Genomic DNA, 144,179 nt, shown 5'->3' with positions numbered 1-144,179 from the left:
ACTACAGGCTGAGCAAGTGCAGGATGGTGGTAGAATGTGCATTTGGCCGTTTAAACGCTCGCTGGTGCACATTACTCACTCGCTCAGACCTCAGTCAAACCAATGTCCCCTTTGTTATTGCTGCTTGCTGTGTGCTCCACAATCTCTGTGAGAGTAAGGGGGAGACCTTTATGAAGGGGTGGGAGGCTAAGGCAAATCACCTGGCCGCTGATTACGAGCAGCCAGACACCAGGGCGATTAGAAGAGCTCACCAGGAAGCGGTGTGCATCAGAAAAGCCTTGAAAACGAGTTTCATCACGAGCCAGAGTACGATGTGACTGCTGTGTTTGTTTCCCCTTCATGAACCTCCTCCCCTTTATTGACTCCTTCTCTGTAAACAACCCACCCTCCCCCTTTGATTACAGCTTGCTTAAGGAAATAAAGTCACTATCATTTAAAAAGCATGTATTCTTTATTAAAAGTCATTCCCCGTAAGCAACCCACCCTCCCCCTTCGATTACAGCTTGCTTAAGGAAATAAAGTCACTATCATTTAAAAAGCATGTATTCTTTATTAAAAAGTAATTATAAAAAGAGGCAGAGAATTAACAAGGTATCCTGGATGTGGTTTGGGAGGAGGATAGGAGGGAAGGAAAAGGCCATTAAGCACATTTCAATGTAATGACAGCCTTTTGGTTGGACTGTCCACGGGGGTGGAGTGGGCTGGTGCACAAAGCCTTCCCCCACGCGTTCTTACACGTCTGGGTGAGGAAGATATGGAACATGGTGAGTAGTGAGGGTGGTTAAACATGGGCTGCAGCGGCACTCTGTGACCCCTCTGCTTTTCCTGAAGATCCACCAGATGTCAGACGATATCAGTTTGATCACGCAGCAGCTCCAGCGTTGCATCCCGCCACCGCTGATCTTCCTGTCTACACCTCTCATCTCGAGCATCTCTCCTACCCTCACGTTCACTGGCATCTTTCCTGTACTTTGCTACCATGTCCTTCCACTCCTTCAGATGAGCTCTTTCATTGTGGGTTACTTCCATGATTTCTGAGAACATTTCATCTCGCGTCCTTTTCTTCCTCCGCCTTATCTGAGCTAGCCTTCGGGATGGAGTAGGGAGGCTTGAAAAATGTGCAGCTGCATGAGGGAGGGTAAAAGGAAGAGAAGTATTTAAAAAGATACGTTTTACAGAACAATGGTTATACTCTCTCACAGTGAACAACACTATTCACCTTATATAGCACATGTAATTTCACTACAAGATCGCATTTTGCATCTTTTAATATTGAGTGCCTGCGGCTCTAGTGTTACAGATCTCACAGACGCAGGTCCGGGCATCACAATTCAGCTTGCATGCATCCTTGGTAAGCGACTGTCTTTCAGCTTCTCCAGCCTTCATATACACAGTGCCCTCTGATGCTTCTTTCCTGTTAACAAGCAGCAGCAGACGCCAACTCCTCCCCTCCCCAATCCAATTCTCTAGGATTGCTTTACCCCTCCCCGCACCGCATGGCTGGTATCTTGGAAGATCACTGCTAATCACCCCCCTACCCCCCCACTGCGTGGCTGGTAGCTGGGAAGATTCCTGCTAGCCAAACGCGAGAAAGCTCAGTGCTATCCTTCCTCCCCTCCCTCTGCTTGGCTACATGCAAGGAAGGATTTCTTGTAAGCAACAGGCAAACACCCCTGTAGGAAAAAGGCCATCTCTGTCCCCTTAATTAAATTCCTGAATTTCAACCAGGTTACCATGAATGATATCACTCTGCTGAGGATAACAGAGTGAGATAAAGAACGGATGTTTCTTGAATGCCTGCAATCACCAGGACCATACACAGCTATGCTTTGTCATGCAATGATACCCGATTACTTGCTACATGCATGGCGTGGTAAAGTGTCCTACCATGGTGGACGGAACAAGGCTGCCTTGCCCAGAAACCTTCTGCAAAGGCTTTTGGAGTACCTCCAGGAGCGCTTCATGGAGATGTCCCTGGAGGATTTCCGCTCCATCCTCAGACATGTTAACAAACTTTTCCAGTAACTTTACTGGCTGTGAATGCATCCCAAGCCCTCATGGCAAATCAATCATTAAAAACCGCTTGCTTTTAAACCATGTTTTATATTTACAAAGGTACACTTACCAAAGGTACACTCACCAGAGGTCGCTTCCATGGCTTCACTGTCTGGGCTAGTGGCTTGGGAGTGCTGGGACGGTAATTCCATCTGGGTCAGAAAAATCTCCTGGCTGTTGGGGCTAACAGAGTGCTGTGTGCTCTCTTCAAGCTCGTCCTCCTCTTCCTCACCTTCCCGTCCGCACAATCCTCAAGCATGGCTGAGATTACAACCCCCACCATGGAATCCAAGAACGGGGGGTGAGGGAGTAGTGGTGGCGCAGCCCCCTAAAATTGTATGCAGCTCAGCGTAGAAGCGACATGTTTTCGGCCATGATCCGGATCTTCCATTTGCTGCTTTGGTTTTCTGGTAGGCTTGTCTGAGCTCCTTCACTTTCACTCTGCACTGCACTGAGTCCCTGCTGTGGCCTTTTCCCATCATAGCCTTGGAAATTTTTTCAAATATTTTTTCATTTTGTCTTTTGGAACGCAGTTCTGTTAGCACTGAATCCTCTCCCCATATAGCGATCAGATCCAGTACCTCTCATGCGGTCCATGCTGGAGCTCTTTTTCTATTCTCAGGAGACTGCATTGTTACCTATGCTGATGAGCTCTGCGTGGTCACCTGTGCTGATGAGAGCTCCATGCTGGCCAAAAAGGAAATGCAATTCAAAAGTTTGCGGGGCTTTTCCTGTATACTTGGCCAGTGCCTCTGAGTTCAGATTGCTGTCCAGAGCAGTCACAGTGGTGCACTGTGGGATACCGTCCAGAGGCCAATAACGGTTTGCGGCCACACTAACCCTAAACCGATACGTTAATATCGATTTTAGCGTTACTCCTCTCGTTGGGGAGGAGTACAGAAATCGATTTAAAGAGCCCTTTAAATCGATAGTGTGGACGGGTACAGCTTTAAATCGATTTAACGCTGTTAAAATCGGTTTAACTGCATAGTGTAGACCAGACCTAAGTCACTTCATTTCTCTGAGCCTCAGTTCCCTTTCTGTTAAATAGGGATAATAGCGCTTCCCTACCTCACAGGGATGTTGTGAGTATAGAGATATTAAAAGGCATGAGGTGCTCAGAGACTATGGTGATGGGGGGAGTGGGAGAATACAAGTGCCCCACATAGAACGCATTTACCATATACTATATACCTTGAACAACCAAAGAATTTCTTTTAGCATTATGTATTTATTTATTTGACAACAATGCACACAACACTGAACAAGTGAAAAAAGAATTTACAATTTGGCAGACAGAAATAGAGAAAATGGAACACACAGTGATAGGCATTGAAGGAATAACCTAGAAGAGTTTTTATTGCTGTGGGTTTTTTCTTTAGTTTGGTTTGATTTACTTTGTGTGGGCAGCCCTTATGAAAGAATCAATCACAGAAAAGGTCACGCGATGTCAATCTCAGGTAGCACAGGCCAGCTTTGACAGTCTTCTAGAACTGAATGCAGTTCTATAGCAAAGACAAGGCTCAGTTTAACAAAGGTTGCAGAATTATGCTGTACTATAAATTTGCACTATAATGGTGATAAATTCTAAGTTGCAAATTGCACTTGGAGCTGAACAGCTATACAGATTCTCTTGCATATGCATTAAAACATAATGTGGATGCTAACAGTGTAATAAAGAGTTTACTTAAAGCTTCTTTCTAATGCTGAGTGGAGACTAATGCTCAGATTTTCAAGGTCAAGCATGTCCCATAATGTGCATGAGTCTCATTTTATATACACATCAAAATGTGTGTATAAATTAGGTATTTACATGCACATGTCTAATTATTTCAGCTGAATTACATTAAGGATGAATTTGGCCCAATGGATGCTATGAGAAGAATTTAGTATAATATCCCTACAAACTAACAGCATTTAAAAAATACAGGTATACAGTTGTATACAGGAATTAATCTGCCTATAGTGTTTTCCTTGATGGCTTTTAATGTAATATGATGTGTCCTGCTTCTCCCTTTAGAAAGTGCTAATTTATTTAATAAAAAAGTAATGTGGTATGTGCTAGCACTTTGGGAACTGCTGATATTCAGCACTGTGCTAATAGCAATGCTGGCAGCACATGTGAATGGTTTGTTTTCTATTTAAGCCCTCGTCCAGACTAACCCGCGGCATCGGCGGGTTAAAATCGATTGCTCGGGGATCGATATATCGCGTCTAGTCTGGACGCGGTGTATCGATCCCCGAGCGCGCTTACATCGATTCCGGAACTCCATCAATCCGAACGGAGTTCCGGAATCGACACGGAGAGCCGCGGACATCGATGCGGCGCCGTCCAGACTGGTGAGTACCTCGATTTTAGAAATTCGACTTCAGCTACGTTATTCTCGTAGCTGAAGTTGCGTATCTAAAATCGATTTTAATTCCTAGTCTGGACGTGGCCTAAGTGTAAAAGGGTTTATTGAAAGTTGCTTTTGAAAATGTCTGCATGCAATACAAAAAGGCTGAGTATGTCTTTTGAAGTAGCGGAGACAAATTCACAATCAGTGATAGATAATGGGAGGGGAAAAGCTCATTATTACTTCTAGAGTAATTCTGTGTATTTCTGGTCCCTTTTCAACTTTTTACTTAAGGCTAAAGACAAGGATATCAAGAAATACTGCTCAACACACACTTCTAAATCAAACACCATAGCATCCTTTGCAGCACAGCAAAGGAAAATTGCCTTTTCATGCATGCTCCCTCCACCATTTTTTGTGATAGTGATACAAAATACACTGGTTGTTCCCCCTCCCCCCAAATCAAGTAATATGTGAAACTGAAAAATGTTCATGTTCCTTAATTAACTACTAGATCAAATAGAGATTTGACCTTAAATGTGAAACTGTCTCACTCTCTCTCTGTCTCAGGGCCACCCAAAGGATTCAGGGGGCCTGAGGTCTTTGGTGGCAGGGGGCCTCCGCTTCGGCGGTAATTTGGCCGTGGGGGGTCCTTCCACTCCAGGACCCACAGCCGAAGTGCCCCAAAGATTTGCGGCGGGGGCCCTCTGCTGCTGAAGACCCAGCACTTTGGCAGTGGGTCCCGCTTTGGCCCGGGCCCTGTGAGAGTTTTCTGGAGCCCCCGAGCGAGTGAAGGACCCCTCTCCAGGGACCCCAAAAAACTCTGTTGGGGGCCCCTGCGGGGTCCAGAGCCTGGGGCAAATTGCCCCACTTGCCCCCCCCCAGGCGGCCCTGCTCTCCCTTTTGTTTTAAAATGGTTATTTTCCTCCTGATTGCAGTTTTGGTGTTGTAGCCATGTTGGTCTCAGGATATGAGAGACACAGGCAAGTGAAGTAATATATTATTTTGGACCAACTTCTGTTGGTGGTAGAGACAAGACGCTTTTGAGCTTCACAGAGCTCTTCTTCATGTCTGGAAAAGATAACTAGAGTGTCAGAACTAAATACAAGGTGAGACAGATTGTTAGGCATAAGGAGTTAATACATGTCCTAAGAAACCACTCAAAATGAAGTGGGCAATGAGCCATAAAGGGCAGTGTCTCTGCTAGACACTAAAAATCGTGGTCTCAACAGAGTTACGAATGTAAGTTTCAAGCTTGTCTTTTGAAGATGTTATGCTGGTTTCCTTTGAGGATGAGGACAGCGATAGCTGATTATAGAGAGATTGCTTTGTGAATAGAGTTCGCCTAAGGGTGATAGGATGTTTTTGTCTTTCATCATTTTTCTGTATGAGCTCATCCAAGAGCATAGTGATTGCCTGGCTTCACTCACATAGTTGTTACATTTCTCTGTGTCTGTCTTTCTTCACCTTGAGAAAAAGATAAGTGTATCTCTAAAAGCAGCAAAGAATCCTGTGGCACCTTATAGACTAACAGACGTTTTGGAGCATGAGCTTTCGTGGGTGAATACCCACTTCCTCAGATGCATGTAGTGGAAATTTCCAGGGGCAGGTATATATATGTGCAGGCAAGCTAGAGATAATGAGGTAGTTCAATCAGGGAGGATGAGGCCCTGTTCTAGCAGTTGAGGTGTGAAAACCAAGAGAGGAGAAACTGGTTTTGTAATTGGCAAGCCATTCACAGTCTTTGTTTAATCCTGAGCTGATGGTGTCAAATTTGCAGATGAACTGAAGCTCAGCAGTTTCTCTTTGAAGTCTGGTCCTGAAGTTTTTTTGCTGCAGGATGGCCACCTTAAGGTCTGCTATAGTGTGGCCAGGGAGGTTGAAGTGTTCTCCTACGGGTTTTTGTATATTGCCATTCCTAATACCTGATTTGTGTCCATTTATCCTTTTCCTTAGTGACTGTCCAGTTTGGCCGAAGTACATAGCAGAGGGGCATTGCTGGCATATGATGGCGTATATTACATTGGTGGACATGCAGGTGAATGAACCGGTGATGGTGTGGCTGATTTGGTTAGGTCCTGTGATGGTGTCGCTGGTGTAGATATGTGGGCAGAGTTGGCATCGAGGTTTGTTGCAAGGATTGGTTCCTGAGCTAGAGTTACTATGGTGCAGTGTGCAGTTGCTGGTGAGAATATGTTTCAGGTTGGCAGGTTGCCTGTGGGCAAGGACTGGCCTGCCACCCAAGGCCTGTGAAAGTGTGGGATCATTGTCCAGGATGGGTTGTAGATCCCTGATGATGCGTTGGAGAGGTTTTAGCTGGGGACTGTATGTGATGGCCAGTGGAGTCCTGTTGGTTTCTTTCCTGGGTTTGTCTTGCAGTAGGAGGCTTCTGGGTACACGTCTGGCTTTGTTGATCTGTTTCCTTATTTCCTCATGAGAATGCTTGGTGGAGATTTTGTAGGTGTTGGTTTCTGTCTGAGGGGTTAGAATAGATGCGGTTGTACCTCAGTGCTTGGCTGTAGACAATGGATAGTGTGATGTGCCCGGGATGGAAGCTGGAGGCATGAAGGTAGGCATAGCAGTCGGTAGGTTTTCGGTATAGGGTGGTGGTAATGTGACCATCATTTATTTGCACTATGGTGTCTAGGAAGTGGACCTCTTGTGTAGACTGGTCCAGGCTGAGGTTGATGGTGGGGTGGAAGCTGTTGAAATCGTGGTGGAATTTTTCCAGATACTCCTTCCCATGGGTCCAGATGATGAAGATGTCATCAATGTAGCTTAGGTAGAGAAGGGGCGTGAGTGGATGAGAGCTGAGGAAGCGTTGTTCCAGGTTGGCAATAAAAATATTGGCATATTGTGGGGCCATGCGTGTGCCCATAGCGGTGCCACTGATCTGGAGATATATATTGCCATCAAATTTGAAATAGTTGTGTGTGAGGATAAAGGCACAGAGCTCAGCAGCCAGTTGTGCTGTGGCATCATCAGGGATACTGTTTCTGACAGCTTGTATTCCATCTGTGTGTGGGATGTTCGTATAGAGAGCCTCTGTATCCATGGTGGCTAGGATGGTGTTTTCTGGAAGGTCACCAATGCGTTGTAGTTTCCTCAGGAAATCAGTGGTGTCACGGAGATAGCTGGGAGTGCTGGTGGCATAGGGTCTGAGTAGAGAGTCCACATATCCAGACAGTCCTTCAGTGAGAGTGCCAATGCCCGAGATGATGGGGCGTCCAGGATTTCCGGGTTTGTGGATCTTGGGTAGTAGATAGAATAACCCTGGTCTTGGCTCTAAGAGTATGTTGATTTCTTCTGGTGTTAGTGTAGGGAGTGTCCTGAGTAGATGTTGCAGTTTCTTAGTGTATTCCTCAGTGGGATCTGAGGGAAGTGGCCTGTAGAATTTGGTGTTGGAGAGTTGTCTGGCAGCCTCCTTTTGGTAGTCAGACCTGTTCATGATGACAACAGTGTATCTCTGTGATTCATAAGACTTAGGGCCCTATTCTGCCTTCTATTTAAGTCAATGACAGAACCCACAGAGAGTGGGATAAAATCCATATTCGTTCACAGCTTCAAAGGACCCTGCTAAGCAGGCAAGTTTCCTAATAGTAATAGACTTAAATAATAATTTCATATTTTTAACATAGGTGGGAACCATCCAAAAAAGTTTCACAAGTCCTGTACTGAGAATCTCCATTAATTGCACAGGATATTCATCTGCTTGAACTGTCTGTAGAAATTAAGTTCCCAGTTCCCATGTGAAATGATACCATAATTTAATACTGAGATTAAGTGTTCCAAGAATACATCTGTGCTTACTAAACTGAGCTAATGTCTAACATTTCTGAAAATTGACTGTAGGGTTACAATAGACCCTGACTGTGATCTTTGGACTATCTACTCTGACTTGCTGCATAATCTACTTCTTGCTTTCAGATCTTGGGCTTGCTCAATGGAGGTGATAGAGAAGATCCCTGATGATCGTAGGGATATTGATCACACAGGGTTCTCTTTGCATGTGTCTAAACTACATGCCAACTAATTCAGACTTATGGGGCTTGGGTTCAGGGGCTGTCTAGCTGTGGTGCAGACATTCGAGCTCAGGCTGCAGCCCAAGCTCTGCCACCCTCCCATTTTGCAAGGTCCTAGAGCCCAGCTGCACGGTTTTAATCGCGGTGTAGACATACCCTCAGTGGCTGCCTCTGAGGGTCACTCAATGGTTTCAGTGCGTGAGGGCATGGATTTAGCCTGAACATATGCATGTTAGCATAAAGTGTTGCTCCTGGCCCCTCAGCTTCTCCTTCCTTCGCTCCAGGCTGGTCTCATGGTGATTCTTCTCTGAAGTGTAGATGGGGAACTTGCCATCTCTCCATTTCTGCTCCCTATATCCAGAGTAATTACAGGCCAGTAGCACAGTGAAAGGTAGATACAGAGTCCAAAGAGAAAATGGGGAAGGGAGGGGAGGAATGGTTTTTGCCTCAGCATAATGGGTGATAGTGAATTTATCACACTAGAAGCAAATTTGCAATTCTTATATGTAGTCAAGAACTATAAGACAAATGTTTTAAGATCACATCACAGCATATAGGCTGCCTTTACATATATTAGAATTAACTTCTACAGCACTATTACATGGTGATGGGTACTATATAAGCAAAAGCAAATGGAAACACAACACACCTAGTGCAAACATAGTGCATTACGGATAGAGAGGTTAGATACTTCCAACCAAGTTAATGTGCTGAGTTGTTTTGATTTTATCTTATTGTCTTTGTTTGCAAAAGAGAGAATCAATAGTAACACAATGGAAGCAAGAGCTGTAAGCCTGGTCCCCTTTCCAAGGCTGGCAGAAAGGGACTGCTGCAGAGCTGGTGCATTTAGCTTCTGGGCTCTGGTGAGGAAAAGGAGTGCTTTGCATTATTCTTTAGTGACTCCTCTAGCTGATTTACATGTGGAATTCATGGTGAGACCAAAGAAAACACCAGTGATGCATGTTTGCACAGCAAAGCTTTGAAAATATGCACTAACTAGCACATTGAACAGACTCTAATGTTCCCAGTGCTGTTGTCCATAACTAGCACTGCATTTTCTATAATACGGAGTGACTTATTACAGAAATGTTTTTAAGCCCTGATTGATAAAGTCCAGTGGGAGCAGCATTTCATCTTCTCAGCTGAAAGAATGGTTGTCATTTCACCTGCACTTGGGAAAGGGGTAATGTATTGAAAAATATGATTGTGAAATGGAATTCTCAGAGCTTTGAGACATGCTTGGATCCCCTGCATGTTTGGAAATGCTAGAGAGTTAACTTGGGTCATTGGTACATGGGTAAGCCTACCCCGGATGTGAGCAGCCCCACTGCAAAGCCATAGCCGAGCTATTTAGTCCACAGTGGTGCTTCATTCAGTTGAGTGTGTTGCTAAGTCTTCCAGGAACATATCCCATGGTTCTTAGCATTACAATGAGCTGAGTCACTCTATGATTATTTTCCAATGAGTTGTGGGAGAACTTGTCTGTTCTGGGCATTATATATGGGCATTAAAACTTGTCTGTTCTGGGCATTAAAGGGGGAATTATGGGAAGGCACTGGAGGACTGTCATGACTCAAGTAGCTTAGCTTGCTGAAAGTGAGAGGGATACTAGCCCTAATGAAAGCAGCAGCTGGGCTTTTGTCTATACCCCAGAGAGGCCAGCTAGCTTGGGCTAAAGGCACCACCAAACTCTGGTCAGAGGTTTTTGTTTGGATGGGAGCTGGGTTACTTTTCTGACCCCTTTCATATTTCATATGATAGTTCAGTGTTTGATTTTGTCATGTTCATAAACTTTGATGGCAATGTGCCCCTTTACAAACCTCGTTGTTATACCCTCAGGAGGATTCTATTCGAAAGTACAGGAAGTCGGACTAAACACCAGTCCCTAGCTCTCACAGGCACTTGAAAAAAAAAATAATGCTGCAGCAGCAGGGGTTTTTTTAAATCACTGCTTTGTTCCATCACTCATCAGGATGCTGTGTGCTAACATTTTCTGTGAAACAAGCCAGGCAGTGAAGCTGCCTAAGGCGTTCCACCCAGACCCGGCACTGAAAGTGTAGATTATTCATGTTTGATTTAACATAATACATGTGATTGCCTATGTCTGATGCATATTCAACCATATCCCACTCATTCACATAGCAGCTTTCACATGGAGAAAAAATGTCTGGCCTCTGACAAAACCATGGACAAAACACTAATATGTAGAGAGTAAGGTGCACATACAGGGATTTGTGTATGCTAGTCCTAGACTCTAAGGAAAACATAAAATGCACAAACATATTAATAAATGTGATGAATGTGCTCACTACGTGCTAGGTACTTGCTTTTTATGTGAAGAGCAGGTGTCTTAAAGAAAAAATGTTTAGAGCAGTCTCATTTCAGAGCAGACAGCACTGGTTAGCAACTTCAAGAGGTAGAATGGACTTACAGCTAAGACAGTGATCTGCAACCTAGGAGATCTGGGTTTCATCCCCAGCTCTGCTAAGGACTCTCTGGGTGACTATGGGCAAGTGTCATAAACAGATGGTTAAGGGTTAACGCCTCTTTTACCTGTAAAGGGTTAAAAAGTTCACCTAGCCTAGCTAACACCTGACCAGAGGAACCAATGGGGGAACAAGATGTTTCAAAAGGAAGGAGGGAAGTTTTTCCTTTGTTTAGAGTTTCAGTTTCAGCCGGAGTGAAAAAGATCAAGGAACCAGCCTCTTATCAGAGTAGTAAGTTTTAGAAAGGAATAAATAGGTTTATGTTTATTTATTTGTAACTGTCTTATGCAATTAGAGGTAGAATCAAATTGGGTATTTTTTTGTGTAACTAAATTTGTGCCCAGGGGAACACCCTCTGTGTTTTGAATCTGTTGTCTGTGAGAGTAGCTGGTATGCTAATCTCTCCCAGAGGGTTTTCCTTTACCTTTCTTTTCTTTAATTAAAAGCCTTTTTCTTAATACCTGATAAATTTTTCCTTGTTTTTAGATCCAAGGGGGTTGGATCTGGACTCACCAGGGAATCGGTGAAGGAGTCTCTCAAAGCTACCCAGGGAGGGGAAGGTTTTGGGGGGAAAGGGAGTGATCCAGACACTGAAACTTCTGGATGGTGGCAGTGATACCAGATCGAAGCTAGTAATTAAGCTTAGAAGTGTCCATGCAGGTCCCCACATCTGTACCCTGAAGTTCAGAGTGGGGAAGGAACCTTGACAGCAAGTCATTTATCTCTCTCTGCCTCAATGTTTCTGTGAGGGGGCGGATTGGCCCCACACTGGGACTGAGAGAGTTAGCCCTTCTCTGATGGCAGAGAAAGCCACACGCCTGAGGCTCTGCTGTGCATGCTTCAACTGGAAGCCAAGCATAAAAGTCTGCAGAACTGCTCAGTCAGGGCTGGTGGCTGGGGAAGGAGGACCCCCAGCGGAAGCTCCAGTCCAGGAGCAGTTGTGACCCTTATGGGGGGGAGCTGAGGAGCCAGGAAGAGGACTCAGAGACTGGCAGCTGTTGGAGCACAAGGTGCTGAGGAACCTGAAGACCCTGATGGTACAGGAACTGCTAAATTTGGAGAATTGGTAGGAAGTGACCCAGAGAAGGAAGGAAGTGGTATCTACCACCACTCCGAGGCCAGCACGTTGCAGTAGGATTCCCTGCTGACTGTGGCAGATCATGCCATCACTGACAGGGCCCTGGGTCAGAACCCAGTGAAGGTGGGTGGTCCCTGGGCTCCCCTACCGGGGATCTCTTAACCACCCCCCTTGGTGATGACATAGTTCACTGACCCCTCTCTCAATCCCCAAAGGAGATAGATGGACTCCAGCCACTGGGCTATGCTATCCCTGGAGGGGGAAAGAATGTAGAGAGACTCTGGCAATTAGCCATGCTGCTTTAGGTACTCTGGCCACTAGGCTGTGCTACCCCACCAGGGAAAGGAAGAGGAGAGAGATTCTGGCCATTGGGCCCCACTGCTGTAGGCATGCACTATATGGACTCTGGCCAGTAAGCTGTGCTATCCTACTAGGGGAAGTGGATTTAGAGGGACCCTAGCCATGGGGCCATACAGCCCTGACTACCGGGGAGGTAGTAAAACCAACATAGACACAGGGAGACGGGGTTAACCTTGCCCCCCCTTGAATCAAAGAGGTTGACGGGGTACAAAACCTGCCACAGTTCCCTTCTGTAAAATGGGGATAATAATACTTCTGAAGGAGAGTCCAAAAATTAAGACAGATAAAAAAAACCACACGCAGAAAATCTCATGATATTTGAATTTTGGGGCTGGTACTACTGGTTTTATCAGGTATGTTATAAACTCTTCAGGGCTGGGCCTGTCTCTTGTGTTGCAGAGCCTATCACCCAGTTTCTGTTTGGACTTCTAGTTTCTACAGACGCCCTCTTGGTTACGCAAACCCAATTTCGAAAAATCTGCACTTACAGAAAAAGTTCCGTAAGCTAAAAATAGGAGGTGGTTTGGGTTTGGGTTTTTTTTTTTTTCCGTAATGGTTGGGTATACGTATACGTAAGTTGGGGAGCATATGTATTGTAATACCCATAATTGATAATACTTAGAACCCAACTCCAATGGTCTAGGATCCTGTTTTTATGAGATTAGTGCCCACTGGAATATTCTCTTAAGCAGTGTCTGAGTATATTTTAATAAAATAAAAATATCTATTTCATGCAACTAGATACAATTTCCTCCAAAGGCAACACATAAGTAGCTGACAAAACGAAAAGATCTACATGTTTTTTTAAAAGTTTTTTTTTTTTAAATCTTTAATTTTGGAATTTTGTTAACAGAAAGAAGAAAGATGTTTACCAGGAAAACACAGTGCATGCCCCAGCTTGAAAAGGCTAGGGTTAATCATCAGGTTGGTTTATTACTGAGAAGTAGAAATTTCTGGCTCATTGTAAAGAGTTGTCATTTCCGTTACTGCAAATCTAAAGTGAGTTATCTAGCTTACAAGGGAATCATTAATATGTGCAATCTAGAGTGAATTTTGTCTTGGATCATTAACAATTGGTGCTTGCAGCAAATAATTACAGTAAAGTGATTTTATAGTAGCATGCAACAAAGAGTCCTGTGGCACCTTATAGACTAACAGATGTATCAGAGCATAAGCTTTCGTGGGTGAATACCCACTTCGTTAGATGCATGTCATGTGTCTGATGAAGTGGGTATTCACCCACGAAAGCTTATGCTCCAATACATCTGTTAGTCTTAAAGGTGCCACAGGATTCTTTGTTGCTTTTCACAGATCCAGACTAACACAGCTACCCCTCTGATACTTATAGTAGCATGTCTTTCATGCTTTAGACACCTATTAAAGAGTGCGCTGTGATTATTAAAGTGTGTCCTGTGAGTATGAAATCAGTGCTCTTTCAAAGGAACTGTGTAATATTGAGATGAAGTGCAAAAAAGTGTATGCAGCAGATAAAATGCACTTACAACAACAGTGCTATGGTATGTTAATAGGGAGAGGAGAGGCCATTTGAAATATAGCTAAGGAAACGGAGAATCTCTGGTCAAACAGGACATTTCATCCATATCTGTCGGATCTGTACAAATGCCCACAGCAGACTGCCTACAGCAGTTTTGGTCCATCATAAAAAGTCAGATTCAATCTATTGCTAAGAGCAGATGCCCTGTTGATCTTTTCTTCATTGCCTCTATCCCTTCATCCTTGACTTCTTCTTTCAGAAGGATGTGATATTGCTGAGCCTTCCAGTGGAAAATCTTGAATATGACAGATGTAAAGATCATAGGATCTGAATCTCCACTGCCTTGCACTTGTGAAGTCATTTAAATCTGTGCAAAGATGTTATAGATGACTATACAGGGTATAAGGCAGTGGAGAATCAGGCTCCTAATCTCACATTTCCTAGTTACAATTTAATGCTTAATAGATAGCATTCTGTTAGAGAAATGGGGTTCCTCTCTTAGTGTGTGGTGCACCAAGGCTTGGAAAGTGCTAGTCCTGGGAACCTCTCCCTTCAGGTATTAAAGAGTTATGTAGTTATCAGATGCCCTTTGTACAATGTTCAGAGAGAAAATGATCTTTAGTAGTCAAATCTCCTATTTTTTTATTTTTGTGTACTATTAATGCAAGTGTTTGAAAGGTCCCCTGGTCTCAGGTTGTTTCTACAAACTAAAGCACTGGTGATATCAGATTGGTCCTGACATTTTGTGAACAAATAAAATGTTTCTGTATTGCAAACTAGAATTACCTGTTGTTCCATGGTGTCTTTCAGGTGTCTACCCTCCTGTGTCACTCAACATACTTTTTCTATTCCATCTAGTCTTTTACCCATCAACATACTATAAGTATTTATCTTCTCATTCTGCAAGCATTCAATAACAAGAATGTTAATTTTAAATTTTCATTTCTCTTTATTTTTAAAGTCAGTCCCATACCATCCAAATCCTAAGGTCGTCTTCTTGTTTGTTCTTGTAAAATGATAACAGTAATTCCAATGTCTAAAACTGCAGAAAACATTGCCCATGGTAAAGAAATTAATCTTTTTTTTTTCAAGCTCTGTCAATCTAATGTATTTTTAAAGGGCAGCTCTTCTGCTGATGTAAATTTTCATAGCTCTGTTGACTTCAGTGTAACTATAACATTTTATATCAGCTGTGTATCTGTTACTGAGTTTCTGTTTCACATTTTAGAAACCAGTGTCACATCTAGGTCTTGCGAAATTGAAAACTGATTTTTAGGCAGATAATCTTTCCAAATAAAGATACAGGAACTTTTACTAATATACAACCTCCATTAAATTATTCCATTCATCTCTGCTTTGAAAAGAGTGACTCATTCCATGTTGATTGCCAGCTTTGTGTTAAATTTCTGCTGATCCGGTTCAGACCTATTAGCTGCTTGCTAGCAGAATTGCAAAGCATCTTTCTCTCTGCTCAGCAGAATAAACAGTAACATTCAATTTTGTTTTCCATTTCTTTCTCTTTTACCTTTTGTTAAGATGTTATTTGATGCCAGACGCACAGTACAGGACATTCGCTTTGTTTGCATAAAATGTGAATGTTTGAACTCTGTGAGTGGACTGCAGAAAAGTTGAGAGAGTGAAATTCATCCCTTAATCCACCCATTCCCATGACTGCTACTCCAACCAGTGAACTGCAGTATCATCCACCGTTCTTTCACATAATCATAGAAATGCTATGCTGAGGCAGGACCAAGTAAACCTAGATGATCACTGACAGGTGTTTGTCTAACCTGTTTATATAAACCTCCACTGGTGGGGGTTCCACGACCTCCTTTCGTAACCTATCCCAGTACTTAATCCTTATAGTTAGAAAGTTTTCCCTAATATCCAGCCTAAATTTCCCTTGCTGCAGATTAAGCCAGCTACTTCTTGTCTTACCCTTGGTGAATAAGGAGAACAACTGATCACCATGCACTTTATAACAACCTTTTTGCTATATGAAAATTATCAGTCTTAAGACTACATGTACCCTGTTTTTTTAACCTTTATCATTTTTTTTTTGCTCTTCTTTGGACTTTCTTCAACTTGTCCATATATTTCTTAAAGTGTGGCACCCAGAACTTGACACAGTACTCCATCTGAGGCCTCACCAATGCCAAGTAGAGTAGGACAATTACTTCCCTTACATAGAACACTCCTGTTAATACACCCCAGCATATTAACCTTTTTGCAACTGCTTCATATTATTGGCTCATATTCCACTTTTGATCCACTATTTTCCTCTCTTCTTTCGATCCTTTTCAGCAGTACTATGGCCTAGCCAGTTATTCCCCATTTTGTCATTGTTTATTGAGGTCATATTGAATTCTAACCCAGTCCTCCAAAGTGCTTGCATCCCTTGCCAGCTTGATGTGATCCACAAATTTTCCACATCTCCATTCCATTATCCATTAATAAAAATATCGAATAGTACCAGATCAATGATAGATCCATGTGGGACCCCACTAGATACATCCTCCATTTTGACAGGGAACCATTTAACTATTCTTTTAGTACACTCTTTCAACCAGTTGCACACCCACCTGATGGTAGTTTCATCTTAACCACATTTCTCTAGTTTGCTTATGAGAATGTTATGTGGGAGTGTATCAAAAGCCTTTCTAAAATCAAGATATGTCTCATCTATAACTTCCCCTCTGTCGCCCCATCCACTAAGCCAGTAACCCTGGCAAAGAAGGAAATTAGGTTGGTTTGGTATGATTTGTTCTTGACAAATCCATGTTGGTTGCTATTTATTATCCATTATCTCCTGTGCCTTACAAATTGTTTGTTTAATAATGTGTACCGGTCTCATTGTAGGTATCGAAGTTAGGCTGATCAGTCTATAATTTCCCGGGTCCTCTTTGTTCCCCTTTTTAAAGATAGGTACTATCTATTTGCTCTTCTCCAGTCCTCCGGGACTTCATCCATCCTCCATGAGTTCTCCAAGATGATTGATAATAGTTCTGAGCTAGCTTCAGCTAGTTCCTTAAGTACACTCAGGTGAATATCAACAGATCCCGCCAACGTGAATACATCTAACTTATCTAAATATGCTTTAGCCTGTTCTTTTCCTGTTCTGGCTTGTGGTATTGCCCCCTCGTTAATATGATATTAAAAATCTGATCAGTTATCCTTTTCAGTGAAGACTGAAGCATGCTGGTTGCATGATGCACTGGGATCAGTGGGAGCACTTGAGCTGCATAAATGTGGATTGTTGACTCCCAAACTGATGATCTGCATTAGCCCCACATAAACTAGCACAGAGACCACCCTGAAGAACTCACTGAGAGTATGAAGATGCCCCTCTGAGAGTGTTCAGATAGGCAACTTCCGGAATAGGCCTTATATGGATTAAAGTTGTGTGACAGGCCTTTCCACAAGGAATTAATTTGGCTCAGAATTCAATAGCAAACAGATATCTCCCTTGATCAGAATAAGTGCCTGTACAAAATTTTGATAATCCCTGTGGTCTTGGACTGATGCGTGAAATTCATTTTCCCTGCCTGCCCTCACTGTACCCACAAAGGGCTTGAATGAATAAAAGGGCAGTACAGACAATGAACCAACCTTTTTCTTGGAATATGACCACTGAATTCAACTGACTTACAAGGAATGAATTTAGTACTATATATCCTTAACTTTAGATTCAAATAACAAGATTCAAGTTGTAAAGGATGACAGAAAGAACAGAGTCACCATAAGCCCCTGTGAATCCTACTCCTGTGAAGTTTTGATATGATGTTCAGAGTCTTTGTATCTTGGTTTCATTGTCTGTCCTTAGCAGCTGGTATATTTTAATAACATGACTTGTTTCCTGCTGCCTCTGCTTTTCCATTAACTTTGCCATCCAGCAAAATGTATCCCTGCTTTCCTGGAAGTACAGAATACTTGACATATCCCCAGCACCTTATAGGATAATTCTGTGTTTTGCTCTATATTCTGTCTCCAATAAAACCTTAATGCTAGCAGTTAAGTTTTTTCCTGTGTTTCCATTTAGAATGCCAAAATTATCGGTGTAGAAAATATATGAAGGCAGCAGTTAAAATTGCCACATTACGGAGATGCAGTACTCTCTCCATAGTTAAGATTGCAACTAGTTTCCATTGTAAAACCCTATAGCTTTGCTTTGAATATCTGTTTGGCCAGAACACTGTAGATTTACTATGAGTGGAAAGTATAATTTTGCAGCTCACTTAAATTTTTTTTTAAAAATCCATCAAATTGTTCTGCTGGAGACTGAATCTTACAAAGAACACATACGTCCTTCTATCACTAACAGAGAGAAAGATACACTTGGATATTTTATTATGGAGAGGGGATAAGCTCTCTGTAGTTAAGGTTATAACCTGACCAGTCATTCTGAGAAGTCTTGTAACTCCACGAACAAACAAAATATTCTCATGTTTTTAGATTTTTAGGGTTAAATCTCAGGAGGAATCACTTTTTTGAAAAATTGAATTAAATTACATCAAATTATTTTTTAAAATGTCTTTGAATTTTTTTGTAAAGTGTGAAATGTTTCTCTCTGAATGAAAAAAAATCACATTACACCAAAAGTTCTCAAATTGGGGGTCATGACCCCTCAGGGGATCATGAGGTTATTAGTGGGGATTCACGAGCTGTCAGCCTTCACCCCCAAATGCTGCTTCCCTTCCAGCATTTATAATAGTGTTAAATTATTAACACTTGCTGTGTGAAAGGGTTCACCAATACAAAAGTTTGAGAACCACTGTATTATACACACATGTCAAAAATACATAGATTTTGAGAGGTTTTAGTTTGTTTTTTTACAAGAAGTAAGTTTCAAGGGCAGGAATGATAAAATATTTAAGAAACTGATGTGATGGGACTGGATATATGGAGTTTTTTGGTTCAGAGCAGCCAGAGGAGACCTGGGAACTGATTCCAATGGGCAAACTGATATCTTTAACTACTCATTTTCTTGTCTTTAAGTGCTTGAGTTTTATAAATAATGAATAACTATGCTTTTGTCACTAAGCAACCTTAACTTTTATTTAAAATGATTTTTTTTGCAATGAATAAGCTTTAAGTTAAATGTAAAGCTCCAGCAAACCTATAAATAAATAATTTGTTGAAAAATTGTGACTATGAAGATGCATATGTTGCCCTTCCATGTGACCTTGTAATCTAATTGTCCTTGCCAGAAAAGGCCATGTGATGACCCTTAAGGCTATTAAGAAACAAACTATGTTTAATCAGTTCTTGCTGGATAAACTTGAATCTCCTTTGGGGACAGATGGTTCATTTGTTTGCCCAGATTAATTATGATATATTGTCACAAATTCTCCTCTAAATAGCCTTGGATAGGGCTTTGCCTTGAGTTAAGCAGATATAGCTAAACTGTATTATTTATTAGAATGGAATTTGATTACAGTGTACATAGCTCTTCCCAAGCAAAGCCAGTCACAGACAAAGAATAGTGGGGGCATGACTGAAATGTCATTCTACCTACTGTAATGTAATGACTTCCATCAAATATGACAGAAAAACATGATTGCCTCTTTGTTGTGGTTCCCCCAAGACCTCTTCCACTTGGTTCCTCAAGAACTCAGTTTGACGCCAATCTCATCGCTCGGGTTCCTTTATTTTTCATACCACATACAGAGGAAAAATGTTCCTTATGTACACTTTTACCAATGTATATATTCTTAACTATACATTTCATTACACACTTCCAGATTGTCTTGGTTACTTTTCAGGAATCAATACCTGTACAGCAGGCTCTGTGCACACACTGTACTTACATGACCTACTTTTTACCTCATCTTACATTCCAGGCTTATCTTGTCCATTGTAAATGGTACCAGGCTATTCCCCCTTATCCCAGTTAGTACAGACATCCTGTCTGTAGCCTACTGATCCATTTGCCTTCCTAGTCATGCCCACTAAGAAATGAGGTGAGTTACTTATGCCCAGGAAATTCTACATAGGAATTTATGTACACAAGTGAAAATAACTATCCTAACCTCCACAGTTGATATCTTCGTGGTTTGAAATACCTAAATATACATAGAAATACCTTTTCATTGGTACTAAGTCTAAAAATTGACATTTATTTATCTACCAGCTCTGTGATTGGATGCTGTGGTGCGCTCAAGTGCCATTTGGGGGGTTGCTGGAAGCATGTTGATAAAATTCCGCCATCGAACTGAAGGGAGGATTGGCGTGATTTTCATAACTTTGATTGAAGTCCATCCCAGTGTGGTTGCTACTTATTCATTCCTGTTAGAAATGACAAGTCGTTGGGCTTCATTAAAATACTTAAGACATGCAGGCCTTTAAAAAAATTATCTTTGGAATGTGCCAGATTGCACCAAAGTATCAAATGAGTTTCCAAAGGGACCATCATGTAGGGGTTGTTCCCCACCCCCGCTCTTACAAGACCTTCCCTCCTCTTTCCTGGCTGTTTCAAATTACACAAGCTCAACAGTGTGCTGTTCCATCTGTATATTTTTCCAGGATGTTCACTTAAAAGATTTTTGTTGACTTGGTGGTATGGCCTCCCATCTGGGCTGCTGTGGTGAGAAGGTGATTTTGTTTAAATGGGTCAAGAAATTAACTGATCAATCTTTAGCCTCACCTCTCTGCAGGCTTCTCCCCCATGCTAGGTTTATTTCAGGCCAAGGAGAGAAGTTTCTTGCGGGAGCTCTGTGTTGAAATATTAGCAGGACATCACTAATTTTGTACAGATTTTGGAGAAGAACACAAAAGCTTACGTTTGATTTTTAAAATATGATGAATTCCCAAACAGAAAGGTACTTGAGCTGCTTAGGGCTGGGTTTTATAATATTGTAGCTCCCACAGTGCTTTGCTGAACAAGCAGAAAATAAAAGATTTCCCCTTTAAATTATTCTGTTTTAACTGTTTCTTCCAAACACTCATTAATATGAGGGAAATGATGAAAAGACAAACTTGTGGAAACTTTGTCTGGTCATCGCCCTATTGTTGAATGTCCTGCAGTGCAATGGGCTGCCCTTAAAATCAGACTTTTCAAGTACATCAACTCCAAGTGAAATTATGACTACAGAGTCTGTAAATGAGGGACTCCTGTGCCTAGGACTTTCCGAGCGGATATCATGCTTATATCATTGTTAAAAGTAACTGTGGTGATTTTCTTTCTATCTAGAGCTAGAGAACATTTGTCACAGTCTAGTCCTTTATGGTGCTAGCTTTTTGGGGTTTGTACTGACACTTCTTCTGACTATGTAGTCGAAAGATCCTCTACCAACCCACATTAGGATCTGTACGCTTGAGGGCCTGTTTTAATAAAACATCCTCAGATTAGCCCTAAATTCTTACGTCCACCTTCTTGCAAGTCTCAAACAAATGTCTTTCACATGACCTAACTAGATACATTTATATTTACCCAAAACTAGATCTGTGTATAACACAAAACCCCAGAACAGTTAACCTGCTGTACCCCTGTATCCAATGGTCACTTTCTTCCAAATTTTGAAGCATTCACACACGTCACTTGCATTTCTTATTACTCTGTATCTATAGGTTTCTTTTTCTGGTCTCTGAGTAGCGTAGGGATTATTTTTGTTTGTTTGTTTGTTTGTTTTTTGCTAAGATTCCGTTTCTTAAAGTCTGCTCACCCCCTAGTGTTTAGAACAGAGAAACCATCTTTTCTTAAATGCTTATGGTGAAGCAACTGAATAATTTTACAGCTACTCCCATTGGGCCTCACTTGCCACTGCCACTATGACACAACCTTGCTGTGAGGGAAACGTGAATTCAGCCACATACAAAAAATGGTGGAGGGTGAGTGGAAAAATAGGCGTGAGAGTGCATGAATACTGCAGGCCCAATTGGGAGTGTCATAAACAGATAGCTAAGGGTTAACGTCTCTTTCACCTGGAAAGAAGTAATCTGAAACACCTGACCAGAGGACCAATCAGGAAACAAGACTTTTCAGGTCTGGGTGGAGGGAAGGTTGTGTCTGAGTTCTTTGTCTTCTGTCTGTCTCTCTCTCGGCTATGAAAGGATTTCTGTTTCCTGCTTTCTAATCTTCTGTTTCCAAGTTGTAAGTACAAATATAGTAAGGCAGTAAGGTTTCTATTGTTTTCTTTTGTATTTACCTGGGTATAGTTGCTGGAATGTTTTGAATTGTATTCTTTTTGAATAAGGCTGTTTATTCATATTTCTTTTTAAGCAAATGACCCTGTATTTGTCACCTTGATACAGAGAGACCATTTTTATGTATTTTTCTTTCTTTTTATATAAAGCTTTCTTTTTAAGACCTGTTGGAGTTTTTCTTTAGTGGGGAACTCCAGGGAATTGAGTCTGTGCTCACCAGGGAATTGGTGGGAGGAAGAAGTCAGGGGGAAATCTGTGTGTGTTAGATTTACTAGCTTGACTTGGCATTCCCTCTGGGTGAGGGGGAAAGAGAGATTAGCTCTCGGTACTTCTGTTTTCCAAGGCTGGAAACGGGGAGGGTGGAATCCCTCTGTTTAGATTCACGGAGCTTGCTTCTGTGTGTCTCTCCAGGAACACCTGGAGGGAGGAAGGGAAAAGGTTTATTTCCCTTTGTTGTGAGACTCAAGGGATTTGGGTCTTGGGGTCCCCAGGGAAGGTTTGGGGGGACCAGAGTGCCCCAAAACACTCTAATTTTTTGGGTGGTGGCAGCTTTACCAGGTCTGGTAACTAAGCTTGGAGGTTTTCATGCTAACCCCCATATTTTGGACGCTAAGGTCCAAATCTGGGACTAGGTTATGATAGGGGGATGACAAAATAGTAGAAAGTTTGAGTGTGTGGGAAAAAATCTTATTTTTATCTCCTGGAATGTCTATATCTCTGTATTGGGTTGGGAAGCTCAAGCATCACTTTTTCCACAATTCCTTAGTGCAGTACAACAGCCGTCCTCCCCCCTCATCTCAGCACTAGCAGTGCTGCTCACAACAAAGAACAAATTGTCTTAAGAATGATGCAAGTCTGGTTTATTTAGCTTTTATCTGATTGGTTTTGTTTTAATTTTGTCATCTTGGATCAATGCTAAAATGATAACACGGTTATTAAAATTTCTGTGGGCAGCAGTAGTAGACCATTAACACTACCCATTGTGGATAATTTGTGTAATATATTTTTTGACTGTTGTAAATAAGTCTCAAGTAGCTGCTACAGTGATGAACATTGTCAAATAAAAACTAAACCTGGGCAGATATTTTCAGCTGTGGAAGCCCAAGGGTCCACACACAGAGATCTGATTGTTTTTGTTTTCATAGAGCAGTGGCTTTCAACCTTTCCAGACTACTGTATCCCTTTTAAGAGTCTGATTTGTTTTGCACAGCAGTTAAAATACATCTTATTCACCTCACGTAAAATACTCGCTAACAAAATCATACAAAATACAAAAGTATCACAACACTCTATTACAGAAAAATTGCTTACTTTCTCATATTTACTATATAATTATAAAATAAATCAGTTGGAATATAAATATTGTACTTACATTTCAGTGTGTAGTATATAGAGCAGTATATACAAGTCATTCTATATGAAATTTTAATTTGTACTGACTTTGCTAGTGCTTTTTATGTAGCCTGTTGTGAAACTAGAGAAATATCTAGATGAGTTGATGTACCCACTGGAAAACCTCTGTGTACCCCTGGTTGAGAACTACTGTTATAGAGTGCCTATCACCATAGCAGCTACTTAGTTTGTGTAATTTACTTTAATGTTGTAAATATCTACAATAGGTAGTATTAATGAACTATTCGCCAGTGCCATCAGAAATTTTAACAACCTTATTAGAGAGACGAGATGGGTGAGTTAATATCTTTTACTGGACCAATGTCTGTTGTTGAGAGAGATGAGCTTTTAGGCTTACACAGAGCTCTTTTTCTTGTCTCTTTCACCAACAGAAATTGGTTCAATAACATATTAGCTCACCCATATTGTCTCTCTAATATCCTGAGACCCACACAGCTATAACAATACTGCATACTGCAATCTTGTTGTCTTTTACCACGAAGAACAATGATAAACACACACACACAAAAAGGTATCAGAAGTCAATGGAGTTCTGCAGTGGTCCAGTTTGGTGGCATGACTGGGGCTTTAAGGCTGGAATCTGCAAATAGATCTATGTGGGGGTACACAGAAATTCAGTAGGGGTTCTGCATGGGTGTGCCCAGGCAGATCCTTTTGCAGGACTAGCCTTTCTTTAATAAGAACCCATTCTTTAATAAGAATTGAATTAATTGTAAGGTCTGCTTTATAGGACAGGGACTATTGTCTTCCTATGTATGTGGACAAACAGCATTAGCACAATGGGGCCCTCGTTTCTGACTGGGGCCTTTAGATGAATGTTACTGTAATATAAATACTGTAATAGTAATTGTAAGTGCCCTCATTATAAAAATAAAACAACCTTGACATTTTAAAACAACATACTGCCTTGAGAGAACTCTATTTTACAGTTTAATAGTTGAATATAAACTGTCACATTCTTTTTTTAAATAAACTGAATATATAGACACAAACATTTTACAGTGTTTCAAAATAATTGTTAAAAATGACAGAAGAGAAATGATAATACAGAAAACTGAACTCAACAATAGCATTTCCTGGCAGAGAAACTCCCATCAGGACTAAGGTCATGATCCAGAAGCAAGAGAAGGGGGGGAGAACATGGATACAAAACACAAGCATCAAGTAGTGGAAGAGATTTGTTCATTAGCTATCCAGATTAATGACAGCATAGCGGGTGACATTCTCCTTCTCTTAGCCAGGCTGCTGAGCTGTCAGCATGAAGTCTTCATGATGAATGCCACTGAAAAGGTATTTATTTCCCCTGTTTCAGGATGATGCAAATGTTCCTGCTTAAATATTTAATAAGATCCATTAAACAGGAGTCATTTCAGAGGGATTGTGGTAAGTTTAAAAACAAACAAGCAATCATATTTATTAAAAATTCTGAGATAGCATATCAAATAATTTCATTTCTATGTTTTAGAAAGCTGCAATGTATTTAGATAATAGCACACTTCCATAAGTGCTGTTTATAAATACACCTCTACCCCGGATATAACGCGGTAAAGCAGGCTCCGGGGGGGGGAGGGGGAGGCTGTGCGCTCCGGTGGATCAAAGCAAGTTCGATATAATGCAGTTTCACCTATAACGCGGTAAGATTTGTTGGCTCCAGAAGACAGTGTTATATCAAGGTAGAAGTGTATATGTAGAATTCTGTAATGTTTTTAAAAAATCAATGTACTTCCAAACTTTAACAAATGAGAATATAATAAACAGTCATTTAAAATCATAAAATTACACAACCACCAGTTTTTTTTTATAGAAACCTTTTTGTCTTTTATGATGATCTACATCCAGAATTAGCCTTTGTGTCCCACAAAGGCCACATGTATGTGACTTCACTGATTTGGTGGAAACAGACATGTAAAACAGCTTTTGTTGTTTTAAAAAAGTATGTTTCTGGCTCACTTCCTTGCAAAGAGAGCCTTGAAATGTAAAGCAATCACTAAGCTGAATGGGGAAAATTGGTTCCAGTTTTCAGCATGAAGCTCCCTGTGATGATTTGGGGAGTCTATGTACAACATATCAATTCTGTTTTATGCTATGGACTCTTTATGTATCTGTATCAGACTACAAATTCCATTTTGATTGCAAGGCTGGTTTGCCTTCTCTGCTGTCTTTTTACTTCTATTGTGGACCAAAATTCCAAAAAGTAATACAAAGGGCTAACAAGGGAAGGTTGTTAAATCCTAGTGACCCTCTATTCAAATAGAAGCACCATTGGATGAACAATTTGATCACTGGAAGAGGCTGATTGGGGTCATTTGACAAAGAGAACTGGAAGTTATAAAGGAAAGAATGTGTTTCTCATTCTGTTTTTATGGGAGAGAGGAGAAGGAGATATAGTCACTCACATACTCAGACTCCATAATTTGGAGAAGCAATGTGTTGGAGGAGGGAGCCAGGACACCCCAGAGAACTCTGACCAAATCCTAAAGAAAGCTCAAGAGTGGTGAGGAAACTGAGCAGGGAAGGGTCCACACCTGCTCCAAGATTAAGTCTTCCAGGCAGTATAGTAATACAAATTATAAAGATTAATAGGTGTGTTTGTTGTCGTGTCTATATCTAAATATCACTAGCACTATCCAAAGCAAGGAGCAATTTACTAAGACTGTGTGTTATGTGCTTCAATAATTGTGTGTTTCTGGAGAGAGAAACTAGAGTGCTCACAGGTTGGAGATCTGTGAAAGGATGTGCTTAAGCGAGTTGGGTGATATGAGGGTCAGCCCTGGTCCTTGGGGCCTAGGGCAGCTGGATCATGAGGTCCTACTTCTCTGCGGGAAACCACTAGAGAGGCCAAAGAGAGAGACCATGCTCATAGACACATCGACTTATAGACTTTAAGGTCAGAAGGGACCATTATGATCATCTAGTCTGACCTCCTGCACAATGCAGGCCACAGACCTACCCAGACCAAGGGAAGCTTAAAAGCACATGAGTCCAGCTTGGTAGGACCCACATACAGCAGACTAGTTGAGTATCCAGCAGGGGAAGCTTTACAAGGATGGTGATATACCCATCTGTTACAAAGTGAGCCTGTTAGTTTGGGATGTATGTCAAAGAATAATCTCACTAAACTTCTCCCAAATCCTAAGGAGGTTCCTCAGCTTAATGCTCTGATTATGAGGGAATTCATTTCACTTAGGATGGAGATGAGGAATACAGTAAATGTCTTGCAATCCTGCCTTGCCTGCTAGGGCTACCTCTGTCTGCCTTCTACAAAATGAAGGCACCCTGAGAGGATAGCAGTAGGTGAGATCAGATTTTGTTTATAACTGTAGCATTCATAATCTCAGGTAATTGAAATTTACTAACATGACCTACTACTTTTACCAGAAAAAGCTTGGGAGATTAGTCTCACTGGGATCTGGTGGATGAGGCCCTGAGGCCCCCTGCTGGAGGCCTTATAGTCCTGCCACATACCCTACCCCAGAAACAGGCAGTGGAGAGAGTCCTCCAAGTGGCCTAGAATGGCAGCATGGGATGCAGCCAATCTGGGCCCAGCAAGTCCATATAAAAGGAGCTGCAGGGTAGTGCAGAGTTCAGTTCCTCGCTAGAGCTAGAAGAGACTGGATAGTGGGCCTAGCTGGCTGAGGGAGCTACAGAACCTTGGACAGAGCAGTGCTGGCAGAGGCCTGTGGGGGAGGGAATGTGAAGGAGCACTGGGCTGGCTGTTGGGACCTCCACCAGCACAAGGCCCTGAGGTAAGGGTGAAGAATGTGTTGGGGCCACAGAGACGTGACCCAGGTAATTGTAGCAGCAATTCAGTTTATTTAAAGGGGTGAGGGAGATGGTTTCTATCTATTGGGTCCGTGGGCTTAGACCCAAAATAGAGGGTGGGCCAGGGTCCCCTCCCCCTCACCAAGCACTAGGAAGATGGCCTGGACCTTGATACTCCCCAGAAGAAGAACTGAACTCTTTTAGTGGCTCATCTGAAGAGTTGAGGCCAGAGAGGCAAAGTCTCCAGGGAGTGATCCCTGGGGGTAGAGCCCTGCGTGGATACAAATTTATATCTGCGGATATGTATCAGGATCTGTGGAACCGCAGGGCTCTCCCTGGAACCACCGTGGCAAAAGGAGCAGAATGTGGGACTGCCTGTTCCAGGAACCAGCACCCCGTGCTGGCAGCTCCTCCGGTGTGGCTATACTCACCTCAGACAGGAGAGGCAAACAGCTGCATGGAAGGGACGGGGGCAGTGCTAAGGATGGTACAGCTGTGCCGGAGGAACTGCTGGCATGGAGCACTGGCCCCATGTTCTTCTCCTTTTGCTGTTGCAGTTTCTGGGAGAGCCCTGTGGTTCTGCAGATACTGATTTATATCTGCAGAACCACATGCAGGGCTGTTTCTGGGGGATGCAGCTCCACAACAGGGTCAGGACTGGTTGAAAGTAGGAAACATTTGAGGGAGCACAGAAGGGTACTGGAATAGGCCCTGCTGGACTGATTGAGGAGTGAGCCCAGGGATAGGACTGCAGATGAAGGGACCTGACAGTGGGCACAGAGATTGGCCCCCTGTGGGACTTACATCCCAGAAGGGATTTGATTTATCTCACATACAGACTGTGTGTGAGGTGACTTGGCTAGAAAGCTGGGTCACATCCCCCAGGAAGACTCACCACAAAGCAGAGAGAACGTTCAGGCACATACACTTGGTAAAGGGGGCGCTTGAGAGAGGTGAATTCACCCTATCACACTCACCAATGTTCATTTGTGGAAAATGCTTCCACCAAGCATATGCCATTGCAGAGTCCATTAGACTTTGCAGAGATTTATTTCTACTGCTATGTGGGGAGAAAAACTTCATGAAGTCAACAAGGGAGAATTTAACTATAGGATAATCCATGCTGGATCTCCTGCACACCAAGAAAGAGGATTTGACTCAGGGAAATAGATGAATAGAAAAATTGGATCCAATGAGCATGAGTTACTTGAACTGAGTATAGCGAGGAATGGCTTAGCAGAATATACCAATACAAAGGTACTGGAACTGAAAAACAAAATTTGTGGAATTAAAAAACGTGAATTATGTCTGATTGGAGGAAATAAAATATCTATCACTGTATGAAAACATAACGACAGAATCAACCTGTCCAAATGATATTCTTTCTAGGGAATTAACGAATAGCTTACTATACTATTGAATTCTCTTTTTAAAAATATAAGGATAACTGGATAGGTAGGTGAAGACTACAGAAAACATATTCTAGAGCCAACAGTATAACTGCAAAAAAGACTTCATTAAGTTCTATCATTATGGTACTTTACTTTTAAATTGAATAGTAGGATTATGATTGGTATCACACGACCCCAGTCTTGCCCAAATTCTACTAGTTGTTGGTTAGGTTTTTGATTAGTTGCAAGATTCATACACTGACTATTATTAGAGCTCTTCTACAAACAGAGCCAAGTTACCTTTCTAAATTACACTCTAACCTCTAGATCACCAGCTTAAATCAACTGCTTTATCTCCAAGCAGGGGCGCGTGCTTGGGGTGGTATGCTGCGGGGGGGGCGCTCTGCCGGTCGCCGGGAGGGTGGCAGGCCCCCCTGCGGAGGGTCCACTGGTCCTCTGGCTCCGATGGTCCACCAAAGCCGCGGGACCAGCAGACCCTCCGTAGGCACGACTGCGGGAGGTCCATCAGAGCTGTCTGCCGCCCTCCCAGTGACCGGCAGAGCGCCTCCCGTGGCATGCCGTCCTGCTTGGGGCGGCGAAATGTTTAGAGCCGCCCCTGTTTCCAAGCATCTTAAGTACTAACAAATACTGGATACACCATGCACTGTCTTAGAGCTTATTATCTACTGACATTAAGAATTAAAAGTAAAATGTTTTTATGCTATTTAAATACTTGTGTAAAATACCTGTTTACTTTAGTTGGTTGTTAACCTGCCAGGAGGGTTATTTTCTGATGTTAGTTACTGTACAAGGTCTTGGAATGCTGTGATACTACATAATACAGTGTTATAACAATTCAAGTTGTTGTAAACAGCTCCAAAACCAAGTCAACCAAAGTAACAAACAAATACCTGTATCCAAAAGTAGAAGACAGTTATTCTACTGCTACTATAGGACTAACAGTGATAAATAAAAGGCTTACTTGCCAGATTTTGTTAATAAAAATATGGCAAAATGTAAAAGGAAGACAGAGAAAAAACAGAATGATGAAGAGGCTTGACAGTCATTTAAGAGGTGAAAAATAGATTCAAATTGTTTGTTAGAATACATGAAATTAAAGACTATGGGACCACCTTTAATTTTTTATCTTGGAAAGGGACAAACACTCATTAGCATTTAAGAAAAAATAAGCTTGTTTTTCCAAAATATTCTTTTATTAGGCCTTTTTCTTTTTGTATACAAATGCTGATTAATGTCACTTTGTTTTTTGAGATACTGCAGACTTGTTTTATTTTAAGAAAAAAAATACTCTGAAAATGTAGGGCTTGATCTGCTTCCTTTGAAATCTCTTCTCCCACCCCTCCCCTTGGACTTAAATGGAGCAGAACTGGGCCTTTAGTTTCCCTGGAAGTCAAAATGTTATGAAGGACACTGGCAAAAAAGGTGCTTCATCACTATCCTTTTGTTTTCTTTCTTTGAAAGTGAACCAACTTCATGAAAACCAAGCCAGAAAGAAAAAAGGCTTCTTTATCATTTAAAAGCAGTTAATGTCCGAGGCCCTTATCTTGCAAACACTTAATGAGTAATTAACTTTAAGCATGAGTCATTCCCTTAACATAAATGAAATTAAGCACATGCAGGAGTGTGCGCAGGATCAGGTCTGAAGGTACAAACTATTATTTCTCATTCCTTTCTATAATGTGCCTGGTGAAGAAATTAAAATGTTTGCTCCACAATTGAAAAACTTGAACTAGCTTGTTTGCATGTGGGGATGTAACCAAGTTTACCAAGCACACTGTTTACAAAGTTACATTTCATACTGGCTACTTCCTTCTATATTGCTGCTATGAGTGACCAAACAATGCCAAGGTGGTAGGGCTGGTGCAACCATTTAGGCGACCTAGGGCACTAGGATTTGGGGGGCATCATTTTCTTCAGCAGCGACCACGGCGGCCAGATCTTTGGCTGCTCCGGTCGCTGCCGGCATTTAGGCAGAGGGAGCTGGGGCAGAGGAGCGCAAGGAGGGCCGCCTGCAGCAAGTAAGAATGGGGTGGGCAGCAGGTCTGCCCAGAGGATTCAGGGGGCCTGGGGTCTTTGACGGCGAGTCCTGGAGCAGAAGGACCCCCGCTGCCAAATTACCACCAAAGCGGGGGGCCGCTCGCCGCCAAAGTGCCACGAAGACCCGCAGCGGGGGGGAGGGGGGAGTCCCTGCTGCCGAATTACCGCTGAAGACCCAGCACTTTGGCGGTGGGTCCTGCTTCGGCGGCAATTCGGTGGTGGGTAGTCCTTCTGCTCCGGGGCAGAAGGACCCCCTGCCACCGAATTGCCGCTGAAGAGCTGGAGCAGCAGAAGCTCTGGGGGCCCAGGCCCCGCGAGAGTTTTTCAGAGCCCCCGGAGAGACTGAAGGACCCCGCTCCAGGGGCCAAAAACTCTCATGGGGGCCTCAGGGGCTTGGGGCAAATTGCCCCACTTGCCCCCCCCGGGCGGTCCTGGGGCGCAGCATGCAGCGGAACTCCCTGCCCCAGCTCACCCCTGCCCCTCCTCCTCCCTGAGCATGCCGTGGCTGCTTCACTTCTCCCACCTCCCAGGCTTGTGGCGCCTAAGCTGATTGGCGCCGCAAGCCTGGGAGGTGGGAGAAGTGAAGCAGCCATGGCATGCTCAGGTTGGAGGCGGAGCAGGGGTGAGCTGGGGCGGGGGGGTGCCTGAGGGTGGGGGGGGGGAATTGCCGCAGGAGGGGGCGCCTCAGGGCAGGGGCTCGGGGAGGGCGCAAGGTGGAATTTTCGTTTAGGGCGTGAAACGTCCTTGCACCGGCCCTGCAAGGTGGTTGTCCTACTTTTTGCCTTCATATTCTTCAAAAGGGTTAGATAATTACAGTTTAAAAAACCCATCAACTTTCTTCCAAGAAAAGTATCATATGTGTCACTGTGCAGAATAAAAAGGTCATGGATCAAAGGCAGCAAAGTGTGATGAACCCAATAGAATCATCCTTGCCTTCACATTGTAAGTTCTTTAGGTCAAGATGTATCAATTTGGCACAGACCTATTACTGTACAGCACAGCCCCCATTATAGTGTTATCAGAAGATTAATCTGAGAGTTTGGCTACACTTGCAGCTATACAGCGCTGAGAGTTAAAGCTGTCTTTGTACAACTGTGTAGGGAAAGTGCTGTAGTGTGGCCACATTTGCAGCAGTGTTGGGAGTGGTGCATTATGGGCAGCTATCCCAGCGTTCAAGTGGCTGCAACGTGCTTTTCACCCCACCCACCCCGCTCTTTTGGAGTGTGACAGGGAGCATGGGGGAGAGAGAGAGTGGATCAGCTCCCTGCCTTGCAAGTTCTGACCCCTTCCCCCACCCCTCTCTCATTCACTAAATGCAAATAGACTTTTGTTTTCTTCCTCACAGACCAGATAAGCAGCTGCTCTGAAACAGACACCCCCTCACCCCTGCAAGCCCTGCTCCTTCTCTCCTCAAGCAAACACTAGCTGTGGACATTCATCCCCCTGCCTGCCTCTGCTCGAGCAAACTGTAGCTGTGTTTGTTTTTTAGATAAGCAGCTCCAGGAGCCCCAACACCAAAGAGACGCATCACAACAAAACAAAGAATGTTATCTTTAGTTTACTTTACTGTAACTGACCTCCGGGGAAATTCCGGAGGTCAGTTACAGTGTAGTAAGATTAATCACTGTTTACACTGGCGTTCCAGCACTGCAGCACCAGCACTGTTCTCTTTATTCCCCTTTACAAGGTGGAGTACAACCAACACTGTATCCAGAGAGATACAGTGCTGTATGTGCCTTGCCAGTGTGAACACAGAGTAAGTTACAGCGCTGTAAAGCCACCACCAGTGCTGTAACTCTCCAGTGTAGCCAAGCCCTGAGATCACCAGCATTTTCAGGACTGCAATTACCATTGGGTGATGGGAGAGTAAAACACTAAAGGTGCCAGTCAAATTTTATGTTGTGTGAGGTAGAGGGCGCCAGAAGAATTCTAAGACTGATTATCCTACATCAGACCAGTTGCTAAATCAACAATACAGCAGGTGATTTATAGATTTCAGAAAGAACTTGTCCTACACAGGTGTTGGTTAGGCTTCATTTTTCCTTTTCTATCTTGAAAACAGGCTTGTCTCTATAAATATTAAACCACCTACAGAAAGGCTTACAGGCCCACTTAAAAACAAACAAAAACCCCTAAACTATGCCTGTAAAATCTAACTTGAGCCTAATATTTGGGATTTACAAATCCTCCCCTCACTGCAATTTCTCTGGAGTCTGCTTCAGAAAAGTATCAAATGCCTCTGGACTCCCAAGATTTCTGAAAACTTGGCTGTACTATTTGGACACACTGCTTTGCTAGTAAGAGTTCCACTCTTTTCAGCAGGGATTGGCAATCTTTGGCATGCGGCCCACCAGGGTAAGCCCCCTGGTGGGCTGGGCCAGTTTGTTTACCTGCCACATCTGCAGGTTCGGCCAATCGCGGCTCCCACTGGCCGCAATTCACAGCTCCAGGCCCATGGGGGCTGTGGGAAGTGGTGGCCAGCACATCCGTCAGCCCGTGCCGCAGCCCCCGTTGGCCTGGGACAATGAACTGCGGCCAGTGAGAGCTGCAGTTGCCCAAACCTGAGGACGTGGCAGGTAAACAAATTGGCCCAGCCCACCAGGGTGCTTACCTTGGCAAGCCACATGCCAAAGGTTGTAGATTCCTGCTCTACAGGATACCCTTCTCCCCTGCCCCCAACCAGCAATGATAAGGCTGGAGGCAGGGGCAGCTCTATGTATTTTGCTGCCCCAAGCACGGCAGTCAGGCGGCTTTCAGCAGCGTGCCTGCGGGACGTCTGCCGGTCCTGTGCCTTCGGACCTCCTGCAGGCATGCCGCCAAAGGCAGCCTGACTGCCGCCCTCACGGCGACCAGCAGGCCACCCCAGGCACGCGCTTGGTGCACAGGTGCCTGGAGCCACCCCTGGCTGGAAGAAGCTATCACTCAATCCACCATCAGAAGCAGGGCCGGCTGTAGGGTTTTTTACGCCCCAAGCAAAAAAATTTTTGGCTGCCCCCTACCCTAGCCTTGAGCTCTTCTTCTCCTTCCCCACCAGTGCCCTCCACCACCCGCACCTCCTGCCACCCCAGCCCTGGGCTTTCTCTTCCCCTCCCCCCACCCGCACCCCCTGCCACTCGAGCCCTGGGCTCTCCTCCCCACCCCACCCATACCCCCTGCTGCCCCAGCCCTGGGCTTCCCCACCACCGGTGCTGATGCTGACCGCTCCCCCCTCACCTCCAGCCGGTCCAGTGCTGGCAGGGTTGGGGTAAGCAGTGGGGCTCCTGGGCCACGCCTCAGCCCAGGGTCCATCCAGCCAGGGCTCCTGCCTCCAGGACCAGCCAGGACCTGGGAGGGCAGAGCCGGGGAATCACCCCAGCAGGGGGCTGAGGAGCCGGGGCAGGGTAGCCCTAGAGGGAGCGGAGTCCCAGAGAATGGGACGTGACCCCCATGGTAGTGCCCCACCCTCTATGGCCCTGCTGCTGCTGCTTCTGCCTGCCCTGCTGCAGTCTCTGGGCTGCTTGGGTCGCTTCACCCAGCCCCGGCTGCGGCGCTGGGGGGTGGCCGCCCTACAGCACCTGCTGGCGGTTCTGTGTGCCCTGCGGGGCAGCCCCCAGCCTGAGTGTCCCCTGCTCAGAGCCACAAAGCATGGGCGCTGCTCCCCTGTGGCGCAAACTGCAGCGGCTCCATGGCACCCCTGCGCACAACATGCTGCTGCCGTCAGGGCCGGCTCTAGGCTTTTGCAAAGCAACAACAACAACAAAAAAATGGCTGGAATACCACCCCTGAAAATGTGCTGCCCCAAGCTTGATGCCTAGAGCCAGCCCTGATCAGAAGGCCCTTTTGAAAAGGCTAACCAACTATCTAATTTAAATAACTGTCGTAAATATTGCCCTCCCATGGAGATGAATTGCAACACAAATAATTATTTCACTGGTGCTATTGAAAATACATTTGACTAAATGCTGAATTTTTTACTGATCTGTAATCCAGTACAAACAAAACCTTCCTAATTTTAGTGACACTTGCTGATGTTGAGACTTTATATTTTCAATCCTAAATAGACTTTTAGTCTATCTAATTATTGCTGCCAAATCTAATCTACATTAGTGTTGGTTCAGTTCTATATGGCAAAACCGGGTGTCAAAAACCTCACTCCTATTAAAAGAATAATTAAAACAGCTGGTGGTGATAGGGGACTATAGAAAATTATAAAACAAATGGTCTCCTTTTTACTATGTGTTCTTTAACCTAGTAACGCTAAAGTGAAAGTTCCTCTATTTCAAACTTTTCTGTTATCTTTTGGGATTGTTTCTTTGGATGTTATACAAGTTTCCAAGTTAGGATGTCTATCCATATTGTTGGTGACTATTAAACCAGCATGTTGTTCTATGATGATCATGGTACTATTTGAGCAACTGCGTAACTATATTATTACAACAGCCAGTCTAAACAGATCTCTGTTTAGTATACTTCCTCCTACCTTGCACTTGAAGCTTTACATTTAATTAATCTAATATTAACATTAGGGAAAAGTTATGCACAAGACATGGGCTTTGTGTTAGCTCCTGAAGGTAGTAAGAATTGTAGTATGTCTTAACTCTTGTGGGAGGGACTTTGACACTTATGGGTCAGGCTAGGGAAGACTTTCTCCTGGTCCCAAAGTCCTGCTCTTGTCATGGATGGAGAGTGCAAGATGTGTTTGTATTGGTATATAGAAGGAGAATATTAATATATACCAAATAAAATGTTAAAGATCTACCAAAAAATTGACAATATTGTTAAAATAAAAGCAGAACAAAGAGAAGTAAATCCTAAATATAGTGCACAAACACCTGCTAATACAGAATAATAGTATAAACATTGTATCATATACAAATGAAATTTTATTCACAGCTCAAATTGCCCATGTTTTGTAATATTAGTAATAGGAAGTTAGACATCACACCAGCAAGATATATTTTCACTTAATGATGCAAACACTTGCTGCTAAGTTAATAGGGCCTTATATTATGCACACCTGCAAGAAAAGTCAATGTAAACTACTATATATTTTTGTCTATTAGTGCTTTCCATTGTATTATTCCTTTATATTCTGCTTCATGAAACTCAGAAGATGATACATTATCTACAGCTCTCATGTTTTTGTGACAAAACAAATAGTCTTAAACACCCCAAGCTACCCAATACTAACAACAATAATGAATTCATTATTAGTTAGAATAGTACTTAATGGCCCAATAAGTAGGGGGGTCTAATGTTTTTGGAGCAGAGAGAGCTATGTTCTCTCCTTGCTGTTGCCAGGAGATTCCAGTAGCCATGGTGTGCAGCATAATTAGGCTTGGAAGGATTAGGTTTTTATTGTAAATGTCGGTAGACTTCCATTTCACTGTACACAAACTGATGAAAAAATTTCTCTTGCTAATTATCAAGATTTACAGACAGGCAAAGTAAGAAATGTTTGAGACCATATTAAATTTGACAAAGATATTTTGACAATTTGTGTTTTAACAGCTAAACCTTAACTTTTTGAATCTCAGTAGTTACTGTCATTAAGTAATTATTGCCTGCCCCTAAAATTTGCTGTAATTGAAAATCAGTTACAAAATTGAAGAAAAACTTAAATATTGATATTATCCATTGAAATAACAAAACATACACAACTGATTCTGTCAAGCCTAAGCATAATAACTGAAGTTCCTGGATGGCTATTGAATTATGACTAGTATAATATATAGGAATGTTCCTCTCAACATGTAGCAATATTATGGGATACTAGTTATAGTGTAACTCCCTTTATTTCACTTCTATTTTACCCAAATTCCCTTTCAGTTAAATTGTGGTTATGTCATTAGTGGGAATTATTTACCTAATTATCCACTGATTCACCAAATAAGTGTGACGTTTCTAACATTTCTCATTAGGTTATTACTGTGTTCCTTTCTATGTTTAATTTTTGATTGTCATACATTTTTTTTAAATTTTAAAATGAAAACACTGAAATGCAAGAAAACAGACCAGATGGTTTGCCATTGATTGCAGAAAATGACATTTTAGTCCTTTCAGAAAAAAACAAATTGTACAACCTTCTGATCTGAGGGAAAACTTCTGTCCTTGCTGTAGCTATCACTGCTGGGTACTCCATATCAAAATGGCTTTGCCCCCAAACATTTGTATTCAGTTAAAATGAGCTTGTTAGTAAGGTTTGAGCAATGCTTCTGAACACTAACTGTGCTGACTGCAGAACTTACCAAGATTCAAGAAGTATTTCAAGCACCATTAAAACAGTGCTGGCCTTTTGAGTGTAAAACACATTTGAAAAAATGTACGCTTTTTTTCCTCATGCACTCCAGGATTTCAGATTAAACACAGCGCATACAAAAGGGAACTGAACTCCTGTGAAAACTGAGCCCAATAGCTGGCTCAAGTGCACCCAGCCACACCTTGGCCTGCAGACACTCCCCTAGCACATAGCATTTCATCTACAGTTCTTTTCAGAGGAATGTAGTGTTGATTTGACCCAGTCACCTAATGGCTTGCTGGTAGCCAGCATCAGGTTGCTCAAGCAAACAAGGAGAACAGGTGCTCAGCACAGTGCTAGCCTTGCACACTTTTATTTCTTCACAAGGATTTATTTAAAGGGTAAACCATAACCATTGGTGGTGTGTCCAGATTACCATGTACAAATATTTTAGCTAACTAGAGGGAATTGGCAAACAATGAACTAAGCTCTAGTGTAGACATGCACTTAGAGTGTTAGAAGATTGCTTAATCTGATGATTTTCAAACTGTCATCCACTAAACATTTGGTGGTGCTCTGGGGAGACCTCAGGTTTAATGAATCAAACTCTCCTCATTTTCAGCTGTTTCTACAGATATGTGTATTGCACTAAAAGCTGCTAAAAATAAATTTTCCATCTAAGCATTTGCTACAGTTGCCACAAGGATAGTACTGATTGTTCAGGGAAAGAAGAGCAGAACACAATTGCGAATAAGAGTGGGAGTGTCCATAAAACAATTTATAGGCCATGTTTATATATATACAGCGCTGCAGTGATGAAGCTGTATTGATACAGCTGTGTGGCTGCAGCATGTCTGGTGAAGATGGTCTATGCTGAGAGGAAGGAGCTCTCCCATTGGCATAAAAAACCCAGCTCCATGAGTGGCACAAGCTACGCTGGCAAGAGAACCATTTCCCTGACAGCGCTATGCACATGAGCGCTTATGTCACTGTAATATGTCACTTGGGGGGTGGTTTATTCACATCCCTGAGTGGCATAAATTATGCTGACATAGGCTGTAGTGTGGACATGGCCTAATTAAACTATGGTCCAAACCCTGCAAAAAGGTACAGAAAACTTGTCCTGGGGTACCCTTATAACCTACATGAATATAGTGCAGCATTTGATTTATTTTTTTTAAAGCCTAAAACAGGGAGCAAAGCACTGGGGAGGAGACATGGATTCATGCTGAATCTTGTCTCTGCATATGTGTAAAGAACAAGGTGTGTCTAAGGGTATGTCTACACTACAGGATACTTTTGAATTAACTGAAACCGGATTTATAAAACAGATATTATAAAGTCGATTGCATGCGTCCACACTAGGCACATTAATTCGGTGGTGTGCGTCCATGGTCCGAGGCTAGCATTGATTTCCGGAGCGTTGCACTGTGGGTAGCTATTCTGTAGCTATCCCATAATTCCCGCAGTCTCCCCTGCCCCTTGGAATACTGGGTTGAGATCCCAGTGCCTGATGGGTCAAAAATCATTGTCGCGGGTGGTTCTGGGTACAGCCTCACCCCTCCCTTCCTGAAAGCAGCAGACAACCATTTCGCGCCTTTTTTCCTGGGTGAACTGAAAGCAAACGCCATAGCACAGCAAGCATGGACTCTGCTCAGATCAATAGCGCAATCGTGGACGTTGTAAACGCCTCATGCATTCTCATGCAGTCTATGGTGAACCATGAACTGCAAAGGCAGGTGAGGAGGAGGCAGCTACGGCACTGCGGCGACGAGAGTGATGAGGACATGGACACTGAATTCTCCCTAACCGCGGGCCCCCGCACTTTGGAGCTCCTGCTGGTAAGGGGGAGGTTCTACCCATTGAACGCCAATTTTGGGCCCAGGAAACAAGCACAGACTGGTGGGACCGCATAGTTTTGCAGGTGTGGGACGATTCGCAGTGGCTGCGAAACTTTCGCATGCGCAAGAGCACTCTCTTTGAACTTTGTGACTTGCTTTCCCCGGTCCTGAAATACTATAATACCAAGATGAAAGCAGCCCTCACAGTGGAGAAGCGAGTGGCAATAGCCCTCTGGAAGCTTGCAACGCTAGACAGCTACCGGTCAGTCGGGAATCAATTTGGAGTGGGAAAATCTACTGTGGGAGCTGCTGTGTTGCAAGTAGCCAACGCAATCATTAAGCTGCTGCTACGAAAGGTTGTGACTTTGGGAAACGTGCAGGTCATAGTGGATGGCTTTGCTGCAATGGGATTCCCTAACTGTGAGGGGGGCGATAGATGGAACCCATATCCCTATCTTGGCACCAGAGCACCAGGGCACCCAGTACATAAACCGCAAGGGGTACTTTTCAATGGATCACAAGGGACGTTTCACCAACATCCACGTGGGATGGCCAGGAAGGGTTCATGACGCTAGTATCTTCAGAAGCACTGTTCTGTTTAAACAGCTGCAGCAAGGGACTTACTTCCCGGACCAGAAAATAACAGTTGGAGATATTGAAATACCTGTCGTTATCCTGGATGACCCAGCCTACCCCTTGATTCCATGGCTCATGACGCCATACACAGGCAGCCTGGACAGTGGTCAGGAGCTGTTCAACTACAGGCTGAGCAAGTGCAGGATGGTGGTAGAATGTGCATTTGGCCATTTAAAGGCTCGCTGGCGAATGTTACTCACTCGCTCAGACCTCAGCCAAACCAACGTCCCCTTTGTTATTGCTGCTTGCTGTGTGCCTCCACAATCTCTGTGAAAGTAAGGGGGAGACCTTTATGGCGGGGTTGGAGGCTGAGGCAAATCACCTGGCCGCTGATTACGCGCAGCCAGACACCAGGGCGATTAGAAGAGCTCACCAGGAAGCGGTGCGCATCAGAGAAGCCTTGAAAATGAGTTTCATCACGGGCCAGGGTACGGTGTGACTGCTGTGTTTGTTTTCCCTTCATGAACCTCCCCCCCTTTATTGACTCCTCCTGTAAGCAACCCACCCTCCCCCTTCGATTACAGCTTGCTTATGGAAATAAAGTCACTATCGTTTAAAAAGCATGTATTCTTTATTAAAAGCCATTCCCTGTAAGCAACCCACCCTCCCCCTTCGATTACAGTTTGCTTAAGAAAATAAAGTCACTATCGTTTAAAAAGCATGTATTCTTTATTAAAAGCCATTCCCTGTAAGCAACCCACCCTCCCCCTTCCTTTAAAAAGCATGTAATTATAAAAAGAGGAAGAGAATTAACAAGGTATCCCGGGAGTGGTTTGGGAGGAGGATAGGAGGGAAGGAAAAGGCCATTAAGCACATTTCAATGTAATGACAGCCTTTTGGTTGGACTGTCCACGGGGGTGGAGTGGGCTGGTGCACAAAGCCTTCCCCCACGCGTTCTTACACGTCTGGGTGAGGAAGACATGGAACATGGTGAGTACTGAGGGTGGTTAAACATGGGCTGCAGCGGCACTCTGTGACCCCGCTGCTCTTCCTGATGATCCACCAGACGTCGGGGGATATCAGTTTGATCACACAGCAGCTCCAGCGTTGCATCCCGCCACCGCTGATCTTCCTGCTTACACCTCTGATCTTCCTGCCGCCACCTCTCATCTCGAGCGTCTCTCCTATCCTCACGTTCACTGGCATCTTTCCTGTACTTTGCTACCATGTCCTTCCACTCCCTGAGATGAGCTCTTTCATTGCGGGTTACTTCCATGATTTCTGAGAACATTTCATCTAGCGTCCTCTTCTTCCTCTGCCTTATCTGAGCTAGCCTTCGGGATGGAGTAGGGAGGCGTGAAAAATGTGCAGCTGCATGAGTGGGGGAAAATAGGGAGAGTAGGATTTAAAAAGATACATTTTACAGAACAATTGTTATACTCTTTCACAGTGAACAACACTATTCACCTTACATAGCACATGTGATTTCACTACAAGGTCGCATTTTGCATCTTTTAATATCGAGTGCTTGCGGCTCTGGTGTTACAGATCAACACAGACACAGGTCCGGGCATCACAATTCAGCTTGCATGCAGTCATGGTAAGGCACAGTTTCTCCCTTTGCTGCCTCTTTCCTGTTAACAAGGAGCAGCAGACGCCAACCCCTCCCCTCCCCAATCCAATTCTCTAGAATTGGTTTACCCCTCCCTCCACCGCGTGGCTGGTAGCTGGGAAGATTCCTGCTGGCCAAACGCTAAAAAGCTCAGCGCTATCATTCCTCCTCTCCCCCATCTCTCTGTCCCCTTACTTAAATTCCTTAATTTCAACCAGGTTACCATGAACGATATCACTCTGCTGAGGATAACAGAGCGAGATAAAGAACGGATGTTTCTTGAATGCCAATAATCACAGGGACCATACGCAGCTAGGCTTTGTCATGCAATGATACCCGATTACTTGCTACATGCATGGCGTGGTAAAGTGTCCTACCATGGTGGACGGAACAAGGCTGCCTTGCCCAGAAACCTTCTGCAAAGGCTTTTGGAGTACCTCCAGGAGCGCTTCATGGAGATGTCCCTGGAGGATTTCTGCTCCATCCGCAGACATGTTAACAAACTTTTCCAGTAACTTTACTGGCTGCTAATGCATCCCAAGTCCTCATGGCAAATCAATCATTAAAAAATGCTTGCTTTTAAACCATGTTTTATATTTACAAAGGTACACTCACCAGAGGTCGCTTCCATGGCTTCACTGTCTGGGCTAGTGGCTTGGGAGGGCTGGGAGGGTAATTCCATTTGGGTCACAAAAAGCTCCTGGCTGCTGGGGAGAATGGAGTGCTGTGTGCTCTCTGCAAGCTCTTCCTCCTCTTCCTCTTCCCCCTCCACTGAATCCTCATCCATGGTTGAGATTATAACCCCAACCTCGGAATCCACGGACAAGGGGGGGGGTAGTGGTGGCGCAGCCCCCTAAAATTGCATGTAGCTCAGCGTAGAAGCGGCATGTTTTTGGCCCTGACCCTGGTCTTCCCTTTGCTGCTTTGGTTTTCTGATAGGCTTGTCTGAGCTCCTTCACTTTCACTCTGCACTGCACTGCACTGCACTGAGTCCCTGCTGTGGCCTCTCTCTATCATGGTCCTGGAAATTTTTTCAAAAGTTTTTTCATTTCGTCTTTTGGAACGCAGTTCTGTTAGCACTGAATCCTCTCCCCATATAGCGATAAGATCCAGTACCTCTCGTGCGGTCCATGCTGGTGCTCTTTTTCTATTCTCAGGAGACTGCATTGTTACCTGTGCTGATGAGCTCTGCGTGGTCATCTGTGCTGATGAGAGCTCCACGCTGGCCAAACAGGAAATGCAATTCAAAAGTTCACGCGGCTTTTCCTGTATACCTGGCCAGTGCATTAGAGTTCAGATTCCTGTCCAGAGCATCCAGTGGTGCACTGTGGGATACTGCCCGGAGGCCAATAACTTCGATTTGTGGCCACACTAACCCTAAATCGACATGTTAATATCGATTTTAGCATTACTCCTCTTGTCGGGGAGGAGTACAGAAATCGATTTAAAGAGCCCTTTAAATCGATATAAAGTGCATTGTAGTGTGGACGGGTACAGTGTTACATCGATTTAACGCTGTTAAAATCGGTTTAACTGCGTAGTGTGGACCAGGCCTTAGTTACAAGGGCCTGGAGACTTCTAGAGGAGAGGTGTGTGGTAGTTACTGGGCATGCCCAGTAGGTGTCTCTGAAACTGGTAGAAGGTTTCCATTAAGGTCAAACTGTTTGCAAACATCCACCATGTCAGTGAGGAAAAGGGAAATAGAAGGAGTTGGAGTTTGAAGACAGCCTTATATACTAATTGGTTGGACATCCCAGGGTTAAGGTGTGTCTGCTATCAGAATAGCATTCCAGAGCCTGTGCTAGTTAGCAGCCGGACTCCTGATGTACCTGAAAACTGAAGAACTGGCTTAATATTGACTCCAGGATAGGAACTGCTGCTGGTTGTGAGGTTCTTTGGATTGCTTTTAAAAGGCAATTTTCAGGAGTTCAGCATGAACTGTGAAGCTGCTATTGTCCTCTGGTTCTGAGGAGAATAGGGGACATGCACTTCTGAAGACACACTACAGAGAAAACAGCAAGGAGTACTTGTGGCACCTTAGAGACTAATAAATTTATTTGGGCATGAGCTTTCATGGGCTAAAACCCACTTCGTCAGATGCATGGAGTGGAAAATACAGTAGGAAGATTTTTTATATATATATATATAGTACATGAAAAGATGGGAGTTGCCTTACCACGTGGGGGATCAGATCTAAAGAGACAACTCAGTTAAAGCAGGCTATTATCAACAGGAGGAAAAATCACTTTTGTAGTGGTAACCAGGGTGGCTGATTTCAAACAGTTGACAAGAAAGTGTGAGTAACAGTAGGAGGAAATTAGCATGGGGAAATTTAGTTTTTGTAGTGACCCATTCACCCCCAGCGGCACTGCTATAGCCCCACAGTATGCCAACCTTTTTATGACTGACTTAGAACAGTGCTTCCTCTGCTCTCGTCCCCTAACGCCCCGTCTCTACTTGTGCTACATTGATGACATCATCATCATCATCTAGACCCATGGGAAAGATGCTCTTGAGGAATTCCATCAGGATTTCATCAATTTCTACCCCACCATCAACCTCAGCCTGGACAGTCCACACAAGAGATCCACTTCCTGGACACTACAGTGCAAATAAGCAATGGTCACATAAAGACCATCCTATACCGGAAACCTACTGACCACTATACTTACCTACATGCTCCAGTTTTCATTCAGGCCACATCACACGATCCATTGTCTACAGCCAAGCTCTAAGATACAACTGTATTTGCTCCAATCCCTCAGACAGAGACAAACACCTACAGCAGGGGAACACAATGCTAGGGGGAGTTGAGAACACTTTAGAGGATAGAGCACTGGTTCTTAGACTGTTGTACTGGTGCATAGCAAGCCTCTGAGTGCAACCCCCACCTTATATATTAAAAACATTTTTATATCTTTAATAGCATTATAAATGCTGAAGGCAAAGTGGGATTTGGGGTGGAGGCTGACAGTTTGTGACCCCTCATGTAATAGCCTTGTGAACCTCTGAGGGGTCCCGACCCCCAGTTTGAGAACCCCTGACCCAGTGGTGAGCTGGAGCCGGTTTGCACTGGTTTGCGAGAACTGGTTGTTAAATTAAGAAGCCGGTGTAGAACCGGTTGTTAAAGGGGCTGGCGGGAGGCCAAACTCCAGTCTGCAGGCCAGGACCGTCCTGTCCGGCTCACTTGAGCTCCCAGCTGGGGAGGCTCCCCCAGCCCCTCCCCCACATTCCCCTATCTTGCAGAGCCCCCGCGCACCACGCCGCTGGTGCCAGCGCTCTGGGCAACTCTGCAGCTCCTGCCGCTTTGAGTGGCATGGTAAGGGGGTGGGGCTGCGAGCTCCAGCGGGCCGCACGGCATCGATACATGCTGCCCTGAGCAGCATGGTAAGGGGGCTGTGCCTCAAATGCCTGTCTCTCCCGCCCCATCTGAACTCAACCCATGTCCTGCCTCTCTCAGAACCTGCAACCCATCAACCTCCCCTTTGTCCCCTGACCATCCCCTCCCGAGATCTCCCCATCCTAAGTGCCCCTCCAGGACCCCACCCCCTACCAACCTCGCCCCGCTCCCTGTCCCCTGACTGCCCCGACCCCATCCACTACCACTACCACCCTGAAAGACCCCTGGAACTCCCACGCCTACCCAACCCCCCCGTTCCCCATCCCCTGACCAACCACCCAGAACCTCTACCCGCTCCAACTGCTCCCTGCCCCTTATCCAACCCCTCCTCCCAGCCCTGGCCCAGCCCCCTTCCCATGCTGCTCAGGGCAGTGCGCATGGGTGCTGTGTGGCCTGCTAGAGCTCGCAGCCCCACTCCCTTACCATGCCATTCAAAGTGGCAGGAGCTGCAGAGCTGCCCAGAGTGCTGGTGCTGGGGGCACGGTGCACTGGGGCTCTGCGGGGGGGGACAACTGGGGGAGGGGCCGGGGGAGCCTCCCCAACTGGGCGTTCAGGCGGGCTGGACAGGACGGTCCCGCGGGTCAGATGTGGTCTGCAGACTAGAGTTTGCTCACCCGCCGGCCCCTTTAATAACTGGTTCTACACCGGCTTCTAAATTTAACAACTAGTCCTTGCCAACTGGTGCAAACCGGCTCCAGCTCACCACTGCCTTCAGCCCCCATCTAAAACCTCTCCAGCGCATCATCAAGGATCTACAGCCTATCTTGAAGGACGATCCCTCACTTTCACCGACCTTGAGAGACAGGCCAGTCCTCACTTACAGACAGCCCCCAACCTGAAGCAAATACTCACCAGCAACTACACACCACAAAACAAAAACACTATCCCTGCAACAAACCCCATTGCCAAGGAACACAATCATAGGACCTAATCACATCAGCCACACCATCAGGGGCTCATTCACCTCCACATCTACCAATGTGATATGTGCCAGCAATGCCCCTCTGCCTTGTACACTGGCCAAACCAGACAGTCTCTGTGCAAAAGAATAAATGGACACAAATCAGACTTCAAGAATTAAAACATTCAAAAACCAGTCGGAGAACACTTTAGCCTCCTTAGACACTCAATAACAGGCGTAAAAGTGGCAATTCTTCAACAAAAAAACCTTCAAAAACAGACTAATGAGAAACTGCAGAACTGGAGTTAATTTGCAAACTGGACACCATCAAATTAAGCCTGAATAAAGCATGGGAGTGGATGGGTCACTACAAAAACTAATTTTCCCATGCTCCCATCTTTTCATGTACTGTTTATATATATACTCCTATTGTATTTTCCACTCCATGTATCTGATGAAGTGGGTTTTAGCCCACAAAAGCTTATGCCCAAATAAAATTGTTTCTAAGGTGCCACAAGTACTCCTCGTTGTTTTTGCTGATACAGACTAACATAGACTACCACTCTGAAATACCACAGAGAGTGAGAAGTTATATGACAAGATGGGAGGGCAATATGCAGATACAGGCATACAAAGATATATTTTGTACTGAAATGTTACATATGCTGATAGCAGAAGTTTACAGCTCTTAAACTGGAGAGGGTGCCATATAGTTATTTCTGAATAACATTTAACTGTGCAAATTTCTTCCCTCCACCTCCCTCAAAGTCCTGAAAAGTCTGAGCCCTGGCTGAGCTGCAGGCAAAAGGGGATTTAAAGTTATACATAATATAGTTTCCCAATGGATTACCTCATTTCTTTCTTTTCATCTCCCTCTGCTGCAATATGCAGCTATTGCCCCTCATATCCTCTTGCCATGCAGCTTCTAGCACTCACACATCTTCCTGTTAAAAAATAGTCCATTCGTACCATTGCCAGATTCAGCACTACAGCTACCAAAGGGCACCAGCTGCTATTGCTCTAGTCTAGGGGTTCCCAAACTAGGGGTTGGGACCCCTCAGGGGGTCATGAGGTTATTACATGGGGGGTTGTGCGCTGTCAGCCTCCATCCCAAACCCCACTTTGCCTCCAGCATTTATAACCGTGTTAAAGATATAAAAAAGTGTTTTTAATTTATAAGGGGGAAGGTCGCACTCAGTGGTTTGCTATGTGAAAGGGTCACCACTACACAAGTTTGAGAACCACTGCTCTAGTCATCTGGCCCTGGACCACAGCTAGGAGGAGACAGAGCCTAGCATAAAGGCTCCAGCCAGGCTTCTTCGCACAGGATCCGAGGCTGCTGTGCCTCCCCTCCATGCCCCTTCCCCAGCCACTCATTCTCTTATCCTACCACTAATAGTCTCTCCTCTTGCCCCTGGGTCCCCACTTCCGGAGGAGAACAATAGCCGCCAGAGAGTCTGGTAGAACACTCTGCCCCAAGATAAAGTAGTTTATTTATCAGCCAATCAAGAAAGCGGATTCTTTTCTCCCTTATCCCCTATTGGGCCGGCGCAGCTCACGCCCACTCAGGCCGCGCGAGCTGTCTCGTCTGACACTGTCAGAGGCTTGCAGCAGCGCTAGACAGCTCGCGGGGCCTGAGTGGGCGGGCGCGCGCGCCCGCCGAAGTTCTGCAGTTGGTCACCAGCCACACAGAGGCTCGCTCACGTTCCCAACCGCCGCAGTAGCCGGGTCGCTGAGGGGCGGGGCGGCTGCAGCGCGCTCCCCGCCGCCGGCCCGGGAGGAAGCAGCGGCGGGGCGCGCAGGTGACTTTGTCAGCTGGTGGCGGCGATGCTGCTGCTGCCGCCGCCGCCGTCCGTGAGAAGGAAGCAGGCGGCCGTTACCCCCGCCGGCATGAGCAGCTATCGAGCCACCCTGCAGCCACCGCAGCCCCGCCCGCGGCAGCACTAGGACTCCTTTCCCCCGTCGGCCCAGCCCCGGGGTCTGCCACTGCCGGCGGAGGGAGCGGGGCGGATTAACCCTATCCCGCTGTGTGAGGGGCCGAACAACCGGTCCGGCCCGCGGCTCGCAGCGCTGAGGCAGCCTCTTCTGCCGGTCTCCGCGCCGCCGTTTCACCTGCGCAGCGGGGAAGGGAGCCCCCGAGCCCCAGCGAGCCGCTCCCCTCCCCTGCGCGGTGCTGTGTTTACCGCTACTGCAGCCCCAGACCCAGCGCCCACTGGGGGCTCCCCCCTTCCGATAGCACCTTCGTGTACTAGCCACTCGCGCCAGCCTCCCTCACACCAACCGGCCTCCCGAGCCCCCGCCGGTCAGCTCCTGCTGTCAGACACTCCCCGCATCCCTCCGCTCCGGCCCCAGCCTCCTCCCGCCGCCGGCGGCTCCCTGAGGCCCTCTCCCTTGGCTGGCCCCGCCGTGCGCCTCATGGGAGTCTGCTCCCTCCCGCTGGGAAGTGCTGCCGCCGCCGCTGGCTGCTGCTGGGCTTAGGAGGCAGCAGCCCCTGTCCAGGAGGAGGATGTCGCTGCTCGGGAAGGCGCTGCGGGTCTCCAATCGCTCCATCCTCGCCTTTATCTTCTTCTTTTCCTTCTCCTCATCGTGCCTCTACTTCATCTATGTGGCCCCTGGGATAGGTAAGCAGGGAAGGTCTCCGCTTGGGCGGGCGGTGAGGTGGCGGGTTCTACATCTCTTAACTTGCCAGACTCACGAAGTGTGAGGAATGTAATTGGGACAGAGGCCCAAGGTAGGAGTGTCTGTCAGTGAGTCTGGTTTGGGAGAGGCTTTAGATAATGGGCTTTGAATAATACAGCACTGGGGAAATCTTTCAGGGTAGTACAGTATATGTCTGTCGCACCTTTTATTCAAGGTTTTCAAATGCTTTGTGGACATATAATCTAGGTCTGCTTAAAAGGGTGCAGCTGTAATGCTTCAATGTAGACACTGCCTCCTATCGCTGAAGATTCTCCCATCACTAGTTAATCCACCTTCCCAGTGGGAAGTAGCTAGGTTGGTGGAAGAACTTTTACATCAACCCAGTACTGGCTGCACAAGGGGTTGGTTGGCTTAATTATATTGCTCAGAGGTGTGGATTTTTCACACCCTTGAATCATGGAGCTGGGTTGACTTAACTTTTTAGTGTCAGCCTGTACACAGTGGCCACAGCAGGGTAACTGCCTAACCATCGTGGAGTTTGTTTTTTTGACATCTCAGCAGGGAAAAGTTTTAAGGTGTAATTTTGAGGAATACAATGAAGTGGCTTTGCTGATATTTTGGGATGGTTCTACGATGCATAACAGGAAAAAGTCTATAGGTGCTTGTTGGAAAAATGATAGTCAATCACAATTGGTATAATTTGGCTGACATGTCAGTATGATATGAAAGAATCTTTCCCTCCTTACCTCACAGAGTTGAAACAACCAGTGCTATAAAGCATCATCTAATAAGCTGAAAGCCCTCTGGTAGAACACGGAAGGACAATAGGAATGCAGACTAGAAAAGCAGCGCATGAATCAGTGTTTTTTCTTTATCAGTTTTACCCAGACTTCCGTAGTTACTTAAGATTAGTGTTTCTTGTACTGATACTGTTCTTCATTTAAATGGGACTTCAGAAAAATGGTATGAACATGTTGAGAGACTGCTCAGTGACAGAGGAGAACAGCCCCTGGCAAAAAAAATCAACCTGGCTCTTGACTTGTACCAGTCATCAAGTACAGGGGAGCATATTTACTATTTAAGAGGTGTATTTAATTTAAGTGGCTCCAGCGGGGGACAGGGAGACAGAACTCCGGTGGTCTGTTCCTGGTTCTGCCATCAGTGTGTTATATGACTAAAGAATCTTCAGTTTTTGTGCCTCAGTTTCCTCATCCTCAAAATTGGGATGATATTTATTTAGCTCATAAGAGTGCTGTGAAGATTACTTAGGGCTGGTCTACACTGAAAAGTTACATTGACATAGCTACATCTCTCAAGGGTGTGAAAAATCCACACCCCTGAGAGACGTAGTTAAGCCAACGTAATCCCCATGTGGACAGTGTTAGCTGGATGGAAGAATTCTTCTGTCCACCTACCTACTGCCTCTCAGGGAGGTGGATTACCTATGATGACAAAATAACCCCTCCTGTTGTAATAGTATGTGTCTACACTGAAGCACTACAGCGGCTCACCTGCAGCATTGCAGCTCTGCTGCTGTAGCCTTTTAAGTATAGACATAGTCTTAGGCACCTAACTTTCCCCAAGCATTGTATATGAAGCCTAGTGATCTAACTTGGGAATGTGGATTCCATTAGGTGGAAACATGTCTAAATGTTAGGAGTTGCAATGCTGAATCTGAATTGTCTTTGTTGGTCTAGCCCAAGGTCATTTGCCTTAGGTCACACATCCAATTAGCCTTAAGAAAACATTCAGTCACTACTGACATAGACTGGATTTGAATGTGTGGAGAAACTGTATATGGTTCTGCTAGTCTTTCACCCTGCTCCCATCTGGCCTATTATCATTAGTCCTCTGAGCCAGTCAGTATGCAAAGCCACAATGATTTTCAGTTAAATTTCTATCTGAAATGGGGTTTTTTTTGTATTTTTTTTGGTGTGACTCTTATCCCTGATTCCTGGCTTTAAGATCAGATCCATTCTAATAATATTAAAAATGCTAGGTTGAATCTCCCACCAGCGAATTGTAAAAAGCAAGGCTGTGTATAGTTGTCAGTCAACACCCCATCAATGCACTCAAACCAATTCCCCTTCTTCATCCCTTCCCTTTCTCTAACTACACCAAGCACATCTCTCCCTAAAATTTTGGTAACCAATGAGAACTTTTGAAATTCAACTCCAACCATATTTATTGGTTATTATCATGTTTGTGAATACACAGGTTGTTATTAGTGTGTGTAAATGAGAAATGTCCGATTGCAAATGATGTCTGCAATATGTTTTCCTATAATAGTTAGGAAAACTTTTGTGTGAAAGAGTGATCTATGTTAGTAATTATTCTACAGTTGGTATATTAAATGTGGAAATGCAGATGGAAATTTGTGTAATGTCTGTATGTTAGAATAATAAATGCATTCATCACGATGGAATTTTGCTGTGGTGAACTTCCTCTGGTTCACTAGAATGGAGCTCTTCTCCGGCAAACCACAAGAGAATCATCATAGGACAGCTCAACTCTAACTTATCCACAGAAGGTTGTTGTAGTACAGCTGCTGTCTGACATGTTTCCTTTTTTTTGAGACCAGAAAGATAAGAGGGGGTTACCAGCAGGAGAGAAGGAGGGTTGGATGAAGAGGAAAAGGTTGGGTTGTATATGGAGTGGTGATGTAGTAAGAAGAAAGAATAACTAGGGAAAGTTGGGGAAGAAGAGGGCATTTTTGCCTTCCCATATTACATAAGAACAGCCATACTGGGTCAGACCAAAGGTCCATGTAGCTCAGTATCTGTCTTCCACCAGTGGCCAATGCCAGGTGCCCCAGCGGAATGAACAGAACAGGTAATCAAGTGATCCATCCGCTGTTTCCCATTCCCAGCTTCAGGCAAGCAAAGGCTGCGGGACACCATCCCTGCCCATCTGTCTAATAGCCATTGATGGACCTATCCTCCATGAATTTATCTAGTTCTTTTTTGAACTCTGTTATAGTCTTGGCCTCCACAACATCCTCTGGCAAGGAGTTCCACAGGTTCCCTGGGAAGACCTAGCCTCCTCTAGAAGGAATTCAAGTTTGACAGACCTGTTCAGGTCATTAGAATGGAATTCCTCTCTAGCAAACCTTTTACGATTCACTAGAAGAAGGAGAAGATGCCTCTACCACAAAACATCTAGTAACTTGAGTCATACAAAGCTGTAACTCTCCCCTTCTTCCTGCTCCTGTTAGTAGTGATGCTTGTTAAAAAATTTCCAGTGGAACAGTTTTCCATTGAAAAATGCAGTTTTGTCAAAGTCAAAGGGTTTGTGGAAACGTATCAAAAATTTAATCAAAATCAACAGGAGAGAATTGAAACATTTTGTTTCAATTTTATCATTTTGATTCATTTTGTTTTGTCTTATATTAATATTTATATGTATTATATAATAACTTGTGTTTGCCTTTTTGAAATGAAGAGTTTAAATAGTCTCAAATTAAAATTTGGAACAAAAACAATCAGTATCAGAATTTCTCATGGAACAAAATTTTTTTTTTCTTCCTGACCAGCTTTACATAGTAATGATAAAATCTGGGACACGAGGGTAATGGAAAGGGATTAGGAGATGGGAGAGATTTTATCTGAAGCGTCCGGAATACAGCTACCTATTCTGGAGACCCTCTTGTAGTTTGCAAGGGGGAGTCCTGAACGGAAGAAAAACTGGGAAAATTTCCATATGCATAAATGCAGGAGTATGTGGATAAAAGATGAGTTCTGATTTGTAGAGGGCTATGGATAATGTTGGGCAGGCACAGAGATTGGTATCAGAGTTGTCCATTGGTCACAAGCTCCCTTCTAGAATCCATTTTTCTGTCCACAGTGGGCAGACTCCCTAATTTTGTGGGTTACGTTCCCCATCCTTCCCTCAAATAGTTACAATTCGAAATAGAAAAATATTTTTTTTTCATTAGTTATTGCATAAATAAAGGTGGGAAAAATCTTTCTACAGTAGAACCTCAGGAACACCAGAGTCATGAACTGACTGGTCAACCACACATCTCATTTGGAGCCATAAGTGTATAGTCAGGCAGCAGCAGAGACAAAAGAAAACAAAGCAAATACAGTACTGTGTTAAACATAAACTACTTAAAAAAAAAAAAAAAGGAAAAGTTTAAAAAAAAAATTTGACAAGGTAATCAAACTGTTTCTCTGCTTGTTGCATTTACGTTAAGATAGTAAAAAGCAGCAGTTTTCTTCTGCATAGTAAAGTTTCAAAGCTGTATTAAGTCAATATTCAGTTGTAAACTTTTGAAAGAACAACCATAATATTTTGTTTGGAGTTGCGAACATTTCTGTCAGTTGGGAGTTAAACTGCTCACCCATGCTCTGTTGGAATGGTCATCCAACCACTGCTAATCTCTGTGTGCGCGCACACACACCCCCTGTATATTTTTTTCCATTAAGCATGTTTTTGCTCAACATATAACCTCTTCTTCCAATTGTTTAGCCCAGCAACTGATTCCTCAGGCTTGTCCGCATGATATTTTAGTCTGTACCACAGGGGTGTAAATTTTAGTCTGTACTAGTATGTCAAGCACTGACTAGCCTACGTGGATCCTGAAGTTCCCGCGTGCATGTTAACATAGTCCCTTTTCAAACAGTATTGTGTTAACATGTACTGGAAACATTTAGTGTGTTCTAGCATGGTCCGCGCAGGCTAATTAGTGCACAATATGCTAGTGTTAAAGCACTGCATAGAAAAGCCCCTAGTCTGAGGGACTTCTCTGATACATCAAACTGGAACTTCTAAAAAAAATTCCTGTGCTTCATCAGAAATAGTATCTGCCTTAGCAAGTGGAGTATCTGACAATTTGGACTTCATCTTCCCATCTCTTCTCTACCTCTGTTCTGGTCTCCTTCATGACTCCTTTTTTAAATAGGTAGTGGGAAGGAGGAGGCAATGAGAGAGGTAGAGTTGAAATCCAAGTTGCCAGTTTGGGAACTTGCAGGTCCATTTCAGCGGTTTGGAGGTAGCTGACTTATCTGAGCAGCTTGATTGGCATTTCTTGGAGTAATTCAGTTGGGTTATCCAGAATAAAGGGAATAACTGTTTAATTTTAAAATCAAAGAGGCCTATTTTAAAGATTTCATCTGTGGAATTTGGAGCAGGGGGAGGTGTGATTGATTAGCCATAGGAAACCAAAGAAAAGTGAAAAACAGGACAAAGTTTACAAAAAGAAAGCATGTTAAAATATTTACTAACTGCAGAGGAAATATTTTCCTAAAAAATAAGACAAAGTCAATTACTCCTGAAGAGTAATCATGACAAATTTGGAGACTAAGTTCAATTAAAGTGTGAAACAAGGATTTTTTTTATTCTTACTTTACTTTCCGATTTTAATTGCAAGTTTAAGTATGAAATCGCTCCTCATGTCTCCATAATTGTTGCGGTGTTGATTTTTTTTTTTTACTTGTTTTAAGCCCCTGATTACATTTTAATATGTTGCGTGCTTTAGTTAACTCTTCCTTCTGTATGTATAGCATTTAGTTGGAAAATGAATAATTGTCATTTTAATTTAATTCTGTATCATACAAGTATCTGTTGAGCCATTTCTCTTATTGGTCTTGGTCTTCTAAAATACTGTTAAGAACAGAATCTGTATTTTGCAAATGGTAGATGTCAATAGCTTGTACTTTAGTTTCTTTTTTGCCCTTATTGTGAATTAGCTTTTTAAAAATACTTTAAACCAGGATAATGATTAATTATCACTTGCAGAATTAAAATATGGATTTATTACAACTGTATTGTATTCATAATCCATGTATCATAATGGATTATTTTTGAATGAGGTATTTTCCATTTAAACATTCTGTGAAGAATAACTTATTGGTTGTTACAAGGGAACCTGTAATTTTAAAAATATTTAAAAAATCTTCATCTGTTTTTGAAAAAAAGTTGTGATTTATTAAAATAGGAAGAACTCTAGTAATCCAACTTACTTTTCACAATCTCTGCTTATTTACATGCTTCACAAAACAATCACTCTACATTTGACTCTTAGTCCTCATCCTCAAAGGAAACCTGCACAACACCTTCAAAAGATGAGCCTGGGAACTTAGATTAATGACTTTGCTAGACACTAAAAATCATGGACTGAATAGAGACACATGGCTTATTACAACAATCAATAACCTACTAAATTCCCCCCCACACACACACCCTTTTTTCTCCTTTCTCACCTATGATTGGAGAGTGTTAACAGGCCACTTCACCTTAAATGGTTTCTTGAAACATGTGTTAACTTACTAAACAATCAGCTCTACCTTGTATTTAGCTGTGACATTGAGAAAATTTCCTTAGACCTGAAGAAGAGCTCTGTGTAAGCTCAAAAGCTTGTCTCTTTGACCAACAAAAGTTGGTCCAATAAAAGATATTACTTCACCCACCTTGTTTGTCTCATATTTCAAGTGTCTTTTAGATGGACAATAAATGTCAAGCAAATAGGATCTAGTTAAGCACTGGCAAAGAAACCCAACGTATTTCTTATACACTCTGGCTGTGTATTTTATAGAGGAAATACGAGGTGAAAACCAGAGGGGAACAAAAATTTCTAAATTTCCCCACAATAATGATGCTGTTAATCAGTTGTCATAAAAATACATTCACAGGTATACCACCTAAAGTAAGGAAATTATTCAAAATTCTTCGTAGAAAAAGTAAGGTAGGAGATAACGCAATCATCTAGAATTGTTTTCATTTTTGAAATAGTTTGTAAATCTTGATGTCATCTTTGCTAATTGATGGTGATCTGCTTGGTAGCATTGAACATAAGAATGGCCATATTGGGTCAGACCAATGGTCTGTGTAGCTCAATATTACTGTCTTTTGACAGTGATCAATGTCAGGTGGTTTGGAAGAAATGAATAGAACAGGCAATCATAAAGTGATTCATCCCCTCTCATCCACTCCCAGCTTCTGGCAATCAGAGGCTAGGGACACTCAGAGTCATAGATACACCTGTCCTCCCTGAACTTATCCAGTTCTTTTTTGAACTATGCCAATGAATTCCACAGATTCATTATGCATTGTGTCGAAAAAGTACTTCCTTTTGTTTGTTTTAAACGTGCTGCCTATTAATTTCATCGGGCAAGCCCTGGTTCTTGTGTTGTTTATTCCTTCACATAATACTTTCCTATTGTCTTCCACAACAGTCACGATTTTATAGACCTGCATCATATCACTCTTTAGTCATCTCATTTCCAAGCTGAAAAGTTACAATCTTTATAATCTTTCTTCATATTGAAGTTGTTCCATACTCTTAATTATTTTTTTTGTCCTTCTCTGTACCTTTTCCAATTTTAATATATATCTTTTGGTATGGGGTGACCAGAACTACACACAGTATTCAAGGTGTGGGAAAACTATGGATTTAAATAGTAGCATTACGATACTTTGTATTTTATTAATGTCTTATTAGCTATCTCTTTCCTAATAGTTCCTAACATTATTAGCTTTTTTACGGCTGCTGCACATTGAATAGATGTTTTCAGAGAATGATGGACAATGAATCTATAATTTCTTTCTTGAGTGGTAACAACTAATTTAGACCGAACAACTAATTTAAGGGAGAGAAATAGCTCAGTGGTTTGAGCACTGGCCTACTAAACTCAAGGTTGTGAGTTCAGCCCTTGAGGGGGCCATTTAGGGATCTGGGACCCAAAAAACCTGTCGGGGACAGTACTTGGTCCTGCTAGTCAAGGCAGGGGACTAGACTCAATGACCTTTCAAAGTCCCTTCCAGTTCTATGAGATAGGTTTATCTCCATATATTATTTATTGGACCCATCATTTTGTATGTATAGTTGGAATTCATTTTCCAGTGTTGATTACTTTGCATTTATCAACATTGAACATCTGCCATTTTGTTGGCCAGTCATCCAGTTTTGTGAGATCTCTTTGTAATTCTTAGGTCCAAAGCAGAGTACAATCTTTAGTAATTTTGTATCATCTGCAGATTTGCCACCTCACTAAATACCCCTTTTTCCAGATAATTTATGAATATGTTGAACAGCACTGGTTTCAGTACAGATCCCTAGGGGACATTGCTGTTAACCTCACTTCATTTTGAAAACTATCCATTCATTCCTGCTCTTTGTTTCCTATCTTTTAACCAGTTACTGATTTAGGAGAGGACCTTCCCTCTTATCCCATGACTGCTTACTCTACATAAGGTCCCTCACCAAAGGCTCTTTATGAAAAGTTATATCTATATCTACTGGATCACCCTTGTCAACATTTGTTGACCCTTCCTTTTATAAACAGATAAGTAAGAGTTAATAGAGCAGAAGTACTTCATATCTCTTTTGCCTGTAAAGTGTTAACAAGTTCAGTGAGACTGGCTGTCACCTGACCAGAGGACCAGTCAGGGGACAGGATACTTTCAAATCTTGAGGGAGGGAAGTTTTTGTGCGTACTGTTAGATTTTGGTTGTTGTTCACTCTGGGGGCTCAGAGGGACCAGACGTGCAACCAGCTTTCTCTCCAATCTCTCTGATACAGGCTCTTATATGTCCAGAATAGTAAGTACTAGGTAGATAAGGCGAGTTAGGCTTATGTTTGTTTTTTCTTTATTTGCAAATGTGTATTTGACTGGAAGGAGTTCAAATTTGTATTTTGCTGAAAGGATTTTAATTTGTACTTGTATACTTAGGCTGGGAGGGTATTCCCAGTGTCTATAGCTGAAGGACCCTGTAACATATTCCATCTTAAATGTACAAAGATAATTTTTACTGTTTTTTCTTTATTTAATTAAAAACTTTTCTTGTTTAAGAACCTGATTGGTTTTTTTGTTTTTTTTTTTTATTCTGGAGAGACCCCAGGGGACTGGGTCTGGATTCACCAGGGAATTTGTGGGGAGAAAGGAGGGAAGGGGGAGAGAGAGGTTAACTTTCTCTCTGCGTTAGGATTACTTCTTCTTCGAATGATTGCTCATATCCATTCCAGTTAGGTGTGCGCACCATGCGTGCACGTTTGTCGGAAGATTTTTACCCTAGCAACTCCGGTGGGTCGGCAGGTCACCCCCTGGAGTGGCGCCGCTATGGTGCCTGATATATACCCCCTGCCGGCCCATCCGCTCCTCAGTTCCTTCTTACCACCATGTAGGTTGTTGGAACTGTGGAGCGCGTCATAGCTGTCCTCCACGTACCTAGCTTCTCCTTGTTCACTTGTTGTATATAGTTATCGTTAGTGTATAGAGTATTTAGTTCATAGTGTCAATTAGTTATTGTATATAGTTTAGCGGGTTCAGGCTCTAACCCTTCCCTGCACCCAATGCCCGGGCTCATGCCCGGTTCGCCGGGATTCAAGCCGTGCTCAGCCTGCAAAAAGCCAATGCCCACGAGCGATCCCCACGACGCCTGCCTGAAGTGCCTGGGGGAATTGCACATATCTGAGAAGTGCCGCATTTGTAAGGCCTTCAAACCGCGGACCAAGAAGGAGAGAGACCATTGTTTGAAGACTCTCTTTATGGAGGCAGCTCTTAACCCTCCTTCCTCGGCACCGAGTGCCGACACCATGCCGGCACCGGACCGCGTCGGCACCACGAAGACGCCTCGGCACCGGCCTTCCCCAGTGCCGGGTCCCGACAGACTAACATCAGCGGTCTCTACTCCTGCGAAGCAGACTCGTGTGAACCGCCCAGCACCGACTCCTGCTGCTGCCCCGACACCAGTAATACCATCGACTCTGGGCCCCGAGTCTGGTCCTGGTGAGACCTATGGTAGAGCTGATGGTCCCCTCTACGCCAGAGACATTCTCGTCGTCCAGGGACCTGATCGCAATGACTGAGTCTGCTCTGCCTCAACCCCCGGCACCGCCGGTGCGGGCTCTTCAATCTAGAGGCAAACCGGCAGCCATGAGACCTCCGTCCCTGGAGTCAACGGGCCGGCACCGATCTCCACCTACGTCCCGGCACCGCTCCAGGTCCCGTGGAAGATTTCGATCGAGGCGCCGCTCGCAGTCCCGGCACCGCTCACCACGGCGGTACCGGTTGTACTCGCGGCGCAGATCCACCTCCCAGTACTCTCGGCACCGTTCCGGTTCTAGTCATCACTACCGGCACCGAGACTCCCGCAGCCGCTCGCGCTGTCGGCATTCCCGATCCCGGTCGACCTCCCGGCACCGAGCTGGTGGCAGGTCCCAGTCGCGATCTCGGCACCATTATGGGTACCGGTCTCCGGCACCGAGAAGGTCTTCACCAACGGGGCAAGGGGCCCATACCAACCTCGTTTGCCCCCCCCCCCCAGCTGTCCCACCAGCTGTCTGTGTCCTCCCAGGCGGATAGCCTATATGCCCCGGACACAGATGTCCCTACCACATCGTTCCATGAACCCCAGCCTCAAGAGCATGGATCGCAGCAGTGGGGGTTCTGGACACCTTGGACGTACCATCAAGCCCAAGGCTTTCAGCCGGGCCCCTCATGTTCCAATGTCTCGGAGCACAGGGTTCCTGAGGCCATGATTTCCAGTCCTCCTCCTCCTACCATGGTGGAAAGGTTGTCCCAGCCTCAAGACCCCGAACCACCTGCGGAGTCGGATGCAGTCCTTCAGGCAGAGCCCTCCGCAGACCCACTCCTCCTGGGTCTCTCCTCTTCATCGTCTCTGGACAAGGCTGTGGCTGGGACATCATCTACCAGCCCGCCTCCACTTGACCTTAGGGCGCACCAGGACCTCCTCACGCGTGTTGCACAGAACATGAACCTGCAGGCCAAGGAGGTCTCGCAGATACAAGATCCAGTGGTGGACATATTGTCAGCAGATGCCCCCACTCGGGTGGCCCTTCCGTTTATTAAAACCATCCAAGCCAACGCCACTACCATCTGGCAGTCTCCGGCTTCTGTTCTCCCTGCTGCGCGAGGGGAGGAACGTAAATACATGGTCCCCTCAAAAGGGTATGAATACTTGTATGTCCACCCTCCCCCTTGTTCCCTCGTCGTCCAATCTGTGAATGAGAGGGAGCGACATGGTCAGCAGGCCCTGGCCCCAAAATCCAAGGAGGCGAGACGCATGGACTTACTCGGCCGGAAAGTCTACTCTGTGGGGGCCCTCCAGCTCCGCATCTCTAATCAGCAGGCCCTCCTTAGCTGCTACAATTATAACACCTGGGCTGCAGCGGACAATTTTAAGGAGCTGCTTCCTCAGGACGCACGTCAGGAGTTCTCCGCGATCCTTGATGAGGGCAAAAAGGTCGCCAGAACTTCCCTGCAGGCTGCCCTAGATGCCGTGGACTCAGCTACACGTACTCTGGCATCTGGCGTTACTATGCACCGTATCTCATGGTTGCAGGTCTCTGGCCTCCCCCCGGAACTCCAGTATACCATCCAAGACCTCTCATGTGAGGGCTAAGGCCTATTCTCTGACAAAACTGACCCTAGGCTGCAAAGCCTAAAAGACAATAGGGTCATTATGTGCTCCTTGGGGATGCATACACCTGTTACCCAGTGCAGACCCTTCTGGCCACAGCAGCAACGCCAGCCCTACTCCAAACCCCGGCAGAGGCAGGACTTCGCCAGACGGCGAGGCAGGAAAGGTCGCCGCAGACAATCCAGCAACCAAGGGGGCCAGAACCAGAACCCCTCCAAGCCTTCTTCCGGGCCGAAACCTTCCTTTTAAAGGTGCGCCTGAGGGCGTTGTACCAGTTTCGTTGATGGATCCATCCCCTCCTTTTTCCAACCGTCTTTCCCTTTTCCTCCCTGCGTGGTCCCAGCTAACATTGGACTGCTGGGTCTTATGCACAGTGGAATCTGGATACCACCTGCAATTTGTTTTAAATCCTCTCTCCCACCCCCCTCCCTCGTCCCTCTTCAGGGACCCCTCTCATGAACAACTCCTCCTACAGGAGGTGCGAGCGCTCCTCGCCAAAGGAGCCATAGAGGAGGTTCCTGAGTTCGAGCGGGGCAAGGGGTTTTATTCTCGATACTTTCTAATCCCCAAGGTGAAGGGAGGTCTCAGACCTATTCTCAATCCGAGGGAACTCAACAGATACCTAGTAAAGTTGAAGTTCTGTATGGTATCCCTGGGGACCATTATCCCATCCCTGGAGACTGGTACGCCGCCCTTGACGTGCAAGATGCCTACTTCCATATAGCCATCTTCCCACCCCACAGGAGGTTCCTCTGGTTTGTGGTCAACCGGCAACATTTCCAATTTGCGGTCCTCCTGTTCGGCCTATCTACAGCCCCAAGGGTGTTCACCAAGTGTATGGCTGTAGTCGTCGCCCACCTTCGCCGCAGTCATATACACGTATTCCCCTACCTGGACGACTGGCTTATCCGGGGGACTTCCGAGGCGCAAGTCCTCAGGCACATCTGCATTGTCACGAACTTGTTCGTAAGCCTAGGTCTACTGATCAATGTGGAGAAATCAACGCTGATCCCCACACAGAGGATAGAGTTTATCGGCGCCACCCTGGACTCCACTCTTGCCACAGCCTCTCTGCCTCCCTCGAAGTTCTAAACGTTGGCAGCCATCATACGGAGACTGCAAGCAGCGCCCCTAACCTCGGTGCGCACCTGCCTTACCCTCCTGGGCCACATGGCGGCCTGCACGTTTGTAACGAACTATGCAAGGCTCCGCCTAAGACCCCTCCAGTCCGCCTAAGACCCCTCCAGCACAATACTGTCTGACCAGAGATCCAATCGACACGATTGTCACAATTCCACAGGGCGTCTTGGACTCCCTCCAGTGGTGGCTGGACTCTTCCGTGATGTGTGCGGGGCTCCCATTCCATCCACCCAAACCCTTGGTGTCCCTGACAACAAATGCCTCCTCCCTGGGTTGGGGGGCTCACCTCGGGCTCTTGCAAACCCAAGGCCTGTGGTCACCTCGTGAACTAGCCCTCCACATCAGTGTTCGGGAGTTGAGAGCAGTCCGCCTTGCTTGTCAGACGTTCCGTCACCATCTGCAGGGCCGTTGTGTCTCGGTGTTCACCGACAATACGACGACCATGTATTATATAAACAAGCAGGGCGGCACGAGATCCTCCCCCATGTGTCGAGATCGTACAACTCTGGGACTTCTGTATAGCCCATTCTATTCACCTCATCGCGTCCTTTCTCCCAGGGGTCCGGAACATGCTGGCGGATCATCTCGGCAGGTCCTTGCTGTCCCACGAATGGTCCCTTTGCCCAGACGATGCTCTTTCGCTCTTCCAGAGGTGGGCGTTTCCCCGAATGGACATCTTTGCATCCCGCGGGAACAGGAAATGCCAGATGTTCTGTTCCTTTCAAAGCCTCTCACCGGGTTCGGTGGCGGACGCCTTCCTTGTTCCGTGGACGATGCACCTGCTCTATGCCTTTCCACCGTTTCCGCTCGTCCACAAGGTCCTATTGAAGGTGCACAGAGACAGGGCCCGCTTGATCATGATAGCTCCAGCGTGGCCTCGGCAGCACTGGTACTCCATGCTGCTGGACCTTTCCATAGCCGACCCTGTCCCTCTGCCCCTTCATGTGGACCTGATCACTCAGAACCACGGCAAGCTCCGTCACCCAGACCTTCAATCGCTCCACCTCACAGCGTGGCTCCTGAGTGGCTGACCTGGTCTGAGCTCCGTTGCTCTGCCCCAGTGCGGCAGGTGCTCCTGGGTAGCAGGAAGCCTTCCGCTAGAGCGACGTATTCGGCCAAATGGAAGCGCTACACCTGCTGGTGCACGGAACGGAGTTTCCTTCCCACCGAGGTCTCCATTGCTCAAATCTTGGACTACATCTAGTCTCTCAAACAACAGGGCCTGGCGATATCATCTCTCCGGGTTCACCTGGCAGCCATCTCCACCTTTCACCCAGGGGGGGATGGCCGCTCGGTGTTCTCTCACCTTATGGTGACTAGATTCCTTAAGGGCTTGGAGCGTCTCTACCCCCAGGTTCGCCGCCCTGCCCCTACCTGGGACCTTAACCTGGTTCTGACCCAGCTCATGTCCCCTCTATTTGAACCATTAGCGACTTGCTCCCTTCTCTGCCTCTCATGGAAGACCGCTTTCCTGGTGGCCATCACATCAGTGAGACGGGTCTCAGAGCGTCGGGCCCTCATGCTAGATCCCCCGTATACCATGTTCCATAGGGACAAGGTGCAACTGAGACCGCACCCAGCCTTCCTTCCCAAGGTGGTATCGGTTTTCCATGTTAACCAGGAGATCTTCCTACCTGTCGTCTTCCCAAAACCCCATTCGACTCGCAGGGAGCAGCAGCTACACTCACTGGACGTCCGTAGGGCGCTCGCCTTTTACATAGAGCGAACTAAGCCATTCCGCAAAACCCCTCAACTCTTTGTTGCTGTGGCGGAACATGTCAAGGGGTTACCTGTCTCCTCCCAGAGGATTTCTTCGTGGGTAACGTCCTGCATCCGCGCCTGTTATGAATTGGCACACGCCCCCCCGGGCCACGTGACTGCGCACTCCACCAGGGCTCAAGCCTCATCGGCTGCTTTTCTTGCTCACGTGCCCATTCAGGAAATATGCTGGGCAGCAACCTGGTCTTCTGTCCATACCTTTGCTTCCCATTAGGCCCTGGTTCAGCAATCTAGGGATGACGCAGCCTTCGGCTCCGCCATGTTGCACTCTGCGACATCTCTCTCCCACCCCACCGCCTAGGTAAGGCTTGGGAATCACCTAACTGGATGGATATGAGCAATCACTCGAAGAAGAAAAGACAGTTACTCACCTTTGTCACTGTTGTTCTTCGAGATGTGTTGCTCATATCCATTCCACACCCGCCCTCCTTCCCCACTGTCGGAGTACTCGGCAAGAAGGAACTGAGGAGTGGACGGGCCGGCAGGGGTATATATCAGGCGCCATAGCGGCGCCACTCCAGGGGGCGACCTGCCAACCCACCGGAGTCGCTAGGGTAAAAATCTTCCGACAAACGTGCATGCGCGGCGCGCGCACTCCTAACTGGAATGGATATGAGCAACACATCTCGAAGAACAACAGTTTCAGAGGTGAGTAACTGTCTTTTTCTCTCTCGGGAGAGTCTGGGAGGCGGAGAGAGAAGGAGGGGGGAAGGTGAATTTTCCTCTCTGTTTTAAGATTCACGGAGTTTGAATCACAGTAATCTTCCAGGGTAACCCAGGGAGGGGAAGCCTGGGAGAGGCAACTGTAAGGGAAAGGGTTTACTTTCCTTGTGTTAAGATCCAGAGGGACTGGGTCTTGGGGGTCCCTGGGCAAGGTTTTGGGGGGACCAGAGTGTACCAGGCCCTGGAATTCCTGTTTGGTGGCAGCACTACAAGTACTAAGCTGGTAATTGAGCTTAGAGGAATTCATGCTGGTACCCCATCTTTTGGACGCTAAGGTTCAGAGTGGGGAATTATACCATGACACCTCCTGTATCACCCATCCACACACAAACATGCCGGGCTCAAGGAATTCTAATAGATAGTTGAGGAATGATTTCTCTTTACAAAAGCCGTGTTGGCTCTTCCCCAATAAATTGTGTTTATGTGTGTACCTGGTAATCCTGTTCTTTGCTGTAGTTTCAACCAATTTGCCTGGTACTGAAGTTAGGTGTAAATGGTTTTTATTTGCTAGGATCACCTCTGGAGCCTTTTAAAAAAATTGTCACATTGGCTACTCTCTAGTCATCTGGTACAGAAGCTGATTTAAAGGATAGATTAAATACTACAGTTGGTAGTTCTACAATTTCACGTTGGAGTTCCTTCAGAACTCTTGAATACCATCTGGTTCTGGTGACTTATTACTGTTTAATTTATCAATTTGTTCCTAAACCTTCTCTACTGTGACACCTCAATCTTGGACGTTTCCTCAGATTTGTCACCTAAAAAGAATGTCTAGGGTGGAAATCTCTCACATCTTCTGCAGTGAAGACTAATGCAAAGAGTTCATTTAGCTTTTCCTCAGTTGCCTTATCTTCCTTGAATACTGCATTAGAACCTCGATCATCCAGCGTCCCCACTGATTATTTGGCATGCTTCCTGCTTCTGATTTTGATTTTGCTGTTGTACCAAAATTGTTTTCAAAACTGTATTTGTAGATTTCTTAACTTCTGATAATCTTGTCATTTCTACTTACTAGTTTTCTAGGAGCCTCCACTGGGTTTAGAAGCTGCAGAATAGCATGTGGAAGTGCATATAAAGCTTACAAAGAATGCATCCAAATGCAGAAGTCCAAGTGTTCATAGCACACAACTTGAAAGCTTACAGCATCCAGCTTTTCTAAAAATATTCAAAAGCACTACTTGAAATTTAGGAGAGAGAAAGAAATCAAATATTTTTTTTTTTCCAAAAAGTCATTGACAATTTCCGCAAATGAAATTTCTTACTTTGCTACCACCCAAGAATTGGCAAAAATATTCTCACTTAATTGAGGATCAGGTATCAAATCTCACGTGAATTGATGTAGATTCAGCAAGTTTATAAGTTAGCTGTTGATGGAGATGAAAAAGTGTCTTTTGAACCTTTAAAAAAGTGTTTAACTTCTGAAATCAATTCTTGCTTGCTACAGTGGAGATAATAGTAGCTCTAAAATGTCTGCACCATGTCAGTGGAGTGCTACCATAATCTTATTTCAGCAGTGTAAATTATTTCCAGTATGTTTCTTCAAAATTCCAAGAGTCATCATTGTTGCCACTATGTACATATAAAAACACTTTGAAGTTACTGGGCCACACCACTGAGCAGTTACATAGGCAAACAGTAGTATTGCCAAACCAAAGCACACACAAAAAAGGAAGGCCCTAAACACTCATGATATTTCTTTAAAAATAAATTTGGGGTTCTTTTCATTTGTCTTCAGATTTCTGAGCCTGTAGAGAGCAATTGGTTATGTTTTCAAGCTTTTCTCAATTACCATGAAGACTAAAAGCTCTACTTTAGATGAAAACTGCGATTTCTGAACAATCTCTTGCTTCCAAAAGCTAGGCTTTAAGAAAAATGCCAAATTTTGCTTGACTTATGATAAAATTGTAAGAGTTGTCAGCAATGAAAAAGCATCATCAATTTTCTACTTATGGAGGGGAAAAGTGACATTTTTACGTTGGCAAAACCAATTTGGGAATATAATTCACCCCAAATTTGTATTACACCTTTCTTTGAAAACAGTCTTCTCTTTTCCTTCCTCCGTCTCATTACTCCTAGTATGCCCTGGAAAACATTTCTCTTAATTTTTGCTAGGGCAACTGATTTACCAAAAGACCAGCACTAAGAATTTAAAAACTGGTTAAAGTACTGCTTTCTTTTTAATAAACGTTTTGTGCTAATGCTACTATTCCCAATAGACAGAAATAATTACCATTTATTTTCATTAAGATAAATCAAGCTCCAGGAGACATCCTACTAAGGGAGCGATATTGATATAGCATTTGTCTGCTAAATACATAATACACCTCTACCCTGATATAACGCGGTCCTCCAGAGCCAAAAAATCTTACTGCGCTGTAGGTGAGACTGCATTATATTGAACTTGCTTTGGCTCCCCTGCTCCTTGTCCCCTGACTGCCCCCTCCAGAGACCCCAATCCCTAATCACCCCCAGAACCCCACCCCCTGACAGGAGCTCACTGGCAGTGGCGGGAAGCGGAGCAGCCTGGCCCAAGCCCGCTCCACTCTACCAGCTCCCAGCTGCAGCGCTCTGCTTTCCGCTGCCAGTGTGTGCGGGGAGGTTGGGGAAAGGATGCCCCTCATACTCACCTGTGGAGTGAAGCGGAGCGCTGTGGCCCCAGCCCGCTCCACTTTCCTTGCCCCAGCCCCAGCCGTGTTGCTTGGGGGGGTGGGACGTTGGGGAAAGGTCCCACGCTCCCAGCAGTGGCGGAAGCAGACCAGCCTAGCCCAGCCCGCTCCACTCCACCAGCTCCCTGCCGCAGGTGAGTACGGGGGGTGGGGGGGGGGGTGCCCTTTCCCCATCCTCCTCACACTCACTGGCTGGGAAGCAGAGCACCTCAGCTGAGAGCTGACATGCTGATCTGCCGGAGCTCTGCTTTACCATGTTGTATGCAAACCTGTGTCATATTGGGTCACGTTATATCACGGTAAAGGTGAACTTCAATAGTATTTTATTTATATTATCCACAAGAAACAAAATTAAAAGAACATTAAGGTTATAAGTCAAGCACTCAAAAATTAGGAAATGCCAAAATGAAGGTTGCCTTTGCCATCTTAATTTGGCCTCTTCTGCATATGGGTTATTACATGGATTTTTTTCCACGGGATCGCTACCTCATTCAGTGCTCAAAAGGGACAGCGCTCACTGAGTGGATATGCAATATCTCTGTTTTATCCTCATTGTTCATCATGTGGCTTCGTGCATTACCGGTATTTACTGCTTTGATTATAGAATTTCCTTTATGAGCTTTTCTATGGTTCTCATCACTGTAGTTCTGAGTGCTTCACAAAGACTAATGAATTTATTTTTAAAATACCGCATGACATGGTGGATTTGATTTAATCCTAGTCAGGAAGACCAATTGAATCATGGATTTCTACATAAAAGTGCATTCTTGTTGGTTGTGTTAACCTTAATACATATTCTTCATAACTCAGATGTAGGTTTAATTTTTAGAAGGTACACATTACACATTTTTAAGTGATTTATTTTGAAAATTTTTCAGATTAGTTTTACAGCTATATCAGAAAATGAATGATTGTTTGATTATTTCATTTACCAAAGGTAATTGAAGCAGATATTTATGAAGTCACTGGGAGGTGAACTATCTGAAATTCAACAGGTTAATCATTAATATTTGGAGGATTTTCTTGCCATACTGTATTAGGAGGAGAACATCACCAGACAGACATTTAAATTGTTTTATTTAACTAAAACAACCACGTTAAGTATTCTGGATTTTTTTCTTCAACAACAAACATATATAATATTTTAACAAAACAAGCATATGAATTTTTGAATTTAAACATTCAAGTTTTTTTAAAGTCAGGTTTGTTTTTGTTAAAATTGTTAACTAAAATAGTTAAATGAAATATTTAAAAAAAATTAAATTGATTATGTCAGCCAACTTAAAATACTGGCTTCTGCAGCTAACTCAGTTGTCTTCACCTTCATTTTCCTGTTTGTTCATAATCTGGAAAAGAAAAACAAGCTTTCCTGCTTTTTCAGGTCTCAAATGATTTCTCAGTTTGGAATGAATTAGTCCAAAGGAAGAAAATATTCTTTCTACACCAGCAGAAGAAGCTACTGCTGTTAAAAGTGAGATTATCACTTCAACAGATTCTGAATTCAAGTGCTTAAGTGACTTCCACCAGTTCACTGGTGTGACTTTCTTTAAAACATCATCAGCAAACATACATTTCTTGAATGCTTCACCCTTAGCTCTGAAGTTTATTATAGTTGGCATTATGGCTGGATGTCCATGTCATAGCCAACTCCTCTTCTTCAGCAGTTAAGGTTTGTCCCTAGTACTGAGTATATTGAGACTGTTTACAAGAAAATGAGCTTGAGATAGTGCTTGTCCCATTCGTTTTTTTAATGCTTGCAATTTAACTCTGTCATTGCATATTTCTCTTTTTTAAGATCTCACTCAGTTCCTTCCAAATTTCAACAGTCAGCCATTTTTCCTGCATTTTGTTCAAGGCTGCAGAAATAGGCTTCAGGGTACTCGGCATGTGTTCAACATTTCTCTTAAGCCCAATGTTGAGAACTTTGGCTGTGACAGTGCCATCTATTTGTTGACGATTTTGTTCACAAACTGTCATCAGATTAGGTCAGTTCTTGTTATAGTGCTCAAAACAGTCCACTACTGAGTTCCATAACACGTCTTGTGGGAGAGTTAGCTTGGTTCCTCCCACTTTATATCCAAAGCGAGGAATTCAAAAACCAAAGTACATTACATTATTTGTAGCTTGTAGTGTTGGAATATATGAAGGTAACCAAGGAAGGAGCCATATGATCATGAAGAGAAAGAGGGGCAGATTGGGAATATGGTGGGGCTTTGAAAGAACTGCTCTGAGATTCTTCTAGTCATCTGAGATTCTTCTTCTCATCCCATGTTTACCAGAAAAATAAACATTTTATTATAGGAGTCATGTTTTTAAAACATTCATTTTAACCTTGAGGGACTGACCCCTGAGGGAAAACTGATTTAAAAACAAGTTACTTGCTTAAGGGTAAACAGTTGTCATTGAATTATTATTTCGTGTAATTGATTTTTACATTGGTTTCTTAGGGAAAAGTTTTCATCAACTGGAAAATCTTTTAAATACAAGATCAGGGAATTAATAGTCTCTGGAGATTACCTGAAAGGCTAGATACAAAAGCTTCAGACAAAGGAGAGAAGCTAGCAGGAAAAGCACCAGTTTGAACAGGTGGAATATGAAAGTGCTATTTCAAAGCTGACCACTTAAAATAGTATTCTTGGTATTTTAAAGAATACTAGAGGTAGAGTAACCATAACTTCAAACATGCTCCTGGTGAGAATCTGATTCTCACTCTTGGGTCTCAGACCTTCAGTGTGAGAGTGGATGGGAACTCCCAAAACTTGAGGCTAAAACTTCTCAATGTGACTAGTGATTCTGAAACCTTCCCCAATGACTAAATCTCAATACAATGGGAAGGCTTGCATGCCCTATGACCCTGAGAATGGTGCTGGTGGCATTATGACACCTGGTATGGTGACCCATGCCAAACAAGAGCCAACCTAAAGGCAGTCCACTAGCCCTCCTGTTTGGGGGTTGGGAGTGGGATAACACTCTACTTATGTTTTGTTTTTTGTTTTTAAGTTTTTATGGGGATATATGCTACTGTTTTTAATCAAAATGTTTTGTGATACAATGTCAAATACCTTACAGAACTTTATCAGCCAAACTTGAAATCTCAAAAAATATATCAAGTTAATTTGGCAAGATCTAGTTTTCATAAACCCATATTGATTTGCATTAATTACATTACCTTCTTTTAATTTTTTTAATTGTATCTTGTATCAGCCGCTCCATTATCTTGCCAGACATCAGTGTCAGGTTTATAATTACCTGAGTCATCCCATTTACCCCTTTTAAATATTGGCACAACGCTAGCTTTGTTCCAGCCTTCTGGAACTTCTCCAGTGCTCCAAATCAACATTAACAGTCCAGTGAGCTCTTCCGCTAGTTTTTTGAAAACTTTGGGATGCAAGTTATTTGTACCTGGTGATTTGAAAATACTTTAGCATCTTCTGTTTGTGTCTTTTAGAGATACTAGTGGAGTGGAATGGAATGAGTGTTATCACCATGTATTGAGGTTGTAGCCTCTGTTCCTCTCCTCCCCGTGTGGAACAGAAATATTTATTTTAATAGTTTTACCTTTTCTGCATTATTGATAATTCTACCATTTCCATCTAGAAATGGACCAGGACCATTGTCAAGATTCTTTTTGTTCTTAAGAAGGATTTTTTAAAATATATTATTGTCCTTAACTCAGCTGGCCATGGATTCCTCTTTATGTCCCTTTGTTTCCTTTATCTTTTTTTACTTTTACAATTTCTAGGTTCTGATTTATATTCATTACTATCAAGTTATCCTTTCTTCCATTTATTATATATTTTTTAAAAATGTATAGCTGCCTTCACTTTCCCTCTGTACCAGGTCAGTTTTTTAACCAGCAAGGCCATCTTCCTCAGTTATGGGATTGTGGCTTTTGGGGCATCTCGTAAGGTGTTCTTAAATGACTTCCAATTATCATTCGCATTTTTCTGATTAAATTCTTCCTCCTAGCAGATTTGGCTCAAAATTGTTTTCAGCTTTATGAAATGGCCCTATTAAAACACTAAGGGTATGTGTACGGGTAGTGATCGATCTATTGGGGATTGATTTTATCGCGTCTAGCGTAGACGTGATAAGATCGATCCCCGATCACTCTGCCATCAACTCTGGAACTCTACTGCCATGAGAGGCAGAAGCAGAATCAAAGGGGCAGCGGTTGACTTGTTGCCATCCTCACGGCCAGGTAAATTGACCTAAGATACACTGACTGCAGCTACACTATTTGCATAGCTGAAGTTGCGTATCTTAGGTTGACTCTCCCTCCCCCCCCCAAGTGTAGACCTAGCCTACATGTCTGGGCTTTATTGGGCTTGCACATTATAAATATGATCAAAACTCGATTACTTGTACTTAAGCTGCCATTTATTTTTTAGTTCTGTGATCAGTTCCTCTTTATCTGTTAGGAACAAGGTCTAATAAAGAATTCCATCTTGTTGCTACACTTTTTGAATTAGGATAGTATCATCTCTAATGTTTAGAAAGTCCCAGGATGTTTTAGTTCTGGCAGTGTGAGAGCTCTAGCAAATGTCACTCAAATTGAAGCCCCCCCATGATTACACAGTTTTTGTCTTAAATATTATAAGTAGGTGCGTAAGGAGGTGGTCGTCCTTTTCCCTAGTGTGATTTGGTGGTCTGTAGTAGACACAAAATAATACCCCATTTTGTGCTTTATGTCTGTGGGGCTATTGAACCATACCAGTTCAGACCAGTGGCCCATCTAGCCCAGTATTCTCTGTTCTGACAGTGGTCAATGCCAGATGTGGAGAAAATGAATAAGGAAGTGTTGTTTACAGCTTCTCTTAAGACAAGAACCAAGGATTACCCAATGAAATTCATAGGCAGTTTTAAAACAAACAAATGGAAGTACTTCATACAACACACAGTCAGCTTATGGAATTCATTCCCAGGGGATGTAGTGAAGGCCAAAAGCATAATTGGGTTAAAAAAAGAATTATATAACTTCATGGAGGATAGTTCCATCAATGGCTGTTAGCCAAGATGGTCAGGGATGCAACCCGTCCTCTAGGTGTCCCTAAACTTCTGACTGCCAGAAGCTGGGACTGGATGAGAGGGGATGGATCCACTTGGTAATTACCCTGTTCTGTTCATTCCCTTTGAAGCATCTGGCATTGGCCACTGTCAGAAGATAGGGTCATTCTTATGTTCATAAGCATTTTGAATTATCAGTGACTCGGAAACAGGTAAGGCAGTTTTTGACATAAAGTGCCACTGACCTTGCCCTTTTGCCTATTTGATCCTTCCTAAATAGGTTGTAAGCATTGATTTTAACATCCAATTTTGTGAATCATTCTGCCAGGTTTCAGTAATACAAATTTATACAAATACAAATAATAGATCAAATGTATGCTTCTGTAGTGTTGAACCCTTCTTTATTATTTCAGAGAGAACCAAATGGCAAATGGTTTTCTTATCCCATGGGATGTATAGATTTTAAAAAAAATAAATCGTATCCTGAATTTGGATGAAAGGTCAATCTAAAAATTTTTCATTTTTTTTTAAATGGGTTCATCAAAACATTTCATTTGGATTTTGATTCTTTTAAACATTTTTCTAATGTAAATTAACTCTAAAATTTGAAACAAAAGTAATTTTGACTTCTCAAAATGACCTCCTTTTGTTTAGAAGTCAAAATGGGAAATTTATAGAAACTCTTTTCTATTAACAGTTTTGGTTTTGATGACCTCACGCTTTCTGATTGGGGGCAGAAAAATGTCAAAAATCCTGCTAGCTCTGCTGTGCAGGCCTTCATAACTTGACCCCCTAATGAAGAGGGATTCAAAATCCCACCTGGTTTTGTTAGGATATTCTTTTTCTCAACTAGCCAAACTTTTTTTTTATTCTTCCTTTTATGCGTATGTAGCCTTAAATTTTGGGTTTGCATTGCAGGTGACTTGTAGGCATCTGATCCCCTCTTTATTAAATTATAAAATGAAACAAACAAACCCCAAAACAAAATAAGTGACAAAAAACACTGATTATATGGCATTGACCTCTATCTTCCTTGCTTTCTAATGCAGTATGCATTACTGATCATTTTATTAAATGGACATGTTCCTTCAATTGCTTACCATCATCACAGGATTTTCACTCTTAAGGGAAAATTAATCACCGTGTTGTTCTGTATATTTGAAGGTATATGACAAAGGATTTTCTTACTTCCTCTCAGGGTCTGGAGGTTTAATTTTTGAGTATGGAGTACAGAGCAACAGAGAAAAGAAATCAGGCTTACGGCAAAAAGGAAGAAGAGAAAATGTTGTATGTTGTTTTGCTTGTTTTGGTGGAATCATATGGTCAAAATAGCAATCAATAATTTTAAATAACCACTGCATTAAGACACATGAAGATGTATGTTTTAAATCAGTTATAACGTGCTTGTGGCCTCTTGCCTTTTGCCACCTGATTCCTGTATTGATCAGTCAATAAACACACATTGTCTTAAAGTTTGTTATACTTAGTACATGCAGATGTCAAAAAGGACTGAACAGTTTTATAGTAAAATAACATTGAAATGTCCAACCAGGAAAGAAGGAAATATGAAATTTAGCTTTCAGTCACGGAAAAATAAAATCCTTGTAGATGGATGGATGGAAATCAATCTATGTATCAATGGTCAAGATGCTCGGTTATGCTTTCTAATCTGAGGGGAGAGGCCCCTGAAAGTGGTGAATGTTATAAAGGCAAGATTTTTCAAAGCGCTCCCCTCCTCTGATGGTGCTTGTTTGATATAAAGGAGATGATGGGTTTGGTATTTGTGTACTGCCCATCATCACCTCTACCAACAAATTCATATAGATGTGAATAATATGGACAGAATTCTCAATTGGTTTGCTTTGAAAATGGATTTTTAGCTGTTTTTAGTGCAGTTTAACAGCTGGAAATATGAGTCAGTGCCACGTGATCAGCCAGCTTTCTGTGGACCAGAAAGTGTTCTGCGGACCATAGGTTAGGAAACAATGTTCAAAAGCTTTTATGGGGGGGTCCTTATTAGTGACACTATGTTGCTATGCTGTAAGTAGTCAGTAGAGACATTTTTCAAAAGCATGAGTCTTTGCATGCTTGACGTATATGAAAAGACAGATGATCTACTTTGCTACCAGGTATGAAAATTGATTTTCAAAAGGGATTTGTCCATCCACTTGTAGATTACTGAAGACGTATGGATCGAGTTTAGGCTTATGCCTATTTAGAAGGCAACAGAACATTTTATCTTTCAGATTTGTGTGTCCTTCTTGCTTTTCTATTCAGGCCAAAGATAAGTATTATATGAGCTCTGTGTATGGCTTTGATTACTGATATGAGAACAGGATTCTTGGTTCTGTTACTGATGTGCTGTCGTCTTGTGTGAATCAGTTAAATTTTCTGTACCTGAGTTTACCAACTTGGAATGTCTCTAATAACTACTTCACAGTGAAACTGACTTTTAGTACAGCAGAACCCTGTTTAGCTGATCTAATTGGGACCGGAGCCAGATCGAATAATCAAAAGTTCAGGTAATCTGAAGAATGGGAAAGTGCGAGGCTGCAGCACTATTTGGAGACCCCAGGAGATCACTCACTTCTGAACCTGTGTGTGCTGGTTCCTTGATTAATATGAAGAGCCAAATAATGGAGGATCCAGTAAACAGGATTCTACTGTAATTTGAGATTTTTCAATGATTGGTGTTCTATAATTTTAAAATGGCATAGCTGCTGTTTAATACTTCCACCTGGTGGTGAATGAACAGAGGTAAATCTTAGCATACCCTTACAAACCGTCGAGAAGTAGGAAACAGATGCTTTTGTGGGTTACATTTATTTCTCTTCTAAAAATATTTCTCTCTTCTCTAAAATATATATAACTTACTAGGGGTAAATAGATTTTTAATGCTGTATCTTAATAGGTTTTTTGCAGGGTGGAGGAAAATGAAATTGTGTTAATAAATAGTAATTGAAACTTAACTTTATATTTTTAGCCTTTCAGTTAGGTCTAGGAATATGAATTAATATTTTTCCTCTTGTCTTTATCTTGATTTTTATCCTAAATATTTTTAGGTTTTACTCTGTGGATCCTACTCTTGGTCTAATAGGTTTTTGAGGGCTAACCTTGAACTCTGTTCAGTATTGATTTGATGACATTATACATTGGTAAATACAAAATAAAATGAAATATTATTGAATTAAGTTTAATATGAAATAGTCACTTTTGTGTTTAACAGCAAACACCTATCTCTTTATGGTGCAAGCTCGAGGAATAATGTTGAGAGAAAACGTGAAAACAATAGGACATCTGATCAGATTATACACTAATAAAAATGCTACTGTGAATGGCACAGGTAAGAATGTTTCCTATTTAATTATTAAAAAAAAGTGGTCTGTTTCTTCATGACAATGACATGGCTTGTTTATACATAGTTTACAGAAACCTAGATCTAAGCACCCTTCATTTTCCCCTCCTCCCCCAATACTTTCCCAACTTTGAGGAGTAATAGGGAAGGGAAGAGTGGTTACTCTTTACAAAGTCACTTGTGAAACTGAAGTTAAGTCTTCTTTAAGAAATAGGTTTATCAAGAGCTGAGGTAAATAGATGAGAATTCATGAGGATCAACTTGATAAAGGTTCAGAGAATGTTTTTATCTTCACTGTCGGAACTTGCCGCAAACATAAAGTTTATGCAGTGATGTCAGGATAAGATGCAGAACAATTCCCCTCCACCACCAGTGTAGTGATATATTGATGAGAAGTCTTTGGGAAACTTTCCTTTTTACAAGAATAAACTGTTTTTTTTTTCTTTAAGATTATCCTGAAGGCAACAATTCCAGTGACTACCTTGCTCAAACAACAATGTATCTTCCAGAAAATTTCACATATTCTCCTTACCAGGCTTGTCCAGAAAAGCTGCCTTACATGAGTAAGTTTATAATCTCACCCTAATTTAGATCCTTATCTATTGCATCTGATTCTGTTAAACCAGAAGGCAAACTGTTAACCAGAATTCTTGAATAAAACTCACTTGAACATATGTAATAATGCTTAGCAAAATTTAGCCCAATATTCTGACTAATACCTAATGTTTTGATACACATTTTCTTCCGTGTAATGCATTCTGGCATTTGTGCTACAATTAAGACAGTATTCAACACCTACAGTTAGAGTGCATCTGCTTTCTTGAATTAGAGGCTTTGGAGAATTGTTACCTAGAATTTTTGGAGGTGAGAGTATTCTTGGTGGAAAATTGAATGAGACAAAAACAAGTTGCCTATATTTTCATCAGTTAATCAGAATTGCACCAACACTTGTGAAGCTGCATAAGATAGCAAAGTGAGTGCTTCAGAAAGTAAAAAAGTCCTAAATCCTGTTACAACTGAGCAGGCAACAGTTTCATAAAATGTGAAAAAAACATGAAAATAATTCATATGAAAAGTTGAGAAGATTATGGTTTCAAAGTGAAGTACTTAGAAATTAAAACGCAACAAAAGTTGCTTATGCAACCTTATTTAGTTTCTCATGTGTATGTACATTCAAAATCTTTTAGCATTAGATTAAAATCTTAGCCTACATTCTGTTGTATTTATTTAGCTGGAATAAAGGGGCCAAAGCTGTTAACATAATCCAGTCACTGTCCAACACTGAACAGCGTTAAACAAGGTTCAGGGTTTGGTATACAGAGACTTCCGCCTGCTTAGTACGATGGCAAACATACCATTAAAAATCCTTTTAACCTTTATTTAAAGATAAAGAAAAAAACAGTTAAAGCATTTTTAAAACAAACTTTTAAATAAAGTTTTCATTTTAACAGCACCCTTTGTTCCCTTTCCCTTTACCTAAAGAGAATTTTTAGAAGGAAACCTCCTCTTGTTTGATGGTCTCTGAGATGGTATAAAAGATTGTAATAACTGTCCCTTTGGGGGAAAAAAGAAGACATTAGTTGAGGTGGGCAACAGTTGTGGTTGTTAGTCTGATCCCATTTCATCCCAGGTCGTGCTTGAATTTCTGCTGGAGTGGTAGAAGTGGCAGTGTTATCTGGGTCTAGGGTGTGACCAGATGTCCCGATATTATCGGGACAGTCCTGATTTTAACATTTGTCCCGCGTCCCGACTGCACGTCGGTTGGAATTCCCTTTGTCCCGATATAAGGACCACTCACCATCACTGCCAAAGTGCTGGGGCTGGCATGGCGGTGCTTCCTGGGACAGCTCCCGGTGGTGCTCCTGCCTGCCAGCAGGAACCTGCAGTGCTGTACTGGCGGCCCCTAGAAACAGAGGCGGAGGGGGTCTCTGTGTGCTGCACAGGCTTCCTCCTGCCCAATCAGAGCTGCGGGGGTGGGGCTTGCAGGTGCTGGCAGCGGGCAGAGAGCCCTCCGCCCCCCCACCCTACCTGACCCAACTCAACCTTAGGAGCCAGAGGGACCTGTCGGATGCTTCCTGGGAGCCACCCCAGGTAAGCACTGCCAGGACTCCCTACCGTTCTGGCTCTTAGGGTCAGGGCCCTGCGCGGCGCAGAGTGCCAGAGAGCACCACCCCGAGCTCCCGCCTTCCTGGGAAGTGCAGGGATGATCACTTGATGATTATATGTTCATTCCCCCTGAAGCACTTGGCATTGGCCACTGTTGGAAGACAGGATATTGCGCTAGATGGACCATTGATCTGATCCACTATGGCCGTTCGTTATGTTTTTACAATTGAGTTTACAACAAGAGAAAATTTGTAGGCCCAATTATCACAACATTTCTTTAAAAACTTTGACACAGGAAAGGGTTAGTGTGTGACCATGATATCATTGTACACTAGTTACATATTAATTTAGAAAAATGTTTTAATTACCTCTTATGATTCAATAATATCAAAATGTTATTGCTGATTATGCACTATATGTATCTTATGACTTCAGCCACAAATACAAAGTTTGTTTTTAATCTAAGTACTATATCAGATACACACATACTCTTTTCTCAACCTATGTATTATATATATTTTTTAACATTAGCTTTAATAAAAATTTTAAATCTGTAAGAACAGAAATTCCAAGCTAACTTTCAGGTCTCTCAACTTGTCTTTAAGACTAAAAACATATTTTTTGACCCTCCTGATTATCCATTAGTATATTAAATTCTCTCAAATCCATATTACATGAAATGGTATCTGACCGTCTATGAGATTTCTGAATAGTTAACTATTTTTAAAGATAGATTGGATATAAAAGGACTCATCAATACAAATAGATAGGACATGTTTGGCAAGTCAGTAGTTAAAAATACAGAAACTGCTTCTTACTGAAAAATGAGATGAGTTGAAAAATAATGTTTTATCTATTGTTAAAGAACACATTCTGATTGAATTAATTATTAATTTTACCTTACGGTACTAATATTACCCTAACTGAAATTACTGCTTTATGACTTCAGAAATTTAGCTAAATGAAAAGTATGTTTGAGACTGAACTGATAAATTAATGTTAAAACTGAAATGCCTAAAAAAATGATAAAACTTTGTAAATGTACAGGGTGGATTTGATTTAAATCATCTCTCTAAACTACTCATCATATTTGAGACATTCTTCTGCCCATCTTCATCTTTTCACCTCACTAAATCATTCTTGAAGCAGGCAGTGAAGACTATTTTGCCTGGAATCAAGTGCTCTTTGACACAGTTTCAGGTTAGCTAGGTTAGTTGCCTTACTTTACCTAGCTGAATTTAACCTGGGGGCCCTGATCCTGGAAGAGATACTGTCCTGTCATATTTTGCCCCAAACTTATGCTCTTAAAATACACATAGGGATTTTGCAGATATCAGCTGGTGACCTCTAGAACAGCTGGTTGAGAACTTCTATATTAGAGTATAACCTGAAACAGAATATCTTATTGCAGCTCAGTGTTTTCCACAATTCCGAGACATCTGGGCTGTTCCTCTTCACGCTGCAGCTCACAGAGGCAATCCATAGTTACTGTTCCATGTGTGCTAGCCACATCCTTCTGCTCTTGCTTGCTGCCTTCATGGCATTGGTCAGTGGGCAGTTTTAGCTGCTTCTGCTTTCTTTTGCTTTTTTTCTCTTCTGTTTTTGGGTAGTAGCAGACAGAATCTTTTACCTAACTTTTTCCTCCTGCCTGGGTTGAATTTCAGCATCTTGGTGACTAAACTGCAACAGTTCCACGCTGCCAGGTTCTCTCCTTCCCCTCCCTCCCTCCCTGGCATGGCAGAACAGCTAAGGAAGCGCCAGTTAAGTCCAAAAATTACTCTATTTGCAAAGCAGCCTTCACAGACTCATCAGACAGTGAGGTGTGCCCTGCCTGCGCCCAGTCTACCAACCTTAGCTCCGTTAGGGCACAGCGATTCGAGCTGGACAGGCTTCCAGGGTCCGCTACCTGCCCGAGTAGCTGCAACTCTAACAAGGGAAAACAGAACATAGAGCCACAGAACTGAGCAGGGAGAGGCTTGAAGGATGAGGAGGACCCCATCCAGCTGCCCAGGGTACTCCTGAAACTCTGAAGAGAACAGCCTTGTGGGGCTATAGGTCTTCACCTACTCTCCCTATGCCAACTCTTAAAATGTCTCTTACCCTGGGGAAAGAAGCAGGTCTAATAAACAGCCCTTCTCACTCCCAAATTGAGCCTTCTCTAGGGGCTGGGACCCTGCAGGGGAGGAATGAGACAGAGAGCTCTATAGAGGTCTTCAGATGTTCTGGAAGGCACGCTGCAAAAGACCTCATCAGAGCCATAACAGCTCCTTGACCTACAGGGCAGGCTACAAGGGCAGAGAAATCAAAACAGAGAAGACAAACAGGAGGCACGTGCTTTCTGACTCTTCCTCTTTATTCTCCCCCACCTCCACAGTAGAACAACTGTGGGGCTCTGAATATGAGCAGGGGAGACACAACAGAGATTCTTACTCTCTAAAAAGTTTGTGTCCACCATACAGATATAGCCTGAACAAGTTCCTGAGAGCAAGCCTGAAAGCAAATTCCTGCCCTCAGAATCCTCTTCTGAGGCAGCTATTCCTCTGCACTTCTCCTTTGAGGATGTGATCATAGAGGAGTGGGAACAAGCCTGACAAAGGCAAACATCAGTAAAAATGACATCCAGTTCTACAGACTGTAGGAACCAAAAAACTCCATTGCTGAGGTCCCAAAGGGTCAGTGCTGTTATTGAAGCCCTAATAAGGGGTGTGGTTATCCCCTCAAGGAAAATTCTACCCTAAGGATCAAACAGATAGAAAAGTGGAGGACACACTCAAGAAAGACTGAGGCCTCTTTGATTACCTGAAAGACCATCTCTGACAGCGACATGCTTTACTAGGGCATCTCTCTTCTGGCTGGGATCTCATGGCTCTAAGGGACAGAGATCACCCTGATTCCAGCCCTACTCTTAAAAACAAACACAAAAAACCTCCTTAGCAACAGCATTTGTAGCTCTTCACAGTTCAGTGAATGTATCAAGCTTGTCAGCTAGAGCCATGGCAAGATAGCTCAGCAGACGGGTGCCAGGTGTGGTTCTGCCTTGAAAAATGAATTCCCATTCTAAACAGGTTCTATGCTTAGGAAAGTTTATAGTCTCCATCCTGTTTGAGGAAAAGCTGGAGCAACTGGTGGTGGAAAACATGGCGAAATCTGGGTAGACCCTCCCAGCCTCAGTAAGTGCCCTTAGGAGAGAATACAAACTTACATTCAGATAGGGACATCTTTCATCCGTCTTCCTTGCAGAAGTACCAATGAAGGGACAGCAGCTTCTCCAGTAGTAAGTCCTGGAATCAAGGTTTTAGGAGAAGGCCCAAGAGACTGCTCCACAGCCTCCAAGGCCACCTTATGACAATGATTGGATGTGCCCACACCCATGGCTGAAGCTAGGAGGCAGAATTTCTCACTTCACAGAGCAGTGGTATGCATCCATAGCAGACAAGTGGGTGAAGGATATAGTGAGCTGAGGTACTCCCTTAGGATGAGATGGAGCCCTCAACTCTTCTTCATCCAGTCCCCATAAAACATAAGCTGATCCAGAATGAGATTTCTTATGTGGAAGTAAGAGTATTAGAAAGTGTGCTCTCAGAAGAGAGATTCTTAGGGTTTTACTCTATCTTCTGTATACCCAGAAGAGTATCAGGGTGGGGGGCCATCTTCTGCCGCAAGAGGCTCAACATATGGATGAGAGAGACAAAGTTCTGAATGGAGACCTTGGCCTCAGCACTGTCATCCTTATTTCAGGGAGACTCCTTGATGTCAATATATGCCTATCTCCATATCCTCGTAAGGTCATGTAACCAGAGACTCCGAGATTTACTTGTGGAGAAACTATTACCAAAATCACATGCTCCCCTTCGGAGTGTCTTCGGTCCCCAGCGTCTTTACAGAGGTGCTGGTAGTGATCATATTCACGCTTATGGCACAGGATATCTACCTATGTCCTTTCCTCAACCACATCCCTTCCCAAGCCGAAGTGCACAAAGCCACAGCTCTGAATCTGGACTTTCGGAAAGTTGATGGCTTCGTCATCAACATCAAAAAGAGCTCCCTAATTCCTTCAACCTGCATCTCTCACCGGGGAGTGGATACAGAAGCCCTGATAGTAAAAATCTGTCACCTGAAAGATTCCAGAAGATCCAGGATCTTAACAGTTTTTTGCGAACCTGTAGATGTCTTAGTGTAGCTTGGTGTCTTTAGCTTCTGGGCCTTCTGGTATCCTGAATAGGAATTTGGGCAAGATTGCACATCTGATGCCTTTAAACCTTCCTCCTGAGAACATGCAACAACTTACTGGAACACATGAAGGACCAAGTGCAAGTCTAAATCCAGATATTCAGCTCCCTAGAGTGGTGGACTTTCCATATTAATGTCTACAAAGGCCTGCCCGATGTCTTCAAGAGCCTCTTGTCCTTACTACAGATGCTATACTGGAGGGCTGGAGTGTTCATCTGGATTTTCAAACCACGCAGGGAACCGCAAGCCTGGAGAAAAAAGATACAGCATGAACCTTCTAGAACTCAGAGCAGTCAAGCTAGAAATGTGAGTTCTAGATCTTCCTGGAAAGAAATCACGTATGGTTCAGTCAGACAACACAAGTACAGTCATATGCATAAACAACAAAGAAGGGGCAAGAAGTCCAAAGCTACACACAGAAGCAATGGAAATAATGAAATGGGCAGAGCAATCTCTTCAACAATCTGGAGTGATGCCTGTATGAGGAGCTGTTTGGTCTGATCTTGAGGATCTTCAGTCTTTCTTCAGCCGCTTTGTTTGTGAGCTGCAGAAGCACAGAGGCTGAGGTACTACACCAGAGGGCCTATTTTATGTATGACCACCTTTTCCCATCCCAGGGAAAGTGATTCAGAAACTTAAAAGGGAGCAGGTCATTCTGTTATAACTCCCTATTGACCAAAGAGACATGGTTTTCCAACCTGATAGGACCTGATACCGGAATCTCCACTATAATTATCTTCTCCCAAGGGAGATTGTTTATCATCTCCCAAGGCCCATTTCTCAATTCAGATCCAGTCTGGCTAATGAAAGGGAAGCATTAACAATCCTAGATGTATCTTCCAAAGTCCTCAAGACCTTGCTAGCATCCAGGAGAGCCTTAACTCTAAACGCATACTCTTCCATCTTGTCCATGTGCAAACCACATGGATCCCAGGAATCTGGGGATTCCAGGCATTTTGATCTTATTCCAGAAAGGTTTAGAAAAGGGCCTTCAGTCCAGCACCACAATGTGTCAAATTTAGGTTTTTGTTCTTAGCTGTGCCCTTTTCATGGGGTCTTGGGATCCTTGGCAGAGAACCCCTAGATCTCCAGATTGCTCAGGGTTGTTAGGCTAGCCAAGCCAACGATCAGGCCAATTTTCCTAAAATGGGATCTACCACTGGTTTTGAAGGCTTAACAGATCATTCCGTCGAGCACCTTACTTCAGTGACTGCCTTCTTTCTGTCCATAAAAACCATTTTTTCTCGTCATTATCACACCAACTAGACAGGTATCAGAACTGACAGTGTTATCAATGCAAGAACCTAATTCTGTGTTTCATAATGACAGAGTGGTGCTGAAAACTCTTTTCTTCCTGGGAAAAGTCATCCTTCATTCTGTCTGAAGCGGCAACATCTGACAGAGAAGTGACACAACTTAGATGTTGTGAAACAACACAGCTTCATCAGATTGTTTTACATTTTGTTTCTGGGTCTTAGTCTGCTACTGTTCCTTAATTTGTCTCACTTCCTTCTACTCTTTCTTCCTCTTTTTTGAGTGGTCTGCTTACTACTTTTCATTAGTTATGGTGCTCCAGATTAGAAGTTTATGAATGTATGGAGGGATTTGGCAAATTCAGTTTACTGTAAATGTCTTCTTGTAACAAGGAAGAGTCTGTATATTTTCCCCCAAGGTAGCATATACTTTTATATGTTTGTAATTATTAGGTTTAAAACTTCAGAAGTTTAGAGAATGGAAATATTGTGTATTTCTATGTAAGGAGAGCTTTGAAGGTACATCTCTACCCCGATATAACACGAATTCAGATATAATTTGGTAAAGCAGTGCTCTAGGGGGCAGGGCTGCATGCTCCAGCAGTTCAAAGCAAGTTCAATATAACGCGGTTTCACCTATAATACGGTATGATTTTTTTGGCTCCCGAGGACAGCGTTATACTGGGGTAGAGGTATACCTGTAATTTCAGTACAGTATCAGATTAGTGCCTCTGTCTATGGTAGTGTGGGCACAGTTAACTAACTACTGTGACTTCTAGAGAAGGTGATTCTTTATTATGAGAAGACACACTTATGGTAAGTTTACTTTGTCTACTAAATGTCTTGTTACAAAATATGGGTATGTATCAATATTGATTAGATGTTTTAGCTGTATTTTAACTATTGTAGAATGTTCTGTAAAAACAAAATTACAGAATTCTTTTACAGGCTTTTGCAGAGGAATATGTTTTCAATTTCTTTAGAAAAAAACTAAAAAAACTCCATTCCTATATACACGAAATATTCTGGAAGAAATGAGTCAGCACTAGGAATCTGTTTACCAGTAGGTAATCAAAATAACCATTTCTTGGATTACTTCTGTACAGTGTCTCTGATGGAACAAATTAAAAACACTGTTAGACTTATACACTTTAATTAAAATAAATAAATATTTTTCATATTTCTTACTACATTAGGAGGCCTTATCAGCATCAACATGAGTGAAATTAGTTTTGATGAAATTCAGGAAGTATTTTCAAAGGATTTAGACATTGAGCCAGGTGGTCATTGGAAACCAAAAGATTGTAAACCACGATGGAAGGTGAGACAAAGTTCCTTACTGATGTCCTTTCTACTAATTGTTTTCCTGCTTATTGAGAATATTTGAAAACTACAGGCATCCATTCTTAGAAATTTAAATCTTTGTGCTGGTTATTTGATCCAAGAAGGGTAGTTTTAAATATTGTCATGAACCTTCACAAAATTTCAGTACTTGAAAACATATCTACAGGGAAGGTAAGGACATTTTGATATTTGTGTAGACATTTTAATATATAACAGGTGGCCATACTTACTGGCCTTCTGAGCTGTGTACGATAATCTTCAGAAGTTCAAGAGCCAGGGCACACCTGCTGGGGTCTAGGGCTCGGTGCTTCAGCCCTGCTCCTGCTGAAGCCCTGACCCCCAGCAGGTGTGCCCTGCAGGTCTGAAGCCCTTAGACCCCTCTCCTCACTGGGCAAAGCTCCTACCACACCACCCTGCTGCAAGGCAGGGGTTCCAAGTTCTCCCCACTCTGGTAGTGGAGAATGGGGGAATGCATGGGTGGCTCCGCGAGCTGCATTTTAATGGTAAAAGAGCCGCATGTGGCTCATGAGCCAGTCTGGCCACCCCTGATATATCAACATGAATTCATTATTTCAGTGTTCTCATCATATGAATATACACAGATTAGATCATTTCTCATGAGAACAATGAATGTAGTCAAAAAGGTATTGCCCTAATCAGTGGTGACTCTTCCAAGTATGTTCAGTCCTTTGGTTCAATAAATTGCTTACAATAAATGTGGTTGGACATCAGCATTACCCCTTAAATTCACTTGTAGACTCATTCACTAGAAAAATGCATCATAGTTTTGTATGTAAAAAGCATTGCCTTGTTTAGCTGCCTTCTAGAGGAGCACAAAAAGTTGTAGAAGAGTTCATCAATTCAGCATTAAGGCTAAACCCCTGAAAAATCCATAACAGATTTAATTTAACCCATTATGATTTTAAAATACTCATTATCATCTTAACATTACTGTCTCTAATCTGACTTATTTTGCAGGTGGCAATCCTCATTCCTTTTCGCAATCGCCATGAACATCTTCCAATTTTTTTCCGGCACCTCATACCTATGTTACAGAAGCAACGGTTGGAATTTGCCTTTTATGTTGTTGAACAGGTGAGTCTTTAATTAGAATAGTATATCAAAATTAACTCCTTGGAACTTCCCCACTGATTGGGGTCTGATGTTGCTATTGAATATTCTGTGAATCGGGAAATCTCAACTTCTGAAACTAAATATTTAAGCAGTTACATTCTAATCCATTAAGTAAAATACAAACAAAAATCCCTCAACTCTTTTCTCAGATTTATTGATCAGTGACATCTTATTCCGCTCAAAATATAGAGCGATATTTTTATAGCTGTTAACATTAACCTCATTGAATCTATTATATACAAAGGTAAGGCTTGTAGTGCAAAACCATTATCTTTGCAGCTATAAAAATTAAAAATTTATATTTACAAAGGGATGTGAGGGCAGGGACTAATAAAGGGCTACACAGATATACACCTCTAGATTGCATATTCTTATCTAACTCAAATATAGTTACCAAAAGTTGTTATCATTTGAAGTTGTCCATTTGGCTGTCATTAAATGAATTGGTGGACTCTGTCTAGTTCTTACAGAATATGTGATCACATTACAAATGGTACCAGCTAGTACCTTGATAGGTAGTCTCATCATAAGTGCATAGACCTCAATTGGTTTGGAGAATGACTGACCCCCTGAAGATTCTATCCCTTCAAAACAGGGTTATGGCACATTGGCGGGGCATTTGTGAGGAATTTGCTCTGCTGTTGGCAGTATTATATTCATAGCTGATATATACACTAATTACATGATTTTGGTTTCCAGAACAGTAAATTCTGCATCTTTCACATACATACATTCAGTCTTTAATGGAAAAAGAATAAGGGAGAGTGAGGAAATGGGTGTTCTTAAAAAGATCTGATTACATGGTAATTTTCTGATATTAAAAAGTCTTGTAAACTAATTTTTTCAGTCTTCAGTGAGCTGCTCTTCAAATTACATTTTTGTTTTAATAAGATTAAATAATGTTGAACATTTAAAAAGGTTTTTAATAAAATTATCTAACAAGATTTTATCAGGCTGTGGACATATGTCCTATCACAAGATTAACTTACTGTAAACATGTAGAAAAATATTTCATACTAGTTGAAATTCATAAATATTGTGTGATTTGTTTTAACAAGATACATTTTTCAGTGGTTAAATATTGTTTGCAACTTTGGTATTGCATTTGTGATTTGGTATTGCATTTATACTTAGGCATAAAACTTAACTACAACTTGTACTTGAACACAAGTATCAGTGCTCCTTATAGTGTTGGTGCTTATGATTAATATGGTGCAATGTTACTTAATGTAAACTAAATAGAAGTTTTAAGTTCTTGCTCTTCAAGGGCAGGAATTCTAGAGGAAGAATTTTTCTTTAATTGCATGAAAATGGAGTTGGTGAAATACTGCTATTCTTGCTGCTGCTGTGATTAAATGAAAGCATAACAAGCCTCAGTATCAACACACCTTTTTCTTTCTAGTACGAGGGGGGGCTGGTAAATTTCCTGTATAGCAAAGTAGCGTCTACTTGCTCTTGCCTCATTCGGTGTCTCCTTTGTTTCTGCATAAAGAGTGGTACACAACCTTTTAACCGTGCAATGCTCTTTAATGTTGGCTTCAAAGAGGCTATGAAGGATGTTGCCTGGGACTGTGTAATTTTTCATGATGTGGATCATTTACCTGAAAATGACCGAAATTATTATGGATGTGGAGAGATGCCACGTCATTTTGCAGCAAAGCTGGACAAATACATGTACATGTAAGTAATGCAGTTCACCTTTCCTGTCTTAAAAGCTGCAGAAATGTCTTTTGAATGTGCACATAAAAAAAACCTTAGCCGTAGTTAACATTCAACCTATTTTCTTACTGTAAATGTTGTACAAGCTATTAACTGACAGTATCATAAAAGAAAAGAACAGAAGAGAAAGTTTAATTTATATTTGAGAAGCTGCTAGTATAAAGACACCACCTCCTTTAGCACCCTCCTTGTTACTAAAGGGGTACATAAAATACACGTGGCAATAAAGGCAAGCTGCTCTTGATGATATATTTCGGCTTTGTGGAAAAGCTAGTCTACCTTTGTAGAAATATTCTTAGTGTTGGGTTTGTGTTCGCTACCCTGATATAATTACAGCTCTCAAAAGGTCTCTGTTGCTTTCGTAAACTTTTAATATTGGCTTCCTAAATAGCTTTATCTTTTCATCTATCTGTTGTAATAGGGTGTCAATACTTACTTCCTTCTAGTGTGTGCCTTCTTGAGATGTCTCTTACCATCATTGTAATATCACTATCTTGGAGTAGGAGAAGTAGGAATACTGGCAATATTGTAGGAACTGTTTCCCACTTCAACTTTGCATTAATGTATTATTTAATACAGAGGATCTCGTATTTTAACTTTGCGGATCACTTCTTAAATTAAAGATTTCTCCCCAACTGATAGACTGCTCCCGTCATGTATTCAGGCAGTATTAAGGTTTAATGTAATGTGGATGCTGCAGCTGGATTACATCACTTCCCTTGCAATTTTATATTGGTAATATTTTTCCTTTCATTATTCTAAATATCAACTTGTCTGCAACTCTCACAGTTCCAATTGTGCCTGATAACTTTTGCAATTTGTTTCTCCAACTTGTGTGTTTGTGTGTGCTTGCTGTGTTTGGAGTTCAGTGTTAAAAAGACATTGAAAATCCTGCCGCTGTGCTACAGAAAATGTCACAGTGCTAAGGTTTTTCAGAACATCAGTGATCCACCGAGAATGATTAATTTAGTACATGAGAGGTAGAACAATCCAAAATTAGTAGAGATTGAGAGTCAGGAAATTGAGTCCATTTTATTCTTTTGTCTGTTTGCTCATTGGTATGTGGGGATAATAGTTGTCCACTTACTGTCCATTCTTTGCTCTCACATTATCTAGAATACAAGTAGGGCTATATTATTTTCTCCACCAAGCAGCTCCCTCTTCCACTGCGTCCCAGAGGCAGCTATGGGTAGAAGGAAGCCTTATTAGCACAACACCTGTGAAATCCTGGTGTAGAGGTGCTGGACCTCCTTGCAGGTGGTCCTCACCTCCTTAGGAATCCATATTTGGAGAAGCCATTTGGGGAGCAAACCAAGCTATTCTGGTTGGGATTAAATCATCAAACATTTCTGAAAGAGCATCCTTGGAAATTTCCTCACTCTGATAGCTTGTGGGAGGTGAGATGATCTATCTGGTCCAGTAACTATAAGAGGCAGCAGCTAAAGGGAACATCCATGCTAATTTTCTTTCACTGTGCATACAGTGTTTGGAATCAGGAAATTACAATTTCTAAAATTTAAAGAGTGACCGACAGTTGTAATTTTAGCTATGTAGCTGTAGAGGCTGTACAGGTTGGGGAGCTGCTTATTACTTAACACTTGTGTAATGGTAGTCAGCATGCATTTACTGTCAAGAAAAAAATTCTCTTGGTGCAAAAAGGATTAAAATAATCTTGAACGTGCTTAGCTATGCTCTCCAAAAACTGAAACAAAGGAAGAGTTTCCATTACTTTAAAAAATACTCCAGAATAGGCTAATTTAAGGTGTTAAACTGCTTGTTTTTTTTCAGTTTTCCCTGTTTTGTAGAATACATTTAATGGACTGGAAATATTATTGACATATCAGAGCTTTTACTGCTGAATCAGGTGCAGAGAACTTTTTCAACTCAATAGTGTCAAAATACCACATTTTGAAAGCTTTGTTTCACAGTCCCTTCAGCTGTAAGTTGGTCTTTCTTCTAAAACCGGCTACCTGAAGCTTGGGTTAAGCTGCTGTTGTCTGTTCTCCACATGAAAGCCCTTATTAAAAATACACCACTACCTGAATATAATGCCACCTGATATAACACGAATTTGGATATAATGCGATAAAGCATTGCTCAGGGGGGCAGGTTGCGCACTCCAGTGGATCAAAGCAAGTTCAATATAACATGGTTTCACCTATAACGCGATAAGATTTTTTTTGGCTCCCAAGGATAGCATTATATCAAGGTAGACGTGTATTTAGTTTCCATATTCTTTGCTAATACCAACTTTCATTATAAAAGATCTGTAAAGCATTTTTCCTAATAGGTATATTGAACATCTACGCATACACTAGATTTTTTTTTTTCTGCAAGATATAGAAACAGTTGTTCAAACAGGATTTTCACTTCTCTAAATTCAATCGATAGAATAAAACTTACTTTCTCTCATTTTTAGTCTTCCATACAATGAGTTCTTTGGTGGTGTAAGTGGACTGACAGTGGAACAATTCAAAAAGATCAATGGATTTCCAAATGCTTTCTGGGGATGGGGAGGAGAAGATGACGACCTTTGGAATAGGTGAGTGTTTTTAGTACGTTGTGTAAGACAGGTTGGCAACCTCTGGCACGCGGCTCGCCAGGGTAAGCACCTGGCAGGCCGGGCCAGTTTGTTTACCTGCTGTGTCGGCAGGTTTGGCAGACCGTGGCTCCCACTGGCCATGGTTCCCCATCCCAGGCCAATGGGGGTGGCGGGAAGCGCTGCGGGCCGGGGGATATATTGGCCGCATGCCAGAGGTTGCTGACCCCTGGTGTAAGACATGAGCTCCTGAACGGTGATTATCAGTTTTTTTCGCTATTAAAATATCTAAGTTAAGAAAAGTTTGCAGAAGGCGTATTTGAGTTAGCAGGTGTTTATTGACTCTTTATAGTGTGTGTTTTGTTATATTAAATTAAAAGGTGTGTACTTGGTTTGCTTTATAAAGAAACACAGTCTCTGCCCTGAAGAGCTTAAACTCCAGGGGACAGACTTTCAGAAGTGCCTAAAGTGGCCAACTCCCATTGACTTTCAATGGAATTTGGGTACCTACTTGTTCTTTCAACCTTTGAATATCTCCCCCTAGGTGAATGTACAATGTGTGCTGGGGAGAGCCAGATTACGACATTAGCTATTTTTTTAAAAGAACTGTAATTAAATGGAACAGTGCTAATGAAGTGTTCAGATTTCAAAATCATGTTTCTGATATAGCTCCCCTTAAATAATATGTTCAAAATTTTTAAAAAAATATCTAGGAAGGCTTTTATGCTTGGTTTGCTGATGTTTAAAAGGCTTTTTTTGGTGCCTAATAGTGTAACCTTTGGGTGGGCTAGAATGTATTGCCCCTTTCCTAATGCTTCAACACAACTCCTATAGAAAAGCATGGAGACCCAGAATTCATTCCTTGAGGATTTTCAGCAAGGTTTGCACAGGGTCAACCTCCCCCACATGATCAAGTCCAAAAAGAAGAGGAGAAATTAGCTTAATTCATTAGTATCAACTTTATAAAAATTTTTAATGATAAAGAAACAATATCTTAATTTCTACTAAATAACAAGATTACTTCATAATTCACATGCATTATCTTCATAGTTATACATAAATATATATATACAAAAATTAAATCTAAAAGGTTAGCCCAACAGAAAGACAGTGAGATGTACCTGAGAAGTCCAAAAGCTTATGTTGAGAATCTTAGTTACAGTCCTTGTTTATCAACTCCCTATAGTCTCAAAAGCACTGCAATAATAGGAAAATTTGTATGACTCTTTCCCCGTCAACACATTTTAAATGAGGAAAGAGTTTTTGAACCATACCAATTAAGACAATTTGACTAAAATAACATTCAAGTTATACAATTAAAAAATTAAGTTTTCCTTCAGAATTTCTCCTATAACTTGTTTCCCTGTTTGAAAGTTAACAATATCACCAACCTGCTGCAAAATGCTTCAGAGTTAAGGGAAAACAGCTTGCTTTCTGTTACTTTGACTGAGCTTTTTCTAGCCACCACACAGGTACCTTGACTACTTGCCCTGACTCAATGGACTTTTAGTCCAGCTACAGAAAGCCTATTAGTCATGCCCAAAACTACCACACCAAGTTCCAGAAAGTCCTGGACATGAATGCTGATTGTACATCTGCCTAGCAACAATGACCCAGACACCATTCCTCCCCCCCCCCCCGAGTCTTTTAAAGAGATATCTCCCTATTAGGCATGAGTGCTACAATAGGAATAACACCATGCATATTTGGGCTCCTCTCTCCTTTTTCTCTGTGCATGTGCTTTTTTTTTTTTTTTCCCCCAGCTTTGCTGCTGCTGTTGCTACTAAAAACCTTCTTACAGTGTCTGGGGAAAAGCTTGCACATAAATTGCTTCCATGTCCAAGAACAGTGTGAGTTACATCATGCTGTCCTATGACACAGAGTTGTAGTTGACCATCAACAGAACAGTGAAATTGACTATATAAGAACACCATTAAATGCTCACAGTAAACAAACTTTAAAAGTTATTTTTATTAATTTGCTAATTTTTATGATTAAATTATATGTAAACTAACAGCTATGTAGTGCTAAAAGGAACAGTCTTATGTAACAAAAGCATATCCCAAGTTTCTACTCCTGTAGTCCTCCTCATTTCCATATGCTCCCACTCTGTCATCTCTTTCTTTGCTGTGTGAAGTAGGTTGGAAAGTGCTTGGGACAGGGGCCTAGTTGCTATTTGTCACTATATATAGCACTGTTTGTTTAAATTTAAAAATTAAAAACAGTAAAGCAAAGATCCAATCTTTCATTGGAAAGGTTGTCAGCAAATGGAAGAGTTGGCTTAAGATCTGAACACTAGTGCTATTTTTTTCACTTTCTCTGTGTCACTTAATTTTTTTTTTTGTAAATTCATTTTTGTTCATACACTTATCTTTAACTATTGTACTGCAGGGTTCATTATGCTGGATACAATGTAACAAGACCAGAGGGAGACCTAGGGAAGTACAAGTCCATTCCTCATCATCACAGAGGTGAAGTCCAATTTTTAGGACGGTAAGAAAAAGGGCAATGTGTTCAAACATTAAAATCTAAGGAATACAGAAGATTTTTATCTGGAGCATATTCTCACACAAACACACACAATGATATAGAACTATTAATAAACTTCTGAACCTTTTTTAAGGTGCTATACTTTTATTTTGATACATTCCATTTTTCAAGGGACATATAAACTTCAAATTTATTTAAAATTACTAAACTCAGGTGAGAGATCTACTGTGGGAGGTCCTGCTGATTTCTGTGGTTTTACAGTAACATTTTCCTGTTCGGTTTTGTTTTTAGTTTTTGTCCCCCTTCTCCCCACCAGCCCACTGTTAATGTGTGGTACTCACACAACAGGGGATACTGACTGCATAAGGGAAACAACAAAGTTAACTTCACAAAGTACAGTGAACAAAGAGAGTAAACTGAAAAGAAAATATCTCCTCTAACCTGTTTGCTGTAGCAGTCTGGTATCTTTTGTATAATAACTGCTTAAAAAATTGCTGGCAAAAGCCTGATTACATTGACAATGTGTCTCAGTGATCAGTAGCATGAACTTATTTGTATAGGTGGAAGTACAGAAGATGTGGTTTTTGAGCTTCTGGAGAGTATATGCATAAAGAGCTTTCCATGGTTTATTTTGGAAACACTAATATGGCTCCATAGTTAAGGTTGAGTTGAGTTTTTTTTTGCACATAAAACAGTGATTTCCTCCCTCCCCCTTTTATATATGAAAAATACTGTGTATCCTTACCAACATTTCTGTATTTTCTGAATACTGAATTATTTTTTAGGAGAATGTACAAATATATTTGTTGAATAGTGAGTTAAAATTAATTTAAAATGGATTCTTTAAGAAATTTAGCACAGTGTTTCAACTTTTTATTATCCCTAATAATCTGAACAATGACGTATCACTCTATTCAAATACTCCGTATTATTAAAAATCATTGACCCTTTTGTGCATAAGGAACATTCAGATACCAGATTGTAATTAAACTAGGCTAATGATTAATAGATATATGATTATAGACCATAGATAAATCTAAGTAAACAGCCCATATCACTATTAGTTGGGACTCTGGTGGCATTAAAAAATCCAAGCAATCACTCTGTCTCTGACTCAATAAAATGAACAGAATCATAACATGAAAATTAGTTTTAGTGTCATGAGAGAAACTGAACCCATGTATCAGGAGTTGTCTTTGGTCAGTTAGTTGGCACTTGCTGTCACTGTTCCTTTGAAGTTATGTGGTGGCTGTATGCTAGTTAGAGCATCAGTGTTTAAAAGGCTCCCTGTGGCACTACTGGCTTGGCCATGCTTCATAGGGTATGCCTACACTACAGGATTATTCCGATTTTACAGAAACTGGTATTTGGAAACAGATTGTATAAAGTCAAGTGCATACAGCCACACTAAGCATATTAATTCGGCGGTGTGCATCCATGTACCAAGGCTGGTGTTGATTTCCGGAGCATTGCACTGTGGGTAGCTATCCCATAGTTCCTGCAGTCTCCCCCGCCCATTGGAATTCTGGGTTGAGATCACAATGCATGATGGGAAAAAACAGTGTCACGGGTGATTCTGGGTAAATGCCGTCAGTCAGTTCTCCCTCCATGAAAGCAACGGCAGACAATCATTTCACGCCCTTTTCCCTCGATTGCCCTGGCAGACACCATAGCACGGCAACCATGGAGCCCGTTCAGCCTTTTTTCGCTGTCACCGTATGTCTGCTGGATGCTGCTGACAGACGTGGTACTGCAGTGCTACACAGCAGTATCCCCTTGCCTTTTGCAAGTTAGCAGAGACGGTTACCAGTCATATTGTACCATCTGCTGCTGTCACGGGTGCTCCTGGCTGGCCTCAATGAGGTTGGCCGAGGGCGATGGACAAAAGTGGGAATGACTCCCCAGGTCATTCCCTTCTTTAAGTTTTGTCTAAAGGTAAAGTCAGTCCTGCCAAGAATATCAGGCGAGTCTACTAAAGAACCAGAGAAGCAAGCAGCCACTCTGAGTCAGCCCCAGACATCCTGCAGAAATGATGAGCTGCATGCCATTCCAGGGGGTTCCCCTGCAACAACCCCACCTGTTGCTTCCCTCCTCCCACACCCCTCCTGGGCTACTGTGGCAATTATCCCCCCCATTTGTGTGATGAAGTAATAAAGAATGCAGGAAGAAGAAACAACACTGATTTATTGAGATAAAACGGATGCGGGGGGGAGGCAGCCTCCAGCTGCTATGATATTCCAGGCAGGACTGAATCTCCATTAGACATTAAGGGGAAGGGAGGGGAGCACAGCCTCTGGCTGCTATAATATTCCAGGCAGGGCTGAATCTTCAGGAGACAAAGCTTAAAGAAGAGAATGACTGGGAGTCATTTCCGTTTTTGCCCAGGCGCCCCCGCCGACTTCACCGAGGCCAGCCAGGAGCACTCACAGGATGATGATGATGACGACAGATACCAGTCATATTGCACCATCTGCCATCAGGAAGGGAAGGGGATGCTGCTGTGTAGCGCTGCAGAACCACACCTGCCAGCAGCATCCAGTAGACATACAGTGACATCGAAAAAGGCGAGAAAACGATTTTTTCCCCTTTTTTTCACGGGCGTGGGGGATTGACGACATATACCCTGAACCACTCGCGACAATGTTTTTGACCCTTCAGGCATTGGGAGCTCAGCCAAGAATGCAAATGTTTTTCGGAGACTGCAGGAACTGTGGGATAGCTAGAGTCCTCAGTCCCCCCCTCTCTCCCTCCGTGAGTGTCCATTTGATTCTTTGGCTTTCCATTACGCTTGTCTCAGCTCCTTAAGTTTCATGCAGCGCTGTGTTGAGTCCCTGCTGTAACCTCTGTCTATCATAGCCTTGGAGATTTTTTCAAATGCTTTGGCATTTCGTCTATTGGAACGGAGTTCTGATAGAACAGATTCATCTCCCCATGCAGAGATCAGATTCAATATCTCCCATACGGTCCATGCTGGAGCTCTTTTTGATTCTGGGAATGCATGGTCACCTGTGCTGATCGGCGCTCCACGCTGGGCAAACAGGAAATGAAATTCAAAAGTTTGCGGGGCTTTTCCTGTCTACCTGACCAGTGCATCCGAGTTCAGATGGCTGTCCAGAGCGGATCACAATGGTGCACAGTGGGATAGCTCCCGGAGGCCAATAGCGTCGAATTGCGGCCACACTAACCCTACTTCGAAATGGCAATACTGATTTCAGAGCTACTCCCCTTGTCGGGGAGGAGTACAGATATTGGTATTAAGAGCCCTTTATATCGATGTAAAGGGCTTCGTTGTGTGGACGGGTGCAGAGTTAATTCGATTTAACGCTGCTAAATTTAATATAAACTTGTAGTGTAGACCAGGCCATAGTGAGGCAGCACTGCCTGGGGAGCTGAGGCAGGAATACAGAGGGATCACTAAGGGTATGTCTACACTGCAGTTAAAAACCTGCCGCTGAGTCAAGCCAGCTGATTCAGGCTTCCGGTGCTCAGGCTGCAGGGCTGTTGAATTGCAGTTTAGACATCTATGATTGGGCTGTAGGACTCAGCAAGATGAGAAGGTCCCAGAGCTCAGGCTGCAGCCTAAGCCTGAAAGTCTACATCACTATTTAACAGCCCCACAGCCTGAGCCCTACAAGCCCAAGTCAGCTGGCATGGGCCAGCTGCGGGTATCTAGTTGTAATGTAGACCATTCTTAATTTGAGACCACAAACACTAATACGCATTAATCACAATCATATGTTGGCTGTGTAGTTAATCTCAATGTAGTTTGTCTAGGAATATGAACAGTAATTGAATGTCCATCTGATTTATAGAACAGCAAAAATTCATGCATTTAAAGCTGATGTTTGTAATTAGTATAAACAAAGTGCTCCCAGAGTGAGTTTTTGTAAAACAAGGGTTTCAAAATAAATGATGACCTGTCTTTAATTACAATAACACAGTTGATACCAATTTAACATGTTTCTTTACAAACCTTTTCCCTTGTTCCTTCTCCCCTTACCCTACAGGTATAAACTCCTGAGGTATTCCAAAGAGCGTCAGTACATTGATGGGTTGAACAATTTAATATATACTCCTAAAATACTCATCAGTAGATTTTATAAAATATAACTGTAACCTCATACCAGACCTAGCTCCTGTTAGAGACTATTGATGGAAGTGGAGTGGCAAGCTACACTCCTGGAGTTAAGACTTGTAACACTGGAAAATACAAATTAAAGACCTATTAAAAGACTTTAAATTAGATCTTTTTAACTATTTGGTGAAGGATGTTTGGGAAGAGAAGAAAAATGACTGCATGTGTTACCATGCATTCTATTATGAAAAGAAATGCCAGCAGCTACTACTCAGTGTTTACAGCATGGGACTACTATATGTAAGCCTTGTTTCACCATATTCTCTATCTTAAGCCACTCAACAATATATACTGCAGAAAACAGATCTGTAGCTTGTTTGGAAGGCCTTTTCTCCCAGGAAATTTTTATAGTTAAAAACTGTAACTTAAATGAATGCTTTTTGTTTCCTTTTTAAAATGTGTTTTGTAAATATATGATGTAAATTAATGTGCTCAAATAGCTTTTTAAATATGGTAAATTATGCTTCAGTATGTATTTAGGATATTACTGTTTTCCTTCTGTGTTCAGTAGCATGAAAGAACAAATGTAAATATTTGTGTTTAAACAAAGTTTATATCTTGTATGAAATGATGGAACTATCAGTAATTGATGGCCAGCTATGACTGTAAACTGTTATACAAGTTTTGAGCTTTAGGCCTGCTGCATATCTGTATAGAAGAATTAATTTAACATGTAAGCGCTTGCTAGGAAGGAAGCTTCTAATTTTACTTATTACTAGTAAAATCCTATGATTCCCTGCTTGCCATCTAAATCATAGTTTATGCATATTGCATGTGCATTTTAGAAAAATCTTAAGGTTGTTGCATATCATGATATACAGGAACTCTTACTTTAGTTGTCTCCATATGTGCCACTAGTGTCAATGTCAGGGATTTTATGCCTAAAACAGTTTGTTCAAGTCTGTGTATTGTAGTTTGGTAGTATCTTCTTTTTTTATTCCTAGTAAACAGCACTTTTATTCCTCAAGAATCAGAAGAGCCAAAAATGTATCTTCACTGGAAGACAAATATTAAAGTTAATTTTTTAAAGAATTGATAGCAAAATATATTCCTAAACTTTGTAGGGTGGGATTTTTAAAAGCACACTGTTGGCCTAGCTGCTCCATTGATTATGATAGGATCAATGGGACCAGAATTAAGCCAGTACTGAGTGCTTTTGAAAATCTCCCCGTAATATATTAATCAGCATAGATATTAAGGGCCTAATCCTTTGAAGTGCTGAGCACTTCCTGTAAAGTGCTAAGCACCCTCAACTCCATTACTTGCAGTGAAATTGAGGGTATTCAGGACTGACCAGGATAGATCCCAGATAATTGTCTATTTTTGTGATATTAAATGCATGAATATCTAGCCTCTCTGTTTTTATTAATCATAAATCTTAATTTTCCTTTTGCTTTGCCTGTATTGTTGTGCTATCTAATCCCATTCAGAAACACTATCTTTGCCTAATATTTTATACATCAATAGGTAATATGATGTAAGGAGGTAGTCTGAAACATTTATTTTCTCTGTTAATGCAACACAAATCTGTTAAATGTTGACCAAGATGGTCTGAGATTGTTTTGTAACTGTCATAATCATTCAGTGATTTAGGAACCAAAGACTTTCTTCTGCTCCCATGAAGAATAAAAAAACAATGTATTATATAGTGTTCCTGCAAGAGTGCTGACAAGAAACACCAATCTAAACTCACTCTCCATTTGTGTGCCTCCTGGATTTACCACAGCAGATGGTGGGATGCAGATGTTTGTTTGTTGTTAGCGCCTTTTCTTTTACAGCCTTCCCAGCAGCAAGTTATGCCCCTGGCCATTCTTTAATGAAAGTTGTGAGTATACTTGTAAACTTTCCAATAATTTGCAGAAAGGTGGTAATTACTGATTTGATTGACATAGTTGAAAGCAGGCGGTAGGAGATATTTCATATTGTATTGGAATGATCTTTAAATCTAGTCCATATAGTATGCTATAGAAATTATTTAATGTACAGGAAAAATAACAAAAGATTAACAAACTGAACAAACCCTTAAAATAAGCATGCTTGAGTTTTGTATTACTACCTGATATTTCTGTAATTGAGCATACTGAATATTTTGAGAGGCAGATTAATAGATGTGAACTCAATAACTAGTATACTAAATAAGCAGCTATATTCTCAAAATAAATTTGGTCTTATATCCATATGTCACATTAGCTGAACATATTTCCTTCAGGATTATTAAAAGGAATAGTTTTTAAATGTCTGACTTTATTTTGAAGTGTTTTCTGGTATTCAATTTTAGCATCTCTGCTTGTGATGCATCTTTTGGTAGTTTAGGTTTGTGCCTTGTTTCTCCAGCATGCTTTTATTGACATGTCCATTTCTCAGTTATGCATTTGGAAGACATCCAGTAAAATTAATGTTTGATTTGGTTTTTTTAATATCTCCTGGTGCTTTGCAAACTGAGTAAGTGTTGATTAATCATGTACTGTCTGAGAGAGGAAATATTGGGATTTAATACATAGTCGCAATTATATATAAATGGGTTAACAAGGCATAACTAATTTCTTTAATTTAACATGACACAAACTACTTATGTCCCAGATTGACACAGCTTACATTAAGAAAGATGTTTATCAATCACTTTTGCCAGATACATACCTTTTAGTGTCAGGAAGTTTTAAAGGCTGCCATCTTATTATTGATATTACACCAAAATAATGTGTGTACACTCTGTCTGAACCCAGTACAGTTCTGTAGCAGACTTTAACATAAACAGTGCCTTCAAACAAAAGAAACGAAGTGCAGAGCTGAGAGTTATGCACATTCCTTTTGAAAACATGCTTAATTCTAGTAAAACAGAAAAGAATTCATGCTGGCATTTTGGTTCCTGACAGACCACAAATTTGACTGTTCCTCAACAGAGGACACAACATACAGAAATTTTTTTTTTTTGGAGATTCTGAAGGGGCTTTACAAATTAAGAGGTAGAAATGCTATAAAAACACTAACAGTGTCTCAAGTCCAGTCAGTACACAAGCGGATATTTTTCATCTAAATTTCCTTCTCATCTGCCATATTTTAAATTACAATGAGAAAAATATAAAATTTAATATTCTTGAAACCAAGAAGATATTGACAAACAAATGCAAAATGTTTATTCTTAGATCTTTTAGGCTATTTTTGTACTCTTCTGTTTAAAATAATATGAGTCTTATAGTGGATTACAAACAAGCCAATTATAAAAATTTAAAAGGACACATTGCATATCAGCAAGAGGAAGTGTACTTAAGATTTTATTTTTAGAGGTAGCTGAGGCAAGCTTAATGAAAACTGCACTGAAACAATTGCTGGCAATTTTCCTGTGTACTATCATACCTTTATTTTTGTTTTGTTCATGAAAATGTTTGTACTTTTTTATCATTGTCTCTTTTGAAATACAATGTTCTAAAGACTGTGTGGCTGTTTAATTCTTTTCCCCCCCTTGTAGGCACTGTGTTCTGTGGAAAGTGGCTCCTTCAATGAATTCTATTATAAAAAAATAAGCATTAGTTGAAGTGTCTGGTACAGTATTACTCCCACATTGACCTCACAGCTTGACAGGATGGGAAATTTCTTATTTGATAAGGACTGATCCTGTAGAAACCTTTTACAGATAAAATTGAAACATGTTTTCAGAGCATGTTAAATTATTTTACAGAAAAAAAATAACTTGTGATAGCATAGAGTGAGAATTATTTGTGGCAGGACCCACTCTTTAAATTTTGCCCCGCATAATGCAGCCTTGAGCCTGACTTCTGGTGTGTCTATTGCAGGGGTGGCCAACCTGAGTCTGAGAAGGAGCCAGAATTTACCAATGTGCATTTCCAAAGAGCCACAGTAATACGGCAGCAACCCCTACATCAACTCAACTCCCCCCTCCCCCCCGGTTCCCAGTACTTCCTGCCCACAAGCAGCCCTACCAATCAGTGCCTCCCCTCCCTCCCGCACCTCCCAATCAGCTGTTTTGTGGCATGCAGGAGGCTTGGGGGGCAGGAGGAGGAGCAGCGAGGGCATGGCAGGCTCAGGAGGGGGGGGTGGGAAGGGGTGGAGTGGGGGCAGAGGGTTGAGCAGTGAGTACTTCCTAGCGCATTGGAAAGTCGGCGCCTGTAGCTCCAGCCCTGGAGCTGCATATTAACTTCTGAGAGCTGCATGTGGCTCCAGAGCCACAGGTTGGCCACTCCTGTGCTATTGTAATAAATACATTGTTAAAACTGTTACAAAATCTAAAAATGTTGTACCTCAGCTAATTAACAGATTTTATCTGCTGAAATGTTTGGAGTGAAATACAACAATTTAGTAATACTTAGCTCTTACAACACTTTTCATCTGTTTAGATCTGAAAATACTTGGGGGAAAAAAATAAGGTATGGTTGTCCAACGATATTATATTGATTGGATTCTAACTAACAAGTTTCTTCTTCTTAGCATAAAACAGCACAGTGTCCTAGAAGTATTCTAAACAGCGATAAGTAGCAGGAAAATACCCCAGTATCAAGAGTTCACCCAAGCTTCATGGAATTAATAAACCTGGGAGCAGACAGAGCTCCTCATGTGTCAGTAGTTCCCCATTCTCATCTGTTATTCATGTGTTTTAATTATTATTACAGTAGTAGCTAGAGCCCCCATCACAGCTGTGGCCAAGTTTGTATGTACTGTACAAACATAGGTAAGATCTTTGCATTAGCACTTGGGTTCTAAATGACAAGTGACATGCAAAAGGAGAAGGACGATATTTTAAAAAACACACCTGTAAATTGTTTTTCTTATTTACAATATGAATGTATTTAATTATATAAATATTAGCTATCCCTGAATGCCATACAGCCTTGTCATCATTTGTAGGCTGATTTTGTCTTTTGTAGGCATAGCTGCAGAACTGCAACATCAGGAAATTCAGTGGGACTCTGTGCAGGGGCTCCATGTTGTTGCCTCTTTTGGTATGATTTGGGCCAAAGTAAACAATATACTAATGAAGATAATTCAGTAAATTTGTCTTGTTCCAAAATTTTGGCTTTGAGACTTATTTGCATTACAGATCTGTTTTGCTCACCGTTCTTTGTGATAAGGACTATGGTTTATCGACCATATAGAAGATTTTAGTTTACTTTCAGTATATCAGCAGTGGACTTTTACAACCCTCAAACAGTGTTTCTTCTGAACCAAAAAAAAAAAAATTGGAAAGAGTAACTGAAAACATTTTTAAGAAACATTTATTGACTTTACCAGAGTTAACACATTCACTAAATAAAACTGTTATGTAGCAGTTTGCTCCTGAGTTAGTGTTTGAAGATGAAAATGTTATGTGAGTTAATAAGTACTAATTATTGCAGAATCATTAATTATAGGAAATCAATCTACAAATCTTAAATGACCAATAGGACAATTTGCATGGTTAAGTTGTAGTTCCTAATTCCTTTGGTTCACTAACTACGGCTGTAGTTGAGTAGGAAAAGGGACTGATGAGAGCAGCAATAGTATAATGACGATGACCAGAATCATTAGCAGTGAATACCACCTGGAGAAGAGAGGAAAAAAAAACACTGAGAGCTTGAAACATAATTGTACATTTTTAAAGCCAGAACGGCCACTGTGATCATCTTATCTGGCCACTTGCATATCACAAGACGTAGAATTTATCCACACTAATTCCTGCTTGAACCAGAGAAAATTTGTTAGAAAAAAGTCCAATCTTAATTTAAATCTTTCCCAGTGATGGAGAATCCACCACAACCCTTCGTAACTAACCATTGGAACAACTTATCCCCACTGTTTAAAAACTTGCTCCTTTTTCTGGTCTAAATTCATGTAGCTTCAACTTTCAGTCATTGGATCTTGTTATAACTTTATCTGCTGATTTGAAGAGCCCTCTGTTATTTTTTCCCCCCCATGTAGGTATCTGTGGATGTGATCAACTCACCCCTTAATCTTCTCTTTGATAGGCTAAATAGATTGAGATCCATACGTTTATCACTATAAGACATGTTTTACAATCCTTTAATCATGGCTTTTCTCTGAACCCTTTCTAACTTATCAATATCCTTCTTGAAGTATGGCACAGTATTTCAGTAGCATTGCACCATTGCCAGATATAGAGGTAATATAACCTCTCTGCTCCTCAAATTCCCTTATATATCTAAGGATCTCAATAGCCCTTTTGGCCTCAGTGTTGCTTTGGGAGCTTATGTTCAGCTAATTCTCCACCATGACCCTCGAGCTCTTTTTAGAATCACCGTTTCCCAAGGTAGCGTGCCCCATCCTGTAATTATGGCCTGCATTCTTTGTTTATTAAATCTGGCTGTACTGAAATATAGTGTGTTTGCATCTAACTTATCAAGTGATCCAGATGGCTCTGTATCTGTGACCTGTCCTCTTCATTACTTGCCAGTCCCAAAATAACAAGCTGTACCTTAAAACTATTGTATAGATTTAACCTCAAGTTTTAATTTTGGAAGCATGCATAGTCTTGTCTAATATTTTGATGAAAATTTTCTGTCACTGTTTTTACATTTTGTTAATTATATAAAGCTAGTAAAATATGTGCATGACCTTATAAATCAGTGTTGTTACAGTACAGACACAGCATTTGATTGATGTGCTTTTTGACCGTGAGGTATTGTTGACCATTTGTGAACCCTACTAGGGATAGATTTTATTCTCTCTTTGCTCTCAGCAGACTCTAAGGTTATGTAACACAGCATGTAACTTCTGTTATTGGGACTAACTTTGTAACTGAAAAATGGTGATTTACAGAACTGTAGCATATGAAATCGGGCTCAGTGAGAGATGGAGGGGAAGGATGTCTTAGATAGGAGGGAGAGGAATCTTGGAGAAGGGTTAGTCAGAGAAACTATGCTAGTGAGTAAGCTTTGTGGAAAGACAGGAACCCTGGAGAGGGGTAAACTGGCAAAAGAGGAGACCTGGAGCAATGCAGTGGAGGTGTGGTTGTGTGGCCGGAGTTGACACTTGTACTTATTTAGGGCCCCCTCAGAAGGAGGTTCAGCAGAAAGTGGAAGCAACCTCTTTCCTTTCACACAGCCTCATATCCTTGGTAAGGAGCTGCTTAGCCCTGGGTATGGGCAAAGAAATTGTCAACACCACCACTGTAAGTGTGTATCCTTGTGTCAACAAGGAAAAGGATTCTTGAGTCCATAGAGGGCAGTTGAAGATTACCACGCCTGGAGAGAGCTGGAAGACTGCTTTGTTACTTGAAAATGAGAGAATTTTTACAGAGATTTGGCAGAGTGGTTAAACCTCAGATTACCCCATCTACCATGGAGACTGCAGACCACTAGCTGAAGAGGGGAAACTGAGGCACCAACACCAGAAAAGTAAGCCCATTACAGGGTAATAGATGACAATTACTTGTCTGTATTGATAGTTCCTTTGTGTTGTGTTCCATTCAGTGCATAACACTGTTAGGGGAGATATTAGTCTTAACTGCTGTGGCCATCAGGAGTTATGAGTTACTTCAGGTTTGACCAGCTAATTGGCTTTTCTAGCATATAGCCAAGATACAGTTGGATGATAGTAAGTTGTTCCACCCAGATAAAACAAAGATAATATTGGTACATTGGGGAAAACAACCAAGGAAATGGCAGAGGTTAGTATCAGTTCTTTTGAGCTGTCTTTTGTCCTTGAAGTCTGAAACTTAAGGTATTACTAGATCATTGGTCATCCAGAAGCAGCCAAAGAGCAGCAGAAGCTAAGACTGCATTTACATGGGGTCACATTGTGAAGATTTTCATTTAAAACAGTTTATTTTCTTTCTGCTATGTGCAGTATGTAAACATAAGCATTTAGGAGTGAAAAAATGAACAATTAAGGGATGGAAGGTAAGCATTCAAATCTGCTGACAGTTCATACAAGCTTTTAAGTGAATGTACACATGAAAAGCAAATTTAGCTCTATTCCCTGAATTCTTTTCTAGACTCTTATAGGCCAGAAACCCTTTTAAACCCAACTGCCCTGGATTGTATTCATTTCTACTACAGACTAGTTTTACATACCACCATCTACTCACTACATATAACCAGTTCATCTACATAGTTTAAACCAGACACCAAAAATCTTGCTATCTCCTCTCCATATGTAGGCCAAAGCCTCAATGGTCCCTTATTTCAGATAATCACTATCATTGAGAGCCCAGCATAGCGTTCATTCTGTATGTGCAGTTTCAAAAGAACAATGTTATCTCCATTATTCCACAGTGAAGCAGAAAATACAAACCCAACCATCCTCCCTCTACAGATTTAAAACTTCATACTTTTCCTGCTAATATTCACCCTCTTGTGAGTCGGACACAACTTCCAACTTAATCCAGTCCATTCTGTATATTTAAGCTGCGTACCTCAAAATACTCAGTTAACCACACCAGGCTAATATCTTATTTATCTGGTACATGTACATTAAGAGATTGTATGAACTGTGGATGGGATTTTCAAAAGGCCCTAGGTGACTTGGCATAATGTCCCAACCTCTGAATGTATTTAAATGTTTATCGATTTTCCCTTAATTGATTATTTTTATTCTGCACTTTAAATATTTAGCTACACTGAACATAGTCATAGCCTTATCTTAGTTTTAATTGTGTATATCTTTAAGAAGTGACCAATGAAGACTCAAAGTCCTCTGTACAGTCCCCAGCACTAACATCTCTCCTGCAAAACTACTAAACTTCACATGACAGGGTTGCTGGCACCAGAAACTCGTATCGCCTTACTTAAATCATGATTCCTGCAAAGTTCCCAGCTCCTGACAGGTTTCATTCTGCAAGGTCTTTAGCTACCCTGCTTTCCTTGCCCTCTGTAGCACTGTATGTTCTGTGCATTCCTAATTTACCGGTGTCTTGCGCTGCCCTGCCAAGCTGAGGAATTATCTACAAAGTTCCTATTTCTCATTTATTCTCCTTACCATATATAGACTTTATGATATATACACCTCTATTCCAAACAGTCAGGTTTTGGAAATAATATATTAATTAGCCCACTCTGTTGATTTCAATTATATTTAACTGTAAAGTTAAATTTTAGAGTCAAGCTGTTTTACAGTTAGGGGGACCCCAAAAAGTTTAACACTTCTGAAAATGTTGAAATTGTCACTTTTTAAACATTTCCAGGTTTAGTTTCAACCAAATACCACAACTGCCTTATACTGTGGGCCTTAAGTAGCTAAGGGATTGTTTCTCTCTTCATATTGTACCCAGCTGTAGAAATAATTTGGGATGGTCAAACTCATAGCTGCAAGATGTTTGTTTATTGGCTGCTGGTAAAGTGTTTACAGTGGAGGCTCCTCCACTCTGGTACTTAACATCCCCTCCTCCTCAAACTTTGATGCAACAGAGCTTGAGGCTGGAGATTTTCAGAGCCGTTTCCAAAATTGATGTATTTCTTCAGGATTTCTTGGGGAGAGGAATGAACTGAAAAAGGACTAAGCTTGAAATATTGTTAATATTAAACCATCTTATTTCTATAGACTTTAAATAACTGTGGTGCATGCAGGTAGAGCATTGGATCAACTTTTTCTTTAAAAGTCTAAATAAAATGAATTGCATATGAAGCTGCTGTACTGCTACCACTATGTGGCAAACATCACTAATAAAAGCATTAGTGATGGGCCAAGGAAAATATGGAACCCTCCTTCCCTGCTAGACTGAGGGAGAAATATCCCTGCTATTCTTCTTCCACAAGTACCCCCCCCCCCCAAAGACCTAGGAAGGACCAATGGGTGGCTGCAAAAGTGGGAGTAGGGGGGAAGTCCCTAGATGAGAAACAAGTTTAGGAGTCTGCTAAGAGCAGATGCGAGGTTAGTTCTGAGGTTTTTGGTGTGTGGAAATTCCTGTGGAGATTTGAGTTTGCAAATTTGAACTGCTCAGTGAACCTGGAGATGTTAGTTCATGGCAAAGCCTTTGAAACTGGAGAGCAATAAATGAACACAGTTGTTAATTAAACCCTATACAGTTAACACAGCCTTGTTCTTTGCAATTATATGCCTTTTAAAAACATGAAATAGAAATATAATGAATACTCACATCAGCATGTTCATGGAATGGGTTAAGGCCAAGTCCCTTCCAGTAAGTGGCTGTGTCAAACTCAATCTTGTATAACCCTGTTACAAATTGTTTCTCGGTTGCAAGCTCATGGATCTCACCATATTCATTGGTTTTTCTGTATGAGAGCAAGATAATGTACATTTATATTTGTGTTCAGATTTGTGAAAGAGATAATATATAGCATTGAACTACAATGACATTCTGTAGCCAGACATCTGGGAAAATGCTAACTGGTCATCTGAAATAACTTGTTCCTTTTTGTACTGTGGTGGCCTCACAAAGTCTGTTCTTGCATCTAGATCTTCCATGCATACCACAAAGTATGTCTGGGCTGTAGAAGCTTCTTTATTGATACTGCTGTAAAGGTTGAAGGTGAGCCAAAAGAAACCTGGCGTGGGTATTCGCTGTCTCCTGATAAGGCTGTCAAGCTGAGCCCAGAGTTGCTTAAACTTTACTTCAGAATCAGCAGGGGGCACACAAGAAAAACTCACTGCTGGCATAAGAGTGCATAACTCTCATGATGTTTAATAAACACATTTAAACTAGTGGTTATTTACTCTATTATTTATTAATCCTAATTCTTTTTTTTTAGGAGAGTATTTTGTTCTTGTTTATTTACAAGAACACTCTTTGTTTATAATTTATTTGAATTACACTGAGGTTGCCATAGGTTTGAGCAAGAGTATAGTCTTATGAAATCTTATTAGTCCATTGAGTTGTTTGACCTTCACAAGCAGATAGGCTTGTTTTAAATTAGTCTATCAGGACATTAGTATTGTCTAGAAACTGCAGAGTTTTAAGTGCTAGCCCATGTGGGGATGTGGAGCCTGTATTGAATTTCGTCTCCTGGCTTAATGTAGCTCCTCTAGAAATACTCTATTTCCACTTAATCAATCCTATAGTGTAAGCACTAGGGATTGGATTTCAGTGGTTAGTATGATGCTTGTATTTTATGTTAGTGTTTCAGTAATCTCCATCCATTGTTTAAAGTTCTGAATGCTATATCAACTGACACATTCGAGTCTCTCATTTGTTTTAGTATAAGACAAGGAAATTCAGTACTTAATGATGAACCATCTAGGAGCTTGTTAAAACACAGATGCCATTTTCATATTTTAATAAAATTCTTAACTGCCTGTGAGTTACCTCCCTTGTGTTTAAAATTTTTTCAAACCATCCAGGAGCCAGTCTGCTAGCTTTGCAGCTATAATTTACTTAGAAGAAGAGACCCCTCCCCCCCAGTAAATATTTAGTGTAGGCATAAATTACCTTATTACTTTTCAGATTGTAACTAATGACATTATACATATGCTTTTAAGATGAATGCATGTAAAAGGTGGGTTTTCTAATCTTTGGCCTCTTTCAATGCTTCCCTCGCCCCCTTCTCATTGTATTATATGACTTACCCTGAATTTAAGAGCTGCCAGGTCCCATCATCAGCCTTTTTATATAATTTAATTGGTACACTGGAAGCTGGACTTCCTCTGACTGCATCTAGAATTTTCACAATAAGAGGGTGCTTGGAGTCATGAGAGCCCTGCATGTAGGGGAAAGAGAGATGTAATTCTTGTATGGCAAATTATATAGGAGTGATGAACCATGATAAAGCATGTCCATTAGAAATTTAATTTTTTAGAAATAGAGGGTATCACACATTTTCATATAATACAAAAATTTAGCCTGCAGGATCAGAGGGAGGGAGCATATGCTGCACCCTACAAAGGGGTGCGCTCATGTGCACTGAGAACCTTTTCTCAGAGACAGAATGCCTCTCAGCACTCCCTCTGGAATGATGCAGTTCTGACAGCATCCAGTGCAGAGTTGTTGCTAACTGGCACAACCAAGCCCACAGATGACAGAATGAAAGTTGAATCCTAGAAGTGGGGAGTGGTGATTGTTTGGAATCCAGCAGCCTGATCTCCTTGTTTTAGGTGGGGGCTAGAGGAGTCAAGAGAGGCTTCATGGGGGTCACATTATCCCATTCTTCCCTTCATTCAACTGTCAGCTTGGCAAGCCATGCACATGTGCTCTCTCTCACTTCATAACCCCATTATGGGCAGACTGTGGTCAGCCCTTGGTCAAGTGTGCATGGGTGAGAAAGGTATAAGAAGCTTCCCCTGCACAAAGCCTGCAACAATTATATTTCATGTGCTTATTAGAACAGTGACTGCTTCCTCCCTCAGAAGCCAGCAACTCCAAAGGGAATGAGGATAAAACAGTACCATGCCCCTCCGATAACCCCTTAAGTAAAAAAGAAACTAGAACTCTATAGTAGCTGCTGGTTAGTGATAACTACTGAGTCTGCTTAAGGGCAGGGAACTGGACTCGGTGACCTCTCGAGATCCCTTCCAGTCCTAGAATCTATGAATCTATGAAAACCATCATTGGTTTCAAAAATCACAGTTCAGTTTCTGATTTTTTTTAAAAAGAAAGGTTCTTATTTAAAAATTGTAATAACTTAAACTGTGTGATCCCTTCCCTCTCCTGTAATCCCTTCTGGGGACCCATGACAATCTACCTCACCTCTGGGGATCCTGCCACATAGTCTGAGAAAAGCTCATCTATTAAACTAACAAACTGAAATAAACTCGGTGCCTGTGACTGACTTTCTCAATCCCCCCAATTTCTAGGATGAAGTCTCCTGCCCGCTGAGGTTTCTGATGTCATCAGTGGGGCAGATTGTAGCAGGAATTGTCAACTTCTATGGATAAAGGAGTTTTAGCCACTACCTCAGAAGCTTTGTCAGGGTGCGGAGGGCAGGATAAGAAAAATCTGTTTTTTTTTTTTTCCACACCAAAATCATATGAACTAGCTTTCCCAAACATCAGAAGTGGCCCTGTGGAGCAGAGTGAGAGTACAAGGGCAATGCTGCTGGGGAAGATCAACAGGCTACACAGTGTGTGGATCTCCCACATTTTTCAGAGCCACATGAGTGCCACCAGAAGTGAGAGGAGGGCAAAGGGGATCTTAGACTTGGTCCCAGGCCTCTTTCAGAGCAGTGGATGTGGCAATCCACTCCAACTACAGAAAAGTGATGTGAAGACCTGGAGCAATAAAGGAAGAGTGGGTAGAGAAGAGACCAGGCACCACTTCATTTCCCTTCTCTGCTGCGGTTGCAGCAAGAGCCATTACAGAAGGAATTAGCAGGTGAGTCAGTAGGCAGTAGTTGGCAGGCCTGCTGGGAGTTGAATTCTCATGTCATATATCCACCCAACCAGTACTGACCGTTGAGATGTTATTCAGCTGATGATGGCTTTGATATCTTGTGAGAGGAGACAAGTCTCCCAAGGCTGAAACATATTTGGGAGGGAAGATCTTCTTTAATGGCTGTTGAAATTATCCTGATAGCAGGTGCTACCTCCTGTTACAATCTATCTACTGCTTTCATCAACATAAATAACTACAGCAAATGGGGGAAGCACTTTTTTTGTAGAAATAAGGAGAGAGGTAGGAGAGTGCAGGGCCAACGTACAATATACAATTAAAATAAATGTAATAAAATAGACTGATTTATCTTTCACTTATTCCAATTATCATTTTAAAAAAGAAAGATGAGGTAGGTTACGTTGATCACACCTGAAAGGCCACCTCAATACCGAAATACTTACCAGTGGCGTGGCTTCAGAGAAAAACACCAGTCCAGCTAAGAAAACAAGGAGCAAAGAACGAAAGGCCATTCTCCTTGCAGTTTGAGAGTCTCAATGTCAGCAACTAGAAACTGATGGGATTTGGGATTTTATACCCAATCCCTTCAAATTAGGCTGCTTAGCAAATGCTGTATGGCTTCAAAGCTGCTGATTCTGATTGTTTACTTAGTAAATAGTAAGAGAATAAGTAACCCACACAAACATGAACCTTGCCTGTGGAGATTAGTCTACTGCATTATCTTCTTTAAATTAACTTGGATCACGTTTTGTGTTGCTGATCCACTTCTTACAATTGCTTTATTTAAATGGCCTATTCCTTCTATGTTTCCTGTTCTGTTTTACATTGTGTTTGAAGATGTGCTCTACTGTATGTGGTCTTGACAATGTGTGAGAGAATAGATTTTACTTGTCTCTTGCGCAATGTTATACTTTTCATTTTTAGTATGGATTTCATTCTGGTCATAGCATGGAAAATACTCTCATCCAGAGAATCGGCAACCTCTCAGTTTATCTGATGAAAACTGTCACCTTTCTCCTTCTTTGTTGAAAGCAGTACTGAAATCAATGTGGACCACTTCATCCTCTTAGACTACCTCTCCAGACTTGTGCAGTTGTGTCTGACCACCTCCTGTGATGCTTCCACTTGCCTATCTTCCATCCATGCCCCATGGATGCAAATGACTTTTGGACATCTAACTACCTGTTTGCAGGGTACAGTCAAATTGTGATCTAATACTATCTAATACTGTCATTTATTCCTGCAGTAAATTTATGGCCAAAATTAATTGCACATGGAAAGCTGCCCCATAAAATTTGGAAGTTATTTCTTTTAATTTGGCACTTTATCTTGTAACCTTAGTTGTCACTCTACGCTTGTGATCAGCTGGATTCTTTTTTTAATATAGTAGTTGACTCCTCTTCATAGGAGTCTTTATGTAAGCTCTACCTACTCCCCCAGCACCACCTAACCTCCCAACCATGCCACTGATAAACATCAACCACCCACGCCATCTAGCACCTATACTGGGTGGGAAAATAGCCAACAGCTCCCCCGAGGAGAATCTCACCCCTCCAGAAGTCTCTAGAACTCTCCCCCCGGCATCACCCTGTCAGTTCCCACCATCACAACAGCCGTGGTTTCTTGCTTTGACCCCAACAGAGTGTGGGATGTGGCGACAAAGGATTGTGGGATTGTGATGAGTTTCAGAGTCCTAGAGGGAGAATTTTTTTAAAAAAAGCTTTGCTCCATACAGTGCCTTGAAATAAGGACTTGGTTTTGTGGTCTTTGTTTTTAACACATGTATTCAGTCATCAGTTGTTAAACCTGGAGTTGGGTGGATAACTGAATGTGGTTAAGTAAGCACATTTTGTTGTCTGTATGCAGTTGTTATTGTCAAATATGTAGTTATTGGGTGTAGAGCTATAGCAAGTGCAAACATACTGTTTTTCAAGCTTCAGTGTGACTAAGATTTACAAAAACTGGATACATCTGAAACATATTCCATTGAAACAGCGCCAAATGAAAATATTTGACTTATAAGAGTTGTGTAACAAGGGCAGAGTCCAGAAATAAGGGAAATCCAAACAGTTAATTGTTACTGCAGTACTTATGTAATTTATTAATTCACTTGGTATCCATTCTTCTGAACAAGCTCTCGATTTTAAAGAATTTAAACTACAAGGTCACTAACAAATGAACACTGATTTATTTTTTGAGAGGTACTATTTCATTAGCTGCCCATAGAGTCACTGCAATCCCACTAGAACAAAACATATTCAGTCCAACGGACTAATTCATCTGTCTAGACAAATGATTACCCTCCCTGCTTCCCAAAATTCAATTTCTCCATAACTTCAAGTGAATCACACACGATCAGTCTGCATCTTAACCCATGCTGACTTTAGAAGATTTCTTATGAGTTGTTATGTGGATAACTTTTTTAAAAAGGCATGCCTCTGTCTTAGCACTTCCCCTTTTAAGCTCAGGTGAACAGATAGTACTTGATCTATAGAGTGATTTTGTGTTTATTTGGTGTTGTTACTGATGGTGAAATCCTGCAGAGTCTTTTTCCATATGAGGTCTGGATTAAACTAACAAAGTTCCATAGAACTCTAGCTAGAAATCTTCAAATAATCAAGTTTGGGTATAAGTTCACAGTGCCATCAAAGGGGGCCACTTAGGGTACTTTCTTGTTTCAAATAGGGACAACCCTTCTTTCATTTTATCTACTTCCAGCTGAACTTGGCAAGTGCAGAGTTGTTTGAGAAGATTTAAAAATGGCATATGTTAACTGAATTCTGTCAAATGTTTGTATGCATTCAGTATTTTGAACAAAAGTTCACGATAATGAACTTTATAACAAAGTAAAAGAAGCAACGAGAGGCAAAAAGGTATCCTTTAAAAAGTGGAAGTTAAATCCTAGTGAGGAAAATAGAAAGGAGCATAAACTCTGGGAAATGAAGTGTAAACATATAAAATATAATAAGGCCAATAAAGAATTTGAATAACAGCTGGCCAAAGACTCAAAAAGTAATAGCAAATATTTTTAAAGTACATGAGAAGCAAGAAGCCTGCTAAATAACCAGTGGGGCCACTGGACAATCGAGATGCTAAAGCAATGCTCAAGGATGATAAGGCCATGGCATAGAAACTAAATTAATTCTTTGCATCGGTCTTCACAGCTAAGGATGGGAGGGAGATTCCCAAACCTGAGCCATTCTTTTTAGGTGACATTCTGAGGTACTTTCCCAAATTGAGGTGTCATAAGAGGAGGTTTTGGAACAAATTGATAAACTAAACAGTAATAAGTTACCAGAACCAGATTGTATTCACCCAAATGTTCTGAAGGAACTCAAATGTGAAATTGCAGAACTACTAACTGTAGTTTGTAACCTATCATTTAAATCAGCTTCTGTACCAAATGACTGGAGGATAGCTAATGTGACATCAATTTTTTAAAAGGGCTCCAGAGGTGTTCCCAGTAATTACAGGCCAGTAAGCACTGATCTCAGTGCTGGGCAAACTGGCTGAAACTGTAGTAAAGAACAAAATTGTCAGACATGTAGATGAGCATAATTTGCTGGTTTGTGTAAAGGGAAATCGTACCTCACCAATCTACGAGAATTCTTTGAGAGGATGAACAAGCATGTAGACCAGGGGGCTCCAGTGGATATAGTATACATAGCTTTTCAGAAAGCCTTTGACAAGATCCCTCATCAAAGGTTCTTAAGCAAAGTAAGCTGTCATGGGATAAGAGGGAAGGTCCTTTCATAGATTGGTAACTGGTCAAAAGGTAGGAATAAATGGTCAATTTTCAGAATAGAGAGGTAAATAGTGGTGTCCCCCAGGGGTCTATACTGAGATGAGTCCTATTCCATATATTCATAAATGATCTGGAAAAAGGGTAAACAGCGAGATGGCAAAATTTGCAGATGATACAAAACTACTCCAGATAGTAAAATCCCAAGGAGAATGCACAGAGCTACAAGGGGATCTCACGAAACTGGGTGACTGGGCAACAAAATGGCAGATGCAATACAATGTTGATAAATGCAAAGTAATGCACGTTGGAAAACATAATCCCAGCTATACATCTAAAATGATGGGGTCTAAATTTGCCATTACAACTCAAGAAAGATCTTGGAGTCATTGTGCATAGATATCTGAAAACATCCACTCAATGTGCAGCAGCAGTGAAAAAAGCAAACAATGCTGGGAATCATTAAGGAAGGGAAAGATAAGACAGAAAATATCGTATTGCCTCTATATAAATCCATGGTACGTCCACATTCTGAATACTGCATCCAGATGTGGTTGCCCCATCTCAAAAAAAATATATTGGAACTGGAAAATGTTCAGAAAAGGGCAACAAAAATGATTAGGGGTATGGAATGGGTTCCAAATGAGGAGAGATTAATAAGACTGGGATTTTTCAGTTTGGAAAAGAGATGACTAAGGTGGGATATAATAGAGGTCTATAAAATTATGACTGGTGTGGAGAAAGTAAATAAGGAAGTGTTATTTACTCTTCATAACACAAGAACTAGGGTTCACCAAATGAAATTAATAGGCAACAGGTTTAAAACAAACAAAAGGAAGTGTTTTTTCACACAACACATAGTCAACCTGTAGAACTCCATCCAGAGGATGTTGTGAAGGCCAAGACTATAACAGAGTTTAAAAAAGAATTAGATAAATTCATGGAGGATAGGTCCATCAATAGCTATTTACCAAGATGGGCAAGGACGATGTCCTTAGCCTCTGTTTACCAGAAGCTGGGAATGGGTGACAGAGGATGAATCACTTGATGATTACCTGTTCTTTTCATTCCGTCTGGAGCATCTGGCGTAGGCCACTGCCAGAAAACACGATACTCAGCTAGATGGACCTTTGATGTGACCCAGCATGGCTGTTCTTTCTGTTCAATTTGCTTATATGCTATACTTCTTTCCCTTACCTGTCATCTGTCTTTTCTGTTGAGATTATAAACTCTTTAGTGCTGTGATTTGTCTTTTCTGTGTTTTTATAGCACCTAGCACAATGGGGCCCCATTGTCAGTTGGTCTTGTGTCATTGCCATGATACTAATAATAAATAAATATGACTTATTTCATTAGAATTAGTTCAGCTATCTCTGGGTTTTAAGCATGTTTGCTGACAGGTAAATATAGCTCTTGATATTCATTGCATACCATGCAAAAGTTATCTTCTTTCAAACACAAGACACCACAGAATAAGACAATGAATTGATCTGTTTTCTAATAGTGTAGGAAGAGACCCAGTTACAGATTACTGTACCAAGTCAAGGATGATGTGTTCTGAGTGGCCAATCAGTGTTGTTGGGTTTTTTTACACAACATTTCTTTTGCATTTCAACACAAACGTGTTCCTTCTGAACAATGTAAAACATCACTGAGAAAATCACAACTGTTTTTTTCTTTAAACATTTATTGCCTGAGTTTTTAGCCAGGTTACAAAATGATGGACTACTGTAGCAAAAAGGCATGCCATTAGTTATAGGAAATAACCTCCTCCTAAAAACCTATGGTAATTCTATCAATAGAGGATATTTGGGGATGATTTTGGTGTATATTTATTCCTGTGGGTTACTGACTACAGCAGTAGTTGAATAAGAGAAGGGACTGAGAAGAGCAGCAATGGTGTAATGACGATGTCCGGAATCATTAGCAGTAAAAACCACCTGGAAAAGAAAATACTTGTAAGCCTGAAGCACAACATATATGCTCTAAAACTACCTCAGTGTTAGATTCAGTATTAAGTGTTCCCTAGAGTTGTATTTGGGTGATTTCTTTCAGTTACAGGTTTTCTCTTTTATTAACTATGCAAACCTAATAAAGTAGATGCAAGATATTCTAACAGATTAATGCCTTGATAAATCTAAGTATCTATTAGAGGGTTCAGGGCCTAATCCAAAGTTCATTTGAAGTCAGTCGAAAAAGTCTCACTGACTTCACTGGGCTTTGGATTAGGCCCTTACCCCTCTATCCTGTGTGGCGCTCTCAGAAGTCTCAGAAGACGGTGGAAGCATACTCAGTATCTTGCAGGCACAGGCCTTAGTAATATAAAACAAGCTTGTGATTTAAAATGAAATTTGCAATGTATTGTAGATGTTCTCAGAATAGCTGAGTCAGTCTTTTAGGAAATGTGAAGAGAACTCAATGGCAAGCTGCAAATAAGGCTGTTTTTTCCTTTTCCTTATAATTTTATTCCTAGATGTTTGCTGCAGTTTTCTCTGTCACATACTTTAGAAGTGAGCTGGGGAAAAATGCACTTTGAACCTTACAAACAAATGACGTGCAGGCAAAAAATATTGGATAATATGTCTGACTTTCTGTGGCTACACATCAAATTGAAGAGACTTCAGTGATTTCCAGGTTACTGAAACTGGAGTTGCGATTGAAACGAAGAAAATGCCTCTGGTGTAAATAGAGACCTTTTCCAATTTATGTTGATGCCATTCATTATGGGGCCCCAAAGCCTTGCATCCATCCCAGCAAAGATTTCCGTTTTGTATTTCCATATTGCAGAACATTTTAAATCTTTAATGTTTTTGAATAATGCACCAGTTTGGGTCATATTCTCAATTGGGGTGAATGGGAACAGCTCCATTGACTTCAGTGGAGTTTTGCCCATTTACACTAGCAGAGAATTTGGCCCATTAACTTACAATGGAACTCTTTGTATGGATTGCAGCTTTTGTCCAGATGATGATGTATGATATGGTGAAACACTGCAATGCATAAAGCTATTCTTTGTGCATTACAGGAATATGTACTTTTTTTTTTTTGTTAAGCAGATGCTCTGCTGAATATACTAGACATAAGGCATATTCAGGAATACTCACATCAGCATATTCATGGAATGGAGAAAGGCCAAGTCCCTTCCAGTAAGAGCTGGTGTCAAACTCAATCCTGTATACCCCTTCTACAAATTGTTCATCTGTTGTGAGCTCATGGATCTCCCCAAATTCTGTGGTTTTCCTGTGATGATAAATATCCACATAAACACTTTATCTTGACAGTCAGGTGTATAACAGCAGCAGACAGTGTGGAATGTTAAATAGCACATATGTGAAGCCATGTTCTTCGGACCCCAATGAATGGTTCTATTTATCTGAAATAATTCCCTATCTTCTGCCCAGCGTATACTTCCCAGCATCACAGTGCCTATTCTTGCTACCAGCCCAGCCATCTACATCACAAATCAAGCCCAGGCTGCAGAAAACTTTATCATTGCTGCTGCTACAGCATGGATTATGGCTAAGGCCTATTTTAATCTGGTATTTAACTTGCATTTAGTGTGCCCCGGAACTGAAAATTAGCGGCCTAGAAAAAGTCATGATGACAGGAGACATGCTGGTTGCCATGATAAAACTAGGGAAGGAGGAAGACTTTTTTTGAGGGAAAGATCTTTTGACTAATTGTTATAAGCATACGAGGCTAAACATTTTAACTGTGCCTACAAAGCATTTTTACATGACCCTGAAGGTATTTTCTTATGGTCGCATAATAAAAGCTCTATTTGTTATTGAATTACAGTTTGTACAGGTTGAACTGAGGATCAGGGACCCGTTATGCTAGCTGCTGTATAAATGAGTGATGAAGAGAATCCCTGGCCCAAAGAGCTCACCAGCTAGGTTTATGATAAAATACATTAGGTGGCTAAAACAGAAAAGTGGAAAAGAATGGGTAGTCGTGATGTGATCTAGCCAGTATAAGCAATTAGATCTTTTTGAACTAAAATGGTTGTTCAAATGGTAACATAGCTGGTTTCTAGCTCCTGCTCCTCTTCTCTGTTTTTATTGCCAAAATGTCTTTCTATTTTCTACAATTTTTTGGCTTTTCCTCTTGAAATATTTATGAATGAAATAACTTCACAATCTTGTATAATTGCCCGATGTTGTTTGAAGAAAGAATTGGCCTGAAGTCTGAAAAGCTACTAGGACTCACCAGTTTTATTGCCACCTGTGAGAGTGGCTATCTAGGTAGATGAGTGAGAGGTGTGGAAGAGAGGGATAGACAATGAAGGAGCCTAATGATGATCAGAGAAGAAATCAGTTGTATTGTTTCCACTTTCTTCTTCTTTCCACACCTCACCTTCATTTTACTTGTGCGTTTTTGCACCAAATGAATTGCAAAATAGTCTCAATGACAGAGGATTTACTCTAATTACAAAGCAAAGGGATTATATACCTTGGGAGAAAGTCTAGTTCCTTTGAAGTTGATGTAAAAACTCCTTTGGGGGGCCCACAATTTGGTCCACTGGGAATAAACTATATCTAGAGTAAACTGACTCAAAAAAGGTTAATTTATTTAATTTATTATTTTTTTTTAGAAATTGCACCTTGGTTAAAATTCACTGAACAAAAAAAAAATTGAATAATTGGTTAATGCTCATTGGTATTTGCACTTGCAAAAGGAAGAGGATCAGATTCTGAAGAAGTTTGTTGTAGGCAACTATGAGTTTTGAGCATGCAAATTATTTAATCATGTTAGCCTACATATTCTAGCCATGTTTCAGTTAAAGCTAACAATTAAACATAAACCAAAATCTCTTATCAGAACAACCACTGAAAAGTTTGGGTCCAAATTGAATTTAGCAGTTAGACTGTATTGTTATAATACACAGAATCTATATGTCAGATGTGAACAACCCAGAACCTGAGAGTAGATGGAATCCAGATTTAGACTTTGCAATGTGACACCATTTCTAGTTTAGGCCTGATCCAGCAGAAACTGGATTTGGGACTAAAACATTGCAGGGGCATTGGATACAAAGATCATTGGCATAATAGCAATAGAAAGAGGATACAGTGCAAGAGGCTAATGCAGCTACCTGGAGGGAAAGAGAAGGCAAGGCGATAGCAGCTTTCTGAAGCATGTTAGATGAGTTTGGATACTATGGTTCAAGTGTGTGTTGCAGATACCAAAGAGTTAATGACACATGACAGTCATGAAACCAGAAGCAAAAATATTTTATTGCCAATAAATTGTCTATAATAGCCATAAAAATAGAAAATAGTGAGCAAGCCAGCACTGACAAGTGATAAACTAGATGAAATCATTGGTATTTCAAACTTCAGTGCCTTTTGCTATACTGCTTTGTTTGCTAATGTCTTACTTAAATTGTTAACATCGTGATTGTTACAATCTTTGGGAAAAGCAGCTGTTTACTTACAAATAGTGTAATTTTCTGAGGGAGGGATTTTAAAAAGCTCTCAACTTCAACTTCAGAATTAGACCAATGCTGAGTTCTTTTGAAAATCCCACCTTGAGTATACATCTAGTAGCATTTATACCATTCTAGAGCTTCAGGGAATTTTGCATCAAGCAAGCTGCTCCCAGTCCTATAGCCAAGTGTATGTTAGTAGTACCAGAAAAAAAAATCCTTAAGGACTTGATGTTGTGCTCATAAAAGTCAATAGCAAAACTCCTAGCGGACTTCAATGATGCAGAAGTTTGTCCTAAATTAGGCCCTGCAACAGGAGAGTTGCCAATATCTGTGAGTATAGATTGTGTTTAGAATGAAACTCTCCATCCTCTCTTGGCTCTCCATCTGATGAAGAAGCAAAAACATAGCATGTGGGCCTTCTTCAGCCATGTGATAGAGGAGAGACCACTTTCAAATTAAGGGTTGAATTAAAAAAAAGTCTTTGTTGCACAGTGAAAAACAGCAATTGTTTGTCTAGGGGTATGGCCACATGAGTTGCAATCACACCCCATGAGTCCAACATTTATAACACAAATATAATCAAAGAGGAAGCCTGGTTACAACCTGGTTGTCCCCTGGTCTGGTTACAAGCATGGTTCCAATGTTCCTTGTAGTCTGGACCATAACCATATTTCATTATCAGACTAGAGCTAGACCAGTCTGTGCAACAAACCGGAACAATTTTGTAACTGGATTAGGTGGCTGCTGAGCTGTAACCATGTTCCCTGACATAGCAGCATTTATTATTATTAATCATTGTAGTGGTATAGTTCCTCAAGGCCTCAGTCAACAGATTGTAAACAAAACCTCTGTGAGTGTGAAACTGATTTATACTGCTAAAATATATGATAGGGGCTGTATTTGCAAAAGTATGTCTAGGTCAAAGACAGTCAAGTGAAGAGTTAAATAGTTATCTGACTCCCAATCCCCTGAACAATTAGACCATACTTCTTTCTCAAACAGTTCTGCAAGCCCAGTGGTTATAAAATGTGTCCCAAAATTTGTCAGCTGATCAAACAAGTAGCGTGTTTGAAAGTAGCATGGTGTTAGCCACGTATCCAGGGAAGAATTAACACCATGCCATTCAGGTCATGGAATAGAGGAAGGAATACAGTTTAGTGGACTTTCTACAAAAACACTAGATTATAATTCTTACTCCTACTCTCCCAGGCAAAATTTTCCAAAATTATGTGTCTAAAGCTAGTCTCCTAAATTCATATTTAGATGCTTAAAAAAGAGTGACTTGATTTTCAGTGGTACTGAACACCTGTAGTTTCCATTGACTTCAGTGGAAGCTACTGGCTCATAAAAACTGCAGGATATATCCCCAAATGGCAATAAAGAACAATGTTACAGTCTAAACTGTTCTATCACGCAGTTAAGGGAATATAGTATTTATCTTCTTCCTCTGCAGACTGAATATAAAAACATTATGTATGCTTTAAAAAACTACTCACATATTTTTAAAAGAATATAGTTTTCCTAATGATGGCAGAAAAGCATACTGTGGTTTTTACAGATCAATAGACTTAGCCCATCATCCTGTATAAGAAGCTTGGCAAAAATATTAAGTTTTATACAGGATTTCGCTCTTTAAATCCATTCTGAATGCTGCTTGTTCCTAGATTAGCTTTAGGAAATGTCTGCAGATCAGTTCAGTTATGTTGTACAGTACAAACGGGGCTTGTTTGTGAAATACCTAGAGACAGAGGCAAGCAAAGGTCTCAGTGCTGCAGACAGAAGTAAATAGTGTCTCAAAATCTTTAGCAAAAGATATTAAGGAAGGTCTATTGACTAGGGTGCTCATTTGGGATAACTGGCTTCTTGTGTGTACTTGGGCTAGTCACTTAATCTCTCTGTGTCTCAGATCACTGTCTATAAAATTGGAATAATAGTACTTCCCAACCTCACAGGGGTGTTTTGAGGATAAGTACATTAACGGTTGTGAGCTGCTCAGATACCACACTAATAGGTGCAATATAAGTGCCATAAATAGAAATACACAAACATACATTGTGGACCCTCTTCTGCTCTTGGTTACCCCAGTGTAACGTTGTCCAAGGAGTTTCTCCTGACTTACACTTGTGTAAGTAAAAGCAGTAGGAAAGGGCATTTTTTGTGTGCATGTTTAGGGCTTTCTAACAAAGTTTAGTGCCTGGATTATTCCTCTACAAATAAAGCTCTGGACCTACCGTATATCAAGATGGGTACCCTGAATTATATAGAAGGTCGGGTGCACAGGTTATTGGTTTTTTTTAAACATAGGTACTACAGCACCTTTTGAAAACTTGGAGAAAAATTTAAAATATTCCCTCACTAAGGTAAAATGAACAACTTGAAGTAATTCTCCCTACGAGTGTATATTCTCACCATGGGTCTCATCCCAATGAACTCAGTGGGCTTCGGATCAGGCCCCATACGCTTTTTAACAAAGTAAGAGGGACAAGCTACAAAATAAATTGATCTTCCAGTCAGAATCCCCTTTTTATCTCATTTTGTTCTTCAAGACATCTTGAAAGTTTCATAGCACAACATAACTTACCCAGTAGCAAAGTCCTGCCAGTTTCCATCTGCAGCCTTTTTAAACACTTTAACTGCTACGTTGGCAGCTGGACTTCCTCTAACTGCATCCAGAACTTTCACCATAAGAGGGCACTTGGAATCAACAGACCCATGGGAAACCTTGAGAAAGTAGAAAAGCTTTTTGTAGTGCAGCAAATTATATAGGGCATGTTCAACATGCCTGTTAGAAATCTTCTTCCAAAGAGCAGATGAGCGACACTTGCCGTGTTTAATGACCACATGAGGGCACATTCCAAGCAAAGTGGTATTTTAAACACAATATAGTTCACAAACAGATGTTTCTCATGCCAGAATAATCTTAGATTGGGTACATTGTACTACTTCCAGGAAAGCTTGCATAATAAATAAGTAGATATAGTTTAAGGTAATAGCTCTGGAAAACAACATGCTAATTAAGGATGTATCTTTAAATGAGGTCAGAGGAAGAACAAGAAAATAATGAATGAGTATCCATTCAGACCAATCACCACTGCCTCTGCTTTCGATAAACAGCATCATTGCCTTAGAACAGGGGTAGGCAACCTATGGCACGTATGCCAAAGGCGGCACACAAGCTGATTTTTAGTGGCACTCACACTGCCCAGGTCCTGGCCACCGGTCCGGGGGGCTCTGCATTTTAATTTAATTTTAAATGAAGCATCTTAAGCATTTTAAAAAAACGTATTTACTTTACATACAATAGTTTAGTTATATATTATAGACTTATAGAAAGAGACCTTCTAAAAATGTTAATGTATTACTGGCACGTGAAACCTTAAATCAGAGTGAATAAATGAAGACTTGGCACACCACTTCTGAAAGGTTGCCAACCCCTGCCTTAGAAATATCCCTTAGGCTGGGAAGAAATTAGCTTCTCCAACTTTGCTACACTGTGGTTTAATTCTTAGTAATGCTTCAGTAGCATCTCCCATCTGAGAATCTTGCAGTGTTTTATAAAGAGTAAACAATTAAGCCTCACGACACTCTTGTGAGGAAGGTAAAATTATCCCCATTTTACAGATATAGAAATTGAATCACAGAGAATCAAAGGGACTTGACTAACATCACTGTCAGAAGCAGGAATAGAGCCCAAATCTTCTAGATCCCAGCCCCTTACTTTAACCAGAAGACCTCACTGAAGCAAGTGAACCCCAAGACCTTTGAAATAATAGATGGCTGAATCCCAAAATTGACTTTATTTTAAATATTACTGCACATTTTGAAGGAAATGCATGGGAAAAGTGGCAGTACCAGACCATTGTAGCATAGCAATGGCTGCAGGAATTGGTTTTAGGCTAGTAATGCATACAGTATAAAATACATGTGTGCGCCTGTATTCAGAGAGTTTACGCTATTTGCAATCACTTTAATTTCCCCTTCAGTGCCAAAATACTTACCAGTGGTGCAGCTTCAGAAAGAAATACCAGTCCAGCTAAGAAAACGAGAAGCACAGAATGAAAGGCCATTCTGTTTGCTGTTAGTGAGCCTCTGCACCAGCAGCTAGAAGCTGATGGGATTTGGGATTTTATACCCAAGCCTACCACAAAACAGGCTGCTTATCTGATGCCCATATGACTTCAAACCTGCTGATTCTGATTATTTACTTAGTAAACAATCCAATCCTGCAGTCATTCCATACATGGAACTGCCACTGAAGTCAATGGGACTTTTGCATGTGGAAGGACTGCAGGATCATTGGAGCTAAGCGAATAAGTAACCCACACAAACATGAACCTTGCCTGGGGAGATTAGGCTGTTAGTATACCCTCTGTAAAATAATACAAGTAATTTGTTTTTCTCTGGCTGTGTAACTGGTTATAGCAGGCCCTAGTTCCCTTGCTGTTTTATTGGGAGAAATCCTCATATATTCAGTCTTATTCCTTGTCTACTCCCATGCAGGTTTTTACGTGTAATGTTTTTGAGGACCAGCTTTCCAGTCAGAGTGATATTGTCTTTCATAACACAGTATAGGTGGAATATGATAAAACGCTGCACAATACACAAAAAAATACTATGGTGAAATCCTGGTCCCATTGAAGGCAATGGCCAAGTTCCCATTGACTTTAATGGGATCAGGATTTCACTCCTGGTTATTTAATGGCATATCTTTGTGAACTTAACTCACACAAGAAATGGCAAATGACAGTGCTAATAACAAATTATTTTTGTTTTTTCTGTGCACCTGTCACTATTTTCTTTTTATCTTGGCATGGCAGAGTGGTTTCTATCTTAACTGAAAATGTGAGTAGGATAGTTCTTGCCTCATTTTCAAAATCTAAAAACTAGGCGTGAATTTTGAGGAGGAAGTACATTTAGCTTTTAGGAATTGATCCTGCATCATTAGGGTGTTGGGAGTTTTGCAATTGACTTGAATTAGATCATGATCAAGCCTTTAGAGAGAAGTTTTAAAGGACAAAGTGATACAACTGGTCTAATTTTTCCACTCCCTTGCGTAGTCATTTACACATGTGCAAAGTTATTGTTGGTTTAAAAAAAACATATTACAGAGACCTAGCAGGGTCCCTTAGGTGCTAATGCTGTACAGACATTGAAGCAGACACAATCCTGCCCCATAAAAATTGCTATGGCAGCATGTCTACACCAACTTTGCCATATAAAATGACCACACAAGGTGTAGGCAGTTGAGAATCAGGGCTCAGTTTCCTTGCATGCCGCGGTAGTTAGTCACATCTTGTAATGAAATTCTGCTGTCATATTGACATGGCAAATCTTTCCTTCACGTATGAGAATCCCTCTCTAGCAGTAGACTTTCTGCACATGGAGGAGAATCAGAGATCTGCCCTGTGTATCTTCAAGCAGCATTTGCATTATCTCTTAAGACTCTCTGTAGGAATGTTAATGGATTAAAACAGAAAATGGTCCCATTTTCAGCAAAATGTCACCATGGCCATAATATTGGCCACCTCTAGAAAGTATTTATTTAGCTTCACATGAGATTTCTCTGTGTTGGATACTGAATTAGAAGAAGCAAACTTTCTTGACTTCTTGCGAGATTTTAGCTTCACAAGATTATCTATAGGAATAGCATATTTCAGCATCTAGTATTATGTACTTTATTTTCATTCAAAATAACATTGTCCTTTTGGCAGGGTGGTCAGTAGGGATGGGTACAGAGATATGGAAATACTCTGCCTCTCAGCCTAAATATCAAACCAATCTCTCCTTCTTCTTTCCTTTCGATTTTTTCAAGATGGTCTGAATTATATCTTCAATTCTGTGAGTTCTAGGGCATCTCTGGAATCAGTAGGAAGGTAATGAACTCTGGGGCTCTTCTATCCCAAGGAACCTTGGAGCATATGAAATTTAAATTGAATGACCGTATGCCACTGCAGGCATTGCCAGACAAGGGCTGTCCCTCCACTGAAGGTAAAAGGTATAGAAAGTATCAGGGAACAGAAAATAAGTGGCTAGGGGCCTGTTGGAATTGGAGCACTGGACAAGAGAGGTCTGTTTGGAGTCAGGAGACTTGATAGGAGTTAGATAAAGGTAGGGGGTTCTGGCTGGCTCAGCAAGAGACTAGGTTGGATACAGAAGAATGTGGTTATGAAAACATGTGGATAATCCTCAAATATGCCAACCCTTTAGGACTTAGCTGGATGCCAAATTGTTTAAAGTTCACCAGCTGCTAGTTAAAATTAATCCATATTTTTAATGAAAGAATGCTACCTATTTGGAAGCATTACAGTGTTCAAGTCAAGAACAAACATGTCCTGTTAATTCTCTTGTTTACGTCAAAGCTGTTTTCCAGATGCTATACGCCTCTCTCTCTCTCACACACACACACACACCCCTCTTTCACTAGTAACCTCTTTGCTTTCTATTGTATTTACATCTATTTTGTATTTAATTAGAAAACCAAGTACTTTTACATGAATAATTGATTGGAATGACCATTACAATTACTGTATTTGAACATTTGACTTTGGCCACCACAAAACTGCAACCTTCTCCTGGTATGATTGAACATCTCTTATCTGAGGGAAAATAGACATTAGAATTTGTCATGTAGTAATCTGAATAGCTTTCCACAATGAGTTTCCCAAAGAGTTCATGAATTTGTAGGCTTTATACAAATTTTAATCATTTATCTATTCTGAAAGGCATGGATGGATTCTATTTTGTTACTATGGAATAACATCACAGTGAACTGTATTTGGGAGATAACCTAAGGTTTACTTCTAAGACTAGTATGCCTACACCTTTAAGGGAGGGTGGGGGGACAGTTAGTTTCCCTTGAAATCTAGAAGAATGAACATCAGCACTGGGTGTCAAGAGTTCTAAACACAGCTTTGACATTGACTTGCTATGTAGTCTTTGGCAAATCAGTGAGAACTTGATCTAATGTCAAGTGAAGTCAATGAGAGTGTTTCCATTGACTTCAGTGAGTGTTGAATTGGCTTTTAATGTCTGTGCCACAGTTACCACATCTTTATAACTGGGGATATTACTTTCCTTCCTTTCAGAGGTGTCGAGGGTTAATATTTGCATAGTGCTTTAAATATGTAAACTGTTTAAATGTTAATGGGACACTTAGCTCCGAGTTAATGAGCATAAATGTATTTACAATTTACAAGACATTTTTCTTAAGTTAATATTTTGATTGAGTGAAGGGGAGGGAAATACTTGTTGTTTGCATGTAGTTAATAAATATATATTTATCTTGTGTATTAAGTGAGTTTCAAAAAGACAGAAGGTTAAAAGTGCTACCAGAAGGATTTAGAACTAATGAAAACATTTAAGTTGTATTCCCTTTAACAAGCATAAAGTCAAATTCAGGTTATTTACTCATGTCTATAAGTTTCTGAGATGGAACCCAAACCCTATAAAAGGAACATCCAAATAGTGAATTTTTGCTGTGGTGCTTTTGTAATTTATGAATGCATTTGGTACCAATTCATCTGAGTAAGCTCTCACTTTGAAGAGTTTAAACTCTGAGGTCACTGGGCAAATGAGCACCATGGTTTCTGAGAGATACTATTTTGTTAGCTACCTGTGTAGTTCCTGCAATCCCACTAAAACAAAACTTCTGTTTTTACTTTAATACATTCAAGCCAAGAGGCTAATCCATCAGCCCAGATAAATGACTGCCAAAAAACCAACAACCCCAAAATCAGTTTATACACAACTTTGAATCACACAGAGACAGAGATGAAATCTGTCTTAACCACTCTTAACCTCTCTATATTACTGAGAATTGGCTTGTGCTGTCAAGAAGATCAGTATTTTTAAAGGTCAACTTTTCTTAGCATGGTTTGAGTTATGAAGTTATTTTGTCCTACTTGCTGTGGTAGTGAGTGATATAAAATCCTGCAACATGATGGAAAGTTTTTCTTCAGGAAAAAAACAGAACTCACAAATTTCACAGGGTGCAGGATAGAAACTTGAAAGAGACAGTGTGGGGCACTGCTTTATAAAAAGAACAAAATATCTCATAAACTGCAGAAAAAACTAGTATATTTTCATTGAAATATGTTGTTTGGTCTGATTTTGATCTAATTATATTATCTATATAACCTGTACTTTAACTGGTGGTGGTCTCACTGAATACCTATCCCTAGCCACTATTATCATTAACTCAGTCTGTAGGGCCAGATTATGATCTTTTTAGGTTGTGCATATGTTTGCTGTGAATCCTGTGTCAGCTATCACAGATGTGTACTTTGCTCAGTATCTTGCTGTTTAAGATTGTTAAATGCTTAGTCAAATGATCACAGGCACTTTATTCTGGTACCTAATACAAATAGACATGTGGAAATACTTTTTTCATCCCTAGTACTCAGTTCTAGCATTGTATTATAATTTGCTTGGAAGTTTCTTCTACCTTTATAAAACATGCTGTTGAAAAACTGTAATTTTTTAAATCAAGATTGCATTTTTTAAAAAAAGATTATATGTTCTAGTTTGAAAGGAATTATTTGGGAAAAATTCTATGTCTGTGCTATACAAGAGGCCAGACTAGATGATCAGAATGGTCCCTTCTGGCCTTAGAATCTAGGAATCTATGAAATTATATTTACACCTCTCATTTGAGTGGGTTCAGTATGTTATATGTTACTATTTGGATTCATCTCAGTGTGTCGTCTTGGCCTGAGAGTCCTGGCAATAAAAGAAATTTGAGAGTTATTAGTCTACAGACCCCCTGCTACTCTCCTAGACTCCTGTCTCAATGAATTGTTGTTGGGAGTAGCACTGGAGTCCTCAGTACTCTGGGTGACTTCCTTGTGTGTGTCAGTGACCATTCTTGCATGTGTTCTTGGGATAGCATGGCCTGTCATAATCATGGAATTACTGTACTTCAGGTATTTGGGGCTCAACTCATTCAGGTAAGCTTACGCTGGATCTTATCTTCTGGGAGGGAATCAAGATTGGGTACATGAAGATAAGGCCTTACGCTTGGGGAGATGATCACTTCCTGCAAGAAGAGATAGGGCCTATCCCCACTCTTATCTAGGTGGAGAACCTGTTTGAATGGTCATCCTCCCTAAGAGGCTGCTGGATTGAGATGGTTTCCACATGTCTGAGGTATCATCTTGCTCAGGAGCTGCACACCACGAGGATGTTTTAGTGGAGTATCATGTCAGCCATTTATAAATGAATATCAGTCATTTTGTAATGCTATATATGTGTTTGCTCACTGCTCAATTTGAGCTGTGATGATACAACACAGACCATTGTCTGTCTTGTTTCATTAATTGGCTCAGTGCTTCTGGCCACGGGTTTCTGGAATTCTATCTCACCTCTGCATTAGTAAGCACAGTGTCTCAGCTCCTATACAGCAAGATTTCATCAAGTACATTGTTTGAATTAATTGGTTTCCATTTTCTGTCACCCATCCCCAGTCACTACAGTTACTGTCCCACAGCTTAGTAATTATGGGTAATGCATATACACACATGTGAAGAATGTGGTCACACATCTTTGTCTTTCTCTTTTTATTATTTGCCCCAATGCCAGGTTCCGGCCAAGGAATTTTAAGAAATGCTGTGCGACACATTCTGTCTCATATACACCGCTTCCAATAGGTACAAGGGCCTGACCTGACTTCAGTGGGTTTTGGATCAGGCTCCAAATTCATTAACTGAATTCACTGGGTCCACATAGATAAGTGCATTTGTGCATGCACATAAATGTGAGCTTGATCAAAACCTTGCTCATGCATGCAAAGCAAAGGGGGCTGCATATGGTTGAATGTATCCTGATTTAGAATTCAATAAAATCTTCAGGATTTTTCTCTTTCTGTTTTTGGGGTCTGCCCAGTGTTCAGTATGGTATAGAAACAGACCACTGCTATAGACTACAGACCATGCAGAGACACAGCACGTAGCAGGAGATAACAAAGTAGCTGCAAAGTATATGGTTGAACAGCCACAATTCTTAGTCTAGAGCAGCTGAACCAAAAGCCTCCACTGAAATGCCATCAGGCTTTGCCAAAACAGAGGTGGTGAAAGCCAGGGGCTTACTCAGTAATTGACTCCAGAGAACCTCAGCAGTGAAACATGTTAGCAGCAACATCCCAAACTCTTTCCAGACAGGTAGAAAATGCAGGAGCCAAGGCCCCTTCTTAGGACACCTAGGCTTTGCAACTCGCATTGTTTCCTGCAAATGAGGGAAAGCAAGCTAGTTTTGGGCTAACTGGGACAAATATCATTTATTGACCAGCCCTGAGCAAAACAAACAGAGCTAGCAGGTGTTTAACTGGCCATTGTGGTTTAGGATAGTGTTGTGACTATGAAAATGAGGCCAGCTGTATTTTTTTGCACATACAGACCCATCCTCCACTAACATGTATTCTGTGAAAAGTGCTGCCCGCCTAGAGCTGGGCACAAAACTGCAATCACAAATTGCCACTTTAATTGGCTGAGCAAGAGCTATATTTTAATAAACCTTCTGTGCTTATAAACCCATTACCAGCATCTCAACTTGTCGGAAGACTGGATTCTAGTGTCTGGGTTATAGGAGTGGAGATTTCTTGAATATTTCAGTGTGGTGTTTTCTAGGTGGAAAACATTCATTTGAAGCCATCTTTAGATTAGCTGGTTGATTTGGGGAGTTTATCACAGGAAAAAATATATACCCTGCTCTAACTGCATAATTCAACTCAGCCCTGTCCATAGAACTGTCTGCTTCCATAATAGTTCCAGATGATATAGACATAAAAACACTTGCATGTACAGGGTGCTTACTGCTGCTAGTGTTATGAGTTTCCCTGCTTTTAGTTTTTCAGGAAGAATATATCATATCTTTGTGTTTTTACAGCACCTAGCACAGTAGGGCCCCATTCCTGATTGGGCCAGCTGAGTAGAATCGCAAAATAAATATTGGAGCTCTCCTGCCATGTGGGCATGCATTCCCAGATCCAGCACTGAAGCAACACACCTACTTGAACTTTGTGTTTTTTAAGACAGCTGCAAACAGCACAGCCCCCCTACCTCCCTGGCCCTCTCTTCGATCATGTGGAACAGAGAACCCCAGCTGGTATGAGCTGGGCAAATAATTGACCTACAGCAGCATCCAGTCAGTTCTCTGTTATGCATGCAGAGTAAGGCCCTTCATCCTTATTCACATCATGGTGATCACTTCATTGGTCACTGACTGCATTCAACAGCATGGAGGACAGAGTCACTTCATTGGTCACTGACTGCATTCAACAGCATGAAGGACAGAGTTACACTCAGATGACACTCTGCCCCTGAGTAAAGACCACAATTGCAGGCAATGTGATCAATAACAACTGGGGAGAAGCGGTTGATATATATCCTGACTTTAGTAACGTATTGCATGACCTTCTCATAAGCAGACTAGGGAAGTACAACCTAGATGGAGCTACTATAAGGTGGGTGTATAACTAGTTGGAAAACCTTTCCCAGAGAGTAGTTATTAGTGGTTCTCTGTCAAGGTGGAAGAGCATAATGAGTGGGGTCCCACAGGGATCAGTTCTGGGTCCAGTTCTGTTCAATATCTTCATCAATGATTTAGATAATGGCATAGAAAGCACACATAAAGTTTGCAGACAATACCAAGCTGGGAGGGGTTGTAAGTGCTCTGGAGGACAGGGATACAATTCAAAATGAACTGGACAAACTGGAGAAATGGTCTGAAGTAAATAGGATGAAATTCAATATGGACAAATGCAATGCACGCAACTTGGGAAATGACTGCCTAGGAAGGAGAACTGTGGAAAGGGATCTGGAAATCATAGTGGATCACAAGCTAAATATGGGTCAACAGTGCAACGCTGTTGCAAAAAAGCAAACATTCTGTTATGTATGAGGAGTGTTGTGAGCAAGACAGAAGAATTAAGTCTTCTGCTCTACTCTGCACTGGTGAGGCCTCAGCTGGAATATTGTGTCCACTTCTAGGTGCCACATTTCAGGAAAGATGTGGACAAATTGGAGAAAATCCAGAGAAGAGGTACAAAAATGATTAAAGAAAACATGGCCTCTGAGGGGAGATTGAAAAAAATGGGTTTGTTTAGTCTGGGGAACAGAAGACTGAGGGGGAAATGATAACAGTTTTCAAGTACACATAACTAGAGGGAGGAAGAGAGAGAGCTCAGTGGTTGACCATTGGCTGCTAAACCTAGCATTGTGACTTCAGTCCTTCAGAGGGCATTTAGGGATCTGGAGCAAAAATCTGTCTGGGGCTTGGCCTTATCTTAAGCAGGCAGTTAGACTAGATGATCTTCTGAGGTCCCTTCCAACCTGAGATTCTATGAAAATGTTGTTACAAGGAGGATGGAAAAAAATTGTTCCCCTTAACACTGAGCAATGTGCTTAAATTGCAAGCAAGGGTGTTTAAGTTGGACATTAGGAAAACCTTCTGTCAGGAAAATAAACACTGGAATAAATTGCCTAAGGAGGCTCTGGAAATTTTTGTCAATGGAGATTTTAAAGAGCAGGTTATACTAACACATGCAAGGATGGTCTAGATAATATTTAGTCTGCCATGAATGCAGGGACTGGACTAGATAACCTCTCAAGGACCCTTCCAGTCCTATGATTTTATGAATATAAGGTTGGTTGTGAGTGGTGCATTTGTTATGAATAAATGGCAGTGTCACAAGGAGCTTTAGATCCCCTTTCCTCACCATGCATGGGCTGCCTACCATTGCAGACCCTGAACTCTCCTGAAAGCCGAGTCTGCTTTTTGCTAACTTCTTTTCAGGCACAAGGCACCCGAAAAGTAGTGGTGAGAAGGCAGGGGCCATGGGCTGCATACACCCCCTTCACACTAGTCAGCACCATGTAGGGTGCGTACAGCACAGCCTCCTAAAGACAGGCTGTGAGATGTCATGCTACCACTATGTACTGAAACCAAGTTGCTCAGAGAGGTCTTGTCCTTCCAGTGCTCCTGCTAGGGTAATGCAGCTTTGCACTGCCCCTTGTCAGGTCTGTGCTAAAAAGCACAGTGTGGCACATAATTGGAAATTATAGCCCTTATAAGTAAGAGCATTGTAAGAGTGTAAATTGGCATCAATTTTTGAATGAGTTTTTTATATCAGTAGCTGCACTGTGTAATACTGTATTCATTGTAGAGAGAATTTTAGCATGAATTTTCACTTACACTCCAATATTTTTCAAGTCAGACTTAGCAGCGAAGGGCATTCCATAATCACGTGAAAGAACAATGTGGGTTTTATCACCTTCCAACCCACCAAAAAGAATTCCCAGTTTGCTGACCTTAATTTGTGATTCTGTTGCTAAGTGACAGCTGAAGAAGATTAATGGGTCATACTCTCCTTTCAGAACTTTTGTATAATTTTACATTTTATTTGTTTATTTTATTTGGAAAATTTGTTCATTTTATTTGGAAAATGATTAATACTTTCAGTTATTTTCCCTCCTGGGATAAATCCCGCCATTAGCTACTGGGACTGATTAGTTACCCCAGTCGCCTGGCACTCATTCTGCCTTTAATGTTTACTGTCACCTCTAGACTCCAACTCCAAATTCTCTGATAGAAGTACATAGCGTGTTTATGTTTTTAGAGCCTCTGGCTCTTATACATGGTCAACTTTAGGTTTGTTGAGCTGTTTATTTCATGAGGCTGATAGTCCCCTGGGAAAATGTTATGGAACGTTCAGCTCTTCTGAGGTCCCAACAGGTGCTCTCTCCATCAGCAAATTCCCTACCTCAGTTTTCCCAATAAACTAGGGGAGCAATCCAACAGACTCACTTAACCCAACTCTTCTTCCCAAGGAAACCATCAGCTATGAAGGGTTAAATTTCCAAAAAGCAGACAAACCCATATAGAAACAGCACAGCAGCTCAATGGCCCAAGGAGAAGAGGAGTGAGAGTAGGTGAATGGGGAGAGAGCAGGCAGAGGATTAGGCATGTCAATGAAGCGGAATGAAAAAGGGATCATGAAAAGTGGTGTGGGAGAGGGTGTTTAAAGTTCCCCTGGGAGCAGAAGGGAAGGAAGGAAGGGACAGAACAGCAGTCAGAAATGAGAAGAGCAGCTTTAGAGCAGAAAGGAGGTGTTGGGGAGAATCACTGGGAGAAGAGACAATGGGACAGGGCTGCCTAGGACATGTCACTAAGAGTCAGGGGAAGGAGGTGAATGTGAGCAGCTGACTTATGAAGGGCAGAGAAGCAGGGAGGAGAGGAAGTTGGTTGAAGTGAGCAGAACAGATAGAGTGGGTGTGAATGGACCAGGACATGGAGCTGGGAGAAGACGAGCTGCCGGCAAAGTGGGGATACGTGAGTGAAGGCAGAAGAAGTAGCACCAGGGCATATAGAGGACATGAGTTCGTCAAAGTAATAGGAGGAGGCAGGAAGGGGAACAGAGAGAAGGTGGCACTCAGGATATGAAAACAAGCTAAAAGGCAACAGCAGGCGAGTGCTGTCTGAAAAAACAAGTCGGAGCAAAGCTGTGGCCGTCAGCACTCAGAACTTGGTTCGTCTGCTGTTTTGCCAGGACACTCACGATTTCGGGGTTCTTCTTCTTGGCTCCTGAGCTGGTGCCTGGATCTCCCAGGGAGACCCAGCAAGAAGTAGGGTTGGGATTATCTAGCTTCCTGTTCTCTGTGGTTTTAGCTAAGTTGCTGCAGTCCTTGACTACAACCACTTAGTTGAGACCATAGAGACTAGGAGCTAATGAGGTAGCACATGCCTAACTCTACACAGACAAATGAGCAGGCTGCTCCCCCTACGGTGCAACAGCTTTCCTCCTCCACAGTGCCCACACTGGAGCCTGATGAGGAGGTTCCTTTCCCACCTTCCCCAGCACCAGGATCAGAGGGTGCCCAAGCGACTACTCCATCCACTTTCCTGCCTCGGCCGAGCACCCTGAGATAAGGATGGTGGCTTCTTCTCCCCTTTCTACTTCTACCCTCCCCCCCTTCCCTTGCCCATGGGCTAAATGGAGTGTGTCCTTCTCTACATTATCCTTCCAGAAGGGAAATACACTAAAATGGGAGTCAGGAAGGAATTTTCTCAAGGGAGAAAGGAGAGAGGAATATTTCCCACAAGTGGGGGAAGGTGTGGAAATACCCCAAATGTTGAGGAAACAGTCGCTCTAAATTGTGGGAGACACTATTTATGGGGGAGAGAGAGAGAGAGAGAGAGAGAGAGAATGTGTGTGTGTGACATTAAATGAGTGAATTGGCGTGGCTGAGGGAGTGCATGTTCCATGATGGATGCTGAGCTCCGGTATTTAGCTTCAATTTGTATTTATGCTTCAGTTGTTTTAGGCCCTAAATGGCCAGTGACATTTCCACAGACTGTAAGAGCATGCCAGTCATTTTTGCTCTTCCTCTGTTGAGAACTGGAAGTAGAAGTAGAAAATAAAAACAACTGATTTTTTTTGAAAGACAAACTAATGATGAATATGCATTACCTCACCTGCATATACAAATGAAGGGGTTACATGACTTGCATAAAATAGCCAGATTTCTGGACCTTTAACCTTAACAGGTATTGTGACAGCACGACAATGTCCCAGGGCATGCGGCAGTAGTGTGAAATCACAAAAATCCATGTACTGGGGACCATAGACTGTCTAGAAGTTGGAGAGTTGTGAAGTGCATGGCTCCAGGGTCCAGTTTGTGCCTCTGGCTAGTTATATTCACAGCCACTGCCCTTTAGAGGCTGCCACCAAGGGAAACCTTGCTTTTGGAAAGGCCGTTTGCCTGCCTAAGACAAGGGACAATTTCTGGTGGTCTGATGGAGTGGTGGCCCCTGAAGAAGGAATGGAGTCCTAATCATAGATAGGAAGTTCTTGTTGCTGATTAGCCATGAGAGACCTTAGCTGCATCTGCTGCAAGAACTCGAGAGCAATGAAACCCATTAAAACCACATGATTAGGGTGACCATATTTCCTTATGCTGAATACAGGACAGCTGGTAAAATTACTCATAGTTAAGCGAGTTCAACAGCAATCAATCAGCCTTATACAGTACAAACGTTCAAATTACCATCAAGTTGACTGAGCCCCTGTTAAAAGGAAATACTGCATCGTCGGATTCTTTTTATTTACCTTCTTATCTTTAAGGCTTTAGGGGGGTCACACACTCCTACCCCCCCTTCCCCACACACACATAGGGTGAGGTTACACTCTCTCTCTCTCTCTCAGATGGTGGGGTGTGTGTGTGTGTGTGTGTGTGTGTGTGTGCCTGACCAACCTGAACTTTCCTGCCTGGTGCTCTCCACCCTCCATGCCTAGCTGAGCCTCCGGGATGGACCTGCTGTCATAAACAGATAGCTAAGGGTTAATGTCTCTTTCACCTGAAACACCTGACCAGAGAACCAATCAGGAAACCGGATTTTTTCAACTTTGGGTGGAGGGATTTGAGTGTCTGAGTCTTTTGTCTGTCTGCCTGCTGTCTCTGAGCTTTGGAGAAGTAGTTCTACTTTCTAATCTTCTGTTTCTAAGTGTAAGGACAAAGAGATCAGATAGTAAGTTCTATGGTTTTCTTTTCTTTGGTATTTGCATGAATATAAGTGCTGGAGTGCTTTGATTTGTATTCTTTTTGAATAAGGCTGTTTATTCAATATTCTTTTAAGCAATTGACCCTGTGTTGTATCATCTTAATACAGAGAGCACATTTGTATGTATTTTTCTTTCTTTTTATATAAAGCTTTCTTTTAAGACCTGTTGAAGTTTTCTTTACTTCAGGGAAATTGAGTCTATACTCACCAGGGAATTGGTGGGAGGAAGAAATCGGGGAGATCTGTGTGTTGGATTGCTAGCCTGATTTTGCATTCCCTCTGGGGGGAATAGGAAAGTACTTTTTGTTTCCAGGATTGGGAACAGAGAGGGGGGAGTCTCTGTGTAGTTTCACAGAGCTTGTGTCTGTGTATCTCTCCAGGAGCACCTGGAGGGGGGAAGGGGAAAAGGATTATTTTCCTTTGTTGTGAGACTCAAGGGATTTGGGTCTTGGGGTCCCCAGGGAAGGCTTTTCAGGGGGACCAGAGTGCCCCAAAACACTCTAATTTTTTGGGTGGTGGCAGCAAGTACCAGGTCCAAGCTGGTAACTAAGCTTGGAGGTTTTCATGCTAACCCCCATATTTTGGACGCTAAGGTCCAAATCTGGGACTAAGGTTATGATACCTGCTTCTATCAGTACCTGGAGTCGCGTCTGCCTGAGGCAACACGTGGAGGAGCACACAGGCTCACAAGTCCGCCCCATATTTCTATCGAGGGGGGGGTTGCACCAGAATGTGGCCAGCAGCAGCCTTTCGGCACTGTGTTGGAGAGAAGGGATGACTGGTGCGTATCTTTGCAGAGCTCACCTTTCCCACCCTCTCCTTCTGTGGCGCAAAGCAGCTTGTCCCTTCCTGCCCACACAGTGTCAAAAGGCAGCTAAAACCTCCAGGTTGCTGCTGGCCACCAACATAACCCAGCCACCTCCTGTTCCCTGCAGCCAGTGAAGACAGGAAAGAGTTAAGCCCTAAGAATGCCTTGTGCATCAGGGCCAGGGAACCTGACTGCAGGGACTTCAGCAAACCTGGCCAGAGAGGTGGCTCAGCAGCCCTGCACTCCCTGTGGGAAGGTCCCAGGGCATGGAAGGGGGAGAGAGATGAAGAGGTTGATAAGCCCCTGCCCAGGGGTGGGGGGGGCTTTTTTGGGGCCTGCAGATTCGGGGCAGGAACAGGCTGGAAATCGCTTCTCCCCTACACTCCAGAGCTTAGCTGAGGGGCAGAAAGGCTGCCCCGTGCCTGTGCAGTGCTGAGTTTTGGCACCTGCAGGGCTTGGCTCCTCCTGGCCAATGCCCTGGGCCAGAGGGTCTTGGGCTTTCCTGGAGAGCTGGCCCAGTCAGACGCAGTGGGGGAAGGAAAAAGTCTGTCAGCCAGGCTGCAGGTGAGCTGAGCGCTCTGACTAGGGGCTGGTTCTCTGCACAGTACTGGGAGTTGGACACCCCCGCCATGGGGAACGTGAGGAGCAGCAGGGCTGGGGACCAGTGGGCAAGGGGGCAAAGCAGGGAGAAGACAGGGAGAGGAGAAGCATGTAAAGGGCCAATAGGTGGGTGGCCGAGGTGATATGTAACCGGCTGCTGCCTGGCGTCTGCCCACACACACCAGCCTCCACAACTTGCAGTGCACAGCCAGTGCCAGCTGGAAATGGGATGTGGGGGCAGATCCCTGATGACCGAGAGCTGGCAGGCCAGAGGCTGCGCTGATGGACCAGCGTGGGAGCAGCCAGCACCGCACACTGCATCTTTGCCCTGCCACCAGCCTTGCACACCCACCCCCCATTGTTGGTCACTGGACTCCCCTCCTTTACCACTGGTGGGTGGGCAGCTGGGGAACAGGGATTCAGACAGCAGATAGACCTGCCATTACTGATAGGGGGAAGACAGAAAATATGGGCCAATTTGCCCATTTTTAAGAAAAAGTTGGGACAACTGCAAGAGGATTTAAACACAGGTCTGTCCCTTTAAAAAATGGGACTTCTGGTCACCCTACATGACAGGCCTATAGCAATATGGCTATTGGCAGAATATCACAGTTGCGCCTGGGTAACTAATTTGACCCTGAGTGCATAATTACATATGTTTACCATGCTTAGAGATGTGTAAATAATTCTGATTAGAACTGACACTCGCTCTCCTCCCACAGGCTCAGATCATGGGATGAAAATGGAGTGTTAACAGAACACCAGGCATGGGTGCCAGCTAGCTGGTCTAGAAAGTACCATGTGAACACTTGAGTGAGGTGTAGCCCATACAAAATGTAATGGAGGAAGGTGTACTTGCACTGGACATCTACACCTATATGACCCATTAACTGCCCATGGCTAATGGACAGGCAAAGGAAGCTGGCGTGTAAAGATAATAGGCGAGCGAAGCAGCAAGGAGAGAGAAGAAATAACATTGCCTAGAAACAGTAGAGTGGGAAGCAGTGCTGGCTCCAGCTTTTTTGCCACCTCAAGCGGTGAGGGGGGGAAAAAAAAAAAAAAGAAGAACCTGCTCAAGCAGCCGCCAAAGTGCCACCAAGGAGCAAGACAGTGAGTGAAGGACCCACTGCCGAATTGCTGCCAATCTGGAGCGGGCCCCCCTGACAAGGGACGTACTGCCGCCTCTTTCTATTGGCTGCCCCAGGCACTTGCTTCCTTTGCTGGTGCCTAGTGCCAGCCCTGGTGGGAAGAGGAGCTAGCCATCAAAAGAGTTAAAGAACATTTTGTGCTGTCTTGTAAGCACTTTTGTGGCTGGGATTCCTTGGGTTCATTTCACCTCTGGTACATTGCTGCATATGCTGATGGTGTTAGCCAGATAATAAGAGAACACAAAGTAGAAAGAAGAATAAAGGTGTGAGGGATTAAAAGAAAGTGAGAATAGTAGCTTTTCGATAAGTAGTAGTAGCATTATCACCTGCATGACGAGCCAGCAGGCACAATATTAAAATAATTCCCTTAACAAAGCAAGCATTCATTAATAACCAGTCAAGCTGGAATTATATGGGATTTTTCTTCATTATATGGGGGCCACAAAGTCTTTTATAGAAAGGAGCAGCATTGCTCTAAGTTATGCCAAGGCAAGGGACTCTTCCTTTGACAGAAGTTGTTGAACATAAGAATGGCCATACTGGGTCAAACCAAGGGTTCAACTAGCCCAGTATCCTGTCTTCTAACAGTGGCCAATGCCAGGTGCCCCACTGGGAATGAACAAAACAGGTCAAGTGATCCATCGCCTGTAAACCATTCCCAGCTTCTGGCAAACAGAAGCTAGGGTCACCAAAACAGCAGCTAGGGACATCTGGGCATCTTATTTAAAGAGTTAATGGCCACACTGAAAAATGCTGTGTGATATGGGAGGAATGTATAACTTACATGAATGATACTAGCCCTGCAGGTGAGAGGTACATGAGCTCATTGGGAGGTGGCATAGCGGGTCCAGACTTCACTTTGGTTGTGGGTGTTGCTTGTCAGCAGTTTGTCACTTTTATGTAAATTGTGTGTTTTAAGAGCATTAAGGAAAGTCTAAGAAATTGGGTCAAAAAGCTCTGCGGGTGACATCACAGCGGAGAGAATTTGGTGGATTGTCTTTGCTAATGTTTACCGTCTAATACTGCAGTGTTGGTTCAGGGTGGATTTTTTTCAGTTGCTTTCTGTTGCTGGTATTTTTGAGTGACTTTATGTACCTGTAGCTGCATGTGATACAAACTGCTACAGACTTGTTCCCTTCAGTAATATGCACAAGCCTCTATCTGATTTACTTCTGTTGTCAATTATTTGCAAATACAGGACGTCCGTCTTCTGTCAGTGCAATAATTTGGCACCATCTAGTGGTGGTAAGTCACTATGCACTTATCTCAAATATTTGCTCTTCAGATGACTTGAGTTTAAATTTTGATTTACATTACTAGTGTGATGTAAGTCAGAATCTGAAAATACAAAGGGTTGTCTCCAGTGAGCAGGTCTGGTTCTAACAGATCTGGGACCATCTGTAAAGCCATTCAATGGGGGCACTCAGCTACAGTGCCCAAGATTCAGTGACGAGCTGTCTGCCTCCCATCTGCCCCAAACTGCTGTGCCATGCTTGTTGAGGGGAACAGAAAGCCATGTGACCTAAGCAGAGTTTAGCCAGAAGATGAGAAGGCCTGATTTCCACCCATGTGTCAGATTACGAAAACCCCAAAGCTCTTATTCAGTGCAAAGGAGTCTGTATGCCACACCATGTACCCCTGGAGCACGAGTAGGACACAATGTGAACATTTCAAACTGCTGCTGGGGTGAGATAGGAAAATATCCCTATGACCTGCGGGGCTGCAGATTTGGCAGCATTCCCTGAACCTGTCCAGCCAGAGGTTGACTATTTGTTCATGCTACAAAACCAGCATGGCAGGATACCATATAATCTCTGCTTTTAAGCGTATAGGTGGCCTGCTCCCATTGAAGTCAATAGCAAAACTTCCATTGGCTACCATAGTGCAGGACTGAGATGAGTATCAGTCAAGCTTTATTTAACCATTGAATACGTAAGCCTTTACCAATAGTTACAACACTCAAATGCTGCAGGTATTTACTAACTGCAGGTGGAAGAAAAATGGTGGTCTTTCCAATGCCACTGGGAGCAGCTGTTTACATTAGTGGTGCTACAGTGACATTCTCAAACTTAAAGAAAATATGGTTTGACCTAAAGTCTTTTCCTATACAAGAATGCTTAACTGCTCTGAATCCCTGTGTATTTCACAGAACATGCTAAAGCATTGGTGTCTACAGGAAAATAGCCAGTCATTTGTTGATAATAGACATGATAGGTCAAATTTGGCTTTCAGTTCCATCAGTACAACACGGCCTTAACTGTTTAATTATGAAGCATTTGTATTTCAGGAGCCTCCAGAAGCCCAGCCATTATAGGAGCACATTATAATCAGAGCAGGCTCTTTGTGGCACTGAGGTGGAAAACTATCTACAGAATAGCTCTACCTCCTGTCTGCAGGACTGGAAGGTAGGATATTTTTTCTTATGGACCACTACCCATAGAGAAACCAAGCACACACAGCTAGGTGTGGAGTAAGAATCTAATTAGCAGAATGGAAAATACGCAAAGCATGCCATTGAGGCTGGGGGCTCGTTCTCTGGTGCTGGCCTTAAAGCAAGACAGCAAAGTGGGTGGGTGGGAAAAGAAGGTAAGAGAACTTTCTTAAGAAAGAGAGATCTTTTTATTGTAAAGAGAGGAATTGGATAGTCATGGCACTGGATAGTACTTCATTTGTGATAAGGCCTAATTCCAGTGCATTCATAAACTAAACTGGCAGTGCTGGAAACCTTCCCAGCAGCTGGTTTTTCTATATTACTTACAAAATAAACTATAGAAACTCAGGCAGAGAGGGACATTCAGCATATACACTGTGGAAATAACTTTTTATAAACTCTACTTCATTCAGCCATGTTATCTCAAATCACAATATTTTGCCCTGTCTCAACTGCCAGAAAACTCTGCTAGAGCATTGAGCCTTCTCCTGAGAGTATAAAATAATAATGTTTAAAAGTGAAAATTTCAGACGAAACATCTAGTTAATAAAAAAAATATTCCAATTGCATGAGTCTCTAATGCCATGCTCTAGCAGTTTTCTGCTAGGGATATCACAATGGAACAGAGTTGGCCAGTGAGATTTTCAGGATGGAAATAGTGTTAAAAGGGCAAGCATTTTGGTGATTTCTGCACTGAAGGCCTGGCATGATTTATTGGTCAGCAGACCTTCCATGTTTGTACATGGAACTCTTATGTAAAAGATTGTCTTAATCTGTGAATAGCTATACACTTCTCTACTTACCTGGTGTAGCTTGAGTCGATTATTTCCCTAACATTGTTCTCTCAACTGATAAAACTATGGGTGGTATGTTGCCCCTCTTCTAGCTGTGTGCAATAATAGTACTTTTCCTCTATCATCTTTTAGAACAGTCTTCAGAGGTCTCCATGAATGCTCCCTTATTGTTCTTATAGGAACCCAAGAAAAGGCACTACAGGCAGCACGTAAGCACATTTCACACTCATATTGTCTTGGCAGGATCGGTCAGGGATATTATCTTATGGCTGAGATTCTTTTTGACCTTCTGCATCAATTTTACGGGGCATCTTTCTTTTAGGAAAAAGTTCAACTTTTTGGCTGCAGGACAAAATGTTGAGTGTTTCTCAGGTGATAAATGGCAATAGTGGGAAAATTATTGAGCAGACCCCTTCTGAGTGTCAGTGCACACAGAGAAAAACCCTCCCGCATGCCAATAATCACTGCAGTCCACATGTCTAAAGGTAGAAAAATTTCCTTTCAAATTTCCGTCTGACATAAAGTGTCATCTGGGAAGCATAATTTGGCTTTGTCTGAAAGATAAAGCCGTGACAATGTAACTCTGTACGTTTTGTAGATCTCATTTCACTTTTCATTAAAACTTTGGATGAAATGGTTAAAAATTAGTTGGCAATACTTGCTGAGAGGTACCAATGTAAAATATTGGTCAACGGGGGTTAATAATACTTTCCTACTTCAAAGGAGGGGAGTAAGGATGAATACAACAGTGATAAGGGCCCTTTAAGTAGATATAGAATGGCCTCTAACATTCCATTACTCCCAGAGAGTTTGAACTTCATCCAAACACCTTTTATGAATAATTAACCAAGGAATCAGTTATTTCTATTGCTTCACCACCAGGATATTTCATAGCTTAACTTTGGGTTTTGTTTACTCAAGATAATAGATTCTTTAAAAAAAAAAAAGAGCCTGATTAAAGACTATCTCACAGCTAAATTATGGGGATTATAAAAGGCCAAGAGAGCACACTGCACAAGAAAATATCTATTTCTCAGCTACTTTTTCCAAATCATACACTATGTAGTATAGTCTCTAGTGCCACCCTACCATTCATATGAAGAAGCTTTATCTTGCACGTTTCAAGCAACATATATATTTTAAAATGAGATAATTGATTTTAAGGGTAATAAAATTATACTACAAATTTATTCCAATAATTAAAGAAAAAATGCTAAAACAACTAGGACTATATATATATACACACACACATACAAAGCAAAATTCCACCTTGCTGAGCTTCACTAACTGTACTAGCGATCAAGAGATAGCAGTTCAAAAATCCTGCATCATACACATTGAACACCAGCAGTTAGTGAATATGTATACTTATACATACACTGTCACTATCGTACTGTCACTATCGTACCTTGATGTCAAGATGTGTGTAGCGCTTTAATAGTGAGGTCAAGGGATAAAATCCCGGCCCTATTAAAGGCAATAGCAATTTTGCCATTGACTTCAGTGGGGTCCAGATTTCACCAAAGGAGTTCAAATGTAATGAGGGTAACACAGCCAGAGAAGGTTTTTGAAGAGGGGCATGATGATCTTCCAGTCATAGAAGCAGGTGAAGCAGTTGATTTTTGAATGGCTTGAAGAAGGAAGGCAACAAGATCAGAGTGAGTAGGTTGTAGTAGCCAACAAGAGAAATAAACAGGGCCTAGATCTGAGTTTTTGCAATGGAAACAGAAAGAGGGATAGATGGTGGAGATGTTGGACAGGGATAACCAGGATTTAGTGACAATGTCAGTACTGGGGAAGAAAAAGACAGCAGCATGAATAAGAGAGCTATTGATGACACCAAAGTTGTGAGTCTAAAAACCAAGGAGTAGAATAGACATCCCAGTATTGATAGATAAAAGGACATTTGAGGAGGAAAGATGTCAGCTCCTGACGTGCTAAGTGTGAGCTCTCTTTGAACACGTGGTAGTAAACTAATACAAAGTATTTACTTAAAGATGTCTGCCATCTGAACACAGTAAATCCAAGCTTCTTGCATTGCTAAATGCACACTGCTAATTTGCTGTATTAGAGTCGATTTCCTGTTACATTTGTGAAATATGATGTACTTGGTTAATATTGGCCAGAAAATTAAATCATTGAACAATCATGTGGATTATAGCTCCTGACACTGATATTTTATCAACATAATTGTGTTCTGAAGACTTATCTGGTTAGTTTTATATATAATACAAGATGTCTAGTTTTGTTCTTTTAAAGACAGAATGAGACATCTTGAATGAAGATACACGTGTATGTGGTCTCAGATACAGAGTTAACAAGTGACGGAACACTGACCATACGTTTCCATTAATCTAGATTTGTAAATTCTTCCCACAGTATAATCAGAAACACAAAGATCTATCAGAATCAAAATGTCAAATCTAGTAGATGTTCTGCTTGCATTACAGTTTGCAGAGATTATATAAAATGCTGACTAAAATATCTCTCATTCAAAGAGTAGCAGAAGTGGTAAACAAATCACATACTCTGTACTGAAGCTAATTACCAGAAAAACTCTCTGAACTTTGTGAATAAGAGATCCTTGGATGAAATGCCATATAGAAGTGGCAAAAATCTTTGATTATACAGAACTTTGATTCAATTTGTGAGCCACCAGTCTTTCAATACTGTTTAGCTCTGAATATCTGCTTTTCTGCACTTCAGACAAGTGTGCATTTGTTATGTAAAGTCAATAAACTTTAACAGAAAATGGAGTGAGTTAATAATTATCCATAGAACTCTGGAAAAAAAAACCCTCGAAGACAGAATTTTGCCTAGATGTTGTCATTGTGAACTTCTGGAAGTTAGTTATATCAGCAGTCATTTTTAATCCCTAATTTCTGATTGCCTAAATCAATGTGAGAAACAAGTTACTTTTTAAATTAAAAGTAAATGAGCTATTCATAGCATTTGCCACAAGATCCTGTACAATGATTGCTGACAAACTGATGACTAGCTGCAAATCAGAATAATATAGACACACATGCTAGGCATCAGGATCTTCTGTGTTATCATCCTGTTACTTCAAGTCTTTGTGCCTTAATTTCCCTAGCTGTAAACTGGGAGGTAATGCCTAGTTCAGCAGGTGTTGTGATGAAAAGTTGATGTTTGTAAAGTGTGCTGAAAATGTAAAACTGCTATATGCTATAAAGCCTATGAAAGTCAATATGCAGCATTCTGGTGCCTTCAGCAGGCTCTGGATCAGTGCTAAGTAATATTAACAACAACAAGGTAGAGTGAGATTTTCAAAAGCATCTGATTAGGATACACAGCTCCTATTGAGTTCCATTGAGACTTGGACACTGGCCACCTTTCACTTCCTTTGAAAAACCCAGCGCTCATCACTATAAACTGAAGGAATTAAAAAACCAACAACAAAAACACAGGTTAATAAAAAGTTACTATTTTTGTTCTGAGTGGCTGTATTTTAAACTAAATAAATAATTAAAAAGACAATATCAGCATCTTCCTTTATTTGAAGTTCCATAAAAATATAGAAATCACTGCAAAAAGGCCACATATAAAACCAGCAAAAATTCATTTCCTCTACATGTAGGAAAAAAGAACAGTTATCCATTCAAAATTCATGCTTAGAATGAAATACAAGTCTATGCCATATACATTAAAAACGAAAACCAGAGAGATAGACCCCAATTCAGCAAGTACTTAAAACATGCCAAATTTAAGCACATGAGTATTTTCACTGACTTATATGGAACTATTCATGTGCTTAAATTAGGTACATACTTACATACCCTGTGCTGAAAAAAGACTATAGTTCTCATTTTCATATTTCCCTCTATTTAAATATAATACAAGTTTCTGTTTTAAAATGCTTTCTTCACACTTCTTAGTTTTTTCCCCATTTCAAACATATCTTTGTTTAAAAAAATTTCAGGCAGAAAATAACATGGCAATACACAGCAATACAATTGGATAAAATTTGATTAGAAATAGAGCGAAACTGAAAGTAATAATCAGAACCACTGAAGTCCTGTCTCTGCAGTCGAAGGCCCCAGTCCCTTACATACTTATATATCTGCTTCACTTAACCAGTCCCATATCTTTCATGTGCATAATAAAACGGTAATTAACAACCCTTGTTATATTTTTACTGTGTCATGACTGTTCCAAAAACCATTAAGGTGACTTCTCCTATTCATAGCACCTTCCAGCTTTGATTTTAAACAAAATTCACTTGGGTTTTCCCAAATTTCATAAAAATAAATATTTACATTCTGAATATATACACTACATTACTTTCCCCTCCTTTTTTCTGAGTAAATGTGTTTCCCTTTTCCCCATAGTTAAATATCAAGAAAAAAATGAAAGGACTAACTGAAAGTTCTGTAAAAATTGTAGTGAGCTCCCTCATTTCTCATCAAATATAAGCAAGGCCCCAGTCACGAAGCAGTATAGTCAGCAGGAATTTTAGTATTGACTTCAGTGGAAATAGGATCTGGCTCTTGATGTCAAATTTTAACCTGCACCTCGTTTTGTGACTGTAATTTTACAACATGATTTAGGTCACTTACCTGATTGCATCTGCAAATCAGGTCCTATACATGTCTAAGTGATCTCAAATGTGCCTGAATCTCTGGCCCTACATCTCTG

The 144,179-nt window shown here is 41.9% G+C and overlaps 3 protein-coding genes across 3 annotated transcripts; 1 reads left to right on the top strand and 2 right to left on the bottom strand.

Annotated features, from left to right (window-relative positions):
- Nucleotides 1-46,925: 46,925 nt before the first annotated feature.
- B4GALT6 (beta-1,4-galactosyltransferase 6) lies at nt 46,926-98,220 on the top strand. The gene is given in 10 exon segments (XM_030552972.1): nt 46,926-47,766; nt 73,709-73,825; nt 74,287-74,400; nt 82,623-82,747; nt 83,749-83,865; nt 85,397-85,584; nt 88,043-88,165; nt 90,554-90,655; nt 94,660-94,752; nt 94,754-98,220. Coding segments are annotated over 10 exon segments (1,146 nt in total). The 5' UTR covers nt 46,926-47,651; the 3' UTR covers nt 94,806-98,220.
- Nucleotides 98,221-100,023: 1,803 nt separating this feature from the next.
- Nucleotides 100,024-106,414, bottom strand: LOC115646749 (transthyretin-like). The gene is made up of 3 exons (XM_030552974.1): nt 106,260-106,414; nt 104,833-104,968; nt 100,024-100,320 (listed from the first exon to the last, which is right to left on the bottom strand). The coding sequence occupies exons 1-3, from the start codon at nt 106,394-106,396 to the stop codon at nt 100,198-100,200; spliced, it is 396 nt and encodes a 131-aa protein (XP_030408834.1). The 5' UTR covers nt 106,397-106,414; the 3' UTR covers nt 100,024-100,197.
- Nucleotides 106,415-113,430: 7,016 nt separating this feature from the next.
- On the bottom strand, nt 113,431-121,307 carry LOC115646748 (transthyretin). Its single transcript, XM_030552973.1, has 4 exons — nt 121,190-121,307; nt 119,773-119,912; nt 114,865-115,000; nt 113,431-113,700 (listed from the first exon to the last, which is right to left on the bottom strand). Exons 1-4 carry the CDS (start codon nt 121,256-121,258, stop codon nt 113,593-113,595), a joined length of 453 nt encoding a protein of 150 aa, XP_030408833.1. The 5' UTR covers nt 121,259-121,307; the 3' UTR covers nt 113,431-113,592.
- Between the last annotated feature and the right edge of the window lie 22,872 nt (nt 121,308-144,179).

This window comes from Gopherus evgoodei, chromosome 2 (assembly GCF_007399415.2).
Source record: "Gopherus evgoodei ecotype Sinaloan lineage chromosome 2, rGopEvg1_v1.p, whole genome shotgun sequence".
Classification (NCBI taxonomy): domain Eukaryota; kingdom Metazoa; phylum Chordata; order Testudines; family Testudinidae; genus Gopherus; species Gopherus evgoodei.
The sequence above is the reverse complement of the archived record's forward strand: the minus strand, read 5'-3'. Positions and strand labels throughout refer to the sequence as shown.

What these genes read in the sequence shown, in the direction of transcription:
- LOC115646748 (XM_030552973.1), bottom strand. Translation starts at nt 121,258, where the DNA reads ATGGCCTTTCATTCTGTGCTTCTCGTTTTCTTAGCTGGACTGGTATTT. An exon ending in TTTCTGAAGCTGCACCACTG is followed by an intron (nt 119,913 to 121,189) that starts GTAAGTATTTTG and finishes TACTTTCTCAAG; the next exon opens with GTTTCCCATGGGTCTGTTGA. An exon ending in CATTCCATGAATATGCTGAT is followed by an intron (nt 113,701 to 114,864) that starts GTGAGTATTCCT and finishes TTTCTTTTCCAG; the next exon opens with GTGGTTTTTACTGCTAATGA.
- LOC115646749 (XM_030552974.1), bottom strand. Translation starts at nt 106,396, where the DNA reads ATGCAGGGCTCTCATGACTCCAAGCACCCTCTTATTGTGAAAATTCTA. An exon ending in TGGCAGCTCTTAAATTCAGG is followed by an intron (nt 104,969 to 106,259) that starts GTAAGTCATATA and finishes GCTCTCATACAG; the next exon opens with AAAAACCAATGAATATGGTG. An exon ending in CATTCCATGAACATGCTGAT is followed by an intron (nt 100,321 to 104,832) that starts GTGAGTATTCAT and finishes TCTCTTCTCCAG; the next exon opens with GTGGTATTCACTGCTAATGA.